The following is a 122,785-nucleotide window of genomic DNA, read 5'->3' as shown; positions in this document are numbered from 1 at the left end:
AATCAAGACCAAAGGCTAAGAGTTGTACCATTGAGTTATTTGCCTTTCTTTTTTAAAAGAAACAATAGCCCATTGTTCTAATTTTTAAATGATCCGAAAAGTTTCAATATACTGAAGAAAGTACAGCTTTTAAAATACAAAATGCACTATTTTATTTTTATATACCTAGGCTTATCTCTGCCCAAACTTCAGTTGGTCTTTCTTCAAATCCATGTCAAGCCCTTGTGTAATGTACAGTAATCTGTCCGTATTTGGAATGACTGCCACCTAGAGGCTGCAATATGCAATTGCAAACCTTTGCTTTTTAAACTTTACTAGGTAAAAACACGGACTGCAGATGCTATAAACCAGAGTCTAGATTAGAGTGGTGCTGGAAAAGCACAGCAGGTCAGGCAGCATCTGAGGAACAGGAAAATTGACGTTTCGGGCAAAATTTACATCTGTAATTCTTAAAGTAATATTTTTAAAAGGACCAAGGCCAGTAAAGAAGCAGCAGTGAGAAATAGAGGGGAAAAGATTAAAGGGAAAATTAAAGGAGAGAGAAGCAAAACAGATAAAAGAAATAAATACCAGTGCATTCTACTTCTGAGAAAAGATCAAGATATGGAAGGCTAATATTTACTTATGAACTAGGTATCCTGTGATACCATAACTTCATTACAACTGTGCAAATACAGAAGTAGTACTATTTTTCAGATCAAATAATAGACAATCCCAAGAAGAGAGTGATAAAAACCTTGTTTAACTTTCCAGGGACAGTCAGAAAGATCCAGAAAAAATCTAGAAAATTTTCAAAGACCAATCCAAGGCAAGAATTAATTTCAGGATTAACAGACACCCAGCTCAACTCATACATATAGCCTATTGAAGAGTTTGTCTGAAGATGCTGCAGCATATGGGAATAAGTATTGATTCCAAAGAGGTTCTTCGACATAATGATTGTGTCCACACTTTTAAGAAAGATCATTTGGGCAAGAAAGAGGGTCATACCATACTATACAGTCAATCAGACCATAGTGACAGCTCAGTGGCAAATAGATGCTTTCAGTGCAGCTAATACTATTGCTACAGTCAGAAAAGTTCACCAATCTTACAAAATCACAAACAGTTGCTATTCATTGCACTAACTCATATGTTGTCTCACTTTTCTGGATATTTGTAAAGCATGTGGCACCAAGGGACATTGGGAAGCATGTGCATGAAATATAGTTTCTAAGGCCAAGACAATATCCAGGAAAATAAGGTGACCAACAAGACTATGCAACACTACAACACTGTAGCTTGAAGAATTGTGGTCCAGAACTGGTTCCAACTGCTACAACACTGAAATCCACAATGGGGAAATTCTCCACATCCTGTACTCAAAATCCAACCTAGCCAATTATGCCCCATCAATCTACTTTTGATCATTCGTAAAGTGACATTAATAATATTATTAAGCAGCACTTACTTAGCAATAATCGACTCGTTGATGCTCCACAAGGGCCATTCAGCTCCTAACCTCATTACAATCTCATTTCAAACTTGGACAAAAGAGCTGAACTCCAGAGGAGAGATGAGTTATTGGCCAGATCACAACTGCATGTGACTAAGAATACTAGCAAAACTGGAGTCAACGGAACCCTAGAATAGTCCTCTGCTGGTTTGGGGTATACCTAGCACAAAGGAAGATGGTTATTTGTGTTGGAAGCAAGTTATCTCAGCTCCAAGCCACTTTTGTCGGAGTTCCTCAGGGCCTCATCATCTTCAACTTCTTCATCATTGACCTGCCAAAATCATAAGGACAGAATTGGAGGGTGCTTGCTGATGATTGCACAATATTTAGGATGATTCCTCAGGTATCAAAGCAATCCATGCTAGGATGTAGAAGGTCTGGAAAATATGGACTGACAAGTGGAAAGTAATATTCGCATCTCATAAGTGACAAACGTTGACCACCTCCAACGAGACAGAATCTAAACATTCAATGACATTACCAAGCTGAATCCCTCATAAATAACTCTCTGACATTGATCAGTATCACAATGTTGGTCTTTTTACAAGGTTACTATGTCCATGAGTTCTTTTCCAGAGAGGGGATAATTGACCAGGCTCAAACTAGCCTGGGTTTGAAAGGTTTATTGGGGCTCTTTTTGTCTACCCCGAACAGATAATGCCTCCGGCCTAAGGCTTTCATGTCTTAAACAAAATTGGTATAATCAAAGAGGAGTGACCAGCTTGTTGTGCAGCTAGCCTTCGTTTAGATTAGAATTTTGGATTCAGTTCAGCAGCTGTGTATGTGAAGAAAGGCTGCTGGGACAAGTCCAGCTGGGTACACTGTCTCTTTCTCTCTCACTAACCTCAAGCCTGTAAGCCCTGGTTTGTCTCATTTTTACTCTTTGTGCTAAGGGATGTGTTTATTGGGACTATTGCAAGTATTTCCACAACAGCATCGTTAAGTCGTGACAGGCTGTAGGGTTTTTGGATAGGATAAGTTATCCTGTGTTCTATTTTCTGTTCTTTGTGTTTCATTCTGTAATTTTGTAAATAAATTCTGTTTGTTTAAAAACTTGGCAGTCGGATCAGCTAATTCACTCCGGGAATAGCCACTATACACTTACCTAAAACAGATAGCAAAGTTACAGTATGGGCTACCTGCTTAAAAACGTTTTGAGGGTTCGTGCCTGGTCTATAACAGATTGGGGGATCCTTGCGGGATTTAAACAGCGAGTGGTCGGTGTTCGTGTATTTTATTTCGGGTGTGGATTTGGTTGGTTTAAACAGCGCTTGGACAGCAATGGCTCTTTCAGTCAGCAAGGAGGTTCTGGAGGTGGAGGAAGTGACTTTGGGGGTTCGACAAAAGTCAAACAAGAGCAAGCTGTGGGAATTTGTGGACAAGCTGGAGTTGAAGTTATCTCCTAATGTGAGGAAAGATTAGATGACCGCAGCAATAGCTCAGCATTTAAATTTGCTGGAAATCCTATCAGGATCTGTAAAGATAGCTGAACCTCATTTGCAAATGAAGAAGCTTCAGTTAGAAGCAGAAATGAAACAGTTTCAGTTATGATTAAAATTGGAAGAGAAAGAGAAAATGAAGGGCTTTAGCAGAAGAGAAAGAAAATGAAGGGTTTTAGCAGAAGTAAAAACAGAGTTTGAACGTCAGAAAATGACACTTAGAAAAGAAAGTCAGCTTAAAAGATGAAGGCTGAAGGTAGGCTTGGTGAAGAGAGTGAGGGTGAGCAAGCCCCTGATAAACAACAGTGAGAAACTGTTTAAGTATGTTCACGCATTGCCTAGATTTGATGAGAAGTGTGTGAAAGTCTTTTTTATCTCAGTTGAAAAAATGGCTAAACAAATGCAGTGGCCACTGATCATGTGGGTTTCGTTGGTCCAAACCAGACTTGCAGGTAGAGCTAGTGAGGTATTTGCATCACTATCAGAGGAGGTATCTGGGGAGCATATGAGCTTATATCAGAAGCCTACAGATAATGTTTCAGGAATCTAAGGAGGGAACCTGGTCAAACCTATACTGAGTTTGAAAAGATCAAGCGAAGTAATTTTGATAGGTGGATAAGAGCTTTAAAAATAGAGCAAACTTACAATACTCTGAGAGAGGTAATTATTTTGGAGGACTTCAAAAATTCACTGCCTGATGTAGTGTGAACTTGTGAAGAGCAGAGAGTTAAAACGGCAAGTTTAGCAGTTGAAGTGACTGATAATTATGCATCGGTCCATAAAACAAGGTTTGACTTCCAGAATCAATTTCAGTTCATGAGGGATAGAAACTGGGGCAAAGAGAAATCCTCACGTGGAAAGGGAAAGGTAGATCTTGGTGAAGATTATAAGGACAAATCACCACAGGGTAATAAGGAAACCCTTGAAGGGAAAAAGAAGGTAAAAAGCTCTGGTGTTTCATTGCAATAAAGTAGGCCATATGAAACCACAGTTATGGTGGGCTAGGAAAAAGCCAGATGTAGGAAACAGGACAAATCAGGAATTTTGTTTGAATAGTAACAGAATGCACAATGGAAGCTAGAAAACTGCATTAGAGTGTACAACCTGATCAGAGGTTGGTTAAGGATGAAGTAACAGATCTGCTTAGAAAATATACCTGCAAAGGTAAAGTTTATTCACATAGGCCAGGAGTAGCAGGTAAATAGGTTACAATATTACGGGACACAGGATCCTCTCACTTTGTGATGCTGAAGGATAAGGTGATGTGTACTCCTGAAAAGGTACTGGTAATGGGAATTCATGGTGAGACAAAAAGTGCTCAATTATGTAAAGTGAGCCTAGAGTGTCCAGAAAAGTGTGGAGAATCTATGGTAGAAGTACTGGACAAACCCTCAGCTCCAGGAATACAATTTGTCTTTGCGAATGATACAGCTGATGCAATAGCATGCTGCCTACTGTGAAAAGCCAGTGGAGACTCAGGCAACTGAAACAATAGCAGGATGTTTACCCTGGAATCTTCCCTGATTGTGTAGTAATGAGGTCACAGATTCACTGGTTGAAACAAGAGAGATCAAAGGATAGAGATAAGGAAGTTGAAGTGGCATTAGCAAAGACTGTGTTCGATCAGATAGTTGAGACAAAATAAGAGCAAATAGGTAATCATGCAAGTATCTTTAGCTCTGCAAAACTCACTGAGTTACGGCAGAAAGATGAAAATTTAAAGCAGTTGCATCAAAAGGCATACATAGAGAAGGAATCTGGATGTTTCCATGAATGTTATTGCCTGAAAAATGATGTCTTCATGAGGAAATGGAGACCATTGCATATTCAAGCAGATGAGAAATGGGCAGAAATTCATCAAATTGTCTTGCCAGTGGGGTATAGAAGGGAGTTGTTGCAACTGGCACATGAGCTACCACTTGGAGGTCATTTAGGACTGAGGAAAACACAGGCTAAAATACAAAGACATTTTTACTCGCTTGGACTGCACAAGGATGTAGTTATTTTGCCAGACATGTCATACATGCCAATTAATTGGAAAACCACAGGTGGAATTAAAACCTGCACCTTTAATTCCAGCATTTGAGGAACTTTTTAAAACAGTCTTAATGATTGCATAGGTCCCCTACCTCAAACAAAAAGTGGGAATCGGTATTTGTTAACAATAATGGATGTATCGACTAGATTTCCAGAAGCTGTCCCATTACGCAATATCACAGCTAAAAGGATTGTAGAGGAATTACCCAAATCTTTTACTAGATACTGACTACCAATAGAGATTCAGTTGGATCAAGGGTCAAACTTGACATCCAAACTAATCAAGGAAGTTATGGACAGCTTAGGAAGTAAACAATTCAAATCTACTGCATACCATCCAGATCACGAGAAAGGTGGCATCAAACACTAAAGACCATGTTGAGGGCTTATAGTCAAGACCATCCAGCTGATTGGGATACAGGAATTCAGTTTGTGATTTTGGCAATCAGAGATGGACCAAATGAATCGAGCAAATTCAGTTTGAATTAGTTTTTGTGCATGAAGTGAGAGGACCATTAAAATTGATTAAGGAGAAGTTAGAAGTCAGAATTCAGACACCATGTGTTTGGACTATGTGTCAAATTTTGGAGAATGATTAAATATTGCTGGGGAGTTGGCTAGACAGCATTTAAAAATATTGCTGCATGTATTGAAACAGGAAGCAGACATGTAATCAAAAATTTGCAATTTTGCAATCGGGGAAAAGATATTAGTGTTAATTCCAGGAATAGGTAAACCTTTAAAAGCAAGTTTTAGTGGACCTTATCAAATTGAAAGGAAATTGAGTGAGGTGAACTACTTGATAGAGACTTCAGACAGGAAGAAATCTCACAGAGTGTACTCAAAAGGTATTTTGACAGGGAAGGAAAGCAGGAAGAGATGGTGGTGATAATTATAACACAGGGGGAAGAACCAAGTCCAGGGGATTCTGAATTGGACATTGCTCAAATTAAATTGGACAATGAGGAAGTTGTCAAAAATTGGGATAAATTATTGAATTAATTCCGGAGAAAAATCAAAATGACCCGTGTAGTGGAAATTAAATTGACTTGACTCAACTATTAGCAAGAGCAAAGAAAGGAGCTTTATTTAATTTCTGCAGAATTGACTCCAGTACATTCAGCTAGATGCCTCAATGTAAAGGAGTCTCTGAGTATTGTTCAAACACTTGCCTTATACTGTTTCTTATCACGTTCTCAAGGGCAAAGACTGGAAGAACTCAAGTTGTTATCCTCTCATCCCTGGTCTTAGACATAACAGTTCTTCAGCTTTCGCTGAGTTCGACTATCGCAAGGTCGAGTTGAATGTTTACAGAATTCAAACAGAGATAAGCTTACTGCAGACCTCATCAAAGTATTGTTTACAAAGCTCCACACAGCATTAAATTTTAGAAAAGCATTATCTTTCAAATTTCACAGTAGTGGATAATTTTCCATTACACCTGAAAGAATTATTACTATCACACGGGGAGATATGCGGAAATAAACTGGCAAGTACTAACCTAATCGTGCATGATGTAGATATAGGAGATGCTGTTCAGATTAAGCAACATTCTTACAGGCATAAACCTCTAAAGTTGGCACAGGTTCAAAAGGAGATTGAACGCATGCTCTAAGACAACATAATTGAAGTGAGTTATAGTGACTGGAGCTCAGTAATGGTGCCAAAGCCAGATGGTACCCAACAGTTATGTGTGGACTATGGCAAAATCAATGCAGTTACAAAGACTGCTGCATATATAATTCAGCGATATTAAGACTGTGTTGAAAAGGTGCGACAAGCAATTTACATTTTTAAGTTGGACTTGTTCAGAGGCTACTGGCAAGTACCTTTGTCAAAAAAAGCAAAGGCAATTTTGGCTTTCGTAACACCAAATGGACTGTATCAGTTTAAAGTCAGGCTATTTGGGATGGAAAACAGTCTGGCTACGCTTCAGAGACAGACCAATAAGGTCATTGCCAGATTATCCAACTGTGTTGTGTCCATCAATGACCAGGTGATTTTTAGTCACATAAGGAAGGAACATTTATACAATTTATCAGACTTGTTCGATCGACTTCGGAAGGCAGGCTTGGTGATAAACCTGGCTAAAAGTGAATTTGCCAAAGCCCAAGTCACCTTCCTGGGCCATGTTATTGGACATGAACAAATGGTCCCACGGGATACGAAAACTAAAGCAATTGGGGAATTTCCCACATCGTCGATGAGAAAAGCAGTATTACAGTTCCTGCGATTGAGTAGATTTTATCAAAAGTTTGTGCCTAATTTTAGTAGTGTGGCTGCTCCACTCACCAAATTGCTAAAAAGAGGGAAAGAAGTTTCAGTGGACAGCGGACTGTCAGAAGGCATTTGACAGCCTGAAGACAGTGTTAACCAGTGCCCCGGTATTAGCCACACCTGATTACGCAAAGCCTTTTAAGGTGGCTATCAATGCAAGTGATGCGGGTGTTGGTGCTGTGCTCCTGCAGGAAAACAATGGGAAGATAGAAAGACCTATCAGGTATTCCTCCAGGAAGCTGAATGTTCATCAGAAGAAATATTTGACAGTTGAAAAAGAGACTTTGAGCTTGGTGTTATCACTACAACATTTCAGTGTTTATATTACTAGCAATGCATCTGAGATAATCGTATTCATTGATCATAACCCATTGAAATATGTGGAGAAATTTAAGGACAAAAATGCCAGACTGTTTCGATGAAGCCTGTTGTTACAACCATTCAATTTGAAAATTGTGCATGTGGCAGGTTGGGAAAACGTGAAGGCTGATGCATTATCGAGACTCAAACGAGACATGGAGGCGTTCGGTGGTGGGAGAACCAGACTGAATCTGGATGTAGTTTTGCATGAATGTGTATGTGTGTTTTAGGGTACTAAACACTACTTTTGGAGTTTTGAAAAATGAAGCCATATTTGGATATTACTGGTTCATTTTCCTGAAGGGAGGAGGTATCACAATGTTGCTCTTTTTACTATTCCCATGAGTTCTTTTCCAGAGAAGGGATAATTGACCAGGCTCCAACTAGGCTTGGTTTGTAAAATTTATTGGGGCCCTTGTTTACCCCTAACAGCTAATGCCTCCAGCCTAAGGCTGACAATGTCTTAAAAAAAGCTTATATAATCAAAGGGGAGTGACCAGCTCATTGTGTAGCTAGCTTCATTTAGATTAGAGTTTTGATTCAGTTCAGCAGCAGTGTGTGTGAAGGCAGGCTGCTGGGGCAAGTCCAGCTGAGTACACTCTCTCTAATGTCAAGCCTGTGAGCCCTGATTAGTTTCATTTTTTCTCTTTGTCCTAAGATATGTGTTTATTGGGACTGTTGCAAGTATTTTCGCAACAGCATCATTAAGTGGGGACAGCCCATCAGGTCTTTGGATAAGTTAAGTTATCCGGTGTTCTATTTTCTATTCTTTGTTTTATTTCGTAATTTTGTAAATAAGCTCTGTTTGTTTAAAACGTGGCAGTCAGATCAGCTGATTCACTCCAGGAACATCCACTACAGAGGAACCTCAATTATTCGAAGGAGATGGGTGGGCACTATTTCGTTCAGATAATTGATTATTCAGTTAATTAATTTCCTCTGGGATTCAGAGTTTTTGGTGAAGTCTGCTCTCTTTCCAGGAGACTAGGCAGCAGCACACTGCCTAGTGAGCCCCCACCCCCCGTCTACCCCCACTAGGTTCCCCTGACCCTGCCCCCAAACCCTGTCTGGCTCCACCCTGCATCCCCCAACCCTGCCCCCAAAACCAATGGGACGGTGAGTTTGGGATAGGTGAATCCGGTTGGTAGCTGTTAGGAAGGGTCATTCAAAGGAATAGAAGGAAAGGAAAGGGAAGGGAAGGGAAGGGGAGGGGCTGGGAAGGGAGGTTATTTGAAATTGGAGAACAAACCTTTTACAATCATTAGCATCATATGTCCTGAAAAGGCAGGACAACACACACTAAAACTGATAATATGTTAGTGCCAAAATTTTAATACTACACGTCATCTGAAGAGTATATACACAGATTAAGTGGAACTCCTTGGTACAGCCTTTGAGAGACTGCTCCATAGCATTTAATGAGTATAATTATCTGCATTTGCAGAATCACACTGCAGAGCCAATATGAAAGTCATCTTGACTTTCTGTTAATTTCTACCTAGTGGAAGTCAACCGTCCAGCAGTGGCACGTAAGCTACAAAATGCATAAAAGCACAAACATTTGCTCACACAGTAACAAAGTTCTATGAGCCAATTGTAACAAGTCTAATTGGAGGAGAATGCAGGTAATCAAGTTCCATTACAACATGAGTTATATCACAAGTGAATATTTTATTTAATCAACAAAATGGTCAAACTGAATTTTTTAAAAGTTACCCAAAATAAGAGGTTTTCACACAATTTTTTCAATAAACTCAAGCACGTTTGTCATCAATAAAACGTATACTTAAAGTGTCATAACTGGTTACCAACTAAGTTACCATTTATAATTAAATGATATTCCCTTAATCCCAAACAAAATCATATTGGGGTGGTACCGCAGCTCAGTGCTGCCTCAGCACCAGGGACCCAGGTTCAATTCCACTGTCTGGGTAACTGTCCGTGTGGAGTTTGCATGTTCTCCCTGTGTTTGCATGGCTTTTTGCCAGGTGATCTGGTTTCCTCCCACATTCCAAAAATGTGCAGGTTAGGTGGATTGTCCATGCTAAGTTGTCTGTAGTGTCCAGAGATGTGCAGGCTAGGTGGATTAACTATGGAACTAACCAAAGATAGGGTGGTGTATCTGGATGGGATGCCCTTTGGAGGCTCTCCAGCTTAATAATGCCCTTCCTAAAACAGGATGACAAGAACTGGACACAGTATTCCAGAAGAGGCCTCACCTATACAACCTCAACATAATATCCCAATTCTATATTCAAAGGTCTGAAGAAGGAAGTCAAAAGTGCTAATTGCCTTCTTAACTACCCTATGTATATGTGATGCAAACTTCAAAGAATTATGTACCTGGACCCCTGGGTCTCTCTGTTCTACAACGCTGCCTACTTTTAATTATCTAAGTCTTGCCTTTGTTTGTTTTACTAAAATGTAATATGGTGTACAGTATTTATCCAAATGAAATGGTTCAGTTATCATATCCTCTCTTTGCCTCAAAATGTGTGTAAATGTTTTTCTGCCATGAATAGAAAATGTTTTTGCTTTGCAACTGCAGGCAAGCTCCTGATGAAGGGTTTTTGCCCGAAACGTCGATCCTCCTGCTCCTCGGATGCTGCCTGACCTGCTGTGCTTTTCCAGCACCACATTCTTGACTCTGATCTGCAGTCCTCACTTTCTCCTAAGCTCTGAGGAAGGTCAAATTCCAACGTGTATCTTCTCTGCAAAGACTCTACTGAACTTTCATATGAGGAGATGAGGATGAAGAGGAACGTGATGGACATCTGGAAGTACTCAGGGATGCCCTCACAAGAACGGGGTACAATGCCCAACTCATCGACTGCCAGTTCCGACGTGCCACAGCTAGGAACCGTAATGGCCTCCTCAGGAGTCAGACACATGCTGCAACCGACAGGGTACCCTTCGTTGTTCAGTATTTCCCAGGAGCTGAAAAACTACATCATGTTCTTCGTGACCTGCAACACATTATTAATGAGGATGAGCACCTCACCAAGACCTTCCCCACACCTCCACTACTTGCCTTTAAACAACCACCAAACCTCAAACAGATCATTGTTCGTAGCAAGCTGCCCGGCTCTCAGGTCAACTCCATACAAACCAGTCACGGTAGGCGCTGCAAGACGTATCAGAGTGTGGACATAGATGTGGACATTACATGTGGGGACACCTCCCACCTTATACAGGGCAGGTACTTATGTGACTCAGCCAACATTGTCTATCTTGTACTTTGCAGGCAAGGATGCGCTGAGGCATGGTACATTGGGGAAACCGAGCAATGGTGACCATCCTCCAAGGCGGACTTCGGGACAGGCAGCAGTGAAAAGTGGCCAAGCAGAGGCTGATAGCTAAGTTCAGTACCCATAGGGAGGGCCTCAACCAGGACCTTGGGTTCATGTCACATTACAGGTGACCACCATTGCACTATATACACACACTCTCTCTCACACACACAAACACACACACACACAGGCACACCTATACACAGACACACACATATACACAGACGTACACACAGACACCCCCACACACTCCCACATGCACCCCTTCACAGACTTAAGACACTCTACACTCACAACACACATACACTTTCTCACACTCACAACCTCCAACCCAGACAGACACACAAAGACCCACATGCACACATATATTTTGTGGGGTGAATTTGTACTTTCAGGGTTACATTGTACTTTGCTCAAAAACTGCATGCATTCATGTAGAACTCCGTTATTTCACTTTTTAGATTAGAATCAATCTAATCATCATGGCATAGACAGAGAATATAGGGGTGAAAATGTGTTGCTGGAAAAGCGCAGCAGGTCAGGCAGCATCCAAGGAGCAGGAGAATCGACGTTTCGGGCATCAGCCCTTCTTCAGGAATGTCGATTCTCCTGCTCCTTGGATGCTGCCTGACCTGCTGCGCTTTTCCAGCAACACATTTTCAGCTCTGATCTCCAGCATCTGCAGTCATCACTTTCTCCTCGAAGAGAACACAGGGGGCCAACACCTTGAACATATTTGTCTAGCTATCACCATTGTTAACAGCTAATCCGAGAATGCAACTTTTTGAAAAAAGATTTTGTGATTTACACATGAAAGATGTGAAACTATACGGTATTCAAACACATGAAAGACTTAACAATCAATTTCTCAGTGTATAATTTCAGTTACATCACACTGTAAATTTTTTGCTATAAATTCTGTGTGTTAGGATTGAGCCCTCCACTACCACCTGATGAAGGAGTAATGCTCCCAAAGCTGGTGTGCTTCCAATTAAACCTGTTGGACTATAACCTGGCGTTGTGTGATTTTTAACTTTGTACACCCCAGGCCAACACTGGCATCTCCAAATCAGAACTTTCATATGTACTTAAAGATGCTTTTGCGAATAAAGTATACTTTTGCAATGAGAAAAAAAAATCGGAAGTATTTAACTGGTTGCACAAAAAAAATCCAGCAGCGCTTAAATAACGCGCAGCCCCCTCCAGCCATTTAATAGGACCATGCCCAATCGGACATTACACACATTCACTTTCATGCTGTTTCCCCTCCAATGTAACCCAAAGGCTCTGCCTCCACAGCTCTCCATCTCCCTGCAAGGTGCACCCCACATTCATCCTCCCGGTTATTATCCCGCTGCGGAGCGTGCACAGACGCATGCTCAGCACTGCCGCGCGGCGCTTGGGTACGCCGGCCGGCAGCACGCGCCAGCGACCTCCCTGCGCCGGAGGGCAACAGCCAACCGACGCGACGCGCACGCGCACGCGCACCACCCCGTTGGCGCCCTCGGCTGGTTCGAATGGCGGGCGCGCGCGCGGGAGGCGGGTGGTGACGTCAGGACGGACGGCCACCCCCCCCCCCCCCCGCCCCGCGTCGGGGGCTGCCTCCTGCGCACGCGCGAATGCTTGTCCGTCAAGTGTCTGGCCCGGGGTTTTCTGTCCTGGTTTCTCCATCTCTCCTCGTATGTTCCCCCATCCCTCCATCGGGAATTATTAATGTTTTTCTTCCTGTTTCCTCCTCATGAGTGCTCTTTTGTTCCTGTTTCTACTATAATTTTACATAAACACGGGGGGAGGGAAGAGGAGCTCTCCATCTCTTCTCAGCCAACTGCTTCCCTCCCCTTTAAACGAGGATGTATTCCGCAGGCGAACCCGGTAAGTTATTGTTTCACTTTTTTTTAATTGTTTAAAACGTTTTTCATGTTTTGAAGCGGCGCATTACTAAGGTCTGAGGAGTTTGATGTTGCTTGCGGCCACCCCTTGGATCTGTCTGCATTCAGGCCTCATCCAAGCCTGGGACTCGGGTACGAGCCATGCCCCGGGTTGAAGTTGAAAGGGCGACTTTCTTGCTGTAATGTGGGTCGAGTTCTAGCTGCCAGCTTTGCTGTGCAGTGTGTTCACCTCGCGTTCGGAAAGTTTCTGTCTTTAGTTCCCTTCCCCTCCACCTTCCACGCCCCCCATGAATTTAAATATAACCATAAAGGTGGTGCTTTGCTCTTTTCATAAGTATAGTAAATGAGGACTGTGGGCTTACCACGGTTCCTGTGCTTCAGCTTCGAATGGGCATAATGTCTCTGTGCTACTTTCCCATTAGGGTTTTAACTAGCAACATTCAAGATCTGAGGAGACAGGGCAATTGTTCGCCATTCACTGTTAAACTAAAGTAAACTAGATTGGATGGCTTGACAAAGTTAGCAAGTTGAAAGATAACAAATACGAAAAAGCATTAGTGTGTGTGAGAGAGAAAGGAGCATTGTACTAGAATTGGATATCTACTATGCTTTTCAGCTTAATGCATGGCAAAAGAAAATGTCACTTTTGTTTAAAAGAAGGAAATGCACATTATTAAATACATGAGATCAAGTGTGGACTTTATTTTAGGTGAAAGTGAGCACTGCAGATGCTGCAGATTAGATTCTAGATTAGAGTGGTGCTGGAAAAACACAGCAGGTTAAGCAGCATCCAAGGAGCAGGAGAGCCAACGTATCGGGCAAAAGCCCTTCATCAGGAATCAGGACTTTATCCTAGAGTGGTCTATGACTCTTCTTGTTTTTGATTTTGTTTACTGTTTTCAGAATCCTACAGGATCACTGGTGAATTTGACCATCTGTGGATTTTACGAAAGAATTATCCACTTACCCTTGTACCCTGTCAAGTTTTAATTAAATTGTTTATCCACTTTCCTTTCTCAATGTAATTATGCATAATCTTCTTATATCAACTGTATAAGGTATCTTAAATCCATGGCCATTACTTATTGACTCACAGCACTTGAAATAGTTTACTTTTATTTACCCCTTAAAATGGTGTAAATTTAAGAACCTAGTCAATACTCTAACATTAGTGCTTGTGGAAATCGTTAAGTACTGTCCCTTCACATATAAACACTTGTTATCATCTTAGTAAATCTGACACTTAACAATATATAAGATAAGGGTTCATGGATTTGGAGGTGATGTATTGGCATAGATTGGTCAAGTTGACCTAGATTGGTTTGTAGAATCCCAATAAGAGGCCATTTGGCCCATCTTGTATGCACTGGATCTTCAAATGAGCATCATGACTGTCATTCTCTTACCCTTTCTCCATACCCCTGCATATTGTATCTATTTAAATAATCATCTAATGTCTTCTTGAATACCTCATTAAACTTGTCTCCACCACACTTCTGGGCAGTGTATTCTGACTGACCCACTTGCATGAATATGTTTTTTTCTCACATCACATTTTCTTGCAATTCACCCTGAATCAGTGGCCTTGTGTTCTTAATTCTTTTGAGTGGACTACCTTCTCCCTATCTATACTATTCAGCACCCCTCATGATTTTGAAAACTGTGACTGCTTAGCTTTATTCCCTCCAAGGGGAACATTCCCAATCTGTCCTTGTAACCGAAGTCTCATTCTTAAAGCCATTCTTGTAAATTTCTTGTCTGCTTTCTCCAGTGTGGCACCCGGAACTTACTGCAGCTGAGGTCTTTGAGTGTCCTTTATAAATTCAGCATCACCCTACTTTTGTACTCTATGCCCCGAGTACAAAGCTCAGGATACTGTATGCTTTATTAATGGTCTCTCCACCTGACCTGCCAACTTTAATTATCTGCCTACATAAAAACCAGGTCCCTCTGCACTTCCTTTAGAGTTATACCCATTGTGTAACTATGTCCTTCTTATCAAAATGCATTACCAATTCGCCCATTCCATGAATATGTCTGATTTCTCACAGTTCCTCTCAGTTTAGAATGCTTCCAAGTTTTGTATCATACTCAAGTTTAAATTATTCCCAGTACATCAAGGTCTAGATCATTAATACATATCAGGAAAAGCAGGGGTCCCAATATTGAATCCAGGGAACTGCACTACAAGCTTTTCTTCCAGAAGATATTCATTGACTATTGCTATTTATTTTCTATTACTCAGCAACTTTTTAAAATCAGTAACAGACTGTAAGCTGAGAGTAGGGGTAAATGGGTGTTTCCACTAGTCGTAGACCGTAAACTTGAGTGGCACAAGGATCAGTGCTGGAGTTTTGGCTATTTCCAATATATACTTTCTGTCTTGTCATCCAAGTAATGTACCAAGGTTGTATCATCTGTCAAAAGTAGGTGTGAATGCAAGCTGTGAGGCAGATTCGGAATAAAGTAAAATCAACACGTTAATGAAGTGAGCAACAAAGCGGCAGAAGGGGTATATTGTGGACTGGGCACTATCCAGTTATCTGAAACCAGTCTTCCTGGCCAGGTACTGTTTTCTCAAACCTTGAATGGCCAGTATTCCAAAGGAGGAAAACAATGAATCAGCAGTACTGTGAAGTTCTCCTTGAAGTGTGGCAGCATTGACATTCATGGTGGGGACTACTTCGCTATCAGGAGATAGTGAGGTCTGTAGAAGCTGGAGATCAGAGTTGAGTGTGTTGCTGGAAAAGCACAGCAGGTCAGGCAGCATCCGAGGAGCAGGAAAATCGATGTTTCGGGCTGGAGCCCTTCATCAGGAAGCTTTGCGATCAGTCTTGCAAAATGATGCCAGCTGCTCCATTAAGCTTTGAGTCCAAAATTGAATTGAATTTATTGTCACATGTACCGAAGCATAGTGAAAAGCTTTGTTTTGCGAGCAATACAGGCAGATCGCATAGTTAAGTAGCATAATAGTAAATGATAGGTAAACAGCAGCAAAAACAAAAACACAGGTACAGGCAAATATTAAGAGTTTGAGAGTCCATTCAGCATTCTAACAACAGTGGGGAAGAAACTGTTACGAAACCGGCTGGTGTGTGTGTTCAGGCTTCTATATCTTCTCCCTGATGGTAGAGGTATAAAAACATTGCCAGGGTGGTATGGATCTTTAAGAATGCTGGCAGTCTTTCGTTAACAGCGGGCCTGGTAGATGGATTCTATAGATGGGAGGTTGGCCTTTGTGATTGTCTGGGCCGAGTTCACCACTCGCTGTAACTGTCTCCGATCTTGAATGATACAGTTGTCATACCAGGTAGTGATACATGCAGCCAGAAGCCTTAATGATGAAGCAGAGCAGTTGCAAAGAATGTGAATGGAAGCAATTCCTGTACTCTGGATTCCAGTACCTCTTGGGACATCCTGTTGCATGTTGTCAGAGATCCACAGGTAGACAATTGGCCTGTTCAGTCACATGAAGATCTGCAGCAGAAACTCACGACTCTGACCAGATGACATCCTCAAATTGAAGGACAGTTGTCTGTGATGATGATATCATGAAGTGAGCTTATTCACTTGATCGTAAGTATAGAAAATAAATTCTTTACCATTAGGTGTGAAACTTGAGAATTGATATTCTGAGAGACGTACGTGTACCCATGCAAGGAACACACAACTTAGAATGCAGGACAACAAGCAATTAGGAAAATAAATGGTATGTAGACTTGTATTGAAAGGGGACTGGACTACAGGAATAAAGAGCTCTTGTTACAGTTGAACAGGGCTTTGATGAGAACATGTCTGAAATATTGGGGCTAGTTTGTTTTCCATATATAAGAAAGGATTGACTTGCATTGGAGGCAGTACAGTGGATATTCACTAGGTTGGTTCCTGAGGTGAGTGCATTCTACTTTTGAGCGGCTGAGTAAATTGGAACCTGTGTTCTCTGAAATTTAGAATGTTAGATTTAATTGAAACATAAGATTTTTAAGGGGCTTGATTAGGATGGGCAATGAGGGATTGCTTCCCCCGGTTGTGAAATCTAGAACATGGGTCACAGTCTCAAAACAGGACCATTATCTAGCACTGAGACGAGAAATTTCCTCATTAAGCAATTGAGAGTCTTTGGAATTCATACTCCAGAGGGATGTAGGTGTATCATGGTTGAATATATTTAATACAAGAGGTGGACAATTATTTGGTGCTGCAGGGAATTGTGTTATGAGAGTGGGCAGGAAAGTGCAGTTGAAACCTAAGGTCAACATGCACATGTTGAATGATGGATCAGGCTTGACAAGCTTTTTCCTCCTATGTTTTGTCATGTTCTTACCCCTCAGTGGCTGTGGCAGCTTTACAGCTTTGGGCAGCTTACTTGAGAAAAAGTAAATACAGAAGTCCCCTTGTACCCGTGGGGGATATGTTCCAAGACCTATCATGGAAGTCCGAAACTGGGGATCGGAGTGAACCCATTCATTTAAATGGGAAATTTACCTTCCTGGCAGCCCCCTGGTTCCAGATTCTGGAAGGTTCCCTATAATATGTTCGGGCTGTGGTAAAACGCAGGTAACTGAATCTGCGGAAAAGACTTCCGTGGATACGGGAGTCACCCTGTACACCTTTCTAACTAGCTTCATTTCTATAGGTTTAGCATTTTCTGCTTGCTTTTGTAGTTTACCATCATTTCTAAATCCTAAGATTTTACATACTGCTTACTAAGAGATTTCTAAGCTTTCTGTTTTAGGGATGCAGATGTGTATGTCTTTAAATTTCTGTTCTTTAAAAGTGTTAGTATTAGTTTTTTTTGTCTACTTGTTCTTTGACAATGTATCCCTGCAAGTTCTCTGCAATAAAAAAATTATCAATCAGCTATCTTTTACTTCCTCTTTTCCCTGAATTTGATCAAAATTAAACATGTCTATTTTCAATAGTCATAAATTGAGATTGTAGTCCTCACTTTCTCCCCATAAATTGAGATTGTGCTTACCATATCCATCTTCAAGTTGTATGCTGCATATGACAGAGAACTTGCATTTGTAAAACACTCTTTCCACAGACTCAATGTCCTATAAGTATCACAATCATAAACTATTTTTAGAATACTGTAACTACTGTTAGGAACATCCTGTCCTGTTTTCCCATCATCCTAGTACTCATTGACTCCTGGTCCACCAGTATGACGATTTTAAAACCTCACCCCAAGTTTAAATCTCAGAGCTTTGTCCTTCTGTATTTCTGCATCCTCCAGTCCTCAACGCTCTTACCTTTTCATATCTCCAACCTCGTTTAGAAACTCCCACTTTCTTTGCCCCTTAATTGCCCACTTTTCTTCCTGCTGCCTAAGTCTGAATGTCCTAATTGCCCTTCACAAACTGCTTTGTCTTTCCCCTTCAATTAAGATTCTGCTTAAAACTTACCCCTTTGATTATGTTTATATCCTGAAATATCATTCCTCGGTTTGGGGTGCATTTTCTTTGATTATTATCCTTGTTGCTCACTGGAATGTTTAATAAACAATTCAAAATTTAATTATATTTTAATTAAGACACTTGATGAACTTAGGTGATGTTGTCCAATGCAGCATCCATTTTATGAACTGGAAGACACTGCTGTTTTAATCCAACTCACAAGAAGCATGTTGACCACTTCCACTTTCAAACCAGCTGCCTTTGCAATGCTAAATTTCCTTTACCTTAACTTTGTCAGGCCTCCAACTGAAGGCTTTGTGAGCCTTTATACATACAGTACAGTACCCAGTGATTCTGTTGCTATTTCAGAGAGCTAACATTTGTTAGTTTTTTTTCCACTTATGATGTGGGCATTGCTGGCTGGGCCAGCAATTATTGTTCATTAGCAAGTTTGAGAAGATTTGTAACTCAGGTTGAAGTTCTGGATATAGATTTGCTCGCTGAGCTGGAAAGTTCATTTTCAAATGTTTCGTAACCATACTTGGTAACATTTGCAGTGAACCTCCGGACGAAGCACTGCTGTGTTTCATGCTTTCTATTTATATGTTTGGGTTTCCTTGGGGTGGTGTTGTCATTTCCTGTTCTTTTTTTCAGGGGGTGGTAAATGAGGTCCAAGTCAGTGTTTGCTGATACTCTCCCCTACATCAAAGACATCTCAGAAATGACTGCCAGACTACTCAGACCCCTTGGCATCATGGTAGCCCACAAACCTACCAACGCACTAAAACAGCAGCTAATGATCTTTAAAGACCCTATACAGACAACAAGCAAAACTAATGTCATTTACAAAATACCGTGCAAGAACTGTAACAAACACTACATTGGACAAACAGGCAGAAAACTAGCCACCAAGAAACATGAACATCAACTAGCCACAAAACAACATGACCCTCTCTCACTAGTATCCTTACATACAGATAAGGAAGGACACTAATTCGACTGGGACAACACATCATCCTAGGATAAGCCAAACAGAGACATGCACGAGAATTCTTAGAAGCATGGCATTCCAACCGGAACTCTATCAACAAACACGTTGACTTGGACCCTATTTACCACTCCCTGCGGAAAAGAACAGAAAATGACATCACCACAGGAAATCACCAACCCAAGGAAACCCAAACATATAAATAGAAAGCAGGAAACACCAGCAATGCTTCATCCGGAGGCTCAATTGAAGATGTTACCTAGTATGGTGACGAAATGTCTGAAAATGAGCCTTCCAGCTCAGCGAGCAAACCTACCTCCAGAAATATTGTTAGTCCCTATTACCCTTGGGCAGGTAATGATGAACCATTGCAGTCCATGTGCTATAGGTAGACCCACAATATTAGGGACAGACTTCCAGGATTTGACCCAGTGACAGTGAAGGAATGGTGAGACATTTCCATGTCGGGAATTTGAGTGGCTTGAAGGGGAACTTGTTGGTGATTGTGGGTTTATAAGATACTGTCTTGGGGTCTTTGAATTTCAGTAGAGTATCTTGTAGATAGTACACATTGGCACCACATCCACACTCAGTAGCAGCAATCAAGTGGGCTGCTTTGACCTGGATGGTGTCAAGCTTCCTGAGTGGTGTTGGAATTGCACTTGTCCAGGAAAGTGGGGAATATTCCATCATGTTCCTGACTTATTCCTTGTAGATAGTGGTCAGGCTTTGGGGAGTCAGGTGGTGAGTTACTTAGTGCAATATTCCTAGCTTCTGGCCTGACCTTGCAGCCACTGAATATTTATATGGTGAGTCCAGTTCAATTTTTGATCAATGGTAACCCTTCTCAGATGTTGATCATAGTGGATTCAGTGATGATTGCTCCTCGAAATTCAATCAAATAATGGGTAGATTGTCTCTTATTGGATATTATTGTCACCTTGTATTTGTATGATATGAACAAACATTACTTGAGACTTTCCAGATCATGCTGCACTTGAACATGACTATTTCACTGTTTGAGGAGTTGTGAATGGTGCTGAGCATTGTGCAGTCATTGGTGAATATCCCCACTTCTGACCTTATGATGGTGGGAAGGTCACTGATAAAGCAGCTGAATATGGTTATGCCTAGGCAATACCCTTAGGAATTCTTGCAGAGATGTCCTGGAGCTGAGATGACCAACCTCCAACAACTACCAATCATGTGCCAGATATGACTCCAACCAGCTGAGAGTAAGGAATATGCTCTCTCATCTTAATTAACCATGCATTTCTAAGAGTCAGAGTTGGTCACTGGAAGCTCAGTACCTTGTATCTATATTGGATTGACTGATCTGTAGATAATTGCTCTATCCTTTGCTTTATTTTTGAACAGTGGTGTTAGATCATTTGCCCTCTGGTCATGATAATGCTAACACATTGAAGATTATTTGAAAGTTTATTGTTTGGGCTTCTGCTCTTTCACTTTTCTTAGCATTCTCGGATGCAGACATCAACTTTTGCCTTTTCCATGTTTGAGTTTGTGTTGTTTGTAATTTTTTTTCATTATTAATCACCTCACCTCTTGTATCTTTTCATTTCCGTTCTTAGTTTTCTTTTTAAAAAGACAAACTATTCAATGGTGTCTGTTTCCACCTTTTAACAAGGTTTAATCAATTAAATTTGAGCCAATGTAAGACTAACATATTTTGGATCTTTAACAAAGTGTTGATACATTCAGTAGCTGATGAAACTTTTATTCTAGCCTGGAGGATTGATTCTCTATGGTGGAATTTAAAGTATGAAAGAAGAATGACTTGTTTGACAGTGGAATATTTGTCATACTTGCTTTGGTCTAAGTCCATTTGTGTCGATAGAAAATGGTTGAGTCCATCCCCCCAATTGTGGCTCTCCTGTCACAACCACAAATGTGCGATAGAATTAAGAAAATGCCCTTTATGTAAGTAAGATTAGAAGGAATATGTACAAAACAGCCCAATCCCTTGTTTTATAAAACTCTGATAAACCGTATATGAATGATTGAGAATTTAATGACCTCAACCTGATAGCACATGATTTACGAACTTTAAAGCAAAATGCAGAGTGCAATAGTTTCTGAAAATTTGGGAAACCTAGATTTTGCAAAGTATTGTGAATGTGTACTGTTCATAATTGTGCACTCTTTTTATAATTTTATGATTGCAGTGAGTATGGTTGTTTTATTTGTATTTTGAATCTGTCTGGATATGTTGAGAGACATTTGATCGTCTCTGATCGTGTTTTTGGGATCCTTGAGGGAGAGCAGCCCCAAGTCACCGTCCACATAGGCACCAACAACCTAGGTAGGAAGAAAGGTGTGGATCTAAGACAGAAATTCAGGGAGCAAGGGTGGAAGCTTAGAGCTAGAATAAGCAGGATTGTTATCTCTGGTTTGTTGCCTGTGCCACATGCTAGTGAAGCAAGGAACTGGGAGATTGCAGAGCTGAGTACGTGCATGCAGAGATGGTGCAGGAGGGAGGGTTTTGGATTATTGCATAGTTGGAGCTCTTTCTGGAAAGGTGGGAGCTCTGTAAACAGGAGGTCTTCACTAAACCAGAAGGGTACCAATGTCCTTGGGGAGGAAATTTGCGAATGCTCTTTGGGAGGTTTAAACTAATGCAGCAAGGGGGGTGGGAACCTGAATTGTAGTTTCAGTGTACAGGTTGAGGGTTGTGAGGTCAGGGATAGGTTTACAAGGTCGCAAGAGGGCACCAGCAATCAGGATGTTGGTTTGAAATGTGTGTACTTCAATGCCAGGCGCATCTGGAATAAGATGGGTGAACTTGGTACCTGGGATTTCGATGTTATGGCCATTTCAGAGGAGGGACAGGAATGGTTGTTGCAGATTTAAATGTTTCAGCAAGAAAACACATGATGGTTAAGGGTGGGGTGTGGCATTTAGTCAAGGGTAGTATTACAGCAACTGAGATAAAGTTTGAGGACTCCTCCACTGAGGTAGTTTGGGCTGAGGCTAGAAACTGGAAAGGAGAGGTCACCCTGTTGGGACTTTTCTATAGACCTCTGACTTGTCCCAGGGATGTAGAGGAAAGGATTGGATTCCCTACAGTATGGATACAGGCCCTTCAGCCCAACAAGTCCACACTGACCCTCCGAAAGAGTAATCCACCCATACCCATTCCCTTACCCTATATTTACCCTGACTAACTCACCTAACACTATGGGCAATTTAGCATGGTCAATTTCAGCTAACCTGCACGTCTTTGGATTGTGGGAGGAAACCAGAGCACCTGGAGGAAACCCGTGCAGACACAGGGAGAACGTGCAAACTCCACACAGTCACCCAAGGTGGGACCCAAACCCAGTTCCCTGGTGCTGTGAGGCAGTAGTGCAAACCACTGAGCCACCGTGCCATTCCCTGCAGTTTCCTTCTTCATCCTATCGCATCCTAAATCTTGCCTATTCGCATCATAATTGCCTTTCCCCAAAGATGATTCTTACTAGCACCAAGAGTAACAAACAGGATAATTGTTATGGGGGCCTTCAACTTCCCCAATATTGACTGGGAATACTCTAGTTCAAGTAGTTTAGGTGTGTCGGTTTTTGTTCAATGTGTGGAGGAGGGTTTTCTGACACAGTATTGCAGACAGGTCAACAAGGGGCAATGCCATATTGGATTTGGTACTGGGGAATGAGCATGGCCAGGTGTTGGATTTGGAGGTGGATGACACTTTGGTGATAGTGATCATAATTCAGTTATGTTTACAATAGCAATTGGCAGGGATAGGTATATACCTCAGGGAAAGAGGTATAACTGGGGGAAATTGTATGATTAAGCAAGAGTTGTGATGCATAGGATGGGGAAATAAACTGCAGGGGATGGACAGGCTTGAAATGTGGAGCTTATTCAAGGAACAGCTACTGTATATAACTATCAGACAGGAAGATAATTGTCGAGAGAGGGAGTCATGGTTTACTAAAGAAGTTGAAGCTCTTGTCAAGAGGAGGAAGAAGACTTGTGTGAAGATGAGGTATGAAGGCTCAGTTAGAGGGCTTGAGAGTTAAGTGTTAGCCAGAAAAGATCTAAAAGGAAGGCTAAGAAGAGCCAGGAGGGCACATGAAAATTTGTTGGCGAATAGGAGCACGGAAAACCCTTAGGCCTTCTATAGGTATAATCTGGAATAAAAGAATGACTAGAGTAAGATTAGGGCCAATCAGAGATAGTAGTGGAGAGTTGTATGTGGAATCTGAGGACATGGGGAAGTGCTTAATGAATACTTTGTCCTTTTCAAATGTTGATGAGAATACAGAGATCCGGGCTACAAGGTTGGATGGAATTAAGGTTTACAAAGAGGAGGTTTAGCAATTTTGGAAGATCTAAAATAGATAAGACCCCTGAGCCGGATGGGATTTATCCTCAGATTCTTTGGGGAAACCAGGGAAGAGATTGCAGAGCCTTTGGCTTCAATCTTTGTCATTGTTGTCAGCAGAAGTAGTGCCAGAAGACTGGAGGATAGCAAATGTTGTTCCGTTGTTTAAGAAGGGGAGTCAGGACAGACCTGTTAATTGTAGGGCAGTGAGCCTTCATTCGGTGTGGGTAAGGTATTGGAAAAGGTTATGAGAGAGAGGATTTACAATCATCTGGAAAGGAATAATTTGATTAGGGATAGTCAACACGGTTTTGTGAAGGGTAGATCGTGCCTCACTAACCTGATTGAATTCTTTGAGAAGGTGACAAAACAGGTGGATGAAGGTGGTTTTTGTGGTGTATATGGACTTCAGTAAGGTGTTTGATAAGGTTGCTCATGGTAGTCTATTGCACAAAATACGGAATTTAGGGATTGAAGGTAATTTAGCGGTTTGGATCAGAATTGGCTGGGTGAAAGAAGACAGAGGTGGTGGTTGATGGGAAATGTTCATCCTGGAGCTCAGTTATCAGTAGTGCGCCACAAGGATCTGTTTTGGGGCCACTGCTGTTTGTCATTTTTATAAATGATCTGGAGGTGAGTGTAGAAGGATAGGTTAGTAAATTTGCAGATGACACTAAAGTAGGCAGAGTTCTGAATAGTGCCGAAGGATGTTGTGGGTTACAGAGGGACATAGATAAGATGCAGAGCTGGGCTGAGAAGTGGCAAAGGGAGTTTAATGCGGAAAAGTGAGAGGTAGTTCACTTTGGAAGAAGGAACAGGATTGCAGAGTACTGGGCTAATGGTAAAATTCTTAGCAGTGTGGATGACCAGAGAGATCTTGGTGTCCCGCTGCATAAATCCCTGAAAGTTACCACCCAGGTTGATAGGGTTATTAAGAAGGCATATGGTGTGTTGGCATTTATTGGTAGGGGGATTGAGTTTCAGAGCCACGAGGTCATGCATCATCTGTACAAGACACTGGTAAGGTCCCACCTGGAGTATTGCGAACAGTTCTGATAACTGCATTATGGGAGGGATGTGGAAACTCTGAAAAGGGTTCAGAAGAGATTTACTCAGATATTGCCTGGTATGGAAGGAAGGTCTTACAAGGAAAGGCTGAGGGAACAGAGGCTGTTTTCGTTCGAGAGAAGAAGGTTGAGAGGTGATTTAGAAATGTATAAGATAATCAGAGGGATAGATAGGGTGAAAAGTGCCCCCTGTGCCTTTTCCTTGGATGGCGAAGGCTAATGTGAGGGGACATAGCTTTAAATTGAGGGGGTAGTTGAATAAAGGGCGGATATTAGGGGTAGTTTCTTCACTCAGTAGTAGGGATGTAGAATGGCCTGTTTGCAACAGTAGTAGACTCACTGAAGTTAAGGGCATTTAAATGGGCATTGAACATACATATGGATAATAATGGAACGGTGTAGGTTAGTTGGGCATCAGATTATTTTCACAGGTCGGTGCAACATCGAGTGCTGAAGGGCCTGTACTGCCCTGTAACATTGTGTTGTATTTCCAGCATGGGGATTTGAACCTGGCTGTTCTTATTGTCTTGTTTTCCCCCCTCAGTTGAAGCAAAACATTCAGAGACACAGTATAGGTTTACCTCCTTCATCTTTATTCCAGGCCCTGTGGGAGATAGAGCGATCACTAATGGGCACAGAGACAAGCTCTCTGTCTCCCCTCTCAAACTGCAGATTCTTAATGAGTTATATGGTCGTTTTACAGGGAGGAGCATCCAGATAAAGCAACATACGTATTGATTAGGTGACCATTATAATCAGCTAGTGTCAATAGTAGAGATTAAGCCATCTGCTGCTACACAATGAATAACTGGTTTCACATAATGAATACTTTTCACCTTGTTAAACTGCCCTTACATACTGAATGCTTCTAATATTGTTAAATGGCTCTACAAAATGAATGTTTTTCTACCTTGTTAACTGATTACCCTTGCCTGTGGCACCCAATTGAATGCAAGTTCTTATCTGATCTGAGTCATGCTCAGCTGAACCTCATTTTAACAAAACTCAAAAGTTAACTCTTTTTCCCTACCTGCTCATACCCTATACACATTCTCATTCTGGCCAAAAGACAGGGACAGTACCACTGTGCCACAAGATCCTGCTTGATTTATTTGCATTGTAGTCTCAGTGCAGTGCATGCAATTGCATTTTTTTCACTCAGTCATCTGTGCTGTATATTAACCAGGATCTCAACTACCAAAGAGAGCATCCTTTCCATAAGAATTTATCCTTGTGCAATCGACTGGTCCTAGTCAAGTTTCTCCATATGCTATGACCCATATATCTAATCTAACCTTGAATGCTAATATTACTTCTGTAGTTGGTAGTTAAAGCAGAAATTCTCTCTTTAATTCATATTTTTTTCTAAAAAGGTTGTCTTGTTATAGGTATTTCCTGATCAACTTGTTTGAATATATTATGATCCACATCTGGAGTAGGTGGGACTTGAATCCAGGTCTTCTGTCCCAGAGGCAGGAACACTGCCATTGTGCCACAAAAGCCCATAGGAAATATTGTCCATTTTTGTTGTTTTTTTCCTTGAATCCAGATGTGCTCTTACACACTGAAGTTTTTTTTCCCCATCACCAAATCACCTGAGGTATTTTTCACCTATTAACCACAACTGTAAGTTGTCTGTTTCTCTGTTGATTAATTTATATGCAAAACCTGTTCGGGGCAAAAGCAGTTGTTCTTGCTCCCTATGGGAAATGAGACTCTTGAGGGTCATAATTGATAAATTGAGGCCATCGTGATTGTTTTGTAGCGTTAAATGCAAATCAGATATAAGAGTGAACATTGAGGTGCAAATGTGGTGGTTATCCCGTGGTGGTGCTCCTCCCTATGGACTAGGAAGTATAAGTTCAAATCCCTCCTGACCCAGACATGTGTTTAACATGTCTGAACACGATTAAAATTAACTATAAAGTATGGTGACCATGCTTAGCATACTATATACAGTTCTGGTTACTAATACGAATAATGTAATTCTAGTGTTGACAGGATCTAGAAGAAGGCAACCAGAGTGATGGGGTGAAGGTTGAGCAATTATACAGTTGCATTTTTATTGTTTTCTTCAAAGGAATTAGTATTGTAGACCATGCCCAATTTTTGCATTTCCTCGGGAACAATAGAGTCAGATGACACAATACCATGAAAGGGTCTAGGAAACTAAGCTGTAGAAACATTATTTGAATGATGGTGTGCAAAATCTCTGGAATAGGTTCCCTGGTGAACGAAATGTAGATTGATTCAAATAAAAAAGCAACTTTTTTCAAGAGGTATATTTTGGGATGCACTGTGTACGTAAATTGACATTGTGGTAACTGCAGAGTGTGTAGTGGGTGTCTTTGGACCACTGGCACCTAAAGCGTTCCATCACTGGTGTGCTTTCGTGTCCCCATGCCTGTTGCCAATTATATGGATTGCAATGATTAGTCATTAATAGACTGCAAACTATCTACATATGTTCATCATAGGACATAGAATGAAGATAACAAGCAGGAATCCTAATTGACAGGGTATAACCAGCAACGTACCTCAAGGATGTACATTGAAGTATCAACCGTTCATTGTATTAATTGACAACTTTAAACCAGAAGGCCATAGAATTCAAATTTTCTGATGACAAAGCTCCTTAGCAGTGTAGGTTGAAGCATAATTTGTCAGTACTTTGGTAGTTTTAAGAGAATGGACAAAACTGTGGCAAATGGATGTCAGTGCAGATAAATGTGATGTCATCAACTTTGGACTACAAGGTAATAGAGTAGTGTGCTTTGTAAATGGTGAAAAGCTGGAAGCAGCAAAGTCCAAAGAAACTTTGGGAGGTGGGTTAGATATGTGGATGATTAAAATGCTATGGACAGGTACAGAAAGCAATCAAAAAGGTGAATAGAATGCTGCTTTTTTATTTAAATGACAAGAGTGCAAAGAGTTCAGAAGTCATTCTTCAGCTATACGACACCCTTGTTACATTTCATCTTGAGTACTGTAAACAATCTGGACACCACATCTTAGGAATGGTGGCTTGTCGTTGAAGGAACTGTAAGGTTGATTGGCCTGAATAAAGAGAGTATTTCCACTAGTTCAGGCGTCTAACTGAATTGAGGCATTTAAAGAGTTCACTTTTTGAGCCCTCTTCTGCAAAGAATGATCATGGCATTAATTGCTAAATTTATAGTTGAGATCGTTGCATTGTTAACCAGTGCCAGTAAGGGATGTGTGACAAAGGCAGTGCATGCATTTGGGAAAGCAGATAAGCTACAATCTCCTGAGCCTCTTCCACCTTTCCAAGGAGTGACATGGTATACAGTAGTGTATTGCCATGTTCCTACCCTTGAAGAATTTTAATCACTTGTCCTGTCTGCTGTTTTGATGAAAGAAGTTCTTAATTTTTCATTTTTTATATAATTGTAGTTCACGATAACTGTTCTATAACAATTATCAAACAGCACCTTATTGACTTAACATTGTGCTCTTTTTAAAGCAATGATGTTCCCATATAGTCTGGCAATCCAATATTGTCAATAGAACCGTAGCTGGGGTTTTCTTAAGATTTTTTTTGCAAGGCCCCTTTTTATATTCAGAGTATCTTCAAATGGAATCGAGAACCATTTTATTTTAAATTTTTTTGGCTGGTGGTTTTGCTTAGTCCCTTTGACCAGGTTATTTCCAAGCCCTATCTTCTTTAACCCTCACTTTCCTTAAACCCAACAGATTTTTAAACCAGATTGCATCATCTTTGGCTTAAAGACACGAAGTCCATCTCCAAATGGGACCATATCCTATTTATCAATTTCTTGTCATCCATTTGCAGGTCTCTTGCAAGAAATAAATTACAATTAATATTGCACTGTTATGTGCAGTTATTTGGTACCATTCCTCATAGATATATTCAAGTCATTCATATAGATAGTGAATGCAGGTAAACTGTCTCAAGTTTGGTTATCCAAAGGTTGTGTTGTCTGAAAACTGAATTTTTTGTGAGTTTTCCTCATTTTTATAGCATTGATGGAGAGAAGCGAGGGAGGGATGCAATAATTTATTCAATCCAATGCTGAATTTGAATTAATATCAGCAGTGACATGATCATTAACCTGAAACGTAAACCTAGATTGCTAGAAAAACTCAATAGCTTTGTCAGAACTGGAGGCGTTCTGAACAAGAGTCACTGGATCCGAAATGTTAACTCTGCTTTCTCTCCACAGATGTTGCCACCTTCAGAGTTTTTCCAGCAATCTTTGTTTTCATTTGGTGTAGGTGGGACCTGAACCCTGGTGTTCTAATTTAGAGAGAGGGACACTACCACTGCACCATACGGCTAACCAATTTGTAATCTGTATTTCTACTTTTCCATATGTTAAATCTTACTCTGTTTGGTGCATTAAGAAAGACTTTCCTAAAATGATCTTCAACTTGAGTTCACTCTTCTATTAACTCAAAAAAACTTGAAGCATGCCAATCAAATTGCTCCTTTAGAAGTCTTAGTACTTCGACTGATTTTCTTAAATGTGTGTTAATTCCTTCCTTTAATTGAAAGCCTTAACATTTATCCGTACACTAAACTGACCTGTATTTACTGTTGATTATTTTTGTTTCACCATCTGGAAGTGGATACTTGTTGGCCACTGTCATTCCTCTGGCACAAAACTGCATCTCATAAGATCCCTGATATATGATTTCCTGGACACCTGCTATGTCCTCCTTCAGGATTGTAGAGGCTATTCCATTGGTCTCAAATATGTCTTTCAGTTATCCTAACTAAATTTAAGAAGACTTCCCTTTCTGTCAAAATATCACTTGCCTTGCTCCAAAGCATTTCAGGTTTTGTATCCTCTAAGCTGTCCTTTTCTTTAGTATAGACTGTGTAAAATGTTTTTAAAGTTCCTTAAATATGATTAAAATACAGCATAAATGGGCATTTCTGTTGAGGATCTGACCTTTTTAATTTTAAAAGCAAAATACTGTGAATTCTGGAGATCTGCTTTATTTTTGCTTTTGAGAATTTTTTTGCTTATGAATATGTTAATATTCTCTTCAAATTTTTCTCTTCAAATTCTTATAACCATCCTTATCCTGCTTATTAACTTTCTTTTTTGCATTCCCTTCATTATTTGTGTTCTATTTCTTCTAAGCCCTCAGCTTAAATTTTAATTGGCTTGTAACCTCTATTTATCAATGGAATCCTGTAATTATGAATAATTTGCTTTTAATGAATACTTACAGCAGCTGTAAAAATGAAAAATTTCTTCCAAAAATTAGAGTAGAACATTTTATCTTTGGTGTTGCTCTGTTAACCCTGATGAAAATTAGCTTTATTTTCAAAGGAAGAGTATGCACCTGAAGTGCCTGTGGTGAGAGCTTGGGTTTCTTTGTGCCAATATGGAACAGGGAAAAAAAAATTAAAGCAGAGTGCATTACTATTCATTGTCTTTCATCAGTACCACCCAGACCAGCTCTACTGCAGCTGCTTCAAAATAGTAGATAACTTTTGAGGGGGGGGAAAGAACCTTTTCCTGTTGTGACCCTCACCTTAAAGGACAAAGCCTGTTGTTGTCAAGATAGGTGTTTAAAAGTGGTGTTATGTGAAAGTTTTATGCACACTCTTAGACTTCACTGAAATCTTGCTCATTAACCTTGTGTGGCTGAATGTTGCAGATGAACATAGGGTTTCTATGTTCAGTTATGGCTATCATAAAATAAATTCTACTTGTGTTTCTTTCTCTCCCTTCCCATTGTGACATCAAATTATTAAAAGCTATAGAAAGTTAGTAAAATATTTCTAATGCAGGGTACAAGTCATGTATCCTTTATATGCACATGGAAAAAACTGAAGAGACCTAAAATCATAAGATCTTTTGAAATCAGACCTGTAGACTGGCTGAGTTTGGGCCTTTTGGGAAAACAAACTTTATTTTTCCTCTTTTCGGTTCATTAAGGTCCTTTAGAAAAAAGCTTAAAATGGACTTATAATTGCAAGTGTATGTGAAAATTGAAAACTGAAGACATCCTTTATCTGAAAACCAGTTGGTCCTGAGGTTTTTGGATAAAAGATTCCCAAACTGTGATAGAGCTAAAGAAATCCACTAAATGAGATATTAAGACTTCACACTTTGGCAGAAAGGATAGTGCTCTGCAACTGTTTTAATCTGTTTAATTTGATCAGTTATTATTTTAACTACTTTATTAGATCTATAAATGCTGAAAAGCCATGCAGACCATTTTCAGAGAAAATAAAAATTCTTGGCAGGACTTGTTAACATTCAATTCTGAGAGATGTTTCCTGATTCATTTGGGCCATAATTTTCTATAATCAGTGAACTCAGTATGTTACCACCCTCTTCCCTTTCACCCAATTTGCGCATAAGTAATGAGCATCATTAACTTGCCGGTTTTACTTGTAAATTCTAGCCTAAGAATAACTGCGAACTGTAAATTTATTTTATCAGAAATTTCTGTTCCATGGTATTTTTAGTGATTACTTAAAATAAGAGCATTCAGAACAATTACTTTAGTAGAAACTATCCAGGTTTAATGTATTTCATACTCACTCATACTGGACAGAGATGCCCGAGTGGAAACTGTTTTTGATAGCTCATAAGTTTTACTTTTTCATTTTATTTCTTGTGGCGAATAGTCACCGAATATACACAAATGAGGCTTCTGATGTACCTTTAACAAAAAAGCATAAAATTTATGCAGAAAGCCAATGTACAAAAATCACGATACAAATAGCAAATATTTTATCCCTTTTACCCCAGCAATAATCTTTTGGACATTCAAACCTCACTTAAGTTACCCGTATTTCCACACTAAAGCTTCTTGCTCTGTAGGCATGGCTGTAATTGGCTTCCTTTGACAATCATTTTATGCTATTTTCTCTTTTTAATGTCTCTCTCAGACCCTTAAGCTGCTGACTAGGCTTAGTTGTTGCTCACTCCTTCACCTGAAATGCAGCCGGAAAGTGCAAGAGTAATTTATCAGGTTTGGCATCACCTGTAGATAAAGAAGCAGAATTGATGTTTCCAAGTCCAATGACCTGTCATCAGAACTGATACTGCCAGATTGCTGAGCTTCTCCAGCAGTTTCTGTTTGAGTTTGAGTTCCAGCATCTGCAGTTGTTTTTTTTCGTTACTTAACCTGGCTTCCTTGAACTCCTGTCTTTAACAGGATGTCTCCCTCTCTGACATCTCTACAATCTTCTGCTTTTGACTCTGACATTCTTCCCTAACCCCGAATGCATGGAAATTGCTGCTAACAGCATCTTCAGTGTTAAGGACTGCTCTCAGAATGAATCTGCTTTCCTCTGCCACCTCCTTGAGGTTGTGAAACTCATGTCAGCATCAACCAGTTTCAGTGAAAACAAGATAGATAAAATTTTTAACATTCAATCCAAGTTCTATAACAACAATATCTTGTGATTTCTGGTGATTTTTCTGATATGAGTGTTTGAAATTGGGCTATTGAATGGATACTGAAAATGTGTTGCTGGAAAAGCGCAGCAGGTCAGGCAGCATCCAAGGAACAGGAGAATCGACGTTTCGGGCATAAGCCCTTCTTCAGGAATCCTATTGAATGGATACTTAAGTGGCAGTTTTCTGTTGATGGTGTCTTCGTAAAACATTTAACAATTCTCTCTCTTTTTTTAAAGCAATAAAGTGCGAGTTTGAGATGACTTGCTAAGAGATTAAAGCCATAATATTCCACTGGTTTGAACAAGTAACAATAAACTTTACAGATTTAATAATCCACAATGCAAGTAAACTTATTTCTAACTTGCAAAATTTAGTGGCAATTACAGGTAAATAACTTAAATAGTGCACATCAAATGCAATGAAGACACATGGCACAGGTTTCAGCAACTCACCCAGGTGTTTATGCCAAGGTTGGTTTATGAAATCTCATTAAAATTCTAGGGATCAAAGTTCTTCTCTTTTATAACTCCAGCTGTGAAACACTCTCTCCTTTTCTTTGTTGCAGTCTCTTGCCCTCTCTTTTCCCTTGTCTCTCTTTTTTTCCCTTTGTGTCTGTCTGTCTGTCTCTCTCTCTCTCCGTCTCTCTCTCTCTCTCTCTCTCTCTCTCTCTCTCTCTCTCTATCGTGCATGCGTGCACATGCACACTTTAAGAAGCTGCTCCACTATGGACTGTTTCAATGACTATTGTGTTTCGAGTTGTTCAGTCTCCTTCACTGGATCGATTAGCCCCTCGACTCCAAAATTGTACTCTGGTACCTATTACAGTATAACTTCAGCTCTTCATCAAGTGGTTGCCTCACCAAGCTTGATTGTAAAAACAAACATGGGGGTGCTGAAAACAGAAGCATAAGTGGGCTACTCAGCCCATAGACCTTGTCCCTCTATTCAACATGATCATGGCTTATGCTTTGATTTCTAAGCCTTACTCCTGCTCTCTCCTCAAACACAGCTTTATCTTGTGAAAATCTGTTTCTTTCTTAAATATATTCGGTGAATTCACCCCACAGATGCAGTGGAGCATTCACCACTTTTGAGTGGAAAATTTCACCTCATCACAGTCCAAAATGGCCTAATATCCTGAGACCCCCATGACTTCTGTTCTGAATTTCCCCAGCGAGGGGAAATTCTATCCCTGCATCAAATCTGAAAGTATCGTTCTCTCTATTTCTTTTTCTGGCTGCATTGACCTCCAAAATCTGAGTGATAGTGACTTCCAGAAGTGGAAGTTAATGTTGTGATCCACGTTGGTATGCTGAATGTTGCCGGTCAGTATTTTATATGTTTCAACGCGATCCCTCCTTTTATTCTGAATGCTGGTGAATGCAGTTTGAGCTCCAATCTTCCTCCATTGCAATAAACAAACACTGCTTAAGATTTTCATTTCCCACTCTCCTTCAGCTGTTCTAAATTCTCCATTCTCGCAGGCTTCTTGAGTGCCTTGCATTTTCTCCTACTTTCTCAGCTCCCCCAGGATGACTACTGAGTCCTGATTCTAACATTTAAATACTGATTATTTCAAGAACACTTACAGCAGCCACATTTGATTCATCAGTGCGTCCCATACATAGGATCTTTGTAGTTAAAGTGCCAATCCAGCAGCACAGCAATCCTAATGTGGAATGTCTTTCTGTCTTTTTCTCACATTCTCTTTCACTGCCCATAGTACTTGAACTCCTCTGCACTAACTCTGAGTTGTCCTGAGTGACAAAATCAAAATCTTATTATAAGCCTGTCTCCTATTGCGGGGCTGAATTGGGTAGTGCTTATGTTTTGAAACAATCGAATGTCGCAGCCTTGGAGACGAATGTATCTTGAAAATTGCATTGTCACAACACTGCAAATGGATTTCATCACAAAATAATTAATTGTACTCTATTTCAACTATGAGCTGTTGTCCTGTATCTGAAGCTTGACTATTGTTTATGCTCTGACCGGCAAACTGCATTGTCTCATGCTAACTTTGGATATGCAGTAGCCTAGTTAGATAATTCGTAATCTAACAAGGCTTGGAGTCTTCTGATGCAGTGGTAATGTTCCTACCTCTGAGCCAGAAGGCCTGGTTTCAATGTCCCACCTGCTTCAAAGATGTGTCAGAACATCTCTGAGCAGGATGATTTAAATATATCTGATTCATAGACCACTGTGACTTAGCTCTGCATTATGCTCTAACTGCATGAGTTTGCTTTACCATTTCATACTGGGTCTTGGATGGAACATGAAACTTAATTTTTGCTATGGACGCTGACTGAGCAAATCAAATTTATAGTTGCTTTTATAAACTTCTAAACTGGTTCTGTGGGAATGGCAAACAAATTTTTGTCTTTCTAGGAAAGTAGCACAATTAATCCAGAGTTTATAGTATACATATTGATGTGATACCAGAATTTGATAATTCATCCAAAAATAAGTACCTATAGTTCAGAAAAATTGAAATGAACCCCTGCTATTATCGAAGGATCAACTAGCTGTACAAAAGTCTGAAATGTCAACTATAATCAAAAATCTATAGCAGTTAGATATTGTCTTTGAAAACCATTTGTCTGCCTGACATAGTTATAAAGTTTTGTGTATAACATACTTCAGAGATTATCAAAATTGTTTAAGCAAACAGTTATAATTACAGAAACATCTTGCATATTATAATATAAATTAGTAATCTTATGTTGGCCTACCGTGTCTTATGAATTCCTAACTTTGGTCTGGTAGATGTATTGTGTGGTTTTGCCCCTCTTCCACTTCGAAGAAATGCTGCATGATGTAAAGAGATTTCATTAACGCAAAGGCTGAACTGGTTATTTTCACCAGTGCTATTGAGGTCAAAAATGTTTGATTTAGTGAATTAGACTTTTAATGGCGTTACTCCTTGAACAAGGTTATGTTGTCCTTTTTTTTCAGAGAGGTCATAAAAGCAGCGATTCTGAAATGTCTGCCTTGGATAAGTTTTAGTGCCAATTTGATTATAGCTAACAGATACTGCCTCATGCAAAAAGGCTTTCAAGTTTAAAAAAACGATGAAGGGGGAATGGCCAGTTCTCCCAGCTTAGCTTTTCTCTAATTTGATTTCGTTTTTGGAAGTCTGGCTATTTGCTGAAAGTAGTCAAGCAGTTTGAGGCTGCTGGTCCAAGAAACGGCTACATGGAAGAGGGTGTTCCATGCTGCCACCCCTCTCTCTGACACCTCTCCTGTAAGACTGTTTGAGGTGTTTATGGGGGGATGTTGTACGTATTTGGAACAGCATCATTAAACTGGGATAATCTGTTGGGTTTTTGGATGGGTTAAGTTCTTCTGTATACTCTTTTGTTTGTGTTTCATTTGGTAATCTTGTAAATATAAATTCTGTTTTGTTTAAATCTAAGTGGTTTGACTACCTGCATCTCTCCTGGAATATCCACTCTACACCTGCTTCAAACAAGTAGCAAATTTAGAGTCTGGACTACTTTCTTGAAATGTTTTGAGGGGGCCTGGCCTGGTCCATAATAGGTTTTAGAATCTGTATGAAGTTATGAAGCCTCAGTGCTGAATTGTAATTGCTGTTGACAAGAATTGATCAAGTGGGTCAATGGGCTGAAAAATGGCAGTGGGGTTTAATCTGGATAAATGTGAGGTATTGCAGGGCCTTGAGTAGTGCTGTAGAACAGAGGAACCTAGAGCTGCAAGTACATAATTCTTTGAAGTTTGCATCACATACCGACAAAAGGTTAAGAAGGCATTTGGCATGCTTGCCTTCGCTCAGATCTTTGAGTATAGGAGTTGGAAAGTCAAGTTGAGATCGGTGAGGCCTCTTAAGGAATATTGTGCTCAATTCTGGTCCGGTTCAGTTATAGGAAGGATGTTGTTATTATTATGCTGGAGAGGGTTCAGAAGAGATTTAACAGGATGTTGCCAGGTATGGCAGGTTTGTGTTATTTAAAAAAAAGGCTGGGACTTTTTTCATTGGAGCATAGGAGGGTTGAGAGGTGACCTGATAGAAATTTGTAAAATAATGAGAGGTACAGATGATGTTACTAGTAGTTGTCTTTCCCCAGGATAGGGGATTTCAAGACTAGGGGACACATTTTTAAGGTGAGAGGAGAGAGATTTTATAAAAAGACATGAAGCAATTTTTTTTACGCAGGGTGGTTCGTGTGTGGAACAGTCTTCCTGAGGAAATGGTGAATGCGGGTGCATTTAGAACATTTTAAAAGACATTTGGATACAAGCATGAATAGGAAAGGTTTGGGGGGGATATGGACCAGGAGCAGGCAGATGGGGCTAGCTTAGCTTGGGATTATGTTCGGGGTGGACTGGTTGGATCAGTTTCCGTGCTGTATTACTCTGACTCTATAAGTGGGAGCTCTGCCATTTTTGAGCATGAATTTTTTTCCATTTATGATGCACACACACACTTTTCACCCACCATCCTTACTACGCTGGATATTTTAATACAAATGCTTGGAAAATTACAGTTGTTCACCAAGACAATGGTTGGGCCGCAATAGTTGGCTGGGCGAGGCCAAAGAAATTAAATTTCCAATTCTTGATTCGCATATTGACCCTGATGGAAATACTTGGGAGTTGGTAGTACAAAAATATGAGATTGATCCTGGTTGTGACTTCCTAACCTACTTGGTGAACAATTGGATTGCAAACTAGCAAGAACAGCCTGTGTGTATCTTATCAAGTTGGGTTTGGCATGACAAGCTTGGGAAACAATATTATCAGTATTTAAAAAAGCACACCACCAGTTCAGTGAATATTTTCTGTGGCACGAGTCCCCATCAACAGTTGCTTCTTCTATTGCTTGGATCAGCACTCACTATCCTTGCATCAAGTTGATTTTTACTGTAGATTAAATTAGGACTTTAACATATGTGTAGAGGCTGGCCTCTACACAATCAGCAAGCAACCAATAGAGCTGCTATAAATACAGCAAAATGATCCTTCAATGCTGAATGATACATTTCCCTTTTTTTTTGCTTTATTTCTCTCAGACACAGTATCTACCGTTGGAACAAAGATGATTGTTTAAATAAATGTAGAAAATTGAATAGTACTACATTGCCTCCTTGTTATTAAACATAAAACCACTTATTAAAGAAAAGAAATGAAGATAATAAAATCCCAAAAGCACTTCTGTACAACTTATTAGTTCAAATCACTAATTTTAAAGTTGAAGAATGTTAACTGAGAATGTTTTGAAAACTGCCTTTATGTAACTTAATGGATTTTCAGTCTGTTTCATACATTCCTATTTTTACTTTGAGAAACTGTTTTGAAATATGTAAAAGCATGTTTTGGAAGGATTCTTTTATTTATATCCGACCTAAACGTCTGTTGTTTCATTTGTTTTCCTTAATTACTTCAATAGAATTAAGATGCAGAGTTTCCTGCACACTGGAATGTCACGTAATGGAATGTTGAGTCTGATTGGATAGTTTATTTCATGACTCTCTTTCCCAGCTTTCACCAATTTCATTATGAATTACAATTTTGAGCTAATTTTTGTCTCTACTGTAAATTTGTATTTATGTAAAATTGCTTGAAAAACACAAAATATGACAACTTTATTGTTTCCGCCTCAGTATACATATGCCTCCCATTTTGCAATATTGTACTTGGCAAATAATTCCCTACTTTATTTTGTATTGAAGTACTGATGAAGTATTCTAGCTTGCAATTGTGAACTTACCAATGTTGCATGTTTGATTCATGGTGCCTCATTCAAGTTAAACATTTCTGGTAATGCTATGATATAAGCACCAGTGGAAATTACAGTAGTGCAAAGGAGTTGGGTAAAATTGTAAAAACTGCTGATCCCATCTTTGAAATATTGTACTTTGTGCATGTTGCTCAGTTGGCTGGATAACTGGTTTGTGTTATACAGTAATACCAACTGTATAGGTTCAATTCTTACACAGAATGGGGTTGCCACGAGTGGACTGTCCTTCTCATCTCCCCTTGCCTGAAGTGTGGTGACCCTCTGGTTAAACCACCACCAGTTCTCTCTTTATTATAGCAACCCAAGATCTGGTAAGACTATAACTCCTTTTACTTAGTGCATGGAAGATTGACCTTGTGCATTTGTTTTTCCATTGCTGTTTAGTACTTTTGAAATCTGCTCTGCAGATAGACTAAACTAGTGATGTAGTTAGTTCTGCAGTATTAGTTTGTGCTGTTGATTTACTTCTGCTTTTTCCATCCCACAATGGAAGTTTGATCAGAGATTAATCTTTTTCTTATAAGGAACACATAGAGAGTGAATGTTCTAGATTTCTATTGGCTACCATCTCCCTGTTAATATTCAAAGTTTGTACATGGGAATTGGCCACCTCTTTTTATATATAAATGAATAACATTGTGCATAATTCATGCGATAAAGAAGAAAGAAAATAAATAGTTTAATGGCTAGACACTGTGCTGTATGCAGTGGTGCCTGGTAACAACGCCAATTTAATCCCTTAGCTTAAAACAAATAACCGCAATATTGGAGACCTGAAACAAAAAGAGAAAGTGCTGGAAAAAAACAAGCAGGACTGGCAGCTTGGAGAGAGAAGCAGAGTTTATGTTTTGAGACTGGTGAGTTCTGAAGGGTCACTGAATTCGAAGCATTAAGTCTGCTTTTCTATCAATAGATGCTGCTGGGCCTGCTTCGTTTCTCCAGCACTTTATGATTCCTTAACTTCCTTGATTAGACTTGTTAGTTTATCATTGTATACAAAGCAGGACTTTGCTAGGAGGAGCATGTCTTTTTAAGTTAGATAAGGACCAGTGAAGAGTACTGTTGAAGTAGATAATCACCATTTGCAGTAGGGGCCCACTCATTGCATGATATACAATTCATAGACGGGTATTTTTGCTTTTTACACTATACTGTTCTAGCGTTCTTCATTTTTATTAGCTGGGTAGGTATTACTTTTGGTCAAAAAGATGCAGTCAGATTTTATGATTTTAGCCAGGAATAATGGTAAGTCTTGAAAATTATTTATATCACTAAATTCTAGATGTTTTTCAAATGAGAATTGAGGAAAGTGCAATGTTTAGCTTCTAATTTTCATAATCACTTGAACTGCAGAAAACTTGTCATAGACTGCAGGTTTTATTTTTCTTTTAAATTCTTCATGTTCCAGTCCCAATTCACATGTCAGTAGATGTTGTTTCTTCATAGATACTCCCTTGGTTTCTACACTAGTGGGTTCTGTGGTGGCTGATGAATCCGATAGCAAGCTACAGACATTACTGTGGCATGGTGGGTGTGGTTAGTACTGCTGTCTCATAGCACCTGGGACCCAGGTTCTGTTCCACCCTTAGGCTACTATATTTGTGGAGTTTGTGCATTCTCCTCATGTCTGCATGGGTTTCCTCCAGGTGCTCTGCCTTCCTCGCACAGACCAAAGATATGCAGGTAGATTGGCCATGCTACATTGCTCCGTAGTGTCCAGGTATGAGCAAACTAGGTGGATTAGCCATGAAAAATGCAGGGTTACAAGGATAAGGTAGAGAGGTGGAATGGGGTTGGCTGTTCTTCGGTGGGTTGGTGTGGATGCGATAGGCTGAATGGCCTGCTTCTACTGAGAATGTGTGTAGGGAAAGTGTTAAGTTTTGAGTTTTGTGAAACAAGGGGTTCAGCTAAGCATGACTCTGATCGGGTAAGAACTTAGAGTTAACAATGGGGTGCTGGAGGCATGGGTAATGGGTTAACAAAGTGGAAAGGCATTCCTTATGTAGAGCCTTGAAACAATATTGGAAACATTCAGTAAGTAAGGTCAAGTTAACAAGGTGAAATGTATTCATTATGTGAGGCCAGTTAAGGTTAAGAACATTCATTGTGTAACACCAAATTACTTAATCCTTGCTATTGACACTCGCTGATTGTAATGTCACCCAATCAATATGTATGTTACCTTATCTGGATGTTCCTCCCTGTAAAATGACTATGTAAGTCATTAAGAAACTGCTGTTCGAGAGAGAAGACCGAGAACTAATGTCCCTGTGCCCATGGGTGATCATTCTCTCTCCCTACAGGGCCCAGAATGAAGATGGAGGAGGTAAAACTACTGTCTCTGAGCGTTTTGCTTTGTCTGAGGGGGGGAGGGGGAAATGGGGGGCAACGCTACCTTGTAGGTATCCTATGATTCTATGTAACGTGCAGTGATACTTTGAGAGGTTTGTGCGCTCTTTGCCTCTGCATGATTCTAAGTTTCAAAATGTATTTGTGCCTTCTCAAATAAAATCTCTACATCTGTCGGTCCCAAGTCAGGAGCTTCCACTGATCAGTGGCGTGTTGATTTCTACACTGTTGCTTTTAAGGGCATCCAAAAATCATTTCTGTCATCCTATTTAGAGTCACTTATGATTGAATTTTGAGTAGAACAGTTGGTTTGGGAGCCTGATAGCAGGCAAATGACCCACATTCTGCCCACTGGAGCTGGTGTTGAGTGATTAACAGTTTAATACTGGACAAATTGGCTTGCATTTGTTGTTATACTGTCTTACCCAATAATGAAAATTTTTAAAAAATGCAAGGAATACCACTAACTGCTATGTGTTGCCTTTTTGAACACCTCCGAAATCTTTATTTCTGCCTGCCATGTAGACTTATGGAATATAAATTTGGGCACCATTCTCCGCCTACTTGACAATGATGTATAAGCTGTGATCCTCACCAACAGAACCACCACAGTCTGGCCCCAGTGAAAACTAAATTCAGACAAGGCTGTGCCTTTGTACAAACCCTATTCTCCATCCTTTCTCATTACATTATTGCATATCATCTTCAGCAAAATAGCCACAGATAGACATCATCTACATAATAGATGGAAAAGTGCTCAAACAACCCTACCTTTAATCCAAAACTGAAGTCCAACCTCTGTTGTTGAGCATCAGTGTGCAGATGATATCATTATGTCCACTTACTGAGCTCTGGGCCATCGCAAACTATTCCTCTGAAACCTGCAAGAAAATTGACAGTGTGTGCAATATGCTAAAAAGCGTGGACCATCTTTTCATTCTCATCTTCTCATCAAAGGCTACCAGCTGATGAATTTTCCACATGCAGTGTGCCAGTTAACCTTCAGTCAAGCGAGGAATAGGATCTCAAAGTCATGGCTTTCCAGGCAATAGTAATCCCTGTTCTCCTGTGTTCTTCGGATCCGTGGATACATACAACAAGCATCTCAAAGCAGTTGAGACATATTATTCTATCTGCATTTGCCAGATCCTTTGACAGGGAATACTGTATGTAGGTTGGTATTGGTAAAATCACCCATAGGTGATCAGTTAGAATTACAGAAGTAGTATAATTTTAGTACTGTATTAAGGCTCATGATATGATTATTAGTTGGTTTCCTGAGAAATAAAGTTAAAATAATTTAGTTTTAGGATGTTTGTGTAGTCCTAAAACTCCTAAGAGTTTATAATTACAAATCCTTGAAGACTACAGAAAAGCAAATTGGTGAAGGCAGTAGAATATATGAGATTTGTGATTTTTAAATTGCGACGTGGGATGCAAAACATTGATGAAAACACTCATTAGGTTGCAACTGGAGTGTTATGCTCAGTTATGTGCACTCTGTTTTAAGGATTTCAGGTTCCTGTAGACAAGATTTACAAGAAGAATGCTAGAAATGAGAGACTTCCAATATGTAGACAGAAGCTAGATATATATTCCTTGGAGCAGCTAACAGTTTTAAATATCAAATGTTAATTTTCATGTGAGAGATTTTGAGTAAATGAGAAACTGTTTTCACTGGCAGGAGAGTTGCTATTACGTCCTTTCTAATAACGCTTCCCTAATATCAGATGTTATGCTAACTGGCAGATTGATGCTGGTTTTCTTTGTTTCCTTACATCTTGAAATCCTTATTCAATAAGACAAGGAGACAGTTTTTTAAGAAAAAGACCAGTCAGCAGTTAGAGAAGATGTAATATCAGAACATTTAGAAAGACATAATATAATTAAGTAGAGTCAGCAACACTTGGTGAAAGAGAAATGCCTGACAAATTTGTTAAATTCTTTGAGGAAGTAGCAGGATAGGTTGACAAGCCAGTAGATGTAATATATTTGGATCTCCAAAAGGCATTCACTACAAGTAAGGCTAAGAGACCCTGGATTGTGTGGAGAGCTATATTTGAAAGAATAGAGGATTGACTATCTAATAGAACACAGAGTTAGGATAAAGGAGGTATTTTCAGAATGGTAACCTGTTGCCAGTAGAGTGCCACAGGAATTAGTGTTCCACAATTATTTATAACATATATTTATGATTTGGATGAGGATTGTAAATGCACTATTAAGGATGACACAAAATAGGTGGGAAGGTAAGTGATGAGGATGATGCAAAGAATTTAGAGGTATATAGACAGATTAAGCAAGTGAGCAAAAACTTTGCAGGTGGAATATAATGTGCGAAAATGTGAGATTATGCACTTTGGCAGGAAGAATAGAAGAGCTTGTTGGGATCCTTTATGTAAATCTCAAAAAGGTAACATACAAGTTCAGCAGGTAACAGGGAAAGAAATGGACTGTTGGTCTTTATTTGAAGGGGAAAAGACTGCTTAAAAAAAGGAACAGAAACCATGCTGGAGTAACTAAATAGAAACTGAAAGAACTGCAGGTGCTATAAATCCGAAACATAAATAGAAATTTCTGGAAAAGCTCAGCGGGTCTGGCAGCATCTATAGAGAGAAATTAGTGTCAACGTTTTGCGTTGTAGCCCTTCCTCAGAAAAGGGTCACTCAACCTGAAAAGTTAACTCTGATTTCTCTCCACAGATGCCAGACTTGCTGAGCTTTTCCAGCAATTTGATTTTTTTATTGCGGCGGCACAGTGGCTCAGTGGTTGGCACCCAGATTCAATTCCAGCCTCCGGCGACTGTCTGCGTGGAGTTTGCACATTCTCCCCGTGTCTGTGTAGGTTTTCTCTGGGTGCTCCGGTTTCATCCCACAATCCAAAGATGTGCAAGTCAGTTGAATTGACTATGCTAAATTGCCCATAGTGTTAGGTGTGTTATTCAGAGGTAAATATAGGGTAGGGGAATGGATCTGAGTGGGAGTTACTCTTCGGAGGGTCGTTGTGGATGTATTGGGCTGAAGGGCCAGTTTCCACACTGTAGGGAATCCAATCTAATCTAATAAAATTACACAGGTCTAGCAGCACCAATAGAAAGAGGAAGAGAGTTAATGTTCTGAGCCCAGTGACCCTTTATCACTTTATCATTTTGTTAAGTCTGTTTCCCTTTCTACAAATACCATCAGACTTGCTTAGAAACTACTTTCTAATGATGGTGCCAGACCTGCTTTGTTTTGTTTTTGTTTCAGATCTCCAACATCTGCAGTTCTTTGTTTTATAAAAAATAAGGACATCTTTCTAAAACTATAAAATGTCCTAGTTGACTTCATCTACAATATTGTGAACAGTTTTGGTTATCTTTATCTAAGGAAAGTCAGATTGGCATTTTGAGGGATTTTGCAGAAGGTTCAGTGGATTGATTCTGGGTATGGTGGAATTTTTTTATGAGGAGAGGATGACCATGCTGGGCCTGTACCATTGGAGCTTAGAAGACTGATGTAAACTTTTATTGAAATATATAAGCTTATTTGGTGTAAGAGAGGTTGTTTCCCCTTGGGACAGTCTAGGACCAAAACACACAGTCTGATTAAGGGGTTGCCTAGTTAGGGCAGAGATGAGGAGGGTGAAGGGGGTGAATCTGTGAAATTCTTTATCACAGAGGGCTGTGGAGACTCTAATCGAGGCTGAGACATATGTTTAATCAGTAGACATGAAAGTGGTTTGAGGATTGACTGATGAGTCATGATCTCCTTGAACCATGGAGCAGTCTTGATGGACTGAATGACCTACTTCTATTTCTATATTTTATGGTCTTGTTGTCAAAGTGTAGATATTCAATAATTGACATCAGCACTAGGAGATTGATGTTTTTTTACACAGATTTATGATTAGGATGCACTGCTTAGAAGCTGATTCACTAGTAAATTTTTATAGTTTAATGGATATATACTTGAAAAGACAAATTTGCGAGGCTGTTGGGAAAGAGCAGTGGAATGAGATACTTGATGGTTCTTATGAAATGCTGGCACAAGCATAAGTGGGCTAAATGAGTATTATTTTCTGCTTAGCTTTGAATTATTGATTTGATAAGAATTATTCAAGTTTTGTTTATCTTGTTATAGATGCCAGCAAGCTTATGATGACTATCATTACAGTTTTGTGCTCAATCTATTTTTAACTCTACTACAAATACTTTTATCTTCTAGATCTACCTTCCCCAACACCACCTGTGCAGACGTTGTCAACTTTCAAACCACCTGTGAGACCTGATTTTGGTACTATGGGTCGACCAATCAAGTTACAGGCCAACTTCTTTGAAGTGGACATTCCAAAAATTGAAATCTACCATTATGATATAGACATAAAACCAGACAAATGCCCAAGAAGAGTAAACAGGTAATGTGAAACAATTAGTTTCCTTTTGTAAAGGCACTTATGTCTTAATACAGTTTCTCTGAAATGGTCCTTCAAATGTTTCACACAACTGTCAATAGCTCCATTTTAGTATTAAAAGATTTCTGATTGGATTCTCCACAGATATAGTCTGTTCACCAGTTGAAATTAAAATTTGTTTCAGTTCTTACCACCAGGAATAAAAGAAATGTGATGTATGAAGTCAATATCTGCAGTGTGACCAACTCTTTGAAATAAAGTAGATTTTGACTGAGTAGTGGTGCTGCTCATCTCCATGGGAGTGGGATGAGGCGCTTGTGACTGAGAATGGAGTTTGTCAATGGGATAAGGGTATTAAAGTAAGATTCAGTTGCTGCTCTCAATTGCAATAGTGCAGTACCTCTTATAAATATGAAAGTTAGTTTGCAAAATTATTTCATATACCTATTTTGATTTCAGTCAAGTTCTCCATACTCTCTGTACAGGGAAGGCTCACTGAAACTTCTTTGTCCAAGTTGTCTGCATAGAGATTGGAGCAGTTCATGCTTCCTTTTTAGTTTCATTACTCCACTGGTCACATCATTAATTTAAATGTTTTGTTCAACTGTGTTTTATCAGTGTTAAGTTTAGGATAATATTCTTCAATCAGGTTTCTTTAATAAACAACAAAATTATTGACTTTTTTTTAATCAAAGAAGATTGACACAGTTTGAAACATGAAGGTATATATATATTTATCCTTCTAAATAAATCCCACAGGCATACAAGTGTACACACCATTTTAAAAAAAAGTCTGCAGAGATCTTTGGAAATAAAAAAGCACTTTGGCCAATAATTAATTTTTGAAGAAAAAAGGAAAAGGTAAGAGATGTTCAAGTGACTTTTAGTTGGCATCCTGGCGCACAGGCAGGTGTCACTAACACAAATAGTTGTCACTTGGATCTTTGCCACTGCAGTTTGTTCAGAGACTTCAGAGGCTTTTCAAGAGAAAAGCTGGATCAGGCATTTCTATTAGCAAACTGAATGTTTCATAAGGGTTTTCTCAGAAAGGCAAATGATGAACTGGGTAGCTTCTTTGCCAGCAGACTAGCCTATCTGAAGTTCAAATGAATTTGGACAAAGTTTAACCTCTGACAAGGAGAAACCCAGACATGTGATTTCCAATATACAAATCTGAGCAATTACATTAAACCTGACTTGTAAGATGTATCTTTTTCAAAAGGTTTTTTTTAAAGTGACTCCTTAAGTTATTTTTAAGTGAATGATTCACAACTCTTTTAAGCATGAATTGTTTCAAGAAATATTAATGAAGCATCTTCACAGTAAAATGCACTGTGCTGTACATTACTCCCTATAAAGATGGCAGCCATGGTAGTCCAGGGGCTACAAGCCAATGCCATCTTGCAGCTGGGTGGGAGTACAGTTACACAAATAACTGGAATTAATCCCAAATAATGAGATGTGGTTCAGTGAGCGAAATTATAGGACACTTGAGTCCCTTTTTAAAAAAAAGGAATAGTTGGTTACTCAGGTGCAATAACTCAAGTGGCAGTGGATTAGTTTGCATAAAAGGGATAGCAGTGTAAAAGTAATGACCAGAATAATGCTTATTTTAAGATTAACATCACCTTGCATGATGGAAACTTGCAAATGGGATGAGTGTGTTTGCGTGGGTATTAACCACATTGTGAGTAAAGAAAGAGAAAAATGGTACAAGTATGGGCTTGGTGCTGCTTAGCATAGTGGCAGGCAAGTCTGGAGCTGTATGGCTTCCATAAATTACGGTCTGGTCAGAGTCATAGAGGTATACAGCACGGAAACAGACCCTACGGTCCAACTCGTTCATGCCAACCAGATATCCTAACCTAATCTAGTCCCATTTGTCAGCACTTTGGCCCATATCCCTCTGAACCCTCCCTATTCACATACCCATCCAGATGCCTTTTAAATGCTGTAATTGTACCAGCCTCCTCCACTTTCTCTGGCTTCTCATTCCGTACATGCACCATCCTCTGCCCCTTAGGTCTCCTTTATATCTTTCCCGTCTCACCCTAAACCTATGCCCTCTAGTTCAGGACTTCCCCACTCCAGGGAAAAGACTTTGTCTGTTTATGCTATCCATGCCTCATGATTTTACAAACCTCTATAAGGTCACCCCCTCAGCCTCTGACGCTCCAGCGAAAACAGCCCAAGCCTATTCAGTGTCTCCCTAAAGCTCAAACCCTCCAACCCTGGCAACATCCTTCTAAATCTTGTCTGAAACCTTTCAAGATTCACCACATCCTTCCTATAGGAGGGAGACCAGAATTCTACACAAAAGTGGCCTAACCAATGTCCTGTCTAGCTGCAACCTGACTTCGGAACTCCTATACTCAGTGCTTTAATCAATAAAGGAAAGTGTACAAACTGTCTTCTTCACTATCTAATCTACCTGCGACTCCACTTTCAAGGAACTTGATCAAATAATGGGACCTCTAAGCTGGAATTTGTTTTTTCAATATTATGAACAGATGGAAACAAAACTTAAATCTAGGTACCTATGATTAAGCCATTGTTTAGCTTGATGGGTCATTACTTTTCAATAGTAATTTGTTGTGTAAAGTTGTTTTGTGATGTATATACAATATGGAATTATACGTTATACATGATTCTGAAAAACGCATAAATCTCTTTTTCTAATCAACTTATGCAGCGATGTTATTACACACCTCTGGAGCCAATGGGACTTGAACTATTCAGGGTAGAGATGCTACCACTGTGCTTCAAGAAGATCCTTTTATAAGGCCACTAGGACCCCTTCCATCCTTATCAACGAGAATGCTGACCTGTCATACAACACCAAGTGCATTTCAGTGAATTTTAAAAAATACACTGACTGGGAAGACATTTTAATTAAGCTTTTACAGTAGAAGTAAATTGAAACAGCTTGAAAAGTATCATTTTGAATGCATGGATAAGTAATGTCTTTATCCAGTCAGCTGTGAAATGAAATAATTATTTTGTTTTTTAGAGAAATTGTTGAACACATGGTTCAGCATTTTAAAAATCAGATCTTTGGTGATCGGAAGCCAGTGTTTGATGGAAGGAAGAATCTCTATACAGCGATGCCTCTTCCAATAGGGCGAGACAGGGTGAGTAGGGTTATTTCATGTAATTAACAGTTGAATTAATTAGGTCAGCCCGAACATTGCATTTAATATGTACAATTGTGGGAAAAGTTAGTGTTGCTTTTCTATTGTCATAGTTCCAAAATATAAACATTGGTGGTTTCTATTCAAAAAGTTCCATATCCTCTAAATTTGAACAATATTGCGTGAAAATTGTGTACCACCATTGTTAGAGGGGAGGGAGGTGATTGCTACTAGGAGCTGAGGTAACTTATTACCTTGTACAGATTTTAGTGTTTCTTCTATTAGATTATCAGCTGCTACAATTGAGATTTATAAATTGTCATATTTTGGAGAAGTCTTTAAGATGAAATGAAAGGGGGAATGTAACTTGTTTTGAAGTCTGCCTTGTCAGCAAGCCTGGTGGTTTATTGTTACAAAATGTATGGACCGTAGATGTTTCATTGGGAAGAAGGTACAAGGTCGTAATACAAAAATATGAATTAGGAATAAGCCATTTGGTCCTTGAGTTTGCTCCTCCAACCAATACTTCTAAGATGAGAGAGAGTTGGGGTCTGAAGGGTAACTAATCAGAATTTCAACTGGAGACAATGGTCATATTACTTAGGCTGCAATTCAATATGATGCTGAGAGGGGAAGGATTTCTAAGATATCCTTCAGCTTTCAGACAAGGTTTGCCTGCCAACATCTGGTGGTGAGAGTAAGAAAATACATGCAGTATGACCTTGTAGGAATATGTGTGTGAGCTCACACTCAGGTTGGAAAGACAAAATTTATGTTAGAATGAAGTTGAATGATTTGCTTAGCTTTAGTTCGATGTGCAACTTTGCCTGGAGATTTTGCCAATGAAAGACCGTTCTGGAGTTAAGTTTCCAACCTGGGAAAAGAAAAGATGGGAAGCAGACTGTTAGAGCCAAGCTTCAGTTTGGATTGCTTCTGCGTAAATTGAATGTAAACTTAGAGGACAGCAGCATGTAATTCTAATAGTTATTTTGATTGTGTTATTAATGCTATTCTGGACGTTAAAGTATTGAATTTTCAACAAAAGTAGTACTTAGTCGATAATGTGTTTAGCCTGTCACAGCAAGCATCTTAAAATATGAAATCATGTCATCAGTTCAGCTATCAACTATAAGTCTGAATTTATTTTTTTAAAATCAGTCTTTATACCGATTTTGATACAAGGGGAAGGTATTGAGAATTTTAAGTGCCAGTTGTCGCTCAGTGGCTGTACTGAAACTAATTGCTTTTATACAGCACCTTTTGATATAGTCAAACATCTCAAGGTTCTTGACAGGAGTGTCTCTGAAATAACATAGCAATCACATGGAATATTAAAACATGTGGACTTGGTTAAAGATAGGGGTTGTGGTGTCTTAAGAGGGTGAAGAGTGAGTGAGAGAGAAATAGAAAGGATTGAGGGAACTCTAAAGCATGAGGTGTAGGCAGCTGAAATCATGATTGCTAGTCGTAAAGCCAACAGAAATATTTGTGCATAAGTCTCTGTGGGATTTGAAATGGAGCCAAGGATTTCTGGCCAGCTTCCCACTTTTAACCTTAAACAGTGGGCAGCGTGGTGGCTCAGTGGTTAGCACTGCTGCCTCACAGCACCAGGGTCCCAGGTTCGATTCCAGCCTTGGGTGACTGTGTGGAGTTTGCACATTCTCCCTGTGTCTGTGTGGGTTTCCTCTGGGTGCTCCAGTTTCCTCCCGCAATCAAAAGTTGTGCAGGTCAGGTGAATTGGTCATGCTAAAATTGTCCATAGTGTTAGGTGCATTATTAAGAGGAAAATGGGTCTGGGTGGGTTACTCTTTGAAGGGTCGGTGTGGACTGGTTTGACTGAAGGGCTTGTTTCCACATAGTAGGGAATCTAATCTAATCTAAAAAAGCAAAATACTGTTAGTGCTGAAAATCTGAAACAAAAGCAGAATACTCAAGAAACATAGGTCTTGCAGCATGTGTAGAGAGAAAAACAGTGAACATTTTGAATCCAGTATGACTCTTCAGGAATTCTGAAGGAGTTACATAACATTCGAAATGTTAACTCTGTTTCTGTCTCCACAGATGTTGCCAGACCTGAGTTTCTCCAGCATTCTGTCCCATTTTGCAATCTATCAAAAGTAGATGCTTACATTTACGTTGATCTTTTATATATACTTGAAGTATTGCAGAGTTTAAGTTTGAATTGTAACATGGTAACAAGAAACTCTCATGAATAGCAGCATGATAGCTGAAAAGATAGGATTTCTGGGCTATCCCCTGCATTTTGGCCTTCAATCCATATTGCTGGGGAAAGCATCTTTTTTTAATTTTCAGTTGCTATAAAATTTCCATCCTTGTTTTCAGATCCCTCCATGACATTGTCCCCCTCCATCCCTGTAATCTGCTCTCCAACATCTGTACTTGTCTAATTCTAGCTTCTTAAACATCTCCAGTTTTAATTATTTCGCTATTGGTGGCTGTGCCTTCAGTCTACAATACCCAGTGACCAACTACAGGATCACATCGAAGGATTTCCCTTTGTTAAACTTGTAAAGTAAGAAAGCAGACTCAATCAGTATCAACTAAACATTGCATCATAGGCAGTTAATACCACAATACAGAAAAGGTAGCCCTCCTTAAACATGTAAACATGATTGAAAGCCTTACATAACAGTTATGCTTTTACATCTCATGTGTTGTAGACTGTAGGAGCTAGTCCAAATCTGCTTCCAAATTTGAATGGGCTTTCATCTCCCTTGTGAAGGTGTAACTTTAGATGTCTGTTCCCTCCATTTTCTCAGAATTATCCAATCGATTTCTGGTAGCACATTCTGACGGTTCCTTTTCAAGACCATGTGGGGATAAATTTTCCATACCCTTAACTTTCTGCAGGTCCCATCTCTTCAGTTTGGGAGGAATGAGCTTCCGTTTTTCCTGCCAAAACATCTGTTTACAAAAGCATTTGTATTTCCTACTGTGCAGAATACGTATTATTCTGTTTTACCTTGAATTAAACAGGATAGTTTAAAACATAAACAATATGTAAAAACCATGCAGTCTTAACACATCCCTAAATCTGTCCCTTTCTCTACCTCTGCTTACTCGCTTTAAAGAAGTTATTAAACTGTGCATCTACCAGACTTTTGGTGACCTGACTTAACATCCTCTTCTAAATGGGCTGATCAGCCTTTCAGAGTGAAAGTGGGCTAATACTGTTCGTGTGTAGCACTTTCTCTGCTTTTATCAGCATAATACTGAAATAAGTAGTGACCATACTTTGGTGCCCTTCTTTTCAAAGTTGATCCCTCAACAAGACCTGAGAAGCTATGTGCTGTGGATATAAACAAATCAAACCACGTCTACCTGCTGCCCATTTTCTGCCTGCTCATCCTGAAGTGATTGTTACACGTTATCCAGAAATGCAGCTTCATGCTGTAGGACAGGGCAGCATGTTGCATTGACTATAGGGCAAGGCCCAGAATCAAGTTTATGTGTTCAAACCTAAATTCAATTAGATCTCATTTCACTTTAAAAATAAATGTGAAAGCTCAAAAAACTTAGTGGTGTTTCAAATATTTTGAGGAAATTTTCCAGACTCCACAAAGTTTAATGAAAATCCAGAGCACCAAGCAAAACTGGAATCTTTGATCACTACATATGAGCCTTGGTCTAGATTTTAAAAATTCCAATGATGTGCCTCGTGGTGATCTATTATGTTAAACACACAGTATCAACTAATTAGAAATTCCTTTGGAAAGTTATTTAATCTACTTTCTCTACACTCTGTGTACTCAGGCTTTACAGTTCAAGTTAGCACAACACCAAGTTAAAATAAAATAACCCCATCTGCTCCTCACTTGCCCAATAAATTTGTGCTCTTGTTTCCCAACACACCAGCAAGTAGCAGCTAGCTGAATTTTGTTTGTATGGACTGGAGCAGTTCCAGAAGACTGACCATTGCCTCCTTGAGGGCAAGTAGAAACTGGAAATGAGTTCTCGCCCATTCAGCGAACTGACATGCCTTAAGTAAATAAACAAAAGAAAATGCCCATTGCACTATCCTTTTAATCCTATTAAATACATTTTTATAAGTAGCTTAGCATGATTAATATGACTGATATATTGCATTAATCATTTGCCTGAATAAGTGAAAGTTTGTTAATCAAGTTTTGATACAAAATACAATGAATTAAGTGCAAAGTTGGACTCCCTTCAATTCCAATTGTGACTAATCTACTGAAAATTATTAATCATAATTTGTTTTTATTATAACCTCAGTACTTGCTACTTAAAATAATAACAGCAGTAATCAATTTTAATATGGGTTCTGGTTATGTTCCTAATGAATAGGTATTTTTGCTCCTAGATTTGTTGCAGTTTTTATTGTCTTGTTCATCCATGTTCAGCATTTGATTTTTTTTCTTTTACTTAGGTGGAGCTAGAGGTAACTCTGCCAGGGGAAGGAAAGGACAGAATCTTTAAGGTGGTGATAAAGTGGGTGGCATGTGTCAGTCTCCAAGCCCTGCATGATGCACTTTCAGGTCGTCTCCCAGCTATTCCTTTTGAATCTATTCAAGCACTAGATGTAGTGATGAGACATCTGCCCTCCATGAGGTGAGAAGAGCCATCTAGTGACTAAATGTGGCATTTAGTAGATAAACTTTGCATGTGACTTTTTGGATGTGTAGTAAAAGGAAACCAGTATCTCTGTTACAAAATCACGAATGATGTATCTTACTGGTGCATCATTCCACAAACGAATCTCTTTCTTAATGTTCTATTACCAACTTTAACAAGTAATTATGGTTCTTTCAAGGATTACTGACTAAAGAAAATTAGTTTCACTTGTTCACCACTGCCTGGGAATTTCACGAATTCTGTTATATAGCATTTAACCATATGTTTGCAGTCACTCAATTTAGACCTCATATGGAAATTAGATATTCCATCTGCCATTGACTTCAGCTTTGAGAATCTGGATTGTCTCTGGGTTCTCATCTTTCTTGAATATCTATTCCAGCAATTGATCCCATTCGACATAAAGTAATACTTCCTGATATCTGTCCCAGATTTTCAACAACACCAGTTTTCCTTCTTTTAAAAATACCAGGGGGTTCCATGTTTTGGGTTGTTTTTCTGCTATTCTGAGGTTCTCGATGATGCATGCCTCTTTGCCAACTTGATCAACTCATTCCTTATCATCCTTTGCTCTTGCAGCAAGGATCAACCTTGTGATACACTCTACATTTCTTGTAGGATGTGTGTAAGCCTCCCATTGTGTTTGTGACTAATTATACTTCAGGTGTGGTGTGACCATGACATGATGCAGTCAGTGGATTTTATGATTGTAGCCACCCCACACTGGTGAGTGACAGGTCAATTAGTGCCAGTAGCTTTCCTTCAAATAGAGATAATTGATCAAGGTCAACGAATAATTGTCCTGAAAAGGGTGGTATTTAGTGCATATGGCATACTCTTGGTCTTTGCTATCTCCCACAGTAGCTATTGATATATTCAGAATTATTCTAACCTTCCTTGACCCAGCTAGTTGCCCTTGATTACTCACTGACTAGTTCCTGAAGGAATGCATCAGAACTTGGCAAAGGCCTTCTAGACGTTTGTCACTTCTGAAAATCAGCTTTAAGGACAGGTTGGCTATGCACAGCTTACTTTGAGACCATATTTCTAAATACTAATTCCTGATGAAACTACCTTCAGGCATATCTTGGCATTCATATACTAAAATGATTGATTATTCTTAACTTTAACATGCTGTATCTTGCATTTGTCCTTAGTCCGAGCCCAAGTTCCTTTGTAGGAACTTGGCTGCGTCCTGCACCCCCAAGCCATTCTACCTTGGCATCTTCTGCAAATTAAATTTCCTTGAATTGTTATTGTGGTTAACATTTATGTATCCCTGGTTAATTCTCACTCCTACTTCTTCCTTCATTATTTTCACTAGTTACCCACTTCATTAAGTTATTATTTGTTAAACTCTGACATTTGGATAACCCAAAAAGTTAAATATTTTGAGTATACTTGTCATTGTATGTGTTTGTAGCTATGGTACATGTGTCGAGGAAGAAACGTAGGACCCATAAGTAAGTTTGTCAGGGAAGGGTATCCAGTACTCAATGCTGTTGGTCATAGTGTAGCTCAATGAGGTGAGTGAACCTGTTGGATCAGTCCTGCTGTTGTTTTTTAGGGTCTGCATCACTTGTTTCCTGCTCAGCTTTCCTTAACTTCCTGTTTGTCCGCAGTCAGTTCCAATCTTCAGTCGTTGCTGGTGTTTAGATTTATAGTGTACATTGAAGCTAAAGGTGGAGGTGGTGAACGGAGAGTGTATGCTCAGAAGTTTCACAAAACAGCTCCTCAGAAGTCGTAGTTTGTTTTTAATACCCTGACATATTTTCTGTTTATTATATTACAGCACACCAGTGAACTTGGGAAGTAGAAACTAGAGTTGTAGGGACACAGGGATCAGATACTTATTACTATGTGAACTTACACGAGTAGAAGTGAGCCTTTCAGCTGCATGAGTCTACACCATCATTCAATTAGGTCACATATGATTATCTACCTCAACTTTTACCATATCTATTGAAGACATTAGTATCCAGGCATCTATCAATTTCTATTGTAAACATACTCAAAGATTAAGTTTTCACAGTTTTCTAGGATAGAGATTTCCAAAATGTTATTATCCTGAGTAAAGAAATTCCTCCTTATCTCAGTTTTAAATGACCTTTCCCTTATCCCTTAGTTATGGACTTAACAGCTATGGGAAACATCTAATCTCAATCCTTCACCTTTGTGAATACCTTTGTTAAGCATTTCATCTCTTTCCTCAAGTTCCACACATAAATTCCCTTTTTTCTTCCTTGAGTGGACCTACCCTTTCCCTAGCTACCCTCTTGTTCCTTATATCCATATAAGATGCCTTGGGATTTTCATTCATCTTGTTTGCTAAGGATAGCCCCTTTTAGCCTTCCTAAGTCTTTGTTTAAGTTTAATGGCTAGTACATCGGGGATCTAGCTTTGTAATCTTGAGACATTTTATGTTTACCTGTAACGTCTCATGCACCCACTGATTAACATTACTTAGCAAATCGCTGTCAATGGAAGATGCTGCACTTACCCCCAGTAATTCATTTAGCTGCCAGCCTTGATTTTGGTGTTCCAGTCCTGGACTGGAATTTGAACTCAGACTCTGCTGGTTCTGAGATAGAAAATGCTACCAGCTGAACCTAAGAAGGAAATTAGATTAGATTAGGTTATTTACAGTGTGGAAACAGGCCCTTCGGCCCAACAAGTCCACACCGACCTGCCGAAGCGCAACCCGCCCAGACCCATTCCCCTACATTTACCCCTTCACCTAACACTATGGGCAATTTAGCATGGCCAATTCACCTAACCTGCGCATTTTTGGACTGTGGGAGGAAACCGGAGCACCTGGAGGAAACCCACGCATACACGGGGAGAATGTGCAAACTCCACACAGTCAGTCGCCTGAGGTGGGAATTGAACCCTGGTCTCTGACGCTGTGAGGCAGCAGTGCTGATCACTGTGCCACCCAATGTTCTGGATCGCTTTTTTTTTTGCTTGGTGTGCAGGGATGATTGAAACTCCATGGTTGCTAGCCCACTGCCTTCCTGCTTACCCCAAAACTGTGTGCATAATAGTGGTGGGTAAGGCATTCAGCAAGTTTGTAAACTCTGCTTCTGCCAGAACCACTTGCCCTAAAATCATACCTCCCCTCTAGCTTTCAAAATCTGAAACCCTGCCTCTCCTAATGCTTATGACCTCTCCCTGTGTCTTGCATTTTAATTCTTAGATCTGATCGTAATTCCAACAATGCCCACTACTGAGTTGTGATATTATTAGAGCTACTTGTTGATTGGCTAACAGCTGTTGGGTGGAACACCATTACTGCGGGATAGATGCCTACATTTTGCCTTGTAAAGGTTGCCTCCACATATTAATGCTGCAGGCAACTATTTTTAAAGTCAATTGACTTGGCTCATGACTGACTTTCCTGTGAGGGTTTGGAAATGGGTGGGTGGGCAGTGAGGGGAAAATTCAGCGCCTTGGCAATTGGGCTCCCGTTGCCAGGCAGAGAAATGAAAACGTTGTTCCTGCTTTTCAGTTAGTTGTCGTAGTGGGAATTTTAATGTCATGGCAATCAATTAATTAGTGATTGTACTCTTTAAGTAAAGTACATTCTGTTTTCTTTGCAGGTACACTCCTGTAGGCCGTTCATTTTTTACACCATCTGAGGGGTGCTCTAATCCCTTGGGAGGGGGCAGGGAAGTGTGGTTTGGATTTCATCAGTCAGTCAGACCTTCATTGTGGAAAATGATGCTTAATATTGATGGTAGGTTTCAGAGTTTAATGTATTGAACTAATTTATTCTTGTTTTTCAGATAGAATTCTTACTGCTTTCATTTGATCTAATTTTGAGGTGCTTGTGTTATGTGTTTGGTTATTTAATTACATCGATTAATGAGTTTAGTGCTACATGTTTGAGAATTCTAGTAAATGTAACCATGGGGCTACATTGACTAGCGTTCACCAGTTTAATTTTGGTAATGGGCAGAATCAACAGCCATGTGTTTGTATTGCGCATTGGACAAACTCTTGGTTTTTCCAAAGTACTTTACAGTCAATCAAGTATTTTTTCAAGTGTAGTGACTCTTGCAAAATTGGGGCACACAGTATCCAATTTATACAGAGGGAATTACCTCAAACAAATACTTTGGTTGGTGAGGCAGTCTTTTTTATTATAGCAGTTTTAATTGAGGGAAATAATGGCCCAAGATGTCGAATGCTTTTTTTTTTCAAATTCAGTTTTATTTTAGATATAAATGTTCACTTGAGACTTGATTCAAAATAGTATTGAAATTTACACACAATGCAAATTCGTTGAAGCTTAAGTTCTAAACAGTTATGCACAGTGATTTCTGCATTTGATGGATGTTGACCTGTGTGAATGTGCTAGAGTGACTAATGTCAATTTTATAGTTCCATATCTGAGTTAATGTGTGTGTGTATATATATTTATATATAAAATCTTGTGGACCTTCTGTCTTTAACAGTTTGTACTGTGACTTTGACAAAGAGGTAATTAATACTCACTCAGAAACCAAACTAAAAGTCGAGTATGCACTGGCATGAATGAGTTATGTTAAAAAAAATTATGACAACATAAAATGATGATTGGTATGGTATATTTAGGTATTCAAGCTATGGTTAAACTTCTGATCTAATTTTGATGACAAACTAAAATTTCATCCATTTTAACCCAAACTTAGGAGCAGCTGGAATCAGGTAAAGCTTTTGCATTAGCTTCATGATTTCATAATTATAACCCTGTTTATGGTAAAGAATGGTTAATTATACAAAGCATTTTGAAGGTCAGGATGGTATCCTTTCAAAACTGTATACCCCAGCATCCTTTCAAAATTAGTGTCAAAATTACACCGTTCTGTCAGCGTGTTTGTAAATGATCTTTGCAAGATTAGCGTAATTTGAGCAAATCTGTCAAGAAAATGCACCTGTTTACTTGATACACCTCTTTCCTGACATTTTCCAAATAACTAGATAATTTATGGTGCATGATAGCATCCAAATCATTTCCATTATATCTGATGGATACCTCTTCAACTCATTATACATGTTTTATATTTTCCCTTTCAGTAAGTCATACCATTGTATTGCCCATATGGGAATAAACCTTAATTTTGTTTTCATTTCTACTCTCCTTTATTGAGGCACAACAGAAGACCTAAAAAGTTCCGGTGTGAAATATGGTTTCTTTCGTACACAGCTGTTGTCTGATCTTAGTTTTTCCAAGCATTATCTAGTTTCATTTCAGATTTCTAGTATCTGCAGCATTTTATTATTTTGTACTTACATGATGTGTCACTTTGGCGATCGGTTAGCTCAGTTGATCAGGTGGCTGGTTAGTGATGCAGAGTGGTGCAAAAGCACGAGTTGATTCCTGCACCAATTAAGGTTATCATGAAGGACTGTCCTCACTATCTCCAGTCAACTGAGGTGAGTTGACCTTCCGGTTAAATCACCATCAGTCACACCTCTAGAGAGCAGCTCTGTGTTCCTCTGGGACTATAGCAACGTTACCTTTTCACTTCACATCACTTGCAGCAGCCATCCACCAACTCAATTCCTTAAGATTAAGTAACAGACCTTAAGTATTGAATACATCTGAAGTGAACCTTAGTTGAAAGAAATGTGAAAACCATTTCATGTTTAGATGCTGAGCTTTCATCAAATAGATGTAGCACATCTATTGTTAACCACGTGAATATTACTTGTGTGAAGTGATCCTTTTACAATGGGTACAGGTTTAGCAATCCAATCAGTTGACAAACTGCTTCTGCCAAAACTAAGCATGACGACAAAATACCCAGGCATGATTAGCGATTTATCCACATGGTTTCTTTAGCTTGATATTTCTGCTTTTATGACTTAGTATGCTGACTGCCGTGTGCCTTCCAGTTTTTCACTTGCTCTTTCTAGCTATAGATTGTAATTGCCCAAACTGTTGTTCTAACCCATGTTTAAACTCATGAAATAACAGCACAAATTAGAATACTTAAATATCTGACTATATCTGAATGTGTTGCTGACTTGGCCAACATTTATTGCCCATCTGTCATTGCCCTTGAGAAGAAATTGATTTCTGGCTACCCTCTAGAATCTCCTTTAGACCTCCTGATTTTTTTATAGTGAAATAAGGCTGCTGCTTCATACATTGGTAGATCAGAAGTTTAACCATGGCTTGAGTACCCAAATATATCATACCAACTGCACACACAAAATCATCATTTTATGTTGTCATAATTTTTTTTAACATAACTCATGCATGTCAGTGCATACTGGACTTTTAGTTTGGTTTCTGAGCGAGTATTAATTACCTCTTTCCTTGTCAAAGTCACAGTACAAACTGTTAAAGACAGAAGGTCCACAAGGTTTATATATATACACACACACACACACACACACACATTAACTCAGATATGGAACGATAAAATTGCCTGTAGGTTTGCTTTTTACAGGTTAGGATTATAGTATCTATCAGGGCAGAGAAGATGGAGCTTTATTCTGCTTGCAACTGCTACAGTTGACCTGTACTTTGAGTTCCAAAGAAGAGTCATAGAGATGTACAGCACAGAAACAGACCCTTTGGTCCAACTCGTCCATGCTGACCAGATATACAAACCTAATCTAGTCCCATTTACCATTGGCCCATATCCTTCTAAACCCTTCCTATTCATATGCACATCCAAATGCCTTTTAAATGTAGTAATTGTACCAGTCTCCTCCACTTCCATTGGCAGCTCATTCCATACATGCACCACCCTCTGCGTGAAAAAGTTACCCCTTAGATCCCTCTTATATCTTTCCTTTCTCACCATGAATCTATGCCTTCTAGTTCTGGACTCACCCAACCCAGGGAAGAGACCGTGTCTGTTTATCCTATCCATGCCTCATGATTTTTAAAAACCTCTATAAGGTCACCCCGCAGCTTCCAATGCTCCAGGGAAAACAGCCCCAGTCTATTCAGCCTCTCCCTATAGCTCAAACCCTCCAACACTGGTAACATTCTTGTAAATCTTTTCTGAACCCTTTCAAGTTTCACAACAGGAAGGAGACCAGAATTGCACACAATATTCCAAAAATGGCTTAACCAATGTCCTGTACAGCTGTAACGTGACCTCCCAACTCCTGTACTCAATACTCTGACCAATAAAGGAAAGCATACCAAACACCTTCACTATCCTATCTACCTGCAACTCTACTTATAAGGAACTATAAACCTGTAATCCTAGGTCTCTGTTCAGCAACACTCCCTAGGTTTTTACCATTAAGTGTATAAGTCCTGCTCTGATTTGCTTTTCCAAAATGCAGTACCTCGCATCTGCCACTCCTCAGCCCATTGGCCCATCTGATCAAGATTCCTTTGTAGTCTGAGGTAATCTCCTTCACTGTCCACTAGACCTCCAATTTTGTTGTCATCTTCAAACTTACTAACTGTACCTCCTATGTTCACATCCAAATCATTTACATTAATTGACGAAAAGTAATGGACCCAGCACCGATCCTTGTGGCACATCACTGGTTGCAGGCCTCCAGTCTGAAAAACAACCCTCTACCACCACCTGTCTTCTACCTTCAAGCCAGTTCTGTATCCAAATGGCTAGTTCTTCCTGTATTCCATGAGATCTGACCTTGCGAACCAGTCTCCCATGGGGAACCTTGTCGAATGCCTTACTGAAGTCCATACAGATCACGTCTATCACTCTGCCCTCATCAATTCATGCTGTTACTTCTTCAGAAAACTCAATCAAGTTCGTTAGAAATGAAGTCCCATACTTAAAGCCATATTGACTATCTCTAACCAGTCCTTGCCTTTCCAAATACATGTAAATCCTGTCCCTCATAATTCCCTCCAACAACTTGCCCACCACTGATGTCAGGCTCACCAGTCTATAGTTCCCTGGCTTTTCCTTACCATCTTTCTTAAATAGTGGCACCACGTTAGCCACCCTCCAGCCTTCTGGCACCTCACCTGTGACTATCGATGATGCAGATATCTTAGCAAGGGGTCCAGCAATCACAGCTATCTCATATCTCCTGTTTTCTCTTCTGATTTTCCCTCTTTAGTATACTCCTACTGTTTTTATACTCTTCTAAGGATTCACTTGATCTCTCCTGTCTATACTTGTCACATGCTTCCTCCTTTTTTAACGAAAGCCTCAATTTCGCTAGTCATCCAGCATCCCCAACACCTACCAGCCTCTTCTTTCATGTTGACAGGAATATACTGTCTCTGGACTCTCGTTATCTCATTTTTGAAGGCTTCCCATTTTCCAGACATCCCTTTACCTGCAAACATCTGCCCCTAGTTAGCTTTTGAAAGATCTTGCCTAATACTGTCAAAATTAGCCTTCCTCCAATATAGAATTTTAACTTTTAGATCCAATCTATCCTTTTCCATCACTATTTTAAAGCTAATAGAATTATGGTTGCTAGCCCCAAAGTGCTCCCCCACTGATACCTCAGTCACCTGCCCTGCCTTATTTCCCAAGAGTACATCGAGTTTTGCACCTTTTCTAGTAGGTAAATCCTCATACTGAATCAGAAAATTTTCTTGTACACTGTTAACAAATTCTTCTCCATCTAAATCCTGAACACTATGGTAGTCCCAGTCTATGTTTGGAAAGTTAAAATCCCCTACCATTACCACCCTATTATTCTAACTGAAATCTCCTTACAAATTGGTTTCTCAATTTCCTGCCGACTATTAGGGGGTACATAATACAAACCCAATAAAGTGATTTCTATTGGACTTGAAGCAATATGACTCTATGTTGCTAGATCTGCTGAGTTTATCCAGAGCTTTGTTTTTATTCAAAATCTCCAGCATCTGCAGAATTTTCTTTGCTGCAATTGGTCCTTGGGTGTCACAGCATGGAAATATTACATTTGTTCTTCATATATGGCAGTGACATATTTTGAGAACAGATATTTGCTTCAGAGGAAAAGAGAGCGAGTGAGAGTTTTATATTTTTTTCCTTCGGTTTTCAGTATCTGCCACAGCGTTTTATAAAGCCCAACCAGTGATTGAATTCATGTGTGAAGTTTTGGATTTTAAAAATATTGAAGAGCAGCAGAAACCATTAACTGACTCCCAGAGAGTGAAGTTCACCAAGGAGATCAAAGGTGAGTATAGGAACTAAATGCAACTGCATTTTATATTTAATATGCTAGTGTGTAATATATATTTAGGGTTTTGTTTCTTATAGTAGACTAAGCAGTTCTCAATATTATTTGAGAGCTTATGGTATCAAAAGACGTTTGGGATGTGGTAATCCAATGGTACTGGATGTGTAGCCCAGTGGTTGAAAACTGTCGAGAGTTTTGCAGTGGAATGCAATAAATTTAGTAATTTATGAACTGACAGCAAAAACATGATGTTATCAGATTGTTGCTATGTATCACTTGCTGTGGTGATGCTCTTCAGAAAAAGAAACTGGCAAGTTAGGTTTACACATGACTGAAGTCTAACACTGACTTAGGGATGCACAACAAATGCAACCTTGCTAGCGCCACCCAAATTCTAAGACTGGATATTATAAGAAAGAACACATGGGTTTCACTTCTACTGGAAAGTTTTTCATGTTATAAACGGATTGGGTGACTAGGAGTGATTAGATTAGAATCCCTACAGTGCGGAAACAGGCCCTTCTGGCCCAACAAGACCGCACCAACCCTCCGAAGAGTAACCCACCCAGACCCATTTCCCTGCTCCCTAAATAATGCACCTATCATTATGGGCAATTTAGCATGACCAATTCACCTGACCTGCACATCTTGGGACTGTGGGAGGAAACCGGAGCACCCGGAGAAAACCCATGCGGACATGGGGAGAATGTGCAAACTCCACGCAGACAGTCAGCCGAGGCTGGAATCCAGCCCGGGTCCCTGGCGCTGCGAGGCAGCAGTGCTAACCACTGAGCCACCGCGCCGCCCCTGCATAGGACTATGGATTCATCAAGATGGGTTCATAAGCTATTTTGAAATTATATTGCAAAGGTTACTTTTGGAAATGGAATCATTGTGTTACAGCTTAGAGGAGACCATTTAACCCATGCTATCTGTTGGGTAGTTAAGTAAAATTGTCTAACAACTCTGTTCTTTCCTTATAATACTGAAAATCTTTTCCCCTTTCAGGTAATTATCCTGCCTGTCTTTGAAAGTTACTATCAAGTCTGCTTCCCCAACAGTTTTGCCACTTTGTAAATCATTATGACATACTGTGTTTGTGAATGGTTGTCAAGTGAACTGCTCTGTCCTGCGTGGTTGAGCTTCTTAAGTATTGTTGAAGTTGCACTCATCTAGGCACATGGAGAGTATTCCTTCACGTTCCTGACCAGTGCCTTATAGTTGATGGACTGGGCATTGGGGACATGGAGGAGGAAGTTGAGTTATTTTCTGCAGAGAGTTCCAAGCCTCTATTTATATGGCTGGCCCAGTTCAGTTTCTGGTCAGTGGTAACCCCAGAATGTTATTGGAAGAGTCAACAATGATTGAATGATTCCAGTTGCAGATATTTTGGTGCATAGAGTGGATGTGGAGACAATGCTTCGTGGATGCGGATCCTTAGCTGTCTTCCTGTTTGTCCTATGTAGTGTTTTGTGCAGTCTTTGCATGGGATTTTGTACACTACATTGGTTTTGCTCATGCTGGGTATCAGGTCCTTCATCATGGTGAGTTTCCTTGTTATCAGGGGTACGATACTTTGTCTCACTGTTTGTTGTGTCTCTTCTGTCAGTCCATTGTTTCTGAGTGTGCATTCTAGTGCTGCTAGGAAGTCTGCTGTCTTGGCGCCCCTGTGGTTGTAGTTGAGTCCCTTGGCCAGTATCGTTCTTTCTGTGTCTGTGAGCTGTCTGTGGGAGAGGTTTCTAACCCAGAAGTGTGTTGTGATGTCCTCTATGTTGTGTGTTAGTTTGGCCATTTTTTCTTTTAGTGCCTTTTTTTTTGCAGTGTGTGGTCCTGTTCTATACTATGGTGATGGCCTGTTCTATGGTCCGGGCCAAGACAAAGGACCCGATACCCAGCATGAGCAAAACCAATGTAGTGTACAAAATCCCATGCAAGGACTGCACAAAACACGACATAGGACAAACAGGAAGACAGCTAACGATCCACATCCATGAACACCAACTAGCCACGAAACGACACGACCAGCTATCCTTAGTAGCTACACACTCAGATGACAAGCAACACGAGTTCGACTGGGACAACACTACTATTGTAGGACAAGGCAAACAGAGAACAGCCAGGGAATTCCTAGAGGCATGGCACTCATCCACAGATTCAATCAATAAGCACGTCGACCTGGACCCAATATACCGGCCACTGCAGCAGACAGCTGGAACTGACAACCGGAAGCGGCAGAGACAAATCACTATAAATGCCGGAGGAAACATGACAGAAGCGCTTCACAGGAGGCTCCCAAGCACTGAGGATGTCACCTAGACAGGGGACGAATTGTCTGCAACACAAATTCCCAGCTCGGCAAACAGAACCACAACAACGAGCACCCGAGCTACAAATCTTCTCCCAAACTTTGTCTAATTTTGGGTTGTTAAATCTGTGCAAAATATGTTCATCTAGAACTGTTCAAAAAAGAATTGGTATTATGAACAAGTGCTTGAGTACAAAAGCAGTGAGTCTTAACAAAAGTGTTCTGAGCAGTTCTGTGCAAAACCTCAATTATATTGAGGCTTGAAGGACATTGAAAAAGGAATTTACTCCAATGATTGTAGTGTTGAGGGACTTTTGCGATGTCAAGAGACTGGAGAAGCTAGAATTGTTCTCTTTGAAGCAGAGATGTTTAAGGGTCGTTTTAGTAGTGTTCAAAGTCAAGTGGTTTTGATTAAGCAGTTCAACAAAATGTTTTCCAGTTGTAGATGATTTGATAGCCAGAGGTTGCTGGTTTCAAATGATTTGCAGAGAAGCCCAAAATGACAAGAAGATTTTTTTTATATATGCAGTGATTGATCTGCACTGCACTGCCTGCAGTTGTGTTGGAAGCAGATTCAACTGCCGACTTGAAAAGCATTTTGGATAAATACATGAAGGGTAAGAATTTTGTGGGCTGTGGGAAAGCATACTCGTAATAGGCTGAGTGGTGATGTACTTTTTATTTTATGGTTCTGCACTGTCTTTGTTTGCAGTTATTGTAGTAACAATATTAGCATTTGGTGAGTTGTTAAAATTTGGATTTAATTTTCTGCAGGACTCAAAGTGGAGATCACTCATTGTGGACAAATGAAAAGAAAGTATCGAGTGTGCAATGTTACCAGAAGACCAGCAAGCCATCAAACGTAAGCTTGGAAACATCATCTATGTTGCAATAAATATTGACACTTAACATATAATTTGGCTATTATAATTCCTTGAATTGAGTTTAATTTAAAGGTAATTTTTAATAAAAATGTTGTTCATTCTTGAAATACTTTCTTCTCTGATACCTTCGTGTTTTTCTTTAAAAAGGGTTAAAATAGTTTTGTTTTGCAAGTTTTGATGTCTGAGTAAAATTTTCTGATATTGTTTTACCATTTGAATGTATTTAGATTTCCACTTCAGCAGGAGAATGGGCAGACTGTTGAATGCACGGTAGCACAATATTTCAAGGACAAGCACAAACTAAATCTTCGTTATCCTCATTTACCATGTCTACAAGTTGGACAGGAGCAAAAACATACATATCTTCCTCTTGAGGCATGTCAGTTTTGTAATCTTTTATTAAAGATATGAAATAAAATAATTGCTTTTGCACCAGGTTGAAGATTTTCTACTGTTTTCCCCCTTTTCCTATGTTTCCTTCCTATTTTGGTTTCTTCCAACCTTCCCTATCTAGTTTCACATTGCCAGACAACATTGTGAGAGTACGTACACCTGCCACTATTGCCTGCAACTGGAGTTGTCAAAGACCTTGCACAACTCTCTCATTTGATTTTCCCTCATCACAGATGCTAGGTTGACCACGATTCCTATTCAGTTTGAGTTTTCCTCCTTAAATATCACTGATAAGATTGGGAATTGGATAGAAAAGGACATTTGCCTTTTTGTCTTCTAATCCCTTAAATAAACATTCACACTTTCAATATAAGTTTTTTACACTAATTGTGAATTATTTCTGTCAGTGTGATACATATACAGTCCTATGTAAACTTCCATGCCCTTTACAAAGGTGAATAACACACTTTGAGTTAAAAGGAACACGATGCGGTTTACAGAAATTTATATTGAGATGCTTCACTATTTAGCCAATCACTTTCTCCACTCCGCCTACGTGATGTAGTACTTTTATCCAATGATAATTTTTGATCACTTTATATTACGTAGAATTACACAGATCTAGAAAAAGGTTGTTGAGCCAAACTAGTCAGTATTATTAATTTCCACATGAGTAGTACCCCATATCCCATGTACCCCTATTTTTACAAAATCTTTGTTCCCAAAAATTGGTAAATTTGTAAAATATTTGTGTGATCCCTTTAATAACTCAAAAGCCTTGTGTTTCTGTTTAAAGAAAAAAATACTATATTGAGTGTTAGGAAAGCAGACTTTTTGTTTTCTGGTCGAACATTAGGCATTAAAGGTTGTCTGTTGAGGAATTAAGAGATAGCAAATCTGATACATCAGAATGAGTAGGAACAAATTACTGCAGATGATGGAATCTGTGCTGAAAACAACAAATGCTGGAGACCACATCAAGGCAGACAGCATCCATGGAGAGACAGCAAGCTAACATTCAAATCTAGATAACCATTGTTCTGCCATTCTCTCATTCTGATCACTTAATCTGAACTATCAACATCTTTTCTTCACCAGCACTATACACCCCACCACTGCCACATCCCTCCACCCCACTGTAGCATAAATGCTGTCCCCCCTGCACATTTCAGTTCAGCTTTGATGAAGAGTTATCGAGACACGAAGCATTAGCTATCTGACTTGCTGTGATCTCCAGCATATATTGTATTCAGTGCATCAAAGTGAGTGATTGATTAGGATAAACTTGAAGTATTGATGCAATATTTGGATAAGAAATGTAATATTTACTCCTGAGAGTGAGAGAGAAGAGTGCACCTTTGTAATTCATTATCAAACCATTTATTTATTTTGTAGATGTCATAAATCTAGAAGTGAAACCTCTTATATTGGAAGTATGAACTAAAAATACTTATTAGTACCAATGGAAAGTTTTAGTTTTTTCAAATTTTGTGCAATTAAAAAACAATTCCTGAATGGAACCATGATTTTAAAGTGATACTTGAGGTTTGTACAATTCAATTAAATTGGACTTTATTGATGTTTAATTGATCTCTTCCCAGGTGTGTAACATTGTAGCTGGGCAGAGATGTATAAAAAAACTGACCGACAATCAAACCTCAACAATGATTAGAGCCACTGCCAGGTCTGCACCAGACAGACAAGATGAGATCAGCAAACTGGTGAGTAATAAAGGAATGGCAGGAGGCCATCTAGCCGCTCTAACCTTTTCTGCCATTCAGTTCTGGGGTCCATGTACCTAACTTTACCAGTATTCCTTATGCCTTTGCCCAACAGAAATCTATGGATCTCAAATTTAGAGTTAGAAATTGATCTGTCATCAATTACACCTCACAAACTAGTTTCAAACATTTGCCATATTGTTTTACAATATCTTTGTAAATTTCTCTTAATCTGAAATGAGAACCAGAATTTTTGTACCTGAATCCTAGACTCCCAGCTCCGACATACTACTTCTGAATATTTGCATCCCTTTATACCTTGAGTACTTTGATCAAATTACCCCTAAACCTGCTGAATTTCATTCACTGCAGCCCTAGTTTGCTTAATTTTTTCCTGGAGACAAAGCTTTGAGAATTCCGATATTATTTTGTTTACTGCTGCATGTGCAGCCAGGAGCCCTGGTAAAATTGGAATTGGGGAGAAATCTGTCTACTAGTTGGAAGTCGTACCTAGTGCAAAAGATAGTTGTCGTTGTTGAAACCTGATTATCTCAAGCATAGGACAGCATTGTCGGAGGTCCTCACAGTAGTGTCCTTCAGCCAACCATCTTTAGTTGCTTCATCAATGACCTTCCCACCATCATGAAGGCAGAACGTTCATTGGTGATTGTGCAATGTTCAGCACCATTCCCAAATTATCAGGTACCATAGTGCTCCATGCCCATATACAGTAAGACCTGAAAGACAGTCAAGCTTGGGCTAATAACTGACAAGTAGCATTTGTGCCACACAAGTGCTATTCAGTGGCAATCTCCAAGACATCTGAGCCATCGCCCCTTGATGTTCAAAGGCATTAGTAATGCTGAAGTCCTCTTGTCAACTTGCAAGGATTTTCCATTCACCAGAAACTGAACTGGATCAGCTGTATCAGTACTGGTGCGAAAAGAGTAGAGATTAAGAATTCTGCAGTGATTAACTGTGCTTTAATGCCTGTCCACTATCTTCCAGGCACAAGTCGGAAGTGTTGCATTACTCTCCATTTGCCAAGTGCAGTTCCAGCAACACTCAAATTTGACACATCCAGGACAAAACTACCTTTATTATCCACTCTTTTGAGCAAAAGCAGCAGGATTTAATATCTACAAAATTCATTGCCGTAATTCACCGAGGCTTCTTTAACAACACCTTCCAAACCTGTGATCTCTACAAGCAGACCAGGGAATCCAAAGGAACCCGCCACTTGCAAGTTGCTTTTCAAGTCGTGCACTATTCTGACTTGGAACTGCAATTGCTTTTCTTTCATTGTGGCTGGGTCAACATTTTGGAACATGCTGTCTAACAGCAAGGTAATATTACTTCCACGCCCAAGATTGCAACAATTCAAGAAGGAAGCACAGTCAGCCTTATTGATTGATTGATTTCATTACCTGTTATGATATTTTAGTGATCTGTGTACCTGTGACCTCTTTTGTTTCTAGCTTTTCACAATTAAATTAATTTCATTAAATTTTGTTGTCTTAATTTTGTCCATTTAATTAATGCATTAATCTCTCTCCCTTCATAATTTTGCGCATGCATCCATACTACTTTTAATATTGCTTATATTTGGCTTGCTATGGAAGTATCTTCCTGATGTGTAGGTATACAATGCATGCCAGATAGTGTAAGATTGTTTTTGGAACTCTCATTTCTATTGTTTCGGGTTTCTTTTTTGACTTCACAACACTACTGAAAGTTGTAATCACAGTGAACAGAATGGTGATTAATTTGGTGAATGCATCATGGTGAAATAATTGTAATTGTTTTCTTCACTAAACAAAAAAAAACTGCGGATGCTAGAAATCAGGAACAAAAACAAAAATGGCTGGAAAATCTCAGGAGGTCTGGCAGCAACTGTGGAGAGAAAGCAGAGTTATCATTTCTGAAAAAAGGTCACTGGACCCAAAATGCAACTCAGCTTTCTCTCCAAGATGTTGCTAGACCTCCTGAGTTTTCCCCGCAATTTCTATTTTTATTTCTGCAATTATTTTCTTTATGGCTTAAGGTTGCTTCGTGCGCCAATAGATGCTGTACCGAATATTATAATAGTGTGAACCAAGTTATTTTCTGTGTGCAGATGTGTGCTTCAATTATTCAAAGAAGGCTCTTTCCTTGCAGATGAAAAGTGCGAGTTTTAATGCTGACCCCTATGTTCAGGAATTTGGGATAGGAGTGAGAGATGACATGACAGATGTACCAGGTCGTGTTCTTCAGGCACCTTCCTTGTTGTACGGTGGTCGGGTAAGGACTTTCATATTGCTAAATGAGCAGACAAACCATTGATCAACAGTTAGAACTTTGCTATATTTGAAACCTGCTTAAATTAATTTATTTTCTGAAATCTTGAGGCATTAACCCAGCTTCAGTGCAGTCTCTATAATGCTGAGGCATTTTATTTGAAGGTTACAAAACTGATTGATTGTACTATAGTTAGCTTGCTAATTCCTCATTTCTTCAAGAATCATAGAATCCCTGCAGTGTGGAAACATGCTGTTCGGCCCAACATGTGCACACCGGACCTCCGATGAGTGACCCACCCAGACTCATTCCCCTACCCTATTACTCTACATTTCCCCCTAGCTTATGCACCTAATCTGCACATCCCTGAACACTACGGGCAATTTAGCTTGGCCAATTCACCTAACCTGCACATCTTTGGACTGTGGGAGTTAACCAGATATACCAGCGGAAACCCATGCAGATGCGGGGAGAATATGCAAACTGCAATCAGACAGTTGCCAGAGGCTGGAATCAAACCCAGGTCCCTGGCAGGGAGGCAGCAGTGCTAACCCCTGAGCCACCTTGCCACCTGGTGGAATTTATTTTGTCCTTCTGCCCTCAAGTGTTTGTCAAGTTTGTTGGAATATTGAGTCTTGCTAAAATCTACATGTTTGAAAAGTTAAGCAGCACCTGAAATAAAAATAGGAAATGCTGAAAAAGCAGAACAGGTCAGGAAGCATCTGAGTGAAACAAAATTACCATTCAGTCTAATTCTCTCTGCAGATATTGCCTGGCCTGTGTGTTTTTGTTTTTCTTTCAGATTTACATTTTCCCTGTCTTGCTTTTATATCACAACTTATTAATTTTCTTGAAGTTTCCTAAGTTCTCATAAATTATCAATGCTTTTAAAAAGGTTGCCTCTTTGACCGATCTGTTGAATAGAATGATCCCAGTCAATTCAATCAGAGTGCTGCCACAGTTTAGAAGGCATCTCATCGGAACTAGAGAGGGACAGTAAATGCTGGCTCGTCCCAAGATGCCCGCATCCTATGAATGAATAAACAAAAGTATTGGCAACAGTTAATGAAGCTCATAAACTGGAAACTTGCATTTTTTTTACAAAGTTTATGAATCACTCAGGCAAAGATTAAATTTTGAATTGCTTAGATTGAAAAAAAAATCCTGTGACAGTTAAGTTTTTGTGACAATTGTTCATTGAGAAAAATGCCGAGAGTGTAAGATAAATTTTACTTTGGAGATTTATAACAGACCTGTGTAGCATAGCTGTTTAAGTTAACTACTGTACCTCTGAACATACATAAATGGTTTAGAAAGTAAATAGCACTCAACAGTATTCTGAAATTCATGAAAGCCATTCCAGCTGGTAGGTAATTAAGTGTGTGACATTGACATGTTCCAGCTTTCATGCTATTTTTTATTTTTTGTTGCAGAACAAGACAATTGCTACCCCAATTCAGGGTGTGTGGGATATGCGGGGAAAACAATTTCATACAGGCATTGAAGTGAAAGTCTGGGCAATTGCCTGTTTTGCTCCACAGAGGCAATGCAGAGAAGATACGCTCAAGTAAGCAGTATATTTTATCCAGTGTTTCCAAAGTTGTACGCAAGAAATTCAACAGATGTGAAACGCAAGAGCTTGGTGGTGCACAAAAATCTTCTCTAAGTAGAACGATAAGAAGTGATAGATCAAAACGTACATAATCATGAGGGGTCTTGACAATGTAGTTGTGGAGATAATGTTATAGAAGTCTTATGGCACAAAGGCCCTTTAGCCCTTCAAATCTATGCTGGTCAAAAAGAAGCAACTAGCTATTCTAATCCTATTTTCCAGCACTTGGCCAAAAGCCTCGTAAGCCTTGGCATTGCAAATGAACATCTAAATACTAGGAAAACGTTGAGCATGATGAATAATCTAACTTTTTGGAGAAAAAAAGAGTGGAGAACTTTATATAAAATAATTACTAAACCATACAGCCAAAAGGGTCCATGTTTAATTCCTCATGGATGCTGAGTTTGTTAACCTCAGCTCCCTTACAATATGCCAGTTAGAATTAGCCTCTGATTTAGACTCCAATATCTGTCATCCCTTAAGATGTGCATGTGTGGATGTTGGGCAAAGATCACATTCAACATTACTCTGAGATACTGAAGGATCCTTATGCTTTATGGATGAGCAAATTTGAGAATCTTCCAGCACCATCTCTTATCATTTTTATGTTTCTAGCATGGTAGCTCAGTGGTTAGCACTGCTGCCTCACAGCACCAAGGTTCTGGGCGACTGTCTATGTGGAGGTTGCAGGTTCTCCCAGTGTCTGTGTGGGTTTCATCCAAGTGCTCCCATTTCCCCTCTCAGCCCAAAAATTAGATTAGGCATTCAGGCAGTGCTGGATCTGGATAAGATGCTCTTCATAGGGTCAGTACAAGACTTGATGGGTCAAATGACCCCTTTTTGCGCTGTAGGGTGTCCTATAATTCCATGACCTTGAAATAATATGAAAAATTTTTTTGTTTCAAGTTTGAATTATATCAACCATTAATGCCAAGTACTAAAAAGAAACTGTGATAATTCGAACCCTATTACTTCTACTGCTCCCCACCAGATTGTTTATTATTAGCTTTTTAAAATTGTGATCAAAAAGCTTTTACTCACCAATTTATATTGCTTCTGTTCAGAGCATTCACAGACCAATTAAGGAAGATATCCAGAGATGCAGGAATGCCAATACAAGGCCAACCTTGTTTTTGTAAATATGCTCAAGGTGCAGATAGTGTGGAACCAATGTTCAGGCACTTGAAGAATACCTACGCAGGACTTCAGCTGGTAGTGGTAGTGCTTCCTGGTAAAACGCCAGTTTATGGTCAGTATTTTGAGTATTTTATGGTTTCCAAAGTTATTTTTTTACCTGTTAGCTTGCATTGAAAAATGTTCATAATGTAACCATCAAGATATTCGCAATGTTAGTGATCTGTGCGCTTTTTTTTATGAAGAAGAAGAAATGCAAAAGTAGATGTGACCTAATTCCTAGTCATTTGGTTAGATTATTTATTCTCCAGGGCACTATGGATAAGTCATTTGCTGTTCTTTGAAGTGGTGCAGTGGTCACTTTGGGGAGCAGATGAGACACTGGCTTAAAGCCTCATTTAAAAGATGACACTTCAAAGTCTGTGAGAAGATTTGTAGCTCGGGTGCTCGTTGTTGTGGTTCTGTTTGCCGAGCTGGGAATTTGTGTTGCAGACGTTTAGTCCCCTGTTTAGGTGACATCCTCGGTGCTTGGGAGCCTCCTGTGAAGCGCTTCTGTGATCTTTGTAGTGGTTTAATCTGCCGCTTCCGGTTGTCAGTTCCAGCTGTCTGCTGCAGTGGTCGGTATATTGGGTCCAGGTCAATGTGCTTATTGATTGAATCTGTGGATGAGTGCCAATGCCTCTAGGAATTCCCTGGCTGTTCTCTGTTTGGCTTGTCCTTTAATAATAGTGTCCCAGTCGAACTCATGTTGCTTGTCATCTGTGTGTGTGGCTACTAAAGATAGCTGGTCGTGTCGTTTTTTGGCTAGTTGGTGTTCATGGATGTGGATCTTTAGCTGTCTTCCTGTTTGTCCTATGTAGTGTTTTGTGCAGTCCTTGCATGGGATTTTGTACACTACATTGGTTTTGTTCATGCTGGGTATTGGGTCCTTCGTCCTGGTGAGTTGTTGTCTGAGAATGGCTGTTGGTTTGTGTGCTGTTATGAGTCCTAGTGGTCGCAGTAGTCTGCCTGTCAGTTCGGAAATGCTCCTGATATATGGTAGTGTGGCTAGTCCTTTGGGTTGTGGCATGTCCTCATTCCATTGCCTTTCCCTTAGGCATCTGTTGGCGAAATTGCGCGGGTATCCGTTTTTGGCGAATACATTGTATAGGTGTTCTTCTTTTTGCAGTTCTGGTGTATTGCAGCGTGTTGTGGCCTTTTTGAACAGTGTCTTGATGCAACTTCTTTTGTGTGTGTTGGAGTGGTTGCTTTTGTAGTTTAGGACTTGGTCTGTGTGTGTGGCTTTCCTGTAAACCTTTGTGGTGAATTCTCCATTCGGTGTTCTCTGTACCATCACGTCTAGGAATGGGGAGTTGGTTGGCCTTTTCTTCCTCTCTAGTGAGTTGGATTCCTGTGAGTGTGACGTTGATGATCCAGTGTGTGTTCTCTATTTCTGTGTTTTTAATAATTACAAAGGTGTCATCCACATATCTGACCCAGAGTTTGGGTTGAATTTGCGGTAAGACTGTTTGTTCTAATCTTTGCATTACCGCTTCTGCTATGAGTCCAGAGATGGGTGAGCCCATGGGTGTGCCGTTTATTTGTTCATATATTTGGTTGTTGAATGTGAAGTGTGTTGTGAGGCACAGGTCCAGTAGTTTCAGTATGCCCTCTTTGTTGATAGGTTCAATGTCCTGTTGTCTGTTCTGTATGTCCAGCAGGTTGGCTATTGTTTCTCTGGCTAGGGTTTTGTCGATAGAGGTGAACAGTGCCGTTACATCGAATGAGACCATGGTTTCTTCCTTGTCTATGTGTATATTTCTGATGATGTCCAAGAATTCCTGTGTTGACTGTATAGAGTGTCTGGATCCGCGGATCAGGTGTTTCAGTTTCTGCTGTAGTTCTTTAGCCAGTTTGTGTGATGGTGTCCCTGGTCGTGATACTATGGGTCTGAGTGGGATGTCTGGTTTGTGCACTTCAGGTAGTCCATAGAATCTGGGGGTGTTGTTGCTTTCAGGTTTCATTCTTTGTGGGTCAAACCTGGTTATCTGTCCGTTTTTTTTGTAGGTTCCTCAGTGTGTTGTTTATCCTATTGGTGAGCTGTGGGGTGGGGTCAAACTCCCTCTCTTGGTAGGTGTTGGTATCCACAAGTAGTTGTTGCGCTTTTTGGATGTAGTCTGCTTTGTCCAGGATGACTGTCATTCTGCCTTTGTCTGCTGGTAGTATGATTATGTTCTTATCGTTTATTAGTGATTTTAGTGCTTCCCCCTCCTTGGTGTTGAGGTTATGTGTTTGTCTTTTCCTTGTTATCAGAGGTACGATACTTTGTCTCACTGTTTGTTGTGTCTCTTCTGTCAGTCCATTGTTTCTGAGTGCATTCTAGTGCTGCTAGGAAGTCTAGGAAGATGACACTTCCTATAGTGCTGCATTGTCCTGGCACTGGATCTTATGCTCCAGTCTATGGATGGATTTGCACTAACAAGCTTCTGACTCGGGGTGAGAATTCTTTTTACTTTTTAAATGATATGGACATCACTGGCTCGGCCAGCATTTCACTGTTCATTCTGATCCCAGAAAGTGATGACTCGCTGCCGCCTCCTCCTATTGTGTACTTGGGGCATAGGAACACCTACAGTGCTGTTAGAAGGCAAGTTCCATGGATTTGTCAAAGTGTCATCAGTGAAGCAACAGTGATACAGTTACAGGTCAGAATGGTCTGTGGCATGGACGGCTCTTGCTTGCGGTGGTGTTCCCATGTATATCCTCCTCTTGCTCTTCTAGATTGGTAGAAGTCACTAGTTTGGAAAGTGCTGTCAAATGAGTGTTGGTGAGTTAATATAACATACCTTGTAGACGTTGTACACTGCTGCCACTGTGCATTGGCAGGGGAGGAAATGAATGTTGAAGGTAATGATGAGGTGCCATTTGAGTGGATTGCTTTGTCCTGGATAGTGTCAAGCTTCATGAGTGGTGTTGGCGCTGCAACCATCCAGGCGAGTAGAGAATATTCCATCACCACCTTATGCCTGGGACAGATGTTGGGGAGACAACAGGTGAGTTACTCACCTGACTTTAAGCCATTGCAATATGTGATGGCTTATCCAGTTCAGTTAAACTGAGAATGCTACCACAGCTGACACATCTTGCTCAGAAAACCTTAGGGTGGTACTGTAGGCACACTTGGTGCTGGCTAGTTTACTTTGAACCTAATTGGTTGACATCTGATCTGGGAGATTGTGAGTGGCTACCTCAGCTAAGAAACATGTGTATTTCCCAACAATTCCCAGCATTCCTTGTGATGAGTTTGTAATTATAGTGCAGAACTCAGTGCGAGGATGAAGGATATGACTGATTGAGCTTCCTAAAATTCAAGCATTTCACCTGATAGAATCAATGACTTGGCGAGGGAGCAGAGAATTGTAACACTAATTTGCAAATGACCATTGATTGAGTCATTAAAGGGTGTGTAGTTGGGAACTGGAGGGCTCAAAGGAATTTGAGGCCCATTGTGAGTGAATGAAATTCTTGCAGAAGGATGTTATCTAGTCTGTAACATAAAAAGATAATTCAGTTTTACTTTGTGTTTTAAGCGAAAATATTTTGTCGTCCATATATTCAAATCCTAAAAACTAGTGCCCTGATATAAAATGTTTGTTTAAATAGAGGGACATCAGTTATGTTCATTTTTAAAATGCCTTGGTCGGAATCCATCTGAAGTGTTGTGTTTGTCTTCGGATCCCACAGTTCAAGAATATATTAACCTTTATTTACACGGAAGGGAGATGAAAATGCAGTGTGGATTGGTCTGACAGAGATCTAAGAGATTAAATTATGGAGACTGATTAGATAACTTGCATGTCTTTTCATTTAGAATGCTGAAGTGGCCTAATTTAGTTGCTTAAAGATGGTAGGATAGATGGAGAAACTAATTCCTGATGGAGAAATTTGGAACAAGTTGGAGCACAATTTTCAAATGTGTCATTCAGGAGTTAGCCACAAAATACTTTTATCATAAACAATAGTAAGAATCTGTGATCCTATCTGACAAGATTGTGTGTGCTGCATCCAATGAAATTTGAGAAAAAGAATCTCTTTTAGATAAGGATATCAATAAATGTGAATAAAATGTTAGAAATTAAATTTAGGAACAGATCAGTCATAATTTTGAACTAGTTTAAATCATTGAAGTAGTTGAATATGATATTTTTGCTATGTCTCACCATCTGTATTATTTTAATCGTGCATTTAAATATTGAATAAGAATGAACTGTAATTCAATTAATAGTTTTAGTAATAAGTGGCATGTTTCATTGACAGCGGAAGTTAAGCGTGTGGGTGACACATTACTTGGCATGGCAACGCAATGCGTGCAGGTGAAAAATGTGCTGAAAACCTCTCCTCAAACACTTTCCAATCTCTGTCTGAAGATCAATGTTAAACTAGGTGGTGTCAACAACATCTTGGTGCCACAAGGAAGGTCAGTTGAACTTTTGTCCCTGCTAAGTGACTTGATTTCTAGAAGTTTTATTTCCAAAATGTCAGGCTTTTTCTCAAGGCAAGATTTCATAAAGTTACAAAAGATAATGGATTACATTATCTTTTGAGACCAAAGTTGTGGAGCCGAGCCCATGACGAGTTTGTGTCATCTTGTCAGCCAAAACTTTGCACTCTGTTCACATTCTTTGTTTCTCTATTTGCTTGTTGTAATCATCTTACTGCCAACATTCTGATTCTTTCTTGTTTCCCCACTTGTTCTTTACACCATTTTGATAATTTTGGTTTCCTGTGTAAAGTGAGAAAAGTTTTTTAAAAGTTGCTTTAATTTAGCATTCGATCGCACCTGTGGTTTGGGGAAAATAAAGCATTTTCACTCAGCAAATTACTCGAATATGAAATGCACTGACTGGAAATGTGGTGAAAGCAGATTCAATTGAGGCATTCAGGGGGTCTTTGGATAGTTTTTTGGGGTAGTAATGGAATATGGGGAAAAGGCAGAGATTGGCACTAGCTAATTATTGACACAGGTACAAATGTGGAAATGGCCTCCTGTGTGACAATAATTCTTTGATTTCTGCTTACTGGTTCCTGTTTTATCCTATTTGTACCTGTATTGAATATCTGATACTCCTGACACCTGCCCATGTTGTACTCCAGTATTGCACAATTTAGCATATATATGAAATCTGCTCCAGATATAGTAAGCAAGTATAGTTGACTCAACATATCTAACTGAAAGGACTTGCACATTATGTAGCACTCTTTGTGACCTCCGATCATCCAAGTGCTTTACAGCTAATGAAATAGTTTGTGTAGTAATGTAGGAAAACCCAAGAACTAATTAATAATGTGACTTTTATTTTTGTTGAGCAATAAATGTAAACCAGAAAACCAGGTAGGTTACCCTTGCTGTCCTATGAAATAGCGCTGTAGAATGTTTTGTCAAGGTGAGGGGGAGATCTTCACCTGAAAGACGGTCCCTCCGACAGTGTATCGTATTTTCATAGTAAAATTACTTTTAATTGTGGTTTACATACACCACTTTTGATAGGATTTAGGCTTGTACCACAAATTAGGTTAGTATGCTACAGCCAAATTGAGGAAGTCACCTGCTGCTAATGCTGAACAGTTGAGGCCAAGTCTGAAGGCTAATGTAGATCTATACATGTTCAATATTTAAATAACATATTTTAAAAAGAAATGCATCAAATAGTTTCAATATTGCTTTTTTAAAAAATATTTTGTATAATATGCCAAAACTAAATGAATGCTTCCTGCAGTTGTTAATTCCATGACAATAGATTGTGAGACTTAACTTGGCACCTGTGTCTATCTAAGTATATAAGTTTCTTGTGTTGCAACCAATATGTCAAGTTCCACTGGTGACAACTGTTTTAAAATATTGTATGATGAAAGTCTAAATAATGTTTGTAGCAGAAATTCAATGGAGATACTGAAAACAAAATTTTACGGTACATTCGAGTTGGTCTTCTAAGTCACATGATGCTGAACGTATGTTTAGGAAATGGGAGTTTGTGTTTAATATTCAGTTTTCACATTAAGTTGACTGACATATTGAGGAAAACTATTGGAACGTGCTTCCATTATGTAAATTATTGGACTATTCCTATGTAATTTTCCAGACCTGCAGTATTTCAGCAGCCAGTGATATTTCTGGGTGCAGATGTAACACATCCACCAGCTGGAGATGGGAAGAAACCTTCCATTGCTGCAGTGAGTACCAGTGTTTCTAGTTATATTCTGTTTATTGCTTCACAATTTTTAAATTGAAATAGTGTGATTTGTATATGAATGTAAGGTCAATCTGAAGTGAGATTCCTAACCTCTTCAATGGATTTATTTCATTCTTTGCAAGCAGTGTGGTCTTCTGAATATCTTCCAAAACCACTTCATCTTCCCATTATACCCTTGTTTTTAAAGGCATCCTAAAAATCTGTATGTATACAATGTCTCCATTCCTTAGCTTCAACCTTATCAGATTTGGATAGTTTCTATTTCTCAATTATTCAATTACTTTAGGTTGTGTTTTGGCTTTGTCCATTGAAATCTCTGTTGAAGCATTGTTTTAGTGGTTCTTTTACTTCAAAGATATGATTTACATTAGTTTTACCTAATCTAACTAGTTTATGTTCAGGTTATAAAAATGTTTTACCTTGCTGGTAAATTCAACTTTTTTTTTGTTCACCAATGCTTAATTTGCATTTGAAGTGTACTCAAATAGAATATACTTTGAACTAATTTTAAAAATGTTTTTAAACTTCTGAAATGTCAAGCTGTCATGATTTTTAAAAATCTTTCCTAACCTGAATTACTGTTACTTTTTAAAAATGTTCTCCAATAGAGTCCGGTTGGTGGTTAGAAAATGTATGCTTTCCATTTAGGCTGAGAAGCCGAAAGAGAATTAATGACCTTTTATTGGTGGTAAATATTCAAGAACCAATTGCAAAATGCCAAAATCAGTTTGTGAAGACTCTGAGAAAATATATAGCCAAACTGGAGCCTTCATTTTACATTCCTGCTCTGCTGTTAGATTCTAAGAATCCATCAAAGACCAAAACACTATATTCTATACCCAAATCCATTTAAATGATTAATTATTTCACACAAGTCTTGGTAAATAATTTTTGATTTAGATGCATAGAACATAGGTTAGCTGCATGCTAAAAATGCCAATATTTAGTGCAATGACAATTTGGATTATCAATTCTGAAGCACGTTTTGTGTGATGTTTTATAATGATCCACAAATGTAAGGACCTGCTCAGCATTGCTCACTGAGCACGCTCATTATTTTAAAAACAATCTTTCTGCATTTCCCCCTTGCAAGTGTAAATATTTTGTTTAGTTCAAGTCTGTTTTTGTTATTTAGCAGTTTCACTGAAGCATTACTTCTAAAACTTCCTGACATGATTGTGTACTATATTTCTATAGGAATGTAATTTGGTTAAATACTGAAGCTTACCTTAGGCTTGTTTCTCCTTCATCCTACATCATTTTTCTTAGGTGGTCGGTAGTATGGATGCTCATCCAAGTCGTTACTGTGCCACAGTCCGTGTACAGCAGCATCGGCAGGAGATCATTCAGGACCTTGCTTTCATGGTCAGAGAACTCCTCATTCAATTTTACAAATCTACTCGCTTCAAACCGACACGCATTATATTCTATAGAGATGGAGTTTCAGAAGGACAGTTTCAACAGGTAAGTAACAGTTTAGGTGACTCTGCTCAGTCGTTCAACTGAGTTTTGTTAGCTAGATGAGGTTAAAGAGGCTGCTGAATCTATAAATGTACTAACCTAATGGAAATGGTGCCTTCCTTTACTTAAGAGCTGCACATTTACGAGCCAATTGCAGCTAAAGATTGTGCATAGTTGTTACCAATTGAGTGGATTATCATTCATGATTTTTAAAGAAAAAAAAAATCACCTCTCCTTGCATAATCTGATATTAGCCTGACTGATGAATCAAACAATGGAGTTGATGTTTTACGTAGATTTTATGGAGTCATGTAATTTTTCTGCATGGAATATGCTTGTCTGCTGACAAGCTACTGAATTGTAGAGGAGGGGTTTTTAAAATCTCAGGCAGTGCTACCTGCAAAATTAATTGAGAAGTGGGACAAAGCGTTTTCAGTATAACAAAGATCCAATTTGGAAAAATAAATTTTACATTAGCTGCAAGTTTTAATACTTTGCTGTGAACAGTTTTAGTTCACCTATCTAAGAAAAAGTACTGGCATTGCAGGCACTCATGAGTGGGTTCACTAGGCTAATACCTGCTACGCGAGACTGCCTTATGAGGAGAGTTTGAGTAGGTTGGCCTGTACTCAGTGGAGTTCAGAAGAGTGAGAGACTATCTTATTGAAACTTAGAAAATTCTTAGGGGCCTTGACAGGGTAGATGCAGAAAGCTTGTTGCCCCTTGTGGGAAAATCTAGGAGCAGAGGGCATAATGTTAGAATAAATGATTCCATATTTAAGACTGCGATGAAGGTCTCGCAGAAGGTAGTGAATCTGTGGAATTCTTTACCACAAAGGACTGTCATTAAGCAAATTTCAGGCAGAGTAGACTTGAAATCAGTAAGGGAATCAAAGGCTATGGGTAAAAGGCAGGAAAGTGGAGTTGAGGGTTATCAGATCAGTCATGATCTCATTGAATGATGGGCCGTACCCAATGGGCTGAATGGCCCACTGCTGCTGGTTACACCCCTCAAGTCTGATAAATATAAGAACTACTGCTTCATTGATTAGCAGGAGCAAGAGTAGATCACTTAGCCTGACCCCCTCAAAAATTCTATGAATGAGGTAATGGCAGGTATGTGGAGATTGTTCACAGATCATGATCTGAAGATATGACAGAACAGGTCAATTACAAGAACAAGAGCTATAATCCTTTGTGAGGAATCATACAGTTTAGAAGAAGCTCTTCAGCCCTTCGCGTCTGAATTGCCAAAAATACACTTTCTTGCACTAGGCCCATAATGTTCAGGACTATGACACCTTGAAATGTTTATCCAAGTAATTTTAAAGGGGGTGAAGTCACCTGCCTACCCACTACTCTTCCAAGCCGTGCATTCCACATTCCCACCACACTCTGGGTGAAAAGTATTTTCCTCAGATCCTCTCTAAACTATCTGCCTTTCACTTTAAAAGTGTACCCCCTTGTCATTGACCCTTTGGCTAAGGGGAACAATTATTTTCTGTTCACCTTGTACGTACCCCTCATTATCTATATACCCCTATCGAGTATCACCTTCACCTTCTTTGCTCCAAAAAAAACACCCTCAGCTATACTATCATTTTTTCCTCATAGCTGAGTTGCTTCATCCCAGATGACATCCTGGTGAACCTCCGGTCCAGTTGCATCATTCTTATAATGTGGTGACTAGAACCAAGCGCAGTACTCCTATGTCCTGAGCAAATGTCTGTACAATTCCAACATCACCTCCCTACTTTTACATTCTTTGCTTCGACTGATAAAGGTAAACATCCTGTATGTCTCCTTAACTACCAAGTTAACCCATCCTGCGACCTTCTGGGATCTGTGGACAAGCACCCCCAAGATCCTCCTCCTTCTGAGCTTCCTATTCATTGAGTAGTTTCTTGTCTCATTATTTCTTCCGAAGCGCAACATCTCTCACTTATCCTTGTTAGATTCCATCTGCCACTGTAACCTGTGAGTGGTTAGCACTGCTGCCTCACAGTGCCGGAGACCCGGGTTCAATTCCCGCCTCAGGCGACTGACTGTGTGGAGTTTGCACGTTTTCCTCGTGTCTGTGTGGGTTTCCTCCGGGTGCTCCAGTTTCCTCCCACAGTCCAAAGATGTGCAGGTCAGGTGAATTGGCCATGCTAAATTGCCCGTAGTGTTAGGTAAGGGGTAAATGTAGAGGTATGGGTGGGTTGTGCTTCGGCAGGTCGGTGTGGACTTGTTGGGCCGAAGGGCCTGTTTCCACACTGTAATGTAATGTAATGTAATCTAATCTAATCTAAACCTAAGACCACCTTCCTCATTGTCACCAGCCCAGCTAATCTATGTTGTCTGTATTTATCATCTACATCACTTATAAAGATCACAAACAGTAAGAAATCCAGTACTGATCCCTTTGGTTCGCAACTGCACACTGGGCTTCAATCACACAAAGAGCCTTCTGTCACCACCCCATGTCTCATGGTACTAAGCCAATTTTGGATCTAACTTTCCCAGTTACCCTGAATTCCACTAGCCTTTAACTATTTATCAGTTTCCCGTGTGGGACCTTGCCAAAGGCCATCCGTGTAAACAACTTAAGTGCCCCACCATCATCTTCCACACTTGGTCAACTCAAAAAATTCATCCCGATTTGTTAGACATGATCTCCCACTGACAAAGCTATGCTGACTATTCCTGATCAAACCTTACTTCACTCTGAATGGAGTTTAATTTTCTCCTTCACTATTTTCTCTGATATTTTCCCTACTACCACTGATGTGAGACTTGCCGGTCTCCCTGGTCTATTTCTACCACCCCTCTTGGATTGTGGAATCACATTAGCTGTCCTTCAGTCCTCTGGCCCTTATCTTGTGCCCAGAGACCATTTTAAAAATACATGTCAAAGCCCTTGTTACTTCCTCCCTTAGCTCCTGCAGCAGCGTGGGATACATCTCATCCGGAGCTGGGACTTTGACATTTTTAAACCTGCTCAAACTTTCAGTACCTTCCATCTTTTTGTATCAATCTGCTCAAGAACTTCACAGTTCATCTTCTTGAATTCTGTGCTTGCAACCTCCTTGTCCAGTCTTTACCAATTCCTCCAACTTAATGCACAGATGTCCCTGTCTCCGAATGGGCCCAACTCTTGCCCTGGTTATTCTCTTCCCCCTTGATATGCTTGTAGAATGGTGGGATTCTCCCTAATCTTGCCTGTCTTCTTTCTTCATGCATCCTCTTTGATCTCCTCCTTGCTTTCCTGAGTTTCCCCCTGCACTTTCTATACTCCACTAGGGCCTCTGATGATTTTCACCCTTGGTACCTGTTTAAAGCTTCTCTTTTCCTCCTTGTCTAAATATTCCTAGACATCCAGGGTTCTTTGGGCATGTTGCTCTGACATTTCACTCTAAAGGGAACATGGGTGTGTACTCTCCCCATACGTTTGTTTGAATGCCTCTTACTGTCTGCTGTTGGTATACCGTCAAATAACTGTTCCCAGTCTATTTTGGCCAGATCCTGTCCTGTTTTAATTAAATCTGTCTTACCTCAATCTAAAACACTTTTTTGCAGACCCGTCTTCCTCCTTTTCTGTGGTATTGTGGCTGTTATCAATAAAATGTTCCCCGATTGTCACCTTGAATACCTGTCTGGCTTTGTCCCCCAGAATTAGGTTCAGCTCTGAACCGTCTACATGTTGCTATATAAAGTTCTTCTGTATACATTTCAAGAAATCTGCCTCTCTAAACCTTTTTATGCCACGTTTATCACAATTAATGTTGGGGTAGTTGAAATCTCCAATATATTACCATATTATTGTTTTTACATGATTTAGTGAATTGGCTAAATCTGTTTCTGAATTGCCTGCTGACTGTTTGGGGCCTACAATATACTACTAACAGTGTCACTGTCTCCTTTTATTCCTAAAATTTACCCACAAAGCCTCATTTGACAACCCTTGCACGATATCGTCACTCCTTGCTGTTGTGTCTGAATCCATAATTAATTAAGTGACACCACTTCTACTTTTGCATGTCATATGTTTCACTTCTTTAAAATTACTGTTTTTCTGTTAATTAGCTCTTGGCACCAGTAATAAACATGAGTGTTCTACTTCCGTGGGAAAATGTACAAAAAAAAGATGAAGGGAATGATCTTGTTATAGTGGATTATTGGCCTCTCTTTTTAGGATCCTTTGTTCATTTCTTCCGATCTCATTTGTTCCAACGTAAAACATAACTTCCAATGCCAGTGTTAGTGATGGGTTCTATAGATGGTGGTGTCAGTGGTGGACTGAATGTATATTTGAATGAGTAGATGAGGTGCTGAGCAAGTAAACTATTTTGAATAGACAGTTGAATTAAGGTTGTACATTTTCTTTCTGAGCTGGCAGGTTTGTTTTCAGACGTTTAGTCACCATGCTAGGTAACATCATCAGTGAGCCTCCAATGATGAAGCGTTGGAGTTCTGGCCTGCTTTCTGTTTGTGTTTTGGTCTCAAGGTGGGTGATACATTTCCGATTCTCAGAGGTTGGTAAATGGGCTGAAAACAAACCTGCCAGCTCAGTGAGCAAACTTACAAACTGAACCTCTGCCTGAGCTACAAATCTTTTCAAAAATCGCAAACCGTGTCAACCTCACATTTGTATTCATACACCAACCCCATTAGTGGCATGTAGTGGAGAGGCTTTAGAAGATTGAAAGGAGCTAATCTACAAAATATATCCAGCCTTTGCCCTTTCTCTGGTTGTCCTTGTTATGTTTCTGGTCAATGGTGACCAGTCCCCAGGATGTCATTTGTGGGATACATGATGATACATACTTAGATGTAAGGCTGTCTTTGAGTTTTCCACTGCTTTTAAATATTACTTGTCCCAAATAGATGTGATCAAAAGACAAAATTCAATTTTAAAAACTGAAGAAAAATTGAATGGAAATGAACATAGGGCAGAAAATGTGGGAAAGAGAACAATCAAATTAAGTAGTTATTCTTTGTGTTTACACTGCTGTGAGACAATTTCTGTGTAAAATGAAATATTTATAAAGATTCCTTTAATGGAGCTTTTTCTCTTGGAATGTTGAACCAGATAATTATAGCCTCAAAAATCAAACCAAATTATTTATGTTGATAGACTGCTAAATGTACTTTATGCAAGGTCAGTTTTCTAACCTACTATGAAATAGTATGTGCTTGAAAGCTTTGTAATTTAAACAGAATTAGATTGGTTGGTATTGGAAAATTGTTGGATTTGAAAAGAGTAACTATTGGTGGCATCAACCACATAGTTTTGCTCACATATAAATTTTATACTTGAATTCTGTTTTTGTGTTCAAAATAAATTATTTGAATTTGTTTATCTATATGTCCTGTATCGATGTATTTTGTTTCAAAATTTTTATTGCAGTTTCTCCAAATAACCCTAACATGATTGTGCACTACTTCCATAGGTGCTCCATCATGAGTTGCTAGCTATTCGAGAGGCCTGCATTAAGCTTGAAAAGGACTACCAACCTGGCATTACTTTTATTGTAGTTCAAAAACGGCATCACACCAGACTCTTCTGTACTGACAAGAATGAAAGGGTTTGTTTGTTTTAATATCTTAATATGAATTGGATTCATGGTGGTATGCAGTCAAATGTTGTAACCAATCAATTTGGAACTGTGATCTCAATATGTTTTCTGAACTTGCTTTTAAAAAAAACAAATGAATTGTCCAAAATCTCTCTGCCTTTATTCTTAATCCAAATCCCAAAAATTATCACTACAAATTCTAAGGAAGCTTAGATCTTTAGAAGCTTCAAGTGAAGTTGAATAGGAGGCTGTGGATTGTTCTCAAAATGATCAAACAGTTCGATCCACCCTGAACCAGTGGCAAGAAGGGAAATAGAATCCCTGGGACCCTGTGACAAGAAGAGTTTGATTTTAGCGAGGTGAAAAAAAAATCTAGATTTTCATGCAGATAATGGTGAGTAATTTATAATTCAATATGGTCTTAAAAGCACATTCAATGTGCTCGTGACAGGCTGTGAAATTTAACTGGGCCATATATCTCTGAGATATGCATTAGTACTTCTCTGTATGGGACAGACATCATTTAAAAATTCAGCAAGATTTCATCCAGGAGTCTTGAAGACCAGTAACCTTTTATTAAATATTGCAGTAACATTCAGTTAATAGAAAGGGGGGTCTCTGGAAAGAAGGGATGATATCCCAGTTATTTAATCTTGTATCCTCAATCTACAGAATTCTCTGGAAAAGGTAGAAGTTGTATATGAATAGTTTAAATTCAACTCTGTAAACTATCATTGGGCTTGGCTTTTTCCATTGTACCCTGTGCTGATTTGTATTAATCACTCAAGTTTTGCTTTTTGTTTATAGGTTGGTAAAAGTGGCAATATTCCAGCAGGCACAACGGTGGATACAAAAATAACACACCCATCAGAATTTGACTTTTACCTGTGCAGCCATGCTGGCATTCAGGTAGGTTTTAAAAAAAACAAAAATCCCAAAGGCAATTAGCCAACAATCCAAGTTTTGTTAGCTACAAATTTAAGTATGCTCCTAGCTCACTTCCTCTTATATTCTGTAAACTTTAGGTGATCCAAAATGCTGCTTGTGTCTGAGCATAGTTAAAGTTCATTAATTCTTCACTCCTCTGCCTGTAGACTTGCATTTTGATGTGGAAACATTTCACTTCCATGCATATGCAAGTAATTGATTGTTTCCTTTTCTGAAATCATGTAGGATATGCCAGAATGTTCCCAAGTGCCACATCAATCAGATTTTGAAATAATAATCATTTTGCACTTCTCAATTATCTTTAATTTGAAAAGAAAACAAGGTGCAAAAGCAGTGCTGAGCCAAGCTTGAGACTTACAAGCTTGATCAAGATGATTGTGTAGAAGGTGGTTACAGCAGGTAGAGAGCTTGTTTAAGTAAGGAAACTGACATGTGGGATTGTCATAACTTCCGTTTATTAGACAAAGGGAGTGACGAATGCACCATATGCCAAAGTTTAAAGAAATTAATTGATGCAATTATAAGAGTGAGGAAGCAGAACCATGAAAGAATTTAATCAGAAGAAACTTAAAGGTTTTGGGAGAGTTAATTTAGGATGGGGATATAATTGATGGGTGATTGGTACACCATAGAATATGGGTAACAGAATCTTTGGATAAATTGAGGGTTAGAGCATGTGGAGTAGAAGGCAGATCAGAAGAGCTGTGGAAAAGTCAGTATAGCTGAAGATTTCAGTAGTGAATGGTCTAAGACAGGTAGTGAACACTGATGTGCACCTCGGTGCAGAAAGCCTTAAGTGTGATGTGATCTCAACTGATGTATTACTGTACAAGTCAGATCCCAGAATGGAACCTGGCTTATTTTTAAATTTTGTATTTAGTTTACATGGTTGCTCACTGAAACATATTCACATGACACTGCAGATGTTCTTTTTCAATATAACAATTGTGGGTGGCTCAGTGGTTAGCACTGCTGCCTCACAGCGCCAGGGACCCGGCTTCAATTCTAGCCTCGGGCGATTGTCCATCTGGAGTTTGCACATTCTCCCCATGTCTGCATGGGTTTCCTCCGGGTGCTCTGGTTTCTGCCCACAATCCAAAGATGCAAGCCAGGTGAATTGGCCATACTAAATTGCCCATAATATTAGATGCATAAGTCAGGGGTAAATATAGGGTAGGGGAATGGGTCTGGGTGGGTTACTCTTCAGAGAGTCGGTGTAGACTTGGGCCAAAGGGCCTGTTTCCATACTGTAGAGTATCTAATCTAAAACATAACTTTACTGCGCTAAAGGAGAGAAAACGGCAGCTTGATAATAAACCATTAACACAAACACCAATACAAATTTTCAGTCTGTTTTCCAGCACTACCTTATTATAGAAACTCAATAGCCAGGGAAATATTACTTCTTTTGCAGCTTTAAATATTTATTTATCTGATAATTTTCAGTTTGTTTCTCTTTGAGACTGTTTTTACAATTAGTTTGCAATCTGTTGGAATGAACCTTTCACATTGTGATGGCCTAAACCTTCTCAGTTCTAACAATTTTAAGATTGAACTTGAACTTGATAAGTATATACCTATCGGGCAGGGAGGTAGTTGTTGAGAGAGGGAGCCATGGTTCACTAAAGATGTTGAAGCTGTTGTCGAGAGGAAAAAGAAGGCTTATGAGAAGATAAGGTGTGAAGGCTCGGGGAGCTTGAGAGTTATAAGTTAGCCAGAAAAGATCTTAAAGAGAGAGCTAAGAAGAGCCAGGAAGGGACATGAGAAGTTGTTGGTGAATAGAATCAAGGAAAACCCTAAGGCCTTTTATAGGTATATCAAGAATAAAAGTATGACTAGGGTAAGATTAGAGCCAATCAAAGGTAGTGGAAAGTTGTATATGGACTCTGAGGACATAGGGGAAGTGCTTAACGAATATTTTTGTCAGTATTCACATTGGAAAAGGGCAATGTTAGTGAGAATATGGAGATACAGGCTACAAATTAGATGGGATTGAGGTTGGCAAAGAGGAGATTTTAGCAATTTTGGAAGATCTGAAAATAGGTAAGACCCCTGAGCCAGATGGGATTTATCCTCTGATTCTCTGGGAAGCCAGGGAGGAGATTGCAGAGCCTTTGGCTTCAATCTTTGTCATCATTGTCAACAGAAGTAGTGCCAGAAAACTGGAGGATAGCAAATGTTGTTCCCTTGTTTAAGAAGGAGAGTCGGGACAACTCTGGTAATTGTAGGCGTGTGAGCCTTACTTCACTTTTGGGTAAGGTGTTGGAAAAGGTTATAAGAGATATGATTTATAATCATCTGGAAAGGAATAATTTGATTAGGGATAGTCAACGCGGTTTTATCAAGGGTAGATCGTGCCTTCACTAACCTTGTTGAGTTATCAAGTCATAGAGATGTACAGCATGGAAAAAGACCCTTTGGTCCAACCCATCCATGCTGACCAGATATCCCAACCCGATCTAGTCCCATCTGCCAGCACCTGGTCCATGTCCCTCCAAACCCTTCCTGTTCTTCGAGAAGGTGACAAAACAGGTGGATGAAGGTAAGATGGTTGATGGGATGTATATGGACTTCAGTAGGGCATTGATAAAATTCCACACGATAAGCTATTGCACAAAATACAAAGTTTCAGGATTGAAAGTGATTTAGCGGTTTGGATCAGAAATTGACTAGCTGAAAGAAGACTGAGGCTGGTGGTTGATGTTCATCCTGGAGCTCAGTTACCAGTGGTGTGCCACAATGATCTAGAGGTGGGTGTAGAAGGATGGGTTAGTAAATTTGCAGATGACACTAAGGTAATAGTTGTGGATAATGCCAAAGGATGTTGTGGGTTACAGAGGGACATGGATAAGATGCAAAGCTGGGCTGAGAAGTGGCAAATGGAATTTCATGGGGAAAAGTGAGAGCTAGTTCACTTCGGAATAAATAACAGGAATGCAAAGTACTGTGCTAATGGTAAAACTCTTATCAGTGTGTATGACCAGAGAGATCTTTGTGTCATGGTGCATAAATCCCTGAAAGTTGCCACCCAGGTTGATTGGGTTGTTAAGAAGGCATATGGTGTGTTGGCCTTTCTTGGTAGGGGGATTGTGTTTCAGAACCACAAGGTCATGTTGCAGCTGTACAAGACATTGGTAAGGTACCACCAGGAGTATTGCATGCAGTTCTGGTCACTGGATGATAGGAAGAATGTGGAAGCTTTGGAAAGGGTTCAGAGGAGATTTACTGGGATGTTGCCTGGTATGGAAGGAAGATCTTAAAAGGAAAGGCTGAGGGAACTGAGGCGGTTCTCATTGGAAAGAAGAAGGTTGAGAGGTAACTTAATCGAGATGTATAAGATAATCAGAGGGTTAGATAGGGTGGACAGTCAGAGCCTTTTTCCTCGGATGGTGAAGGCTAACACGAGGGAACATAACTTTAAATTGAGTGGTGGTAGATTTAGGACAGATATCAGAGGTAGTTTCTTTACTCAAAGTAGTAGGGGCGTGGAACAGTCTGCCTGCAACAATAGTAGACCCATCAATGTTAAGGGCATTGGACATATATTTGGATAATAATGGAATGGTGTAGGTTAGATGAGCATCAGATTAATTTCACCGGTCGGCGCAATATCGAGGTCCAAAGGGCCTGTACTGCGATGTAACATTCTATGTTCTATTTTTATTCAAACTTTCCTGTTTTGGTAGTTTCAGGCAAGGTGCCACTAAGGTGACTGGTTCCCCTGAATTGAACTGTGAAACTCTGCTGTGTTAGGAGAGAACTGTTTACTTCTGAACAGAACTGAGTTCTTCTGAACTAACTTTGAACCTTCTATTCTAAAGTCAAAACTAAAACAATTGCCATAAAACTAAAAAAAAACTTTGCCTGGCAGAAACTCAGTAGTATAAACATCTGATCCTTTAACACATAGGGATTCTCCCAAGCATATGCAGTCACATGTTGTCTTGTAACTGATCAATTTGGAACAGCGATTTAAACATGTTTTCTAACCTTTCTTTCAAAAAACAAATAGAATTATCCAAAATCCCTCTACCTCTAGTAGTCCAAATCCCAAAAATGATTACCACAAGTTCTAAAGAAGCTTTGAAGCTTCAATGAAATTGAATAGGAGGATGTGGATGCAAAATGATTGTTTTTAAAATGATTAAACAGTTTGATCTATCCTGCATCAGTAGCAGGAAGGGAAATAGAATCTGTGGCAAAGATATGAAGTCTCCAGAATGGACCAAATTTTCCTTAATGAAAAGGGTTGAAAGAGCTAAATTTCTAGCTTTGACTACGCAGTTTTTTTCACATTACTTTTATGGGATGTGGATATAGCCAGCATTTGCCGATCCTGAAATGTTCTTGAACTGACTTTCTAGGCCACTTCAGAGGAAAGTTACAGGTCAACCACATGCTGTGGATCTGGAATCATGTGTAAATCATGGCAGATTTCTTTCTCTGAAAGTGATTGGTAAACCAAAGGAGTCTTTATTCCAATTGTTCATAGCTTTATGGATGCTATAATTGAGTGAATTTTGTATTCCAGATTTTATTTATTTAGTTTCAGTTCTACCAGGAGCCCTGAACATGATCCCTCAAGCGTTAACCTCAACCTCTGGATTACTAATTCAGTGACATCATTGTTTATGATACTGACTCTGGGTCAATGCATCATTTAAGAGGTGTAATATTGCAAAGAAAATATTAATCAAGAAGATCAGTTTGTCTCTGTGGACTTCAGACATCAAGCTAGTTTGAGTACAATAGCTGATTGACAGCAACAATGTTTTAAAAGTATAAATGACTAACCAATCTCTTCAGTGACATTTGTTGAGCAGAAATGTTGGTCAAGATATCAAGAGAAAACTCTGCTCTACAATGTTTGCAACTTTAACGTCAACCTGAACAGGCAATTTGATTTAAAGGGTGCTCTGTTTCCTAGAGTGCAAACACGGTGGAGTTCTGGAAGACAAAAGTAGTTTGAAAAGAGCTCTAATAGAATTTTGAGAGTTTTGATTGATAACAAGAGAAATCTAACCAATTGCCAAACCTGTCAAATTTTAAATTTGTGCATGGTTAGACCAGTCACTGAAAGCCTTGATCCAACCTATTTTGAATTTGCAAATAGAGTCAGAGATGTGTAATTTTATCCCAGTATTTGTCCATCTACTGAAGTATCGACGGCTATACAGCTGTCAGATGCTGTTTGATTCATGTGATTGTGTCTGAAAACATGCTATCGTGCTTTTTTTTTCATCCTTTGAAGACATTAATGAAACATCATTATCAGAATCCCAAATTTGACATTTCAGAATAGGTGCTAATATTCTGGTTGGGATTCCAACATAATACGTAAGATAATGCATCAGCAGATTGTTTTCTAACCGTTGTATTTCTACATTATTTAAGAAAGAAATTGAAAATAATTATAAATGAGTGTAAATAATTGTATTTTCTAGGGGACAAGCAGACCATCTCACTACCATGTTCTTTGGGATGATAATCGCTTCAATGCAGATGAACTTCAGATCCTCACATATCAACTTTGTCACACGTATGTCAGATGTACGCGGTCAGTATCCATCCCAGCTCCAGCCTATTATGCTCATTTGGTAGCTTTCCGTGCCAGATACCATTTGGTGGACAAGGAGCATGACAGGTATGAAAACACTTTTGAGACTTTGACTGTTTTGTTTCAGCTGTGAATTTTGTGCTCCAGAAGCTGATCTGTTAGAGTTGAGGGTCTAAACTTCAAGAAAAGGCTGGAAAAACTTTAATGTGCTTGCCTTGGAACAACATCGCTGAGAAACTACTTTAGAGAGCACATAAATTAGTGTCATGAGTGGAAATGATAAATCTGGAATATCACCAGATTAAACTAGGACCATGTGATGTAGAGATTCTAATTGTTGTCCCTTGATGGCATTACCATCACTAATTTCCTCGCTGTCAATATCCTGGCGCTTACCATTGACCAGAAACTGAATTGGACTAGCCATATGAATTCTTTGGCTACAAAAACACATCAGAAGCTATGAATTCTGCAGTGGGTAAATCCTGTTGTGCCTCCCAAAGCCTACCCACCCCATCTACAAAGTACACTTCAGAGTGTGATGCAATACGGTGAACTTAATCAACGGGAATGCAGCTGCAGGATAAAGCAGCTCGCTTGGTTGGCACCCTATCCACCACTTTCAACATTCACTTGCTTCACTGCTGTGTTCCCCATCTATATGATGGGCAATAATAATTCGCCAATGCTTTGTGGCCTCTATCACCTACATGTTCAAAAGTAGAAGATGCGAGACCACCACTTGTAACTTCCCCTCCAAACCACCGACCATTCTGACTTACACCTGTGTCGCTATTCTTCCACTATCACTGGGTCACCATCCTGGATCTCCGTTCTTAACAACGCTGAGTGTCCCTCGAATTGAGGAGATCTAAGAAACATGCCACCACTTTCTCCAGGACAACACACCCCCTGTCTCATGAGCAAATATTTGAAAAAAAGGTTTAAACAGTTAAACTTGGGATGGATCTGAAGAGGTTCTTCAGAGCATTTGACACCTGGACAAAAGCAAAATGCAGAGTGTACTGGAAAATTGAAATAAAAACAGAAAATGCTGAAAATACTCAGCAAGTCTAGTAGTAGCATGTGTAAATAACATTGACGTTTCAGGCCCATGATCTTTCATCATGGAAATGACTGCTGGTAGAGATTGAAAAAGTCCCACATGCCTTTCTGGGTGAATTATCATGGTCTCACAACAAGCAAAAGACAGAAATGTGAATAAGGGTAGTTCAATAAACATGGTGCCAGAATCAATCAGTTTAATGTTCATTGGAGAAACTGAACTGACTGGACCTCTGTTCTCTACAATCAGGAAGGGTGACTCAGGGTTTGGAAGGGCTCTGAATTCGAAAGGGGTTTACATAGGGTAGTTGGGGCAACAAATTTTTTTAAAATGCTAATCATCCATTTTTAGAAACCTCTTCACCCAGCAAGTGATGGGAATGTGGAACTCAACCATAGAGTTTATTTTAGGCGGATCATATAGATTCATTTAAGGAGAAGCTAGGTAAATACAGAAAGGAGAAAGGAAGAGAAAGAAATACTGATAGACTGAGCAAATGCAGAGATCAGAGGATCTTTGAATGGAACATGAATACTGGCATGGACCAGCTGAGCCGAATATCTGCCTCCTGTGCTGTTCTGTGAAACCAAGGAAATTACATGCTTTCCTTACTGCTCTCTTTACCTGTCTAATCGCTTTCAATGATCTGTAGACCCGAAGTCCCTCTGCTCCCATACCCCACCCCCCACCCTTAGAATTGTACGTCTAATGTTATATTGTCTTTCAATATTCTTCCAACCAAAAAACACTTCACACTTTACTGCATTGAAATCCGTCTGCCTAATCCACCAACTCGTCTGTGTCCTTCTACAGTTTACACAGTCCTCTTCACAGTTTTCACTTCCTAGTTTTATGTCACCTGTGAACTTTGAAGTTGCCTCGAAATACCAAGATCCAGATCATTAACAAAAATCAGGAAAAGCATGTGTCAAAGTATCGACCCTGACGAAACTCCTCTACTAGTCTACTTCCTGAAAAAAATGTTTCCGATCACTCAGCCAGTTTTTGTTTTTATCCAAGTTGGTACTGATTTATTAATTTAATGACATACAACTTTGCTCAATTCTGTTGTGTGACACTGTATCAAATGCTGTCTGAAAATCTACATACACCACATCAACAGCATTGCCCTCATTAAACCTTTCTATTACCTCTTCAAAATACACCAAGTTAATTACACATCATTTCCCTTTTAGAAATCAATGTTCTTTCTAACCAACCCAACTTCCCACCACTGAAATTGAACTGGTCTGTAATTGCTGGGCTTGTACTTGAACCTTTCTTGAACAAGGCCATAATGTTTATGATTCTGAAGTCAACTGGCACCTCTCCTGAGTCTAGGGAAGACTGAAAGATTGTGACCAGTGTCCCTGCAAATTCCACTTTCACTTCCTTCAAAGTCCTTGGTGCCTTGTTAACTTTATAGTCTACCCAACACTTCTGCCTTATCAATTTTAAATCTTCCCTGTTATGTCACCATGGCCTGGATTGTATCTCTGTCTTTGGTAAAGAAACCTCAGCTATTTTGCCTGATTCCTGGTATAAATACCCTTTTTAGTTCCTCCTCCTTCCCTTACCATCAAATGATGGTTACTAAAAAATTTTGAAAGTAATTCAGAATATTTTTCTTTGTCCCAGACAGCAGTTAGAATACAAAACTTACTCCATGCAATTGAGGTAAACAGCACTGAAGCATTAAGAGGAGAAGCTGGAAAAGTAAATAAGGCCAAAAAAAGTACAAGGTTGTGCTCGATGCAGTTTGATGAAGTAAGGTGTCAGATTTGTCAAGTGCATGAACTAGTTTTGAACAGTGTCCCATTTCTGTGCTGTAAATTTTATGTAAAGCATAGAATGACAAGTTAAACTAATCTTGCTCTTTTCTATCCTTTTCAGTGCTGAAGGGAGTCATACATCTGGCCAGAGTAACGGCCGGGATCAGCAGGCTTTGGCTAAAGCAGTACAGGTTCACCAGGACACTCTGCGTACTATGTATTTTGCTTGACAGGTGTCCTCAGTTGGGATTTCTGAACAGAGCCGGGCTAAGACCAGACCGGCTGCATTTTCCAGGCAGTGTAGTGACGAACGTGCAGTTAATGTGTTTCTGTTGCTGTGTACATTGCGGTACCTTGCAGGTCTCTTTCAGCTATGAGGTAAAATGTGACCTGGCTGTTAATGTATGAATCAAATCACCTGTAAATCTTTCTTTGAACAGCAACAACAGGGAATATTAGGAGGCTTGTAATAGATGTCTTGATATATATAGTCACGAATTGAAGTTAAATAACTGCAACCTAATCTTGTTAGTTAAAACTAGACTGGAGGCTGTTGTAGGTAGAACAAGAAAATATATATTTGGTGGAAACATTATAATATGCTGCAGCAGCATATTTAATGGTGGTTGTTTAGGACTGCAAAATTGTGGAAGAATTTTAAGGATGGTTTGAGTCTTTAAAGACATAGTAATCCCGACTGTTGGCTTCAAATGGCAGAATTTTGAAACTCGGAATTGAACATCAACAGCATTCCTTTTATTATATCTGGAGTTTTATCCAGTGAATTCAGTGAAGACTACTGTAATACAGTACTGTGAAGCATGGCCATCTTGAGTGGGTATGGGGAAAAAGTCTTTTAACACTGAAAGCAAGTTTATGAAGAACTAGTGCTTTTCCTTTTTGTGCAGGCAATATATTGTATCAGTTTGACTTTCTCAGTTCTGAGATGTCATCTATGACTATTAACAGAAGGAATGCAGTCTCTTTTTAAGATGTGTTTAGTAGAAAATATTGGTGTGTGCGTTTGAAGCAATTAATCTTTGGAGACAATCTATAAAACATAACAAGAACAGATGGGCACTACTATTTTATATATTGAGCTCTTAATATTTTTGTAAGATGCTGCAATTGTTTAGTTCTCAGATCTCGAGACGATACATCAGTGATGCAAAAGTGACATTTTTATGCTGTGGTTGTCTGGTCAGCCACTACTGTGGCTTGGCATCATGTTAATATAAGGGTTATCATGACTATCACTTCATCAATTTGAATTCAGTTAGTACGGTCAGTCAGATGAGAACTATTGAAATTGAAACTTTTTAGCATGAAGTAAATTTTAACTACCTCGTGGTTATTCTCGTGCAGCAAAAACAGAATGAGGACATGCCACTGTTATGTTGGCAAAGCAGTTCAAAGATGGTGCTAGATTTTTGCCACGAGGCAAGCATTTTTGTAATGGTAGTCATCTAATTGATGTAAATTAATTCCTGGATTAAAATCCATCCCGAGATTGAAGCCAAACCTTTTTATGATTATATACAACATCTTTTCAGTGGCCTATATGCACTTCTGACTCAAAGCATTGTATAAAGTATCCAGTTTTATATACCTCAACCCTTCAAATGTTCAAATCTCTTGGAAGGCATAACCAGCATAAATTACAGTGTTAACAACTTACATATGTGGCCATGAATAAAAACCATATTTTACATAGATCTTCAGGATAAACTTTTGCGTTTGAAGTTAAGTAATAACATGATATAGATATAGGTAAGTCTATTGCAGAAATGTTCGATAAATTGTTTTCAGCTGTTTCTGTATTTGGCTACATGGTATGTTTGTATACAAGGATGGTAATGTTGCAAATTGCATTACAAAAATGGGCATATTTTGCCAAACAAGTCTTCAATATTTTTTAAAACCTTTTTATTTATGAAATGTCTACTGAAAAAGTAATGAGCTATGCTTCTAAAAAAAATGGCAAGTTACATGTTCTCCTAATGCTTCTTATGGAATCATATAATTCTTTTCTACTTATTCTAAAACAGTTTAAGGAATGGATGTAGCAAAGGACACAGTAAGTGTATCAATTTTCAGTTCTGAAATAGTTCTAATGAGACTTCTGAATAGTTGTGAAAAATCTGTGCAAGTATAGCAATGTCTTTGTGACATTCATTGGTTACAACACTAACGCATTCAATTTTCCTACTTGGGATACCCACATTCAAGGCTGAGTCTCAACTGACATATCTATTTAGGTTTCCTGCCAATTAACAGTTGTGTAAATTGGCTGATAAAGGAGAGGGGATCCTTTTCAGAAAGATTGAATATAGCTAATTAGTTCATTGGCCAAAGAACATGTATGAATGTCCATGAAAATCCCCATGGTGGATTGCAATGTAATTTCAAATATACAGGGCTACCAATCTGGCAATTAAAATAAGTGACAATATAGTAAGTAGTAACAGCATGACGGATACTCAGGGCTTTAAAGACTGCACTTCTTTTACAATGATGAAATACTATGTCAGAATTAGGAAGGATGTTTATAAAAACTTAATCATGGAAATAAGGGATTATTTCATTGGAATAGAGGTGGGGGTGAGCTGATGTTAGAACTTAATCCCTTCTAAGCATACTAAAATCAGCATGATAATCTGATGAAGCAGTAGTTGACATTCATTTAATTTTGTTTTTAAGTGTATGATTGAACTTCAAATTTATAGACCAGACAGAAGCTCTGAACCAAAGGTTTATCTTATTTGAGCTGCTCTGTTTATTGATTGAGTTCAAGGAAAAGTTTTATTGAAAAATCTTCAATAGCAATGTTCTATTGTATTTCAAATTGTTTCATTCCATCTAATGGGCAGCACAGTAGTTCAGTGGTTAGCACTGCTGCCTCTCAGCACCAGGAATGTGTGTTCAGTTCCACCTTGGGTGACTGTTTGTGTGGAGTTTGCACATTCTCCCCACGTCTGCATGGGTTTCCTCTGGGTGCTGCAGTTTTCTCCCACAGTCCAAAGATGTGCAGGTCAGGTGGATTAGCCATGTTAAATTGCCCATAGCGTCGAGGGATGTGCAAACTGGGTGAATTAGCCATGGAAAATGTGGGGTTACAGGGAATAGGGTAGGGGATGGTCTGGGTGGGATGCTGTGTGGAGAGTTGGTGTGGACTCAATGGGCCAAATGACCAGCTTCCACATTGTAGTGATTCTATCTGTTCTGCTTTTTATTAACACATTGACTAATGCACTTATTTGGTGACTTCCAACTCAGCTTATTTTGTAATCTGTTTTAAAAAATAAATTCACAAGCAAATTATGGCAGCTTTACAAATTACATAGCCATACATAGTTATACATAGCCATAAATCATTATTTCTTTTTGCGTTTTTTTCATCATTGCCTACAGTTGGATGAGTAGGTTGGGCTGTTTATTTAGAACTGGACAATCCTTAGATACGTATCTCTGTTCCGCTTTTTGGGGCAGATTTGGTTATTAAAGTGTCCTTAGCTATTAAGCAATCTCTAACCAGCACTACAAAAAGTTTACACCTTGCTTCAAAGTTATGGGTGCTACTGTGAACTGGCCCCTATATTCTCTGTTCTTGTGCTATACATTGACAGTCATAACGACAATAAATCGGAGACAATGAATAACAATAAAATGCTGTGATCAATGGATAGTAGCAGCTCTTTGTGAAAATGTATTGCAGTCACTGCCATTTGAGAAATAATTGGTGCTGCAATTGGCTGATTAAATCTGCCTTATTAGTTACTGCCATTGGTGGCCAACATTCAACTGGGATAATTATTCTGGTAATCTGTTTTTAAAAAAAATTGTAGAGAAGCAGCTAGAGTGTAAAACAGTGTAGTATTTTAAGCATGTAGCAGAATTCACCATGGGAATTTTAAAAACCATTAGCATTTTTATTGTAAATGTACTTGTGCATAATTGAGAAATATTAATGCTTGTAAATAATTTTGTAAACTTCAATGTAAACTACCCAGTAAACTAAAAAAAACTAATGACAAAGTTAAAATGATATCAGTTCACTGCAGAATTTTCTTTTGTATTTCTTTCTTGTAAGATGCTTGCCAGCTCTTGGCTGTGACAGTTAAGAAGCATAGTGACCTCTGAGGTATATTAAATAAGCACCTGTAAGTTAGTGAGGTTACTGTCTTTGTGAACACTATGTACTGTCTCTCTTTTGAGAGTCTTTATACGAAGGACAATATCCAGCCTGCGTGGCCTTTCTTCAAAACAAAAATCATCTTTTCTCAAAATGCCCATGCTTGTTTTGTAAAGGATATCTTTATAGATTGCAATTTCTAGCTTCAGTAGCTCCACTGCATGACATATTTGTAATTTCAAACACTGATCAAGCAGTGTGTGAAACATACTTATAGTGCACTTTTCACAAGGTTTGCTGAGGTGCTAAAAATAAGCTGCATCTTTTATGTGGTTGCAAGAGAATTTTTGTGCTTTGTTTTCTAGTCTTATCCACCCAACTAATGCGTACTAATATACTAGAAATATATAATAGTGAATGCCCAGGAAATGTACTCTTATTTCACAAGATTTAACTTATCTGCAGCCGAAATCCACTGTCAACAATGAAAACACCCAAGGATATTAGCAATAAAGGCCTTTCTTTTGTATTTTCAAAGGTTTAAACTTTTAGATTAACATATTGAAGTTTATTGTAATTCTAATTAACATATTGTAATTCTAAGTGAAAAGTTGACAGCATCTAAATTATAAACTTGGAAATCTGACTTTTATTTATCTGATCAATCTTGTTGTTTGTTCTACACAATGCTTCAGTAAAAAATAGTCAAACCCCTTACTTTCCAATAGAGTAAATACAGAGCTTGAATATTGCTGACGGGAGAGGCAGGTTGTCAGAACCTCTTTTCGTGTTGTCATTGGGGCAGATGCTAGAATGTCTACTTCAAACAATCACAATTTGCAGGAAGAAGGAATGTTGATTGGTTGACTTTAATTAGTCAATGCGTTGTCACTGAGAAAGCAACAGGGGACTATAGACCTATAAAGCTCCCAGGAAATTTAGAAGGTGCAAGACATGAAATATTTCTTTAGTATGCAGATAACTGGGATATAGTCAGTCAAGCTGATAATGTGTTTAACTTAAAATTGTTAAAACTAACATACATTCACTCGTTCTCTGCGAACGAAAGTCAATTGTCGAATCAATTAGTTTTCCTAAATATTTTAAATGATGCATTCTTACATTTCTGAGTGTAGATGAAAACTTTCAGAAACATGTCCGTATTTTAAATAAAAGGTAAATTATTCTGAGCATTATCAGTGGAAATAAACTGTAGTGCTAATTTGGGATCATCCTAATGGCATACTTTAATTTTGAGAAGCAATGGCAACAAATCTTTTCTGAAATGTAGAGAAATCGAGGAGTCCATTTATGATCCTGGGATAAGTCCACTTGAAGATCCCAAGGCTATTCTATGTAGAATGTATACAGCCTTGTGTTATATTACTAATGTTAACATATAAGATGACATCATCTTTGACCTTGCTGTGATTTCTATTCTTTGTAGTTGAATAATTTTGCATTGGGGTTTTTGCTGGTTGTCATTTATGAGAAACTGGTAGTCTTGCAGGTAGGTCTAGATCTTGTGCTTTCTGCTCTGTTCAGAACCATCGTGCTGCCAGTTTTGTTTTGGTTTGTGAGCTTAAGCATTGAGTTATTGATCTGTCATTTCCTCCTAAAAGCTTTAAAGTTTCTTGCGTTGATGCAAGACAAATCAGATTGTGTAGTCGCAGAGTCATCATCTAAAACCTCCAATCTGTTTGTTTAGAAAATACTATTTTTTAAGAAGGTTTGAGCAGCCAAACCATGTTAAGCAGATTGTCCATAACATGTCACTGTACACTTAAAGAAGAAAAACTAATGCAAAAGACATATCCTCAATCAAGCTATCATGCAAAAACGAAAAGGTGCTTTGGAAATATCCAAAATTCAGAAATAATCTGAAATGTGTCAACTGTCTTCTGTTTGCCTCTGATGAAAATGAACCTACCAAAACATTGGAAAACAAACTGTAAGGCCACTTAAGGAATTAATGATGTTTCACAGACTGTTATTTGTTTAAATGATCACTTGAAATCTTGAAGTAAAACTACAATTTGTGATATTTCATAGATTTATTACTTCTGTGAGGGAATAGAAAGTGACCTTGGTGCCAAGATGGCTGTGCAACATTGTGTACACTTTGGCCTCCCTTTTATTACTTTGGCCTCTACTTTCATAGAAATGTGGATCAAATTTCTGTATTAATGCTTGGTAAACTGCTTTAATATAAGTTATTATCATACTGCACAAGAAGGAGACAAAAGACATTTAGATTTTTCATCTGTATTAAGGTCACCTTGACCTACTTCTTCTGCCTCAAAACCACATATGCCATTCCCAGCCAAACCTTCCCGCTGGCAGATTGAGTGATTTATATTTTCAAGTTTGAGGAAGAGACACTGACAGCTGGGAAAAAAAACTGGCTGTTGTTTGCATTTTTCTTTTGTTTCCCAATCTTGACCCATGCTCTTGAATCTGGACCTACCTCAATACATTTGTTGGTTGCTGCAACTTTAATTAAGAAATGGCATATTTCCCTGGTTCAAAAAAATGAAGACCAAAAGAACATTTCAAAACATACATCCTAGTTTTTAAAAATTAATTTTAAAATGGTGCAAAGTTAGGCAGACAGTTCTGTTTTCCTCGAAAGTTGATGATAGTGCTTTATTTTGTTCTTTGTGCCTTGTGTAATCATCCCATTGCATGTCAAAATCTGCTGGCAGGCTTAAATAGCAGTGTATGACTATACTGTACGTAAACTGCTTAAATGAACAAAATAGGTTGAAAACTTAATATATTTTGAGAAAATGTAAAGCATCGTTATTTATGCTGCATAGAATGATCAGTATTGTTGCACTTTCTCAGCAGTCACTTATGCCATATGACGGCTGTTTGCAGGAAAAACGAGGTGATCGGGACAATGGTTTTGAAGAGAGAAAAAATGCTACTTGTAAATCCTTAATACAAAAGAGGATTTAAAATATTTTCAAGTACCTCAAAAGCCTGACATATGCTGCATTGATAAAGTTTTGAGTATTCTTTGTTTTGCTTTTTTTTGTTTTGAATTGCACAAACTCATCTACCTTCTGTAACTACTGCATTTTAAGATGTTGGCTTATTTCCTTTTTTTTGGGCACTGGTAGAATTGGGCACAAAGTTGACTTCCAGTAAATTTTTTTTCATGCTTTCATGTTTTAATCTAGGGTGGTCTTGATCCTGAATGCAAATCGTTTTTTAAATATTTTTAACCAGCACAAGTGAGGTTTGTTACCTAACCTAGTGTTTGTGGTCCATTTGCGCTTGAATGAGCAGTTTACACTCCTGTGGCAATGAGGATTTGCATTGCTTGCAGTTTGTTTTACTAATGCTGTGTAAATACTTCCTGTAGGTTAAATTTGTCCATTCCTTTTTCAGTCAATATTTTTAATGAGGTGAATAACTATGCTGTAAACATTTGACGAAATATGATGTACAAGTATCATTATATGAGTTTGTGAATCTAAGATATCAATTTTTTTGACTAGCAGTATGGTATGATCATTTTCTTAACAAATAAACTTCTGTATCTTTAACTACTTGCCCACAAGTGGTAAATTAGTTTTAGTTATACTGTCTTCTGTTTTCCCAGCCCTCATAAGTACTGCAACTATACAATCTCACCAAGAAAACTGCTACATATCATGCACCATGTTACAAACTCAGTTTTGTGTAAAATAAAACAATTGCCATTTCCTGAAAGTGTCCTTCTATCTAACTCATACAATGCATTAGTTTTTGTTTGTTCTAAAATATAAATCCCTGAAACATTCCTTATGCAGCCAACAGCGTGGTTTTAATTCCTGCTGAGGTTATCATGACTGGCCCTCCTTCTCAACCTCTCCCCTCACTCTGGTTAAACCACTACTAGTCACGTCAGTCTACTGAAAGAGCAGCTCTGTGGTCCTCTAGGACTATGGTAACTTTACAATGACTTTTTTTTTAAACATACCATGTACTATAATGGAGTTTTTAATTTGGTGAAGATGGGTACGGTCTGCAGCAATTGAATGTTTGCATTGTCATTTTTCATTTGTTAACCTGGAATAAAATTAGAGAGTTAGCCTAATGACAGTAATACAACTCCTGTTTGTCATAAAAACCTATCTTGTTCACTAATGTCATTTCAGGGAGGGTATTCCAGACCCACAGCAATGTGACCATCTCTTCACTGTCCTCTGAGCAACTAGGGTTGGGCAGTAAATGCTGGCCTAACCACATTCCATGAACAAATTTAAAAATCATAAATGAAACTCCATATGTTTATGATCTGAATTTGTGCTATTTGTAATGGCAGTTATATGATGTTTTAAAGTGTTTAAATCAGCATTTCTATAGAAAAGGAGTCCACCATTTGGCCTATGATATCTGCATTAGCTCTTTAAATAAATAATTTTCCAAATGCCATTTCTCCATCTTCACTCCATAGCCATACATATTCTTTCTGTTTAGATAATAATCTAATTCCCTCTTGAATTCCTTGATCGTAAATACTCACTGCATGAAACATGTTTCTCCTCTTGTCTCTGTAATTTCTTTTGGCAGTTACCTTAAATATGTGTCCTCTCATTAAAGGTCATTCGACCAACAGGAACAGGTTCTTTACCTTACTCTGACCAGATCATTCATGATTTTGAATGCCTCAGTCAAACTTCTCAACGTTCTCCAAGAAAACAGCCCTACCTTAAATAGCAGGAAGGCCATCCATCATCTGAAGCCTGCTCTGCCAACCAGTGAGATCATGGCTGATTTATCTCAACACCATTTTCTGCACTATCCTTGATTTTTTTGAAAAAAATGTAGAAATCTAGTTATCTCAGTCTTGAATGTACTCAACAACTGACCTTCTCGAGACTTCTGGGGCAGCTAATTTCAAAGATTCATCATGCTTCGAATAAAGACATGTTTCTCTCTCTAAGTGGCCTGTTCCTTACTCTTGAGACTGTGCGGTTCTAGACACCAAAACAGAAGGAAACATCCTGTATCTGTCCTGTAGATTCCAGCAAAAAGTTTGTATATTTGAATGAGAACTTTTGATTCAGCCCAAGAATTCACTTTAATTTCTCTTCCATGTTCTGGTTAATCTGAACTATGCTATTTCATGGGGATCCTTACAACAGCTTTTGGTTAAGCAATCCTTCAACCTTTTTTTAAACCCTAACAACTGTGCTGTTTGCAGCTCAGGCTTAGACTTCTTCAGTGAAAATAACCAATTAACTTGAAGATTATGTAAATTTCTTCTGTCTCCAAACTTGGCAAATTGTCCAGCCTGTCTCCTTGTGATACCTCTCTCAGCTGAACTCCTGCTCCCTCACCAGTGCTGTGCAGTGAATGATAGTATTTTCTTTGCTTAAAGTGCAATTCTTGCTAACATTGTCTCTTTTACTTCTTTGGCTCAATGGGTTGCAACTGTCTATGTTCCTAAACTGAACTACTGGCCGCCTGCTTCTGTGAGCCAATGTACAAAATAAAGGAAGCTCTGTCTCACTCGCAGCTTTTCATTGCAACGTGTCATAACTGGCATCTTTGAAACAAAGTTACATTAATTTTTTTAGCTTGAATCATTCACGTGGTTATGGATTTAAATCTCGAAAGAACTCATGGCCATTCTCAGGTTTACTTGTGCCAGCAAGAGACATTTATGGGGAAGTGATGGCCTAGTGGTATTATCGCTGGACTGTGATTCGAAAGATCCAGGTAATGTTCTGGGGACCCAGGTTAGAATCCTGCCATGGTGGAATTTGGATACAATAAAATCAAGAATTCCAAGTCTAATGATGATCATGATTCCATTGTCAATTGTCAAAAATGTATCTGGTTCACTGTCTTCTGAAAAGCCAACTGCCATCCTTACCTGGTCTGACCTACATGTGACTCCAGACACACAGCAATGAATGACTCCTAACTGCCCTCAACTATGCCCTCATCCCATGAATGAATAAAAACAAACTTCCATCCTTCTTTATAAGGGTGCTTTTAACTTCTTTAATCTGCAAACTACATGACTAATTTAAACCCCTTTATGTAACAACTGTTGACATGTTATCTGTATGAAGAAAACACAAAGCTTTATTCATTTCTACTGATACAACTTGATTAGGGTTGGCTGTATCAAGGTCTCTCAGCTGTAGGATCTCAACGTTGACTGGAATCTGCAATGTCTTTGAAGTAGACAGCCATGTTCCTATATTACAGAAAACTACAAAAGTTTTTAAACTTCTACAGCAAAGCTGATTAAATCAATTCTGTAACCTAGTAATTATGCACAGCTTCACATTAGAAGAGAGCTTGCAGTATTTTGTGGTGTTGTCACTGGGCCCGTAATCCAAAGACTCGCTAATTCTCTGGGAATATAGGTTTGAACATGGGATGTAAGTAGGTGGTGAAATTAGAGTTCAGTTAATGAATCTGGAATTAAAAACTAGTCTAATAGTGATCATAAAACCATTTGTTGATTGGTGAAGTAAATATGCTTTTACTACACCGTTCTTTTGAGAAAGAAAATGCTGCTTTCCTTAGCTGGCTCAGGCCTACATGTAATTCCAAATACACGGCAATGTGGATGACTCTTCACTGTTCACTGAAATGGCTGAGCAGGCTACTTAGTTGCAGGGGCAGCAGTCAAAAACCTGATGAGTTCCTGGCACAGGCCCTGGTTATTCGACCTCTGTCCCAAGTCCTGCTCAGTTGTTTCTGAATGCTACAAAGCCTTAAAAAGGGAATGTAGCAGGACCAACAGGATATCAGTGATTAACCAAGACACCAGCAATGCCAACAGCATATGCACCTTTGTAGACTCTGCATAGCCACCTTATTAACATCTGGCGGCTGTGCTAGAATTGAGTTAACCTGCCCCAACAGACTGGTAAAGCAACCCCACTCATGGAAATACATCTTACAGACAATATCCCAAACATCGTTACTGCCGTAATGTACCATCAACAGGGTGAGATGTACCAGAGATGGTTGTGCAGTGGAATACAGTTCAAAGTCCTTAATTTTGACTCCAGACTCCATGGAGCCTCATGGCTTGAGATCAAACATGGGCAGGAATGGATTCTCAGGAGGAGAATGTGTTGCTGGAAAAGCGCAGCAGGTCAGGCAGCATCCAAGGAGCAGGACAATCGACAATCAGGAAGAAGGGCTCATGCCCAAAACGTCGATTCTCCTGCTCCTTGGATGCTGGCTGACCTGCTGCGCTTTTCCAGCAACACATTTTCAGCTCTGATCTCCAGCATCTGCAGTCCTCACTTTGTCCCAGGAGGAGAAGGCTCCCCAAATAGCCCCATTCTTAGTAATGGGGAACATAATCTTCAGTCAGAAGGATTGAGTGGATGATCCATCACTGCCTCCTCTAAACTCCCATAGCATCACAGATGCTGGTCTTCAACCAATTCAGTTTGATCTATGTAACATCATTAAATGGCTGGTTGCTACCACAAAGCCTATGGACCGTTCCAACATTCCAGCACTGATGAATTGTGCTCCAGAGCTAACCACATCCATTGTGGCTCTCAGTCTATTCCCTATCATTGGGAAAGTGACAGAGGTGCTGTCAATAGTGTTATCAAGTGGCTTCTTTAAAGTAATAGCTTGGTCAATGCCAAGTCTGGATTCTGCCCCAGATGTCATTCTTTTATCCATGTTTGGATCAATGTAGCTTCATTCCAGAAATAAGATGAGATGATTGTCCTTAACATCAAGGCCATATTTGACACACACCCATATGTTGCATCAGACCAACAATCCATCTTGGCTGTAAAACTGCAGTGAGTGGAATCAGTGCGGGTGGGGGAGTGGTGGTGAGGTAGGATTGCTTTGCTGTTTGCAGTTATACCTAACACAAAGAGATGGTTTTGATTTTTGGAAGTCAATCATCTCAGGTTGAGGACATTCCTACAGGAGTTGCTCAAGGTAATGTCCTAGACACCAACAATCTTGCATTGCTTCATGAATGATCTCTCCATCACAAAGTCAGAAGTGGGAGTGTTTGCTAATAATTGCACAATGTTCAGCAAGACTTCTTAGCCTCTAGCGAATTGTATAATTGGGGGTGTAGATAGAACTTTAAACTAATTGGGCTGATGTCAAATGAAAGGTTTAAAGAATCAAAAAGAAAGGATAGCAATGGAGCAGAATGGCCAGAAGTGATAATCAAAGTGTGACAGGAAAGAGTCTAAAATATACATAGAAGAGACAGCAGATATTAGAACCAGAATAATTAGTAACAAGTCAAAACATAAGACAAATATTATCAGGACTTATACCTTAATGGTGAGGTCCTCAGGAGTTTTGCTGAACAAAGAGACGTTGGAGGCAGGTTCATAGCTCTTTGAAAATGGATTTGCAGATAGATGGGATAGTGAAGGCAGCATTTGGTCTGCTTTCCTTTATTGGTCAGAATATTGAGTACAGGAGTTGAGAGGTCATGTAGGCCACTGTTGGATTATTGCGTGCAATTCTGGTGTCTTTCCTATCGGAAAGATGTTGTGAAACTTGAAAGGGTTCAGAAAAGATTTACAAGGATGTTGCCAGGGTTGGAAGGTCTGAGCTACAGGGAGACGCTGAACAGGCTGGGGCTGTTTTCCCTGGAGTATCTGAGGCTGAGGGGGTGACCTTAAAGAGGTTTACAAAATTATGAGGGGCATGGATAGGATAAATAGACAAAGTCTTTTCCCTGGGGTCGGAGAGTCCAGAACTAGAGGGCATAGGTTTAGGGTGAGAGGGGAAAGATATAAAAGAGACCTAAGGGGCAACTTTTTCACGCAGACGGTGGTATGTGTATGGAATGAGCTGCCAGAGGATGTGGTGGAGGCTGATACAATTGCGACATTTAAGAGGCATTTGGATGGGTATATGAATGGGAAGGGTTTGGAGGGATATGGGCGGGTGCTGGCCGGTGGGACTAGATTGGGTTGGGATATCTGGTCGGCATGGACAGGTTGGACCGAAGGGTCTGTTTCCATGCTGTTCATCTCTATGACTCTATGAAACACATTTGTAATTTCACTGTGAAATTATGCCTTTTGTTCTGGTTCTGCATGAGCTCATTAAGCCCCGTAAAATCATCTACCAGCTGTTCTTGACTTCTGCTTAACTTTTGAATGAGATTGAAGTTCAATACCCTTTTACTCAGAAGAAAGAATTCCTGGTTATGAAGTACATTATTGATTTTCTGCTACTTGAATTCTCCTGTATTGGAGCTTTGCTTGCAGCATATGTTTAACATCAATTACAATGCCTCTGAAGCATGTAGTTGAATTTCTGTCTGCTGTAAGCAGTAATTTGAAGCAGAAAAGATTTACAAGGATGTTGCCAGGTTTGAAGGATTTGAGCTATAGTGAGAGGTTGAATAGGCTGTGGCTGTTTTCTCTGGAGCGTTGAAGGCTGAGGGGTGACCTTATAGAGGTTTACAAAATTATGAGGGGCATGGATAGGATAAATAGACAAAGTCTTTTCCCTGGAATGGGGAAGTCCAGGACTATAGGGCATAGGTTTAGGGAAAAGATATAAAAGGGACCTTAGGGGCAACGTTTTCACACAGCAGGTGGTGCATGTATGGAATGAGCTGCCAGAGGAAGTGGTGGAGGCTGGTACAATTGCAACATTTAAAAGGTATCTGGATGGGTATATGAATAGGAGGGCCAGGTGCTGGCAGGTGGGTTGGGATATCTGGTCAGCATGGACGAGTTGGACCGAAGGGACTGTTTCTGTGCTGTACGTCTCTATGACTAAATCTCCACACACCATTTGTAATAATATAGATGAGTTGAGCACTCCGGAGGTAGGAAGTATGTTTCCGCTGATGGATGAGTTTAGAACCAGAGAACACAGTAGGAGTAGGCCATTTAGAACAGAGTTGAAGAGAAACCTTTTCACCTAGAGAGTGATGGATAATATGGAATGCCCTGCTCCAGAAGACAGTGGAAGCCAAGTCTCTGGATACTTTCAAGAAAGAGATGGATAGACCTCTTAAACATAGTGGAATCAAGGGTTATGGGGATAAGGCAGGAACAGGATACCGATTGTGGATGATCATAATGAATGGTGGTGCTGGCTTGAAGAGTCAAATGGCCTACTCCTGCACCTATAGTCATCCTTGGAGTATGCAACTGGAGAATTAAAAATGGAGAGGAACTTAGTGTTTTATTCATTAGAGGTTAGAAGAATAGAATGATCTTATTGAAACACACAAGGTTCTGAAGGGGCTTGATGTTGAGAAGATATTTTGGAATTTTAGGGTGGGAATGGGGGTGGGAGTCACAAAGTGAGGGAACATATTTAAAACTGAGATGTGAAGCAATTTATTTTCCCAGAGTACTGAATATCTGAAATTCTCTACCCCAGAAAAGTTGCAGATGCCAGTTAACTGGAAATATTTAAAGAGGAGGTAGATTTATGTTCATTTGTTAATACCTCAAATACTGGAGCAATCTGTATCCAAAGACAAGAAGAACTGGCAAGTTTCAGGTGCATATCAACAAGTAGCATTAATACAAGTGCCAGACAATAACCATCTCCAACAAGAGAGAAACCAATCATCATCCCTTGATGTTCACTGGTATAATTATCACTGAATTCCCACATTATCTACAGGCTAAGAAGTTACCATTGATCTAGAGAGCCACAGAAATAAATCAGAGGCTGGAACGTGTGAGGAGTAACTCCACTTCCTGACTCCTCAAAGCCTATCCACAATCTACAAGGCACAGGTGAGAAGAGGATGGATGCAGTTCCAACAAAAGTCAATAAGCTTGACACCATTCAAAGTAAGCAGCCCAACTGATTCATAGAATCACACAGAAGAGGTCCTTCAGCCCATCAAGTCTGTACGGCCAAAATATTTGACAACATACACTAGTCACACTTTCCTGTAATAACCCCATAGCTTTGAATGTTATGACACTTGGTATTCATCCAAGTATTTCTTAAAGGTTGTGAAGTGTTCTGCCTCAACTATCCTTTGAGGCAGTACATTCCCAACCTCCAACATCTAGGTGAAAAAGCTTTAAGTCACCAGAGGACTTCAAACAGTTCAAGGCAGCAGCTCATCACCACCTTTTCAAAAGCAACTTGGGAGGAGCAATAAATGATTAGATTGGATTCCCATCGGCCCAACAAGTCCACACTTACCCTCCAAAAGGTAATCCACCCAGACCCATTCCCCTACATTTACCCCCGACTAATGCACCTAACATTATGGGCAATTTAGCATGGCCAATTCACCTAACCTGCACATCTCTGGGTTGTGGGAGGAAACCCATGTAGACATGGACAGTTGCCCAAGGCAGGAATCAAACCCAGGTCCCTGGCGTTGTGAGGCAGTAGTGGTAATCACCGAGCCACCATACCACCTAGCCCAGACAACAAAACCCACAACCTGTAAGAGAATTTTTAAAAATTCAGCTGTCTGCATGTGTGCGTAGCCAGGGTAGGATGATTTGGTGCAAACTCACGTCCAGAACATTTTTCACAGCATTGTGATTCTTGCGCAGGAAGATGCAGTCCTCCAATGTTTTCCTGACAAAGTACAGCAGTTAGATCAAGAGAACCAAGTCTAAGTGGAATGGCTGAGTTGGATCAAGTGTGATTAAATTAGTTACCCACAAAATGCCAATTTTAAGCTAGGGAACATTGAGTGAGGCTCTCTGTCCAGACAGATTGGCTATCACCACCAAGAACTGTTAAGTTTGTACAGCAGCTTTCCTAACTCAATGACACACATCCAAAGTAACAAGTTCAAGCCACAATGAGGGATTTTTTTCACTGCTTGACAATCAGAATCACTGCAACACATACTGTACAGTGCAGCTGCCTATTCTTACATTTTGAGACATTAGTAAAATGGCTTAGTACAAATTCTGATTATCTACTTGGAAGTTGCTCTCAAACAAATTTTTTTATACAAATGTTAAATAGTTCAGAGATCTCGCACCCCCAATGGATAGTTTCATTTGGCGGGTAAAGTAAGAGCACTCAATTCACCCCACTAAAAGTTAAAAAATATAAAATTGAGCATTTTTACAAAATAAATATCTAATTCAGTCATTAAATGATCTCAATCCAATAATACATTTGTCTCTTTATTTTTCCAAACATACAAAAAGTATATTTCACATATTTACACAATATTATACCAAATTTGTCCTGTTATTTACCAATAACACAACCAGGAAAAAAAAACTTGTCTTTTCAAAAAGAAAAACAGCAGTTTCCTATCATTGAACTGAAGGAACTGTTAACGTTAACTCCAGACTTCCTATTTGATCATTACTCAGTTCTTCACAGTTACCTATACTTTGGAATTTACAAGTTTTGCATATGCAGGTTTGTGTCGAATAATCCCAAAGTACACAATAGTCTTGGCATTGAGATTTGCTATATATTGCAGCTTTTGTACAATCGCCAGTGAGATGCTGGTATAGTGAAAAGGCACTCTGCAACTTCCTTTAGGACTCATTTTCCTCTTCGTCCTCATCTTCATCCTCCTCGTCATCCTCGTCATTTTCATCATTGCCTTCTGCATCACCACCTCCTCCTTCTTTCTCCTCCTCGAGCATCTTGAGGTATTCACTTGCTAAGATCTTCTTTGGTAAGATATCTGTAACAGTATTATCACCTTGTTAAAGCAGATATCCATCAAATCATTGCTTCAGTATGTGACTGATTAATCATTCTTCCAATAACTATAACCTAGCATATCCTTTTCTCCCCCCATAAAACACCTCTCTAATAAGTACCTACTGATGCCTGTGCTTTAGCCAATTTCTTATCCACTTCCAAATTTTAGGTCTTTTCTACAGTCCATTCCAAAGTATACAGGATATGAGATGCAGAAGCAGGCCACTCAAATCACCAACCACACTGCACCCCTCCCCCTCCCCAAACACAGGTGATTTGCTTCGAGTCTCTTCCCACCTTGCCCGATCAAAATCTACCATTGCAACTCTCTATTCCCTTCTCCCTCGCATTTGTATATTTTCCCGTTAAATGCATCTATCCTGTTCATGGTCAACATTTTCATCATTCACTGGGTAAAGACATCTCTCCTGAACACCCCATTGAATTTCCTGAGAGACTCTCCAATATTGATAGCCTCTAGAAATATTCTGCCCCACAAAAGGGACAGTTCTTTGCAACCAAACAATGCCTTACATCATTTTAAAGATCCCTATTAAACTACAGATGATGGCATAATGTCACTGGGCTAGTAATCTAGGCTGAAGAAACTGGTTTATATAGTCATAGAGATGTACAGCACGGAAACAGACCCTTTGGTCCAACTCATCCATGCCGACCAGATATCCTAACCTAATCTAGTCCCATTTGCCAGCACTTGGCCCACATCCCTCTAAACCCTTCCTATTTATATACCAATTCAGATGCCTTTTATATGTTGTTATTGTACCAGCCTCCAGCACTTCCTCTGGCAGCTCAGTCTATGCACACGCTACCCTCTGTGGAAAAAGGTGCCCCTTAGGTCTCATATCTTTCCCCTCTCACCCTAAACCTATGTCCTCTAGTTCTGGACTCCCCCACCCCAGGAAAAAGACCTTGTCTATTTACCCTACCCATGCCCCTCATGATTTTATAAACCTCACAGATATCATAGAATCCCTGCAATTCAGAAACAGGCTATTTGGCACACCAACTCTCTGAAGTGCATCCCACCAAGACTCACCTCCAGATCTATTTACAACAATTTCCTTCCTTAAGAGACATTACCCTGCAGGACATTTGTGAAGGAAGTGGGAATTTTCCAACAATCACTTCAGTACTTTTATGAATCACTAAAAAGCAAGGGAGGTGAGGCACTTGTGACGGGCAGTTACAGACTCCCCCTCTAACACTGCATTTCCCATGGCTAATCCACCTAATTTACACATCTCTGCTTACTACAGGCAATTTAGCATAGCCAATCCACCTAACCTGCACATCTTTGGACTGTGGAAGGGAACCCACACAGACACAGGGAGAATATGCAAACTCCACACAGACAGTCGTCCGAGACTGGAATTGAACCCGGGTCCCTGGCGCTGAGAGACAGCAGTGCTAGCCACTGTGCCATCCCATTCTTGCAGGTTGTGTAATTTAAATTCAATTAATCAATTTGGATTAAAAAGCACTCTTTACTGATTTATAAAAATACTGAAGTGATTGTTGGAAAATTCCCACTTGTTTCACAAGTGTCCTGTAGGGTAATGTCTCCGAGGAAAGGAAATTGTTATAAATGGAACTGCAAGGATCTAATGAATTAATACTAGATTGAATCCAATAAACAGCACCCACTATGATGCATGAGGACTTGGTGGGAGAGTAAGGTAAGATTCTGAGAGAGAGAGACCAAAGATTGTGTCTTTCCAGAGGGAGCAAGCAAGGGAGGTGACGGGCAGTCAGCATTATTTAAAAGATATGGGATTACAGCACACCCAACATAGTGAATGGTGAGAGATCTGAAGATTTAATTCAGCAGCACTAATCCCAACATGGCAAATAGGTCAGTAACCCAGAAGACTTCAAGAAACATTGATATTATTGACTGCCAAACCCTGCAAACCACAAAAAGATCTATGGAAACAACACTGAAGAATACTTCAGAGAGAGGGAGACAAAAAGCATTCTAGACCAGAAAAGAGGAGTGCTGGAACTGAAGAAATCTGCAGATCCAAGAAAGAGGTTCAGGCTGTATCACAAACTGGGAGGCCAAGTTGAACCAGTGAGTGGATGGACTTGGAAAATGTATGCGTCAAAACTAAAAAATCTCTGATACAAAGAGGGAAACTTTAAATAGTACAGTAATTCAGGCTGAAGGTACAAGAATCCAAATAAATCAATTGTAGTTCAGATCAAATAATGCCATGACATACTACTCAGTACAGAGGTGGAGCCAATAGGCCCAAGATAGAATTTTGCAAAATCCAGGAATGAACTTTTTGGGGAAATAAAAAAAATCAAACATTTAATGCAGACAAATGTTGGTATTCTAAAATTAGTAAGTGATTCTGGTATAAATTTTATTCAGGATACTCCCCAAAGCTGTGAATCTCAATCACAGCTGCAAACAGCAGAAAAATCCTCCATAGCAAAATGAGGGAGAACCACCATTATTGCAAAGCAAATCCTCCATAACACAATCACAATAGGAAATAGTGTTAGCATAAAGATTCAATTTCAAAGATGGGCCTAATAGAACATACAATTGGACATTCTGTGGAAAAAAATTCTTAAGGCATAAAATAGCTTTGAAACTGGATACCAAGTTCAGAAACTACATAAGTAAATATACTTCTGTACACAGTTAGGAGTAAAATAGATTATATTGTTATTGCTCTTCAAGTAATAATAAAAGCAAAAGAGACATTTGAAAAGATATTGAAAGCCTGTGACAAATATTTAAATCTATAATAAAATGCTTGAAGATCAGGATTTAAACAGATGAATATAGAATATAACATCCAGGGGAATCTCTAAGGACAGGTGAACAAATATGACTCTGGTGGTTTCAAGAGACAGGATTATTGCTGGCATTATGGACAAGTCTTTGCCTTTTATTTCCTTAACTCACTCGTGATACATATGCGTTGATGATTCGAATGTACTGCAGTCCAAAGACAACATGACACTAGAGAGACATTCAGATGATAAATAAAGCAGAAGACCAGAGGTAACACCAATCTTAACTGGAGAAACTTGGCAGGAAGGATCTTTAAAAACATTCAGTTCTGAAGTACAATAATTACGAAAGAGACAAATGATAAGCCAATGTAATAGGACAGACAAAAACTTTGCCAACATTGTGGAGCAAAGAGATCTCAGTAGGGGTGCCCAGCTATTAAAAGTGCTGGCTTTATTCAAAAGCAAAAGGTCATTTCCAGAAAATGTGCTGAGGCTATACACAGCCATATAAAAACAAATGAAAACAAGAGATAATTGAGGTACAACAGTCTCCAGTTCTAAAGCTCTCTTTGGGGAAACTTAAGTCAGATTAAACAAATTGAAAAGTAGACATTTGTGTCAATAAATATCTCATAAATTTTAAGCTAGACATGGGAACAAGTGTCACAATATAATCAAATACTGAACCTTCATTAACAAATTACTGCTTACAGCAGACAGAAATTCAGCTACATGCTTCAGAGGCATTGTAATTGATGTTAAACATGTGCTGCAAGCAAAACTCCAATACAGGAGAATTCAAGTAGCAGAAAATCAATAACGTACTTCATAACCAGGAATTCTTTCTTCTGAGTAAAAGGGTATTGAACCTCAATCTCATTCAAAAGTTAAGCAGAAGTCAAGAACAGCTGGTAAATGATTTTACAGGGCTTAATGAGCTCATGCAGAACCAGAACAAAAGGCATAATCCCAAGGTCAGTTACAGTGGAATTACAAATGTGTTTCATAGAGTCATAGAGATGAACAGCATGGAAACAGACCCTTCGGTCCAACCCATCCATGCCGACCAGATATCCCAACCCAATCTAATCCCACCGGCCAGCACCCGCCCATGTCCCTCCAAACTCTTCCTATTCATATACCCATCCAAATGCCTCTTAAATGTCGCAATTATACCAGCCTCCACCACATCCTCTGGCAGCTCATTTCATACACGTACCACCCTCTGCGTGAAAAAGTTGCCCCTTAGGTCTCTTTCCCCTCTCACCCTAAACCTATGCCCTCTAGTTCTGGACCCCCCGACCCCAGGGAAAAGACTTTGCCTATTTACCCTATCCATGCCCCTCATGATTTTGTAAACCTCTATAAGGTCACCCCCTCAGCCTCCGACGCTCCAGGGAAAACAGCCCCAGCCTGTTCAGCCTCTCCCTGTAGCTCAGACCTTCCAACCCTGGCAACATCCTTGTAAATCTTTTCTGAACCCTTTCAAGTTTCACTACATCCTTCCGATAGGAAGGACACCAGAATTGCACGCAATATTCCAACAGTGGCCTAGCCAATGTCCTGTACAGCCGCGACATGACCTCCCAACTCCTGTACTCAATATTCTGACCAATAAAGCATACCAAACGCCTTCTTCACTATCCTATCTACCTGCGACTCCACTTTCAAGGAGCTATGAACCTGCACTCCAAGGTCTCTTTGTTCAGCAACACTCCCTGGGACCTTACCATTAAATGTATAAGTCCTGCTAAGATTTGCTTTCCCAAAACGCAGCACCTCGCATTTATCTGAATTAAACTCCATCTGCCACTTCTCGGCCCATTGGCCCATCTGTTCCAGATCCTGTTGTAATCGGAGGTAACCCTCTTCGCTGTCCACTTCACCTCCAAATTTGGTGTCATCTGCAAACTTACTTACTGTACCTCTTGTGCTCACATCCAAATTATTTATGTAAATGACAAAAAGTAGAGGGCCCAGCACCGATCCTTGTGGCACTCCACTGGTCACAGGTCTCCAGTCTGAAAAGCAACCCTCCACCTCCACCCTCTGTCTTCTACCTTTGAGCCAGTTCTGTATCCAAATGGCTAGTTCTCCCTGTATTCCATGAGATCTAACCTTGCTAATCAGTCTCCCATGGGGAACCTTCTCGAATGCCTTACTGAAGTCCATATAGATCACATCTACTGCTCTGCCCTCATCAACCTTCTTTGTTACTTAATCAAAAAACTCAATCAAGTTTGTGAGACATGATTTCCCACGCAAAAAGTCATGTTGACTATCCCGAATCAGTCCTTGCCTTTCCAAATACATTTATATCCTGTCCCTCAGTATTCCCTCCAACAACTTGCCCACCACCAAGGTCAGGCTCACCGGTCTACAGTTCCCAGGCTTGTTTTTACTGCCCTTCTTAAACAGTGGCACCATGTTTGCCAACCTCCAGTCATCCAGCACCTCACCTGTGACTATTGATGATTCAAATATCTCAGCAAGAGGCCCAGCAATCACTTCTCTAGCTTCCCACAGAGTTCTAGGGTACACCTGATCAGGTCCTGGGGATTTATCCACCTTTAACCATTTCAAGACATCCAGCACTTCTGCTCTGTAATCTGAACATTTTGCAAGATGTCACCATCTACTTCCCTACAGTCTACATCTTTCATATCCTTTTCCACAGTAAATACTGATGCAAGATATTTGTTTAGTATCTCCCCCATTTTCTGTGGCTCCACACAAAGGCCGCCTTGCTGATTTTGAGGGGCCCTATTCTCTCCCTCGTTACCCTTTTGTCCTTATTATATTTGTAAAAACCCTTTGGATTCTCCTTAATTCTATTTGCCAAAGCTAGCTCATGTCCCCGTTTTGCCCTCCTGATTTCCTTCTTAAGTATACTCCTACTTCCTTTATACTCTTCTAAGGATTCACTCGATCTATCCTGTCTGTACCTGACATATACTTCCTTCTTTTTCTTAACCAAACCCTCAAATTCTTTAGTCATCCAGCTTCCCTATACCTACCAGCCTTCCCTTTCACCCTGACAGGAATATACTTTCTCTGGATTCTTGTTATCTCATTTCTGAAGGCTTCCCATTTTCCAGCCATCCCTTTATCTGCGAACATCTGCCTCCAATCAGCTTTCAAAAGTTCTTGCCTAATAACGTCAAAATTGGCCTTTCTCCAATTTAGAATTTCAACTTTTAGATCTGGTCCATCCTTTTCTATCACTATTTTAAAATGAATAGAATTATGGTCGCTGGCCCCAAAGTGCTCCCCCATTGACACCTCAGTCAATTGCCCTGCCTTATTTCCCAAGAGTAGGTCAAGTTTTGCACCTTCTCTAGTAGGTACATCCACATACTGAATCAGAAAATTGTCTTGTATACACTTAAGAAATTCCTCTCCATTTAAACCTTTAACACTATGGTAGTCCCAGTCCATGTTTGGAAAGTTAAAATCCACTACCATAACTACCCTATTATTCTTACAGAGATCTCCTTACAAGTTTGTTTCTCAATTTCCCTCAGACTATTGGGAGGTCTATAATAATCCCAATAATGTGATCATCCCTTTCTTATTTCTCAGTTCCACCCAAATAACTTCCCTGGATGTATTTCCGGGAATATCCTCCCTCAGCACAGCTGTAATGCCATCCCTTTTCAAAAATGCCACTCCCCCTCCGCTGTTGCTTCCCTTTCTATCCTTCCTGTGGCATTTGTATTCTGGAACATTAAGCTGCCAGTCCTGCCCATCCCTGAGCCATGTTTCCGTCATTGCTACGATATCCCAGTCCCATGTTCCTAACCATGCCCTGAGTTCATCTGCCTTCCCTGTTAGGCCCCTTGCATTGAAATAAATGCAGTTTAATTTATTAGTTCTACCTTGTCCCTGCCTGCCCTGACTGTTTGACTCACTTCTGTTCTCAGCTCAGATCTGTCTCAGAGCGATCTCTTTCCTCACTATCTCCCTGGGTCCCACCCATCCCCCCATTTTACTAGTTTAAATCCTCCCAAGCAGTTCTAGCAAATTTCCCTGTCAGTATATTAGTCCCCTTCCAATTTAGGTGCAATCCATCCTTCTTGTACAGGTCACTTCGACCCCAAAAGAGATTCCAATGATACAAAAATGTGAATCCTTCTCCCACACACCAGCTCCTCAGCCATGCATTCATCTGCTCTATCCTCCTATTTCTGCCCTCATTAGCTTGAAGCATTGGGAATAATCCAGATATTACTACCCTTGAGGACCTCCTTTTTCAATTTCTGCCTAATTCTCTAATCTCCCTTCAGAATCTCAACCTTTTCCCTTCCTATGTCATTGGTTCCAATGTGGACAATGACCTCTTGCTGGCCCCTCTTCCCCCGTGAGAACATTCTGCACCCTCTCTGAAACATCTTTGATCCTGACACCAGGGAAACAACACACCATTCTGGTTTTTCTCTGCTGGCCACAGAAACATCTGTCTGTATCTCTGGTTTCATGAAGACAATGAGATGGAAGTGAGTACATTGGTTCTGTAGAAACAGTATCCACCATTATCAAAGATTCCAAGTGCCAATAAGCTTCAAAAATAAAAAGGTCAATAAAGAAGCAACTGAACAATTTCCTCATGAGAAGCAAATGTAGCATCTGCAACTGAACTGAGCCAGACTACTGAATACAGAATGGTGAACCACCAGTTATGACAAATCTAAATCACACGTTAGATGTGAAGGTGACTTGGAAAGGAATAAGTGGAAGTTGAACATCTAACCTCCCTACCGCCCAAAGACTAATCTTTACGTAGCACAATTGAAGAAATGAGCAAGTTTATTTCCCTATTAACTCAACCAAGGAGGGTATGAGAAATTGCAAACTAATCAATTAATTGAAGTAAGACAAAATCTAATTGGGGGAGTTTGAGACCAAACATCCATGGAAACAAACTGAAAATTTGGTGCATACAATTCAAAGAAATAAGCAATTATTTAAGATTCTGCAAAGATAAAAGTGTTTGCTCTAGCAGGGATAACATCCTACATGAAAGAAACACAAGGGATTAAAAATTCAGAAAAGAAGCTCAGACCACCAGGAAGACAGGTCAAGGCAATTACTTTTTACACATCAAAGAAAATTATTGCAAGTCTGAAAATAACTTGTTTAGGGAAACATTAGAAACCTACAGCTGTCTGAATTTGTAATGTCAAGACGGGACAAATGCTGTATGTAGAACTGTGATTTCTGAAAAGGTTACTACTTGACTGAGCATAATAAGCATGACACTTTGTGATGATATCACAAAGACTTGGTGACATAGTAAAGTAGGATTTTGTGGGAGGTGGATGCAACTTTAGGCTTTTCGAATAAAATCTAGGAACACATTACTGCAGATGCTGGAATCTGTACCGAAACAACAAATTCTGGAGATCACAGCAGGTCACGCTTAAACACTCGCTCACTCTCCATGGATGCTGACTGACCCACTGTGATTGCCAGAATTTGTGGTTTTCAGTGCAATAAAATACATCTGTTTACGCTACAAAGCTCTTCTAATTAGGCCAGAAGATGTCTGCCGTTGCTTGTACAAGACAACATGAGCCCCTAAAGAACTCACCATATTTGGATGGCAGTGTACACAACAGAAAGGTGTAGTCCTTTCCCAGTCTGGCCTAGAGTCAACTCCAAACACAGCAATGCAGTTGACTCTTAAACTGCTCTCTAAAATGGCTTAACAGTGCGCTCAGTTGTAGTGTAATTAGGGATGAGCAACAAATGTTGACCTTGCCATTAACGTCCACATCCCAGACAACAATAAAGGGGGAGAAAAACAAATCCCCCTCAAGTCTTTTTTTTCAAAGAAAGAGACCCAGTCTGTCAATCCTTTCCTGATGTGTATAGTCACACACTTCTGGTATTAGCCTTGTCAATCTTCTCTGCACCCCCTCCATTTCTTCTTTATTCTTTTTATAATTCGGCAACCAGATTACTCTAACGTTGTTTGGCATAAGTTCACACGTGGTTATCACTCTAGGCTTATTCTGCAATGTTTTACTTCTTGCATTTTTACTCGGATTTCTTTGTTCCTCCCACTTAAGACTTGCACCTTCTAAGACATGTGACTTTCCTATTCTTTCTTTCCACTAAAACATACGACATCAGATTTATCTGTTCGGAACTTTATTTGCCAAGTTGTTCTGCAAGTTTATTTATGTTCTTTTGAGATTTGTCAAACTGGTTTCAAAAGTAAAAGGAGGAGCAAATTAGTGCAGATGCTGGAATCTGTACTGAAAACAAAAAAAAAACTGGAAATCACAGCAGGTCAAGCAGCATTTTTGGAGAGAGAGCAAGCTAATGTTTTAAGTCTAGATGACTCTTCATCAGAGCTCTGCTTCAGCTTAGATGACAAAAAGTCATCTAGACTTGAAACATTAGCTCGCTCTCTCTTCACAGATGTTGCCTGACCTGTGATTCCCAGAATCTTTTGTTTCCAGTTTGAAAAAGTAAATGATGTAATTCAAATGTTCTCTACTTGATGTCATTCATTGTACTTAATGACCTTTCCAACACCTAAATGTCTCAGTGAAAGTCATTTTAACCTGTTCATAATAGTTATTGAGATATACACACCAGCCAGAAACTGGAATGTTTCAGAGTTCTCCACACAGTCAGCCAGGTGATTGTATGTTAATTCCTTCTTTTCTGAACTGCTGCTTTTGTATGCACATGTGGCTAGGTGCTGCACAAATAATTCCTGAAATATAATAACAAGGAGTTTAACAGAAGCAAACTATTCAGATGCAGGAAATCTAAAATATAAGCAGTAAGTGCTGGAGAAATTCAGTAGACCTGTTAGCAAACATGGAGAGAAAAACAGAGTTATGTTTCAAGTCTAATCACCGTTCTTTGGAAAAGTTTCCAGGGTCGAAGTGTTACAGTGCAGAAGGAAGCCATGCAGCCCATTATGTCTCCACCAGCTCACTAAATGAGAATTATTACAGATATAGTCACTTGACTCAAAACATTAATTGTTTCTCTCCCTGCCAAGACCTACTGAGATTTTCCAGTACACTAACTTTGTATCACCAAACAATATACCATGTACAACACCTTAGCAGGTCGCATACACTTAATGGTAAGGTCCTAGGGAGTGTTGCTGAACAAAGAGACCTTGGAGTGCAGGTTCATAGCTCCTTGAAAGTGAAGTCACAGGCCGATAGGATAGTGAAGAAGGTGTTTGGTATGCTTTCCTTTGTTGGTCGGAAATGGAGTACAGGAATTGGGAGGTCATCTTGTGGCTGTACAAGACATTGGTTAGGCCACTGTTGGTATATTGTGTGGAATTCTGGTCTCCTTCCTATCGGAAAGATGTTGTGAAACTTGAAAGGGTTCAGAAAAGATTTATAAAGATGCTGCCAGGGTTGGAGGGTTTGAGCTATAGGGAGAGGCTGGGGCTGTTTTCCCTGGAGTGTTGGAGGCTGAGGGGGTGACATTATAGAGGTTTACAAAATTATGAGAGACATGGATAGGATAAATAGACAAAGTCTTTTCCCTGGGGTGGGGGAGTCCAGAACTAGAGGGCATAGGTTTAGGGTGAGAGTGGAAAGATATAAAAGAGACCTAAAGGGCAATTTTTTCACGCAGAGGGTGGTACGTGTATGGAATGAGCTGCCAGAGGAAGTGGTGGAGGCTGGTACAATTGCAGCATTTAAGAGGCATTTGGATGGGTATATGAATAGGAAGGGTTTGGAGGGATATGGGCCGGGTGCTGGCAGGTGGGACTAGATGGGTGGCTCAGTGGTTAGCACTGCTGCCTCTCAGCGCCAGAGACCCGGGTTCAATTCCCACCTCAGGTGACTGACTGTGTGGAGTTTGCACGTTCTCCCCGTGTCTGCGTGGGTTTCCTCCGGGTGCTCCGGTTTCCTCCCACAGTCCAAAGATGTGCAGGTTAGGTGAATTGGCCATGCTAAATTGCCCGTAGTGTTAGGTAAGGGGTAAATGTAGGGGAATGGGTGGGTTGTGGGTCGGTGTGGACTTGTTGGGCCGAAGGGCCTGTTTCCACACTGTAAGTAATCTAATCGTGTTGGGATATCTGGTCGGCATGTCCAGGTTGGACCGAAGGGTCTGTTTCCAGGTTGTACATCTCTATGACTGTGGACTCCATTATCTCGCCACCTCACCCCCTTCACTCGCCCCGCTCACCGTGGCCTTGGCAGTGAGGAACAAGGCGTCCTGGTTGATACTCGAGACGTCGGGGCAACTCTTCATGATGAGTTTGACCCGGGAGAGGGGCAGTGCAGCGGGGGCGGAGGCCGAGCCCGGGGCGGGGAGGCTGGGCCGAGCCGGGAACCTCAGGCCCTCACGCCGCTTCACCGCCGCCATCTTACTCAGCACACACCACTGCCGGCGGTTTGGAGAGGGGAGTCACGGCGGAATGAGGGAGCTGGACAGAGGTTCTTCACAACCTAAACCGGTTCGCATTAACATAATGTACAGATTGTCTTGAAATATATAAAGATGTAGGCAATTCACTTCCAGACACACCCCTCTACTGGCAATGAAAATTATAACTTAGACAAAAATCCCCTCCTGCTGAGACAAACTTGGTCTCAACCATCCTGGATCATTCCACATGAAAAGGGGGGAGATGTGAAACACTGATTAAATATTTTCACGTAAATCTTGCTTTCTACAGGATATTTATCAGAACCGAATAGAGAATGAAAGATATATTTAATATAAAATGTTTTAAATCTGATGTTATGTGCTCCTTTGGATGTTATTATTTGTTCCACTGTTGACATCCACCCCCTCCTTCTGTTGATGTAGGTTTCCTCACAGATGGGACCAGACCCTCTCTCAGGGACATGTGGCTGGTGCTTCTTGTTATCAATACATTAGTGTTATATTATTAGTAACAGTGAATCTTGCAAACTGTTTGAGTTGCTATCTCAGATTTGTTAAGATGCAAACTGGAGAAACATATGGA

The 122,785-nt window shown here is 39.6% G+C and overlaps 2 protein-coding genes and 1 pseudogene across 2 annotated transcripts; 1 reads left to right on the top strand and 2 right to left on the bottom strand.

The window, feature by feature from the left end:
* The first annotated feature begins 12,503 nt into the window (after positions 1-12,503).
* ago2 (argonaute RISC catalytic component 2) lies at positions 12,504-101,963 on the top strand. The gene is made up of 19 exons (XM_072569896.1): positions 12,504-12,770; positions 44,314-44,503; positions 47,511-47,631; positions 52,043-52,224; positions 55,848-55,984; positions 61,222-61,356; positions 64,439-64,526; positions 64,776-64,923; positions 66,543-66,662; positions 68,820-68,942; positions 70,373-70,506; positions 71,616-71,800; positions 75,982-76,141; positions 77,805-77,895; positions 79,185-79,379; positions 84,809-84,943; positions 85,742-85,843; positions 91,327-91,526; positions 94,399-101,963. Exons 1-19 carry the CDS (start codon positions 12,749-12,751, stop codon positions 94,505-94,507), a joined length of 2,577 nt encoding a protein of 858 aa, XP_072425997.1. The 5' UTR covers positions 12,504-12,748; the 3' UTR covers positions 94,508-101,963.
* On the bottom strand, positions 47,266-47,339 carry LOC140477539 (U6atac minor spliceosomal RNA; annotated as a pseudogene).
* Positions 101,964-110,497: 8,534 nt separating the features above from the next.
* chrac1 (chromatin accessibility complex subunit 1) lies at positions 110,498-122,193 on the bottom strand. The gene is made up of 3 exons (XM_072569895.1): positions 121,999-122,193; positions 120,427-120,550; positions 110,498-111,028 (listed from the first exon to the last, which is right to left on the bottom strand). Exons 1-3 carry the CDS (start codon positions 122,176-122,178, stop codon positions 110,877-110,879), a joined length of 456 nt encoding a protein of 151 aa, XP_072425996.1. The 5' UTR covers positions 122,179-122,193; the 3' UTR covers positions 110,498-110,876.
* Positions 122,194-122,785: the final 592 nt, after the last annotated feature.

The sequence above is a fragment of the Chiloscyllium punctatum genome, chromosome 5 (genome assembly GCF_047496795.1).
Source record: "Chiloscyllium punctatum isolate Juve2018m chromosome 5, sChiPun1.3, whole genome shotgun sequence".
NCBI lineage: Eukaryota > Metazoa > Chordata > Chondrichthyes > Orectolobiformes > Hemiscylliidae > Chiloscyllium > Chiloscyllium punctatum.
Note: the sequence above shows the minus strand (reverse complement) of the source record. Positions and strands in the feature narration are given on the sequence as shown.

Bases quoted from the DNA above. Each gene is read 5' to 3' on its own strand.
- chrac1 (XM_072569895.1), bottom strand. From the start codon at position 122,178: ATGGCGGCGGTGAAGCGGCGTGAGGGCCTGAGGTTCCCGGCTCGGCCC. The intron at 120,551-121,998 runs GTGAGCGGGGCG...ATTATATTTCAG, and splicing joins TCCTCACTGCCAAGGCCACG to GAATTATTTGTGCAGCACCT. The intron at 111,029-120,426 runs GTGTGTATATCT...ATACTGTTACAG, and splicing joins AACATTCCAGTTTCTGGCTG to ATATCTTACCAAAGAAGATC.
- ago2 (XM_072569896.1), top strand. From the start codon at position 12,749: ATGTATTCCGCAGGCGAACCCG. The intron at 64,924-66,542 runs GCATGTCAGTTT...ATCTCTTCCCAG, and splicing joins ATACATATCTTCCTCTTGAG to GTGTGTAACATTGTAGCTGG. The intron at 77,896-79,184 runs GTGAGTACCAGT...CATTTTTCTTAG, and splicing joins AGAAACCTTCCATTGCTGCA to GTGGTCGGTAGTATGGATGC.